The following is a 144,179-nucleotide window of genomic DNA, read 5'->3' on the forward strand; positions in this document are numbered from 1 at the left end:
AAATTGTATTCCAAAATGTGTCCTAGTCCTCCCTAGTCTCCCCTAGTCACTGTCCTTAACAGGATATTCAATAGCATAATAAAGAACACCCACGATAAAGAAAAAATAGTGCAATCATTTATAGTTTCATAAAAAGTCCGTATTTCATTGGTCAGAATTTTTCGGTGCACAAACACACAGGGTATAGTAAAACCACCTTCCCCCCACATACTTTCCTATTGATACCTATTGATACCTATTAAATTCTCTTTCCTTTTGGACGATTTCATCTCGTCACCGACAATGGCACGGCGGTGGGGAACAAAGAGAAGAGGGGATGATGAAAGGGGTAAACCACCCTAAAGGGTGGGAGTAGATCCATATATTGCCCGCGGGGGGATAAGGAGCAGTACGTACCCTTCCCCTTTTAGGCCACGTACTACTTGCGGCAAGAAGAGTTCATTGAAGCGCGAGATGATACCGCAGCCAATGCTGGAGTCGGATCCCATGGGTCCTCTCTTCGTGGGATACACGACCAGATGCTTCCCATCTCCGAAGAGAACATCTTTTCCTTCCACTCACAACTCTTTTTTTTTTTTCCTCGTTCAACGACTTGGGCCACCAAAAGATATTACGCACACTTGGACGAGTCGATCTCCAACTTCAGAAACACTCCATTCTCCTTCCGATTTTTTTTACCCGTCGTTATTTTAGGGAAGCATAACAAATTTCACGGTCTTTTGATTTTCGGAAGGGATAACTCCGCGCGGAATTTTCTGGAGAGCAGCTGCAACATCTTCGCTCGGAGATGTGTGAGCAGATATAAAGAGCCATATTTTGATAGTAATGATCAATGATTCCTGGTTACAGGCTTTTATTCCGTGGTGGAGAAAGATGAAATTCTTGTTATATTTCAGAATCGCCAGCTTTAATGACCAGCTATGTATGCAATCGTTTATAACATCGCAAGTAAGTATGGGATATTACTTAAAAATTACATGTTGGGACTATTTATTTCCAAAGGCGAGGAGTAGAAATTAAAATATGATTGTTAACATTAGATGAGGCACTTACCTATTATGCCGATAGACAGAATAGGTACCCTATTAAAAATATATAGCAATATCAACATCAATGGGAACGGATAAATGACTCTTCCATTGAGATGTTTTCAAAATTGTTTCAGTTGTTATCCTACAACAGCAGACATTAATATTTGTGGAGCGTGAGGGCTGTTTTAGAGGCTTTGCATTTTTAAGTTGCAATTGCACTAGAATCCTTGCTGCATCGTCCATAATTCATAATAATCATGTATTAACGATATAATCCCTGCTTGAGTGCTTTGCTTAAAGCACTTTAATTGTAGCATTTCGCCCGTCGTATGGGACGTTAAGCCGTGGTCCCTTGGCCACTTTCGTAACTAGTAAGCCGATGCCCATGCACGGTTTTTCTCCACTCATTCTTGCGTAACCTTCCATCACCGCGCGAATGACATCAGCTGTCGGTTGCCAACTCCAAATACCAAACCCACCATAACCCGAGAATTTTTTAGGAAATATTCAAAAACTATATTTGGACAAACTCTAAAATATTCCTCCTCCACTCGAAATGCAACTTAGATACGGACCCTAGAACCTCCATTTCAGGATTTGATTCCTGCCCGGCAAAAATAGGCTGCGAATGCCTCTCAGGCTTCCCATCGGGGTAGGCACTCCATTTCTGGCGACGTCCCGATAAATACTTTTTTGTCATCCTCAACCAGCCCTGAAGGCGGCCGTTCCATAGGGTTAGGCACTCCTTTTCCGTCAACGTTTCGACGAAACATTCTTTCATCATCCTGAGGGTGGGATTTCTACCGCGATAGGGTCTCCATTTCATCGAAACATCGACAGAAATGGAGTTCCGAACCCGGTTTCAAGCATGAGAGACATTCACACCTTCATGTCAAAGACTGAAGCTCAGCCCACTATGCTACTATATTTATTAATTTATTTCCCTTACCCCATAAAGAGCACATCTACGGCCTTTACAATGGGGAATTAAAAATTAACAATGAAGGACATTCCCACACGCCCATGCCCTAGATAAGGTAACTTACCCAGGTGGGACTTGAACCCGCAACCTTCGGTTTGGCAGGCGAGGACTTTGCCCCGCAGCCACCAAGGCCGGCTATATACGCTTCCATCATGAACGAATGTGATGGAATAATCGGCATCAGTCGAAATCCTTCCCAGGGGGACCCAAAATTTAAACCAGTAAAACCTTTTGCCATGACCCACGGTCACCCGAACAATGCGCCGAAAGAGTCACAGATAGCGACAGGAAAGCGAAAAAAAAAATCACTGGGAATGAGTCCCCGTCTCAGGCTTTGTCTCCGGTCCCTCCCACATCCCGTATTTCACCTCCGAATTCATGGCTGAGCGATAAAGTAATTACGTATTCAATAATTCAGGAAAAATACACCCGACACCACGGCGAATATTCTCTCTCTGTTTCGCTTCCTCTCTCTCTCTCGATCACTTGCTCCACATTGGGTATCACGCCGCCGGCGAATTATTCGAGTGAAAAGGGGTGCACAGAGTGGGGTGAGGGGGTGAGTAAGAAGGGTTGCGAGTCAGGAAATGGGTGTGCTTCAAAAAGGAGGGCGAAATAGGAATGAATGCGAGGGGGAAAAGACACGGCCAAAAATACAAAGGATGGGATTAGGAGTGCGAATGATGAAACAATTTAGCAATGATTTATTCATTTTCCCAAGAAATTCGATTTTTCTAGTGTATCTGCTTAACATGAGGAAGAGGTACCCCGAATTATTCATTTTTCATGACATAGGGAATATTTCCACAAAATACGAGTTTGAAATCATTATTTCTTCTTATTTACTTCGCAGAAATAAAAAATATGGACTTTTAGGAACTACCTTTGTCCTTAATAGGTATCATTACCCGGCCTAATACTCATTGTAATTGAAAATTAATGCTTTCTTGGTCTTACAATTTATTATTCATACGGCATACGCAATCGCCATCACAAACTGGTAAAGAATAATAAGAATGTAATCAGGAGCAAATATATATTTTCCGTTTTCACTGGGCAGCATTAACGAAGAATTATACATGATTAAATCCAAGCATTCGGCAGCAGAGACAAAATCCACAACAGCAGAGTGTGTATCGTGCAAAGGATTGGCAATGGATCTGGCCAGAAATACGAAGGAAGTGTTGCTATAATACAGATGAATGAGAGAGCATATCACAAACCAAACACTCAATGACACGTTACGAGACAAGGAACATGGTGATGCCTCGGATACTCATGGAAATAGTCGACTCTACAAATTATGTGAAATATCAATTTATAATTGACACTGCACAGATGGAGTTAACCAATACCCATCGTAGAACATATTTTTTTCATGATTAAAGACTTGTCTTCGAGTTTGTGGAATATCTAGCCTTTGATGTGAAATTATTGCTTTGATTGTAATTATATGTACGCATCATATCAAAACAATTCTGGAATAGCAAACAAATATTGGAACACAAAACAATGGGCGTACCCAGCGGTAGGGGGAACAACTCCTCCCCCCTATAAGCGGAAATAAATTTAGTTCAAAACAAAAGTAATGAACAAATTTTCTTTTGAAGCAAATTTGTTCATAACTTTTTGCAAATTTGTTTTCAACAAACAATTATAAAAACTAATCAATTGCCGTCATAATTTCCTTAAAATTTTGGTTTCATTAGCCTTTTCGGTGCACAAAAGTTACAACTTGAAGGACCACGGCTAGTTCTGTTCCCCTAGTTTTTATTCTGGGTACGCCCATGCACGAAACATATGTACTACCTACACTCATTTCAAAATTAAAATCCCATATCCATGAATGAATCCATTTTTTCTAGAGGTGCAGAGTGATCGCAGATGCACAATTTGTGGGAGATAAATTATATTCAAAGCCCACGTGAATCCTTCAAGGAGGCGTATCAATATTTGAAGAAAACAATTATCACGCGATAATACAATGAATGAAATCAAAATATTTTGATATTGTACCATATCGCGGTTTTTTCAAAACAATACAGGGAAAAATCAAATTATATATTAGCTTCGTGCATGCATTCGCCGTACATTTCATTTAGGATTCTGTTTGCCAAGTAGGTTGACAAGTTATTAAAGCAAAAAATAATCATATGACGCCCGCGACGTGAAGTAAAAAGAACACTAATTATGGACACTGTTTGGGCAACTTTAGGGAAAAGTATCTATTTACATCCGTCCCTCATTATTGCTGCTTTTCAGTTGATATGGATATTGAAAATTTCTCGAAAACAATGCTAAAATAATGGAGAGTATTTTAGCCCATAATGTTCCATGCTAAATTACATAACGCATTGCTTGAAATTCAGCAGTAAATGCTCATCACGGAAGATAACTACTCGCTGCATCTGATGAAATAATAGTGAACTAAAATAAGCGATTTTTATTAAATGCGTATTCATTTATACTTTGCAACTAGAATAATCTTTAGTAAAATGAAACACTTTCCCTGATTATTTCCTTTCCAGACGACCTAATCATCTAACCGTTCGCACGTAAGGATGACATTCAAGCAAATGTATTTCCATAAAACCGAAGTACAAAAAGAATTATTTTAACTCTGCATCATTTCATTACTTACATAGAATTAACGCAAACATTCCATTTAGTGAAACAGTGATAGTATCCCTGTCCATTTTACATCTATCGCACTCGTGTCTTAATCGTTCGTTGGATATCATGTGCAAGTAGGAAACAAACGATGCCGCTGGAGCGCAAGCCGGCTCTAAAAGGGAAAAGGATGAGGAAATGAGAGAAAGGGGAAAAATAGTATTCGGGAACAGGAAAGGGGCGGGGGAGCGGGCGGAAGAGGTAAAAAAACTGCGGAGGGGGGGGGGGGAGGGGAGAAGCGCGGGAACTCGCGGAGGTAGAAATAACAGACTCGCTCACCCCTTCCCCCACCCACCCATATCTCTCTCTCTTTCTCTCTCGGCACTGTGGAATTGTTTTGTGTTTCCCATTGGGCCTTCGGTGGAATTTGTTTGACGCTGCATAAAAATAAACAGAAATACCCGCTCTCGACTCCTGCATAAATTCCGCCGACCAGCCTCAATCATCACGGCGAAAAATTGGAAGTCTATATGTATTAAAGAGGAGACGCTTGATTATCCTTGGGTTCCATGAGGCTTACCTCCTGCGACTCTCCTACCTTTCGCGGTGTGTTTATCCCGTGATCGCCTGAATAATTAAATACTCCGGAGGAAATGCGATGCCAACTCATGCGAGTATTTTCATAATGAAAGGGAAAATTGAGACTTCTGGGAAATAAAGAGGGCGGGGGGGAGGGGGGGGGGCGAAATATTGTGGCGAAATGTCAGTGCGCGAAACGAGAGTAAATTTCTGAATAAACATTTTCGCTCTCGCGAAGGGAAAATAAGCGGAGGCTCCTTTTTATGCAAGAATGAACTCGAAAAACGAATCGAACGCAAAATTTTCATTTAGATTTATAGTCGTAGCTTTTATTAATATCAAGTCAATCCACATATAATTGAATTTTAATGACAAAAAAAAGTTTTCATTTTCCGGAGACAAAATAATCGAATGATACCTACTGCAAATTTATACGCTCAACTCTTCGTTTTCGACGAAAGTAATAAAATAATTCCAGAGGATATCATTTATGTATGCTAAATAATTCCACCTGAAAATCTAAACGCGTATAAATTCTAAATAAACAACGCAGAAGGGAATTTTATCATTCCGTGCGTGGAGAAATTCGGCAAAGCCACGCCTGATGGCGGCTCGGATTAAAACTTGTGATTTCAGGCGCAATTGGTCGCATGCATAAATATGCTACCAAGAACAGTTTACCGACATTGCCTATGCATCCATACTGCTAGATGTATCGGCACACATGCCTTTGCTAAAAGACGCCGAAAGCATAAATTGAAAAAATAAATGACTTCCCAAATGAATGGAATAACTAATAGCTAAAAGTTGATTAAATAAAACCGGTACCTATCAGAAGCGGTAGCATAAAATTGATAGCGGCACAAAACGAATTCGGTGCCAAGTGGAATTATTTCCATTTTATTCAGTCTGTGATAGAGAAATGGATGACAGTCGAGCGATACAAAGCCTAAAATAACACTCGAAGGAAAAGATCACCACTAATAATTGTCAGTCGTTATTTTGAATTCCTATGGTTTCCTAATAACTTCTGAGGGCGGCGAGGACCTCGCTCTAGGAAGTAGACGATCGCCTTCGTATATGAAGACCGAGGGAAGAAGAGAAGCTTTGAAGGTCGCACGATGAACATTGAGAAAAAGGTCGCTGGTGGGAAGGAAGTAAATGTTCTTACCCGTAGCCGGGTCATAAAGCTTTGGCCCCCGTCAAAGCCTGCGGGCTTCACTCACTGAAGTAGCAGACGAGGGGAAAATGCAGACCGGGCGAAAGAGAAGCCGTGGAAGTTGATGACAAAAACTCTTCCCTCCGGTAATCATCTTCAAAAGACAATCGGCAATTAATTTAGGAATAAAACAGGTGCGATAACCAATAGAGAATTATAAAAATTTTACGCTATGAATAAACTTTGGCGAAAGTGCTTTAAAGTTCATCCTGCTAACACCGTAGCCATTTTCCCAAAGCGCCAAATTGCTTATAATTTTCTACGAAAATTTATCACTTAGCTATATTTACTAACATATTTACCTTTTAACGGAATCCTGACCACTAAAAATCGTGCCAAAATTGCCTTGTTTTAGCGTTTAATTCCTACAAATCACATTACTGTACGACAGTCAAAAATTCAAAATGCAAGAAAACGAAGTATTCAAATCAAATTCTGTCTTTCCTTGCTTTACTTGATATGTAATTTATGATCTGTTTACACGAGAACGTTTCTTCGTTCGTTCCTTCATAAAAATTTCGTCTTCCGAGGAATGATTTTCCGGCATGGGAAAAAATTTCATCGCCATTTCTACGAATGAAATTATGTAAATACTTCGTCCATTAAAATCTCCACTTCAATATATTCTTCACCTTCACCTTTCATAAAGTTCCCAATAGTTGTTAGCCATCTCCCCATCGAAATATCTACAAAAAACTGGAATGATTTGGCCAGGGTAACATTTATAGTTTGAGTATTTCGTAAAACCCACTGCTGATGAGGGAGACTTCTAAAATTCCCTCTAAAATATCTCATCATAATTGGAGGTTAGGCCTGGAATAAACTGTTACATTCACCTATATGTTTAAAACTATCCATTCAAACCTGCTGAAAAAATATTACACTCAAAGGTACTCACAGTTAGGCCTATTGGATCAGTGAACTTAGTTAGAAGTCTTAGGATAAATATCTTCAAAGAATGTTATATGCATACGAACATAACCTCTTCGATTGTAGATACATATAACATAATCTTACCCTTATCCTTAGGGGACGGAAAGATTAAGGAACGTATATTTTTTACCTACGCACGAGAGTAGAAGCAAACCTGTCAATTTTAATCTGGGAAAAAAACTGAATTAAAATAGTAATAAACAGGGATTAAGATTCGAGTGACGAAGGGTATCCGATAAGCCAGACTATTTTTTATTATTTCATCAACTCCATACCCGAAATTTAACGCCGATTAGGCCGAGTGGTAGCGTGCCGCGCTTCTGTTATGAAAGACCAGGGTTTGAGACTCGGAGAGAATAAATTTTTTGACGACAAAGTGAGAGAAATTAGCTACTTTTCCCTCGTTAGACCACATTTGGAATACGCTTCCAGTGTTTGGGACCCTCATGAAAATGGCTTAATAACAGAGTTAGAACGCGTGCAAAGAAGAGCTGCCAGGTATGTGAGAGGTCGTTACGATAGTCTTGTTAGTGTAACTGACCTCTTAGATAAACTCGGATGGGAATCTCTGTCGGACGGTAGATTAAAAAATAGACTAAACCTTTTAGATAAATTCAAGAGCAGTGTCTTTTCCAACGAAGTTAACCATATCTTACGGACGCCAACATACTATGGAAGATCAGATCATATAAATAACATAAGAGAGATAGATTGTAGAACAGACAGGTACTGAATGTCATTTTTTCCACGATCAATACGAGATTATAACGGCAGCGATGGAACTCATAGATAGATTGTATGACTTGTAGTGTAGCCAACTATCCTATGTAAAACTTATTGCATGTTTCTTAATTCAATTATTATTTCTAACAGCATATAGCAGTATAATTTGTTAGTATACGTGACGTTTTTTGGACGGTGTGGTGTGCATGTGGGAGTCCAATGCATGCTGCATGCTGGTGATTGATCACCTCCTGCCAAACACCCTAGAGGTGGCTCGCAGGGTATTATGTAAATGTAGATGATACAGGATGAATGAAACCTACTGAACAGAAACCCTTTGAATTGATGTATTTTCTTCTACAACAAGGATTCATGAAGTTAGGTGAATTATCTGGGATCAAATGAGAGGGAAATTTTATGTCGGTACTTCTGTCCATAAAGAAAAAAATCTATCACAGGTTCAATGAAGCAGAGGGGAGCGCACACAGAGGGCAAATCATCAACAGCCCATCCACAGCTTCAATACTCTGGGCGATAGGCATATGAATAGTATATTTATCTTTCTGTTTCATCTGCTCATTTATTATTATAGTATTCTACCGATTAAGGTAGGTTTCCATGGAGTGTTCAAGAAGTCTTCCTTTCCTTCCAGCACTGCCTCCTTTAATTCACTGTAAGGCCTAATCCCTTTCAACCTATCTAAGAATACTATTCTTTTCCTTCCTCATCTGCTCATTCATTTCGCCAAAAAATAAAATGAACTATTAAGCTATAAATAAATGGTAGAAGTGCGATGGTCAGAAGACAAGATTCTACTTTTTCATTCTCGTAGACTCCAAAGGCGTTAACATTGTCGTTTCCAACATTATCAATACCGTAAGCCAACGAATTTATTTCGAGGAAGTATAAAAACTGTTTTCTAATTCAGAATTATTCAGATATGTAGATAGTAATGGTTGTAATTCATGAATGAGATGTTACGACCACCTTCAGTTTCAGCCGTGTCATTTCGGCAGACTCAAAGCCGACTTTTAACAGCTAAATTTGAATGAAATACAATCCCCTATCGAATGAAAGATTAACTCCGGCAATTACATTACGTGTCCCGAGCCACGGGGGAAAAACTTAAAAACTTCCGTCCGCACGAACACTGCAGTCCGCGCGGCATGGGCGAGCAGAAGACAGCAGCCGGCAGAGTCCCTTGATCATTCCCGCGGACCCCGTACCATCACGCTCGCTGGGTGAATGGGTGAGGTTTAGCGGAGAGGAAATATCTTGGCAGTATGAAGGAAGAAAGAAAAGAGAAGAGGATGTGCAACCGTGATTCGAAATGGATGGAAACGAGGTAGGGAGAGGAAGGAGAGGAATGGTACATGGCCGGATCTCGGAGCCTGGAATTTTATTGGCGGAGGCAGTAGCCAGGGGGCGTTTTCTGTTGAGGGGGGGAAGGGCACAGGTACAGGGGACAGGGAGGGAAGGGTGGCAGCAGAAGGGTACACATACATTTATATATATGTACAGGGTAAGAGGTAGGGGAGAGAGCTGTGTCGAGAGAGAAGAGGAAGAATACATAAATGTAGGGGACATGAGAAGGAAAGAGTGACGGGTTTGGTATGGAGGGGAAGGGTAGCAGCGTGTACTGAGAAGGGGGAGGGGCCTATAATCCCTCCAGTCAGCTTTAGCCTGGGGCGGATTGCGCGAGGGGTTTGTGGGTGGGGGGGTTGGAGGCGGCGAACGGGGGAAGGAAGCCCCCGAGGCATGTCGGGAAGGGGGAGGGGAGGCTTTTGTGAGTGGGCGTCCCAGTGGGGTGAGAGGCGGCTGCCGGACTGGGATTGGTCGGCGGTGGTGGTGGTGGTGGCGGTCGCAGCGGGGCGCGCTCCCCGACGAATGGTTCCCCGAGAGTGTGGAAGGGAAAGAGGAGCGGGGTTTGTTGCGGAGACGAGGTCGGGGATCGCAGTGGCGGTGGTGTGGGGAAGTGAGGAGTCGTGTTGCTGTGGGTGAGAATTCCACGTATCTATGTAGTACTACTATGTGGTGCGCCCTACTCCCCCTAAAAATTCCCTCCTCGCGATCTCTACTTCTCTGAATTTATTCCTTCTGTTTCCATGCTATCTTCCATAGAAACTAACCTTTCTAGGAGGTTCATTAAATAAAACTAATAAAACAAAAAAATCCCACAAATTTAATTCGATAAATAATGTGAGTGAATAAAGTAGTTGTATTTCATCGGGTAATCTATTCCATGGCTGCCATGGAGGAGATTACCCGGCTGAGCACCCGATTAGCCTTCAATGGCAATTAACTGTTTCATTTCCATCAAAGAGCCCATCCATCACGTCGAAGTGTCTCCCTTGAATTATAAGCTCAATCGTTTTGCAAAAACAATTATTCGGGTAATTTAGTCCAAAAATTCTTGTGAGCACTCATTTCCGTTGTCCGTGGCTCTAAAATTGTTGCCATGCAGGCATTTATATTTGTTCAAAGTCCTAAAATTGTTTTATGCCAGAACTGGCAATATGCCGAATGGATGTGATAAATATAATTTAAGGAGTATACCATTTGTAGTAACAAACAGACTAAGGTTAACATTATATATACGCTACTTTCTTTAAATGGGGCCAAAGTTATTTCATTTACTTCCCGCTAAAATTAAAAAAAATTAAATCATCAAATACAATGGTAAGACTTGCCAGAGACTGACTTTTGTCACGAGAAATAATTGAACATTTACTTTGATGCTATTTCTTTAAGTACTCATGTATTATTTACTGCATTATTATTTTCTTTTATTGGCATACATTTTTGTTATTTGATGGTGGCTCAATTCTGGTCCTATGTCCTTGGAGACCACAAAACTTCTTCTATTTGGTATCATTGGTGGGTCTTTTTTATTCTATAAATTGATGAAACAAATATATATTTTAATTATATCCTAGTCGCTTTGTGGCTGCGAAATTTCGAAGTATGTCACAAGTTCAGGGAACTATTAATAGAGTTCATAGGTCATTTGCTACTTCTGTCCAAAAGCAGAGGTTATGACGTAGCACCCTACCCTCGCGAGTTAAACGGAAAATGAAACGATATTTCTGCGGTGGTACAAACCTTTTAAGTGTGAGATAAAAAAAATCTTGACCGAAAACACTCTAGTAAAATAATGTGATTTGCTGATGATAAGATTTACAAGAAATCATGTGCTAAATTTCTGATGAACCTAAAACGCGATTTTCGGTCATAATAAAAGAACCCGCGGGAATAAGGGTCGCGGCCATGGTCGGGATGACAGTGGTGTGGGGTATTAAGGAGTTGTTTTGCTGAGGGTGACATCATTTAATTGATGCAGCTCTTCCATCAGTTGATCTTTTCATCTCTAAGCTCGTCTTTTCTTTTATATTTAACATAAAACGATCTATACACCAACTAACAAATCCTTACCGCATATAACACTAAAATATCCTGACACCTTCCGCCACACGCCTTCGTCTATTGAGGCGGCTTGCGGGGTAGTACGTAGATAACTTAACTTTGCCGTCCCCCCAGTTTACCTGCCCTCCCACAATAGTCTTATTCAGCCATCATACCACCCTGATATTCCGACTATGTACTTATTTTTTCTCCCAATCCTCTTAGCACTTCCCTAGCTTTTACTCGGTACTCATACGCGGCAAATGCGGACCTTCTCTTTCATATGGGTTTACCTCTTTGTTTCTTCTTTCCTCCGGGAGTTTTGACGCGTCATGATGAGCTGGTAAACCAATTTCTCTACCAATTCAGACAGTGTAGAGATAAATGAAGACTCGATCAAATATTTTTAAGTATCCATATCGTACTTGACCTCACTCACTCGGTCCGTCTAAGTTCGTAATGTACAGGAGAGGTAAAAGCTAAGTATTATCTCATCGTCAAATGTTCTTTGCAAGATGGAATTAGGGTATGGGCAGCCTTGTGCATAATAATCACGAATGGCGTATTTGACTGTGGCGCTGGTGATGGTTTCTCAGAATTTTTCGTCATAACAATTAATTTGAAAGAACAATGATATATATTTAAATACAATGAGTTAGGGCAAATTTTCATTATAACACGCCCCATTTTACTTAATAAATTGGCATGGAAAAAAGAACCTGGATGACGTAAGGAAATGCAAAGTGGCCAGGTAGGCCAAATATCAGTAGTTGGAATCCCCTTGCGCATTACTACCTATGGCAAATAATGACATCGACAAAATCATCATTAAACACAGAAGGTGTAATATATATGCATGCTAATCATCATGCATTATAGAAATACATAACTATATTACTATATGTCGAATAGTTGACACAAAGAGACAATAGTGCGAATGTATGTGGTTAAGTTATATCTATATCATCAAGAATGAAACGAAGGCAAAACTCGATTATGTGAATTCACAAGTACAGTATCAACAAATTTTACAAGGGAGAAAAATATTCGAATTCCTCATAGTTGATAGCTACAGTCAAAAGGTAACAAACAGTCAAGAGGAATTTCTTCCTATGGTAGGCACAGGTAGGTAAGTATATTATCACGGCAATATGTCACTTGTCCTAGTAGGGAAGAGTCGGAGCAACAAATCGATCATACCGGTCGTTCATTAATAACTACCGGACCCCTATAATTTCTCAAATGCTCTCCTCGGTCCTTAATCACCAGGGTTCTTCCCCCTTTCCCTTCCTGCAGCCCCCTGCCACACGCCAGAATACACGCCCATCCCTTCGCTCACTCCTTAGTTGGCGTGCCTTTCTCTCCCGTCTACTCGATTTTTCATCGGTCCCTCCCCACCAATTAATGAATCCCTCCGTTTTGAGATTCATCACACGAGAACCGTACCAACAACATTCCTCGCTCACTTGGTTGCTATGGCGAGGACACGGATGCGAATCTCAAAGACTGCCTCATAGCAGGGGCGTATTGAAGGGTAAGGGGGTTTTGAGAGGACCTACCTTTCCCCCTTTCCCCGGAATGGGAATTATAAGGAACAAAGGACTGATTGCTATGATGAGTCATGTGCTAGGACATGGACTCGGCATGCATCGATGTAGCGTCATACTTGTATATATTATTACGATTAGTATATACGTATAAATTCCTAAACCATAAGACGGGACAACTTAGTTGGCCACATAATGAGACGTGATGGCCGGGAGAAAACAATCGTGGAAGGACAGGTGAAAGGGAAGAAGGGCAAGGCCTCGAATGAGTTGCATAGGACAGGTTATAAAGGATGTAAAAGAGAAGAAATAACTCGCTATGATAAGCCTAGCGGATAGGAGAGAGGAATGGAGAGCTGCGTCAAACCAATGTTAGGATTGTAGACTAATGACGATGATGATGATATAAAAAAATATTATCAGGAAACCTTGTTTAAAATGAGTTACGTAAACTTAAATCGATCTAGGTACTCCCAACTATCATTAATTCATCACATTAAGCTATTTCTAGGCAGGTTTTACGTTATATATAGGCAAAAATTAAGGGCCGAAATCGCAAAATCCAATATGAAGAACATTCCTGAAGTGTCCTAATAGGCGCGATCGCCTCTTGTCACTGAAATCACGTTCCTGTCTATGGCCAAACCGGCGTTTACAGCCGCTGATGGTATTCCCCTCAGGGGCGAATATAATGGAGAGGGAGGACCACTTCCCCACAGATCTATGTACACCACTGCCTCAGTAAGTTTTGCAGGTCATCTCATAGGTGATTGGCAGGAAGAGTAATTCAGTAGATACTCTTTCACTTTTTCTAATGCTGGTCAATAACTACGGAATAATGACAACGCACGTTTTCACCCGAAAACATCATTTCATACTCGTGTTAAAGAGGATGGATGGTAAAAAAAAACACAATCAAAAAAATAAAATTATTTTACTTTCAGCTACATTTTCATCAAAAGAATGACAAAAATTAATGAAATTTCATGGCGATTCGAGTCAGTGACGCGCCGCTACGTTATCAAATCTCGCTTTAGAGCGACACTGGAGATATTCCTCATACTTAGCAACCTAGGTCATTGGACAAAAGTAGGAGGTGGCGTCAGCAACTTTAGGGGTTCTATTTTGTGTTAATATTAAGGGGATTAAAAATGAAAGTTTGGAGATGATGACAGTATATCACGCAGTAAAGCTTGAAGACCTCAAACTTTAACACCTCCATTTTTTACTATTTTAACATGGTCTACATATACTAGGCCAATAGGTATTTAGCGTGACCTGTAGATAAATAAAATAATATTTGCCGGCCTCGGTGGCGGCGGGGTAAAGTTATCGCCTACCAAACAAGAGGTCGCGGGTTCGAGTCCCGCCTATGTAAGTTCCCCCTAGAGGGTATGGTTGTCCGTTCCGTGCAATTGTTGAATTTGTTGAATACCCCGATATAAAATGGCCTATGAGAGCTATATTCGGTGGTTTGGGAATGAAATAAAATAAAAAATATAATCAAGGCCAGCTTCTTCAAAATGCGATTTTTAATAAAATCATAACGTCGCATTCTTCAGAATGCGACAAGTTAAAATCCCGTGGTGCAACAATTAATCGCGTGAGTTTCGCTCAGTTCCACATCCTAACGTGTTGAGCTAACGCACAGAGGGTTAGCATATAGGGGTTGACACGTTTTGGGAGATGAATAAAATTTGGTCCTCATTACACACCAAAAAACATTCCAGAAGCCTCACTCGATAGTCAAGTATGATATTATGCGTAGGCGACCGACAGCTAAGGTCATTTTCGCTCTGTGGGAAGGGTAGGGTAGAGAAAAGGTAAGAGAAAAACCCGGCGCCGGCATTACTGGGCATTACTCTGATCGAAAGGCGTCTAGGGGACCACAGGTTAACGTCCTATCTGACGGACGGAGTACTGCACTCGAAGTGCACTCCTACCAACACTCAAGGAGGGTTAAGGTGACATATTTTGTTCTTTCCCAGCGTTTGATACTGGTGAAATCATCTCGGGTTTTGCACTGGGTAGCTTCCTTGTAGGCCAACGTCTCGATTGCTGCATCAGGGTATCGTCCTCAGGGCATCGCCTACAAGCAACTCACCCGGTGGAAATCCAGATAAGATTTCACCAGGGATAGGGTGACCTCTTCAAACTCTCAGCCATCGCCAGGAATCGAACCCGGGTCCACGGGGCGTGAGGCCAACACTATACAGAAACCACATCAACCGGATCCCCCGGCACAGATCGAGTCTTCTCTTCGAGGGAGCCACCGTCTGAGGGACACGCAGAGAATTTTACTGGGCGCGACGGAGGGTGGTTTCTGCATGGAGGGGGGGGGGGAAATATATGTATAAAAAGGGTGGCCGATTCGGCGGAGGAGATGGAGAGGCCTCGCAGTGTTATTTTTTTCATACTCTCCGGGACATTGAGGGGATGAGAATAGGGAGAGGGAGGGGTAGATATTTTCCCTCCTTTCATTTTTCGAATCGCTGGTGGTGGGTAGGATGAGGGCGGCGGTGGGAGGATAGCCTTTTCGAGAGAGAAGGGGGTTGAAGTGCAGTCATCATGGGGAGGGGATGAGGAGAAGGGTGTAGGTCGCCTGCTACACAGAGAGGGAAATCGAGGAAGGACGGGAACGCGGCGGCGTTGGTGGTTTTTGTAATGGAACGTAGCCTCGGGGGGCAAAAGCTGGGGAACAAACATATTTCCCCTCCTTGCCCACGCCGCTTTCCCAATCTTCTCTACCCAACCAACCCTACCTCACTTCATTCCTATTCCGACGACTCGGCTACACTATCTATCGGGAGACCCTACCACTCCCCCCTAACCCTTATCCCCCCTCCTCATATACAATTCGCTTCTCCTTCTCCCATACAGTGTAGAGTGGTGTACCCTCGCTTTCCACCCCGTGCTGCCCTTGCTGCCAGACCAAGACCAACCCCGCATGCCTCTCCGCTCATCCGTCGTGCAAAACCTCGGCTCGGTACTCTTCCACCACCACAACCCTGAACTTATACACGCCCCCTCCTTTCTCACAATGGGATTCTTGAAAAGAAGTGAGGTCCTCCAAATATCTTTCTATTTCACTTCTCTCCGTTTTTTTTTTGGGTCCAATGTGCCTCATCGTCTTGCCTAACCCTGAGTATATCTTGGGTGTGCTGGGTAGGTTATTGGGTCCTCATTCGAATGACGAATCGGTGCCAGAAGATTTTCAGACGAATTTATCCAATTAACATAGGATCAGCCACAAGTTTTAATCTTTACCGTCAATTTCATGCAACCGGAAAAAGGTAATTCAACAAACCCGTTATGTGACGCTTGGATTGGGATTTCAAACAAATAAATATTGGTGAAGCACTTTTCACTGACACTCTTTGCTCATTTTGGACAACAAAATCCCAGCATCCAAGAGAATATACATAATTTGATGTATAATAATGCACTAAGGTATAGGTATATAAAATGTACCCTATTCACGCAAAGAGAGTCCATATATAGTATGTACTCAAACATAACACTGGTAACCGCCCGTATTCAAACATTTCATCCGTACCCTTGATCACTATTATTTTTTCCAAGGTCATTGGGGGAAATTTTTTTTAACATAGTGTTTTCCATTACCTTTTTCTCAATCTATATTCAAGTTCCAAACTGAAATTTCGTTGTAAGTATCACGTGTTTTCTCATGCATAAACAAACCTTATACAAATGTATCTAACGTGACGTGTTTCCGTTAACATAGGTTTTGAGAGTAGGTCGAAAAATTTCTTCCAATTACCGAAAGAGCAGCGTAAATCCTTCATGTAACGGGTGGTATAGGATAAAAGCTGGACGATTACTAATACAGTCAGGAGATGATTGAGATTTTAAATCTCCTCTGGTGACAATTCATAGTTCCAAACGAATCAACAAATGCCATCCTTAAAGAAAACATTCCTGGCAGGTTTAATTTCTTTAGGAGCAAAACAAAATTTAATAAGCATATCGAAGCAGACCATGTAGTGGAATTTGTTCCCATTACCCTTTAGTCGGCTTGATATAACTTCATGTGGTTCACAATTGCCTGCCTCTGAGAGCCTATATATCAATGACTAGGTCCATAAAATACAAGACCTATGATGCATGGAAGGGAGCATAAGAAGAATTTTGGACTCATTGATCTCGTAGGAAAGGAATCTATGAACAAATATTATTTTTATTATATCTTACAATTTTTAATCTTCATAACAAGATTTTACTCTATGGTGACCAGTTTGTAAACAGGTGACGTCAGCAAAATTGGTTAAAATGCATGTTTTTGGCACATTTAGTAGGTAATTTTCTTTTACTTTCCGTGAAACTTCGTATTTTTTCTAATATTTTACTCATTATAGATGTTTATTCCCTAGAATGGTAATATGGTCATATGGTCATCCTTACTTACAGGCTCACTTATTTCATGGTTCATAAGAAATGCGAAGTTTCATGCAAATATGCTAAGAAAATGCTTCAACCACCATAATTGTATCGATGAATACAGTATTTCATAGCCGACGGTCAGCATCGAACTGTCTCCGACTGATGGAAACTTTACTTCCTCTACTTTTCAAGGGATTACTTATTCTTTCCTCACCTATACATCTGTATGTTACACTGCTTCAAATGACGTCAGTTATCGGTTGTCCTCATAAATAACTTCAGTCGGATGGCTGAGTTAATTAGTGAGATGTTCGACTTTCCTCCGCACGCAGTATGGTATACCAGGAAATTGATTCTTCTAAAAGATGTCTCTCGCAGTATAAGAGAGGTTGTCATTGAACACCAATAGATCGTTTACCTTGTGATTTCTTATGATTTATGGCTTCTTTTTACTTTCGAACTCTATATAATTTTCTAACCTTGAGGGAAACATAAGGTTAGCAATCGCAGCAATTACGCCAGCTAAAGTCCATGAAATCAATACAGAAAATCTTTGTTGAAGCCATTCTGCAATTACCACTTAAAAGACTTAATAATAACTGCTAATTTATCGTGCAATGGAAAATACCGCTTATCTTATCCCCCCCTAGGTCTTCCATATTGTTGCTACAACTACCACAATTTAATAATTGCGTATTTGTCATTATAATTATAGGCTAAGATTCTGGATAGCATACAAGTATATGTCAACGTAGGTGATATCTCAATTTAAAGAGGTGAATGCGTATTGAGTCTTCATCAACAGTTAGCTCATCGTAAAGTGTTAAGAATGATTATATATTCGTTGTGAGATTTGGACGACTGTTTAGAAACGTGATATTTCCGACCTAACTCGACTACGAAACTGGACAATTATATTAAAATTTCACAATTCTCAATGCAATATATGCAGTACATGTGCATCAAAAACTAATTTTTATTTGATATATATAAATAAGTAAAAAAAGGAATTAAATAATTTACTATTAAAAATTGAGGGTAAATATTAGGAGGTGATTAAGAGCATTCAAGATTTCCCCTAAACTACTTGTCAACTTTAAGTGCATACATTTTGAATTGTCATGCTGAATATTCATCAGATAATTCACGAACACATAGTTTAATTGAAATAAAATTCATTCGTGCTCGACTGTCTTACATCTCATTCAGATAACTGGAACATAGAGCTCAAGATGAACATTTTGTTGACATTTCGCACTCAGCGCACATTACTAATGCAATTACTTGGTTTCATAGGCAGGATATCAGCATAGTATTGAGTGCATAGACTACTTGTAGTGGCGCGATTAAAAAAGCAATACTTCATGCTATAAGCATGATCAGATGGTTCCCTGGCGTATTGCAAGGCTCAAGATGACTCGGGTTTTCCACAGTGTAAAAACTTCCATCATCGCTGATATCTCAGAAAACCCACTCGATCTACATCACCATCTACTCTCGCTCCCGAGTAAATGGCCTGTATTAATACTATGGTATTTCATACTTGCAAATCGATGATTTCAGCGCTGACATCAACGTGGATAATTCGACAAGGATGGAAAGTTAGTCGTCCTCCGAAACTTCGGTGACAATGGAAAAAGTTGTTGTTTTTTTTGAACACTCAAATGGCTTTCAACATCATTTTCCTACACTCCTGCTCGTTTAAAGGACACCTTTCCCTCGCTCTTATATTACGCTATAGGAAAATATTCGCAGCTGTATTGGGCAATTCCCTGGGAATAGAAGGCGAATATAGTATGTCTTACTCACTAGCATTTCATCCAATGTATTCACATATTATCATCAATGTGCTGGAAAGAATAATTTTTATAAGCCGATAATGCTTCACCTGAGACAATATCCTGTGCATATCCTGTGTCCATGAAAGATAAAGTATGGGACTATAAAAAAACAATTACGTTGATTGTAACGGAAGAATCATGGGCTTAAATACATGCTAGGTGTGATTCTGCAGGCGCTTTCATTTTCTTTCGTTTTTCCTTTTTTTGCAAACGGCTGGTGTCCTAACACCCCTCTAACGCGTATTGGGGCATTTTGTGAGGTAGGATGTATTAGGTATAAAAGCTTTCTAGCTGGCACAATATTGAAGGACCTGATAAGGCAGTAAAGGAAAAACTGTATTTTGTCAATAAATATGATGAATTTGCCCTTGTCTATAATATAGCTCACTCAATATCAAGTGACAGTGTTTTACAAATTTTCTCAAGGCAATGTTAAACTTATTGAACATTGGTCGACTACGCCAAAATAACTCGGCCCCGAGGCATACGGGGACGTAAATCAAGGGGTTATGAGGTATGATAAAGGGGAAAGAGGTATGAGGGGGCGATATAAGGAGAAACACTTGCTGAGTCCCATATAGAATTTAAAGCTCTTTATTCTTTTGTCATAATCAAGGTAATTGCTGTTGGATAAGTCCCATATTTTATCTTTTGTACACAGGATATTGCTTCCGTAAAAAAATAGCATGCTGCATTTTGGTGATTGATTAGCCCCTGCCAAACACCCAAGAGGTGGCTCGCAGGGTATTATGTAGATGCAGATGTAAATTAAACAGACATCACTTAAGGTGTTACGGAGGCCAGTATAGTTGAAGATTCCATTCAGCACTTCCGCAAGCCCTTCCTGCGTCCACGTCACCAACTCACAAACCCTCAGACACTTTACCCTGTCTTCCTTTAATAATGTCTCCCTCCTCAGCTCAAACCTCGACTCTTTTAGTTCTCCACGGTACCCTCTTCCCCTCTTGCGCCCCACCCATCCTTCCATTCTCCGCTCCAGCGGATTGCGCCGCGTGTGGTGGTGAGTCTGCCGCCCGGGGGCGTGGTGCGTGAGGCACAATCATCGACTGCAACGGCGGATGGCTGGCGATGCAAGAGTGGGGTGGGGTATGGTGCCGAGGGGTGTCGGTCGCTGGAGCAGAGAACAGGAAGGATTTTCAGGGGCGTTTTGTGTCGTGGAAGAAGCACAGTTAAGGGGTTCCAGCTAACGAAAAAGAGAGGGAAACGAATATATAGAAGCAAGGTTAGAGATTGGAGGTACGGCTACGTTGTACCGGCACAAACTTGTAGATCTGAAATTATATTAACGAAATTTTATGCCTGAAATTACAATACAGCACTAGGAACTCGATAGAAAATCACTTTTATCGCGTTACTACCAAGGCAATGAATAATGAGGAACTTTTATTGTGCGCAAGTGGACTGGCAGACTCAGTTCTTAGGTTTTTAAAAACATTTTTCTCAGTTGTTAGAGAAAAATCATGCGGATATGCCAGCAACTAATTTTGAAATGCTTAACTCAGCCATACCGGATACTTTGACTTCAAATATCAACATGAAAAGCTCAAATTGGATACTAAAAAAAACTTAACACATTCGTTTATGTGATTTTTTGGCTAAAAATATGCTTAAAATCATCAAGCTAGCTTTTTTTCATATTTAAAACTAAGTTGCATGTTAACATTAGATATCATAACATTTTCGGGTTCAGGGCTCAGGGACAAAAGTAGTTTTAAAAGAATCGATTCCAGGCTGCTAGAAAATCATGGGAGGGTTAGTAGCCTATTACTAATAAGTCGCACATATGATCAAGGTCAGAAGATTTTCTGTAGGTATAAGAATCATAAAGCGTAAGACAATCTTGGGATTTAATCATTATTCCAGCAATGATATTACACTTAGAAGTAGGAGGACAATTTCGAAGGGAATGAAGGCTATTGATACTGAAAGATCAAGGGAGGAGAGTTGGCACAGCGAAGGGACGACTTCAACAGCTGATATATACAACGATGCCCCAGACCCCCACAAAAGTGGTTGCTAGGTCGCCGGATCCCTTTACTTCCAACACTGCGTTAAGATCACCCAAAGAACGGAACTCGCACGTTGGCGAGCGCTTGGCTCGGAGGCCTTTGTATCTTACATTCAAAGTATGTACCTAATGAAAAGTAATTTGTCGAAAATAATATGACAGTCTCTTCCATAAGGGGATTTTTATCAAAGAGCAAAGAAGATAAAATTAATCCTACCCTACATCACAATAAATTAACGTTTTCATATCAGATACTACGGTGCAGCATTTCTTTATCGCTACTAATTAATTTGGATCGTAAACACCGATAGAGCGAGTCGACATGACAAGTCACGTTTTAGAGTTATGTAACGCTTTTCTGTATCGGTTTCATTACTACTGGGAAATGAATGGTGAAAGGAAAATATAAGGTACATTCCATTCATGTTAGGAAGATAACAAAGTTTAAGGTAATTTATGTAATACAATAATCATAAAATTCAATTGATATTTCATAAATGAAAGTAAGATTGCGTATCGAGTTATGTACAGTAATACGAGTAATGAAATTAAAATATAAGTGATGACAAACTGAATGGTTGGAATGAAATATCTTCATATATAGACAAAAAACCGGAGAGATAAAATGAAAGACATGATGAATGCGTTATCAAGTTTTAAAGAGAATACTTGACTTCACTTAATATGCACTATGCTTACAATAACTGATTTAAGTCTTGTCATCTCTTCTAAGAAAGAACTACTTATCACATTTCTGCATCTCACCTAACAAGCATACGAGAAATTCCCACTGACAGGGAAAATTGGAGAATGAACAACGACTCAACGCATAACAGTTGTAAAGTTTTCAAGTCAAATGATTCATGATAATTGAACAAAAATTGAAAGGGTAACCCGCACAGCAGTATGACCTTTCAGTCCCAGGAAGTTTCTGGGTGGTTCAGAATTTTTTATCAATTCGTAAGCACCTTTGAGTGAATAGAATCGTCATACAATCATTTTAAAGCAGCAAATCGCATAGCTTATTATACGAGAAGAAAAGTGAAGGCCGATAATGGGCTTACTGTAATAAGAGTGGATAAGAGTGGAGTCGTAGAAATAGCGTGAGCCTCTTGCGTTTATATATCTTTTACCGCTATTCACGCATTTCAAACCAAGTGACTGTACCCAAAATCACGTTGACTCTCGTCCGCAAATCATCGTTTAAAATACCATTCTGCTCAAATGTGATCGCTAGCACACATCATCCGACTGTTAAGTTCAGGGTGACCGAGTGGCAGGTACTTATTACCCGTGAAGCGAAACGGATATATTTAGCGTATCTCGAGCCTGACGTCAGCCGTGGGTCACGCGTGAGTGATGTGTTCGAAAATCACTTCTTTGAACAGATTTCTCGAGAGGTTCCGAAAGCCGTGGCATATCACGACGTCGTGTTGCGTGCGCCTTAGGGGAGCGCCATGGAGTGGAAGCGAACTCTTCAGTAAGTGACCAGGTGGACCGGCGAACAGCTGGAGCCAATGCTGCTGCTGCTACACCTATATTTTTAAATTTGGGGATGGTCTAGTAAGATTCGAGTGTACGCGAGAAAAATCTGTATTTTGGACGTCTTTCACGGTGAATTCACGGAACAAAATGAATTTCGGCGGAAAATTATAGAGCAGGTACACCGTATTATGTATACCGGCACGTATATATTCGTATTTTCGGAAATGATTTCAGCAAATCTCATTATTGCCTACACACACACACAATTTAAGGACCGCTGATTTATAGGTTAAGTAATTTGTCCAATCTTAAAAATTTGTATTTTTGGGTATACTCTCGCAAATCACTGCTTCCACTGCACAATGCTTAGGGTGTACAGTTCCCAGGTTAACAAATAAAATTCGTTTTAAGGCTTTCATTTATAGAAATACTTAACAGAAAAAAAAACAGAACTTAGTAACCATCACTACTCTCCCCAGTCCAAATGATTTTTTCAAATATTAGAGTCCATTCAAAAGTGTCGAGGATTATATCGCATGTCGAATGAATGATCAGAAATAATTAAATATGAAATTAGGTGGGAACATGCATGGTAATTCTGCTTATCCTTAGGATAATTTTGATACCTTATAATTTGAAGCGATGCACTTATTTCCATAAGGTTATTTAACTTAAATTTGACGATTTATGAATACTTAAAAAAGATCAATTCATAGGAAACCAGGCGAAGATTTTCCCAAAACTTAATGGAGCGATCTCAGAGATATATTGAGTGGCATGACAAGTGAACGAGTGGCTGCCGCTAGAAGTGCTTTCTCTTAAGGGAAATATCTCCCTTAACGTCTACCAAAAATGAAAAAATCTTGATAGATTGATTTCATTTAGATATGAAATATTTTCCGTAACTCAATTGATAGCCATAACGAGCAAAAGAGGCAATCGTCACCATGATTTTGAAATAGACGTAGATGAAATTTCCAGCATACGGGACATTACGATTAATGAAATAAAATGACAATTTTGCATAATGAGGAGCTATTTTATCCATAAATACGTATACGCCTAAAGTGGTTATATTAGCTTGAAATTAAAAGTTTTCTCTGGGCTATTTTACTCGTTTAAAAGTATTTATTTTTTAAAGCTTAGATTTCCTCCACTTTCAGCCAACATTTCTAGTCTTTATATTTTCTATAGTCTAATTACATTACCTTTTTATGCCACTTAGACGGAAATTTCTCGCGATTTTTAACTTAGCTGCAAACTTGGTTGTACTGCAATAAATAATTTTATTTAATCAATTATTTATTAAATTAATTAATTAAAAAGTTTATTAAAGGAAAATCATTCTCGATGTTTCCTAAGAAAAGTTTTAGCATTGTTTCACTTTACAAGGAAAGTCCCATAGTGAAATTGCCCAGATCAGGGGACACAATACTCACGTCTGGTGAAATGTAATCCAAACGCAAGCTTGAAAGAACTCTAGGGAGATTATCACAGTCCATAATTAATCCACCTCTCACCACAAAGCGAGACCGGTGTTTTCATTTACGCCGGCTTGTTTTCGCCCTACCACCGGTAGAGATCCTGAGAACTCGGAAAGAAAAACTGTATGCTTGAATGCTCAGACTCAATTTTTGTGCTAACCTGCATGAAAAGCGTGAAATGTTGGGGCAAAGAAGAAAGGGAGAGTAAGTGGACACAGCGGGCATAATTCTGAGAGAGGCTGTAATTAATTTGGAAAGAGGTCAAATTTTTCGGAGGGGCATTTACTGGAAGCTAGTTGGTAAAAGAGAGCCTCCCCCTTCGAGGATTAAAAGGAGAAAATTAGCCCGTCGGTGATTTGCTGCCCTGAAGGAATTAGGCCGGCAGCGCTGGCGGAGAGCAGCGGAAGCATTTTTGAGGACGGAGGCCTCTAGCGGCGGGGGTAGGAGTTGGTTGGGAAAGAGCTGAAGGCGCTAAAGAACACACACACACTTGCGCACGGGCAGAGGGAGATAGCTTAGTGTGTGTGTGCTTGCCCATTGTTAAAATTACAAGGTGTTCCAGTCAAGCGTTGGCGGGGCTTATTAGCACTTTGATGGTGTCCATTAGCGCCCGCGCTCTTTCTGAACGGGACCGTGAGCAAAAAGTTGAGCGAGTGCTCGTGGATGGAAAGATAGGCGGAAGGGGCAAGAGCTAGGGTTTGGAGGGATAAAGGCAACGAGGTGTATTGAGAGCAGATTGGAGAGGAGTTAGATCACGGAGAAGAAGCGTGAGGGATTTGTCAGTCAAAGAAAGGGAATTTCAGGAAAAAACAGGAGCTGCTAAATGAAAGTGAAGCGAGATGAATGAATGGATTAAAGAACTGGGCTGAATTAAGCTGGAAGCAGGACTGCTCTCGTCATAATCTCTCACCTGGGCAGTGCAGAGGGTAATTAATTGAAGTTCTGACCACCGGTATTATACCCAAAATAAACTGTGAGACAATGTTATTTCAATTTCGTCTCACTTCTCACGAGAAATAACTTCAACCAGCCACCACCATAGACGGAGCTGTTGGAACGAATTCAGAAATATACGGTCTCGTCTAAAATACGAGAAAGTGTATGATGAGGAAAAGATCGTATGACATAAATCGACCTGCTGATGTTAATTACTGCGCCATTCGTCCGAGGGTCCGTACTTTCTCCATGCCACCAGTGTGTTGTTCATATTGGACTCTTCACTGTGCATAAAATTACACAAATCACAGTTATGGTACTCCCTGCCATTAGTGCAATATTTCATGAAATTAAATAAGACTATATCAAAGCTCTACACAGTAACAGACTAAACTTAAATACTTATATAATAATCAATAGCCGTTTCATAGCATGAAAAACAAAACAAAAAGAAAAAAACATTTGATAGTCCATTTTTACCTCTACTGCAACTCGCTATGAGAAGAATTCAGCAGAATAGCAGGTGAAGCGTAGAATTCAATGATACCCATGGAATTTGTAAGGGCACATTTCCTTCTTTGGAAGGAGATAAAACTCATACTATGTAATAATAAGCTCTTTATATTTCACTAAACTCTAACACTGTTCTTTAGTGATGAATGCACTGGAGACTAGACAGTATGACACCTAAAAAATTCTTCGACCTTTGATGTATAAGCTTTCATGTATCCAATCCTACTACTCCTTACGCCCTGGCCCTTCAGGCGCTGCGATTAAAGTTAATAGCTTCGGGAGGGGAAATTATATGTTGGCCGGCGGGTATAAGGGGAAGGAGGAGACCTCTTCAAGTCCTTAAGGGTTACTAAGAAGAGTGGACGAGGGAGGTGTAGCAAGGGAGCGAGGAGAGGGTTTGAGAATTAAGGAGGCAGAGGAGAGGGAAAATATAATTGGTGGGTGTCCTTAGAATAGAGTTATTATGGAGTAATACCTTGGGTCATAACATTGATGAATTCTCTAACAATGAGGTAGTGGACTACTGCATTATTTTAGTCTAAAGAAACGGAGGAATATGAAGATACGAAAGAAAATACATTGATTTTCCACACAACTAGCAGAAAATATATAACGACTGAAATACATTAAGTCATCACTGCATCGACAAACACTCCGAAGTGGAAGAAGATCATATTAATTAATCAGGTATCAGCGTTTACATATTTTGTCATCATATCTCGCAAATTATCTCATAGAGACTCACCAGGCGATATACTTCATCGAGTACTAGCGTCGATATCCTTTGAGATTTTACGGGGAATTAAATATAGTTGGAGCATGTTAAAATAAAAAAAGTCCTTTATTGCTAGCTGCTAAATAATGAACAGTCAGCTCAGGGGCGGATTCAGGATTTTTTTCTGGGGGGCACAAGGGTCTGACAGGTCTTCTCATATTTGAGATTAAAAACAAAATACAACAATTACAGTAGAGAATGATCTATTTCTTTTTATACGAAAGTTATTAATATTAAATTAAATGATTGAGGTTCCGTAATACACAAATTAAAACAAACTTAATGATAACCGTATTAAAATTCTTGTTTATTTTTTAAGCCTCTGGGGGGCCTTATGCACGTGCCCCCATCTTCCTCCCTAAATATGGAAGTTAGTAGATCTCTGATAGAGGGAGCATTGAATGAATCAAAAAAGCAAAAAAATAGGTATGTTTTACTTTCCAGGAAATCGCCGCGACATTATAGCTCGCGCGCAAGAGAAAACATAAAACCAGAGAAGCGGATGGCAAAGAGAAAAAGATAAAGTATGAACAAAAGGTTGCTAAAAGGATAGATGACTACTGGGAGAGTAGATGGAGGAAAAAAAGAATCACCAATTATATTTATGAGCTACTTTGGATTTTCAATAGGATCAAAATTGATTCGTGGGCGGCGGAAGAACATTCTTCAAGCGGCGATCGCAGCGAGGAAGGCAAGAAAATGCCTTAAAAAGGAACGTGACTGGCGGCCTAAATGCTGTGTTGGGGATGGTCTGTTAGGAGTAAGGTAAGGAGGGGGCAGAGTTAAATTAAGAGCGAGGGCAGAGGGCAAGAAAGACTCTGGATTAAGAGGAGGGAGCCAGCCGGGAGAGGAGAGTAGATGGAATAAGGGCGATGAGAGGTGGTGTTTAACAAATTATTGCTTCCACTATAAGAGGAGTTAGGTAGATAGGGGAATGAGGAAGGGTGGTTGGGTTGGATATCCGATGGAAGAGGGTGAGGTCGGGTTGTTAAGAAAGGCAGGAGAGGTATGAGGGAGATTTTTAGACGCCGAGAACGAGCCAGAGAGGGGCTACTGTTGGGAAAAAAGGAGAAGGCTGGGAAGAGGTGGAAAATCATTAAATGAAAGGCTTTTTTCAATGTGCTCATCGGGAAGGGAGGAGGTGGGGAAGAGAGTAGAGGGAAAAAAAAGAATCACTAGAGTACACCCCTGCTTCTTCTTCTTCTTCCCGCTGCCCATCTGGTATCCTCTTCTCGGAGATGGGTGTGAGGTGTAGAAATGGGGGGTGGGGGATCTTTGCAGATGGGGTAGGACAGTGGGTGGGGTGGCGTCTCATAGCTCCCTGAGTTACGCCGACGAGGCTATCAATGAGAAACAAGGGCGGTGATTTTGAGAGTCTGGGTGGCTCCCGAGAAGTTTGTTTTTTTTTCTCCCAAGAGGAGGGAGTGGATGGGAAGATTAGTGTGGTGACTGTGTGGTGGACGGGGTAAAAGGAGCTAATAGTATGATCAAGAGGAGTAATTTACGTCATGTTGCCTCACTCCACTTTCCTTCTCCTTCCCTCAATTTTCTCTCTCTCTCACCTTTCTCCAGCTTCGGGATTTTTTCCTCGCCAACGCTAAAAAACGCCTCCACTGCCAACATTTTACATTTCAGATTTCTAAAAAAACATGGTAACCCTTCTTCTATTATTTACTAAAAACAAGTCGTAGCTATAAATCTCTGGAGTGTGTGAGGGTCATCATAAGATGAAAACGATGATCTTCTGGTATTGAGTTATTTTGAGCGATAGAGCAATTATCGGCCACTTCATATGGTAGCCAGTTCGGCATTCAACATTAATAACGAATACTAGTTTCCTTTGAGAAATATTGAAACTTTATGCAACAATTTTGTGGGCCTAAACGATAAAGTAGGAAGAAAGGAAAATTTCACATTTTGAATTTAGCACTATTCCATATTATCCGTTGCAATATGTAGGTGATTATGCAGGTTGTTTTAGTGTTCACGGATTCATGGAAAATATTTTCAAGAGAGCCAATAGATAGGCCATGTTTAAAATCTTTGCTGCAATTTCACACTTATGAATAATCAGGCCACTCGTTCCATGAATGAATTATTACTTCGCTTTTTGAAGTTTTGTGGGTCATGGTAGGGAACTATGAGGACACTATAGATTTACTGACAAATTAGCGTATATCGTTCACAATTTTTTAACGTGAGCGCTTCCTTTCTATCATTACTTTTATGCTTGCGTATTATCGCTTGTGGAAGAAGACTCGAGTGATTCGTTCACTTCAATGAAATGGAAACTATTGCTTATGAATGAACACTCAAGTGATTCATTCATTTCAATGGAATGAAAGCAATAATAAAACTAAGCGTAATAATGAGAAGAGTAATGGGTCACCAGCACCGGTAGGCCACCATTAACGATTTCTGTTTAGCAAAATTAGTGGAAAATTGTTGTTCAAAGGTTGTAAGAAAGGGCATTTTTTACGATTTTATTTATCTTCGACACCCGAAAAATAGCACGATAATATCATTAAATCGGGTATTTCGACAATCTAGCAATGGATGGTGACATACATCCGTTCCCTGGATAGGGGTGACCAACCCAGGCGGTGAGCGAACCTGAGATTGGTAAGGTCGGTGAGAACTTAACCCCGCCTCCACGGAGGTCATCGTCATGATAACGGGTCAACAATCCTAAGATTGGTTTGACGCAGCTCTCCACTCAACTCTCCTATTAGCTAATCTTTTCACACCAACGCATTTATTCTTTTTGACGTCCTTTATCTGTTCCATATATTTCATCCGAGGTCTTTCTTTTCCGTTCTAATCATCAACTTCTCCCACGACAATTGCCTTCATCAGGCCATCATGTCTCAAGAAATGGCCTATAAGGTTGTACTCTCTTCTTCTCGAGGTTTTAATGAGACTGCTCTTCTCTCCCACTCTTCATCCATTTGGTCCACATCATTGTTAAAGAGCACCTTATTTCGAAAGCCTCTACCATTGATTTCTCCGCCGCTGTAATGGTCCATATTTCACTTCCGAAGAGAAGCATAGAAGATGGGAGAAGCACTCCAAATATATATTTTGGTAAACTGTTTCCTTACTTCTATGCTAAAATTTCCCGCTTTAAATAGATCTTTCTTTTGGTGGAATTCTCTCTTCGCCTGGGCTGTTCTACTAACAATTTCTTTCTTGCTTCTCCCATCGCTAGTTATCCTGCTGCCCAAAGAGCAGAATTCCACAGAGTGCGGCGGGGTACAGCCCTCGCCGGCCAAACAGGAGGTTGCGGGTTCGAGTCCGGGCTGGGTATGTTACCCCAATCCAGGGCATGGTTGTTAGTGCCCGTTTAACATGTTAATAAACCCGACGTAAAAGGCCGTAAAGAGCTGTTTTCGGTGGCATGGAAATAAATAAAAATAAATAAATAATAAAATAGAAAATTCAACAAAAAATATTAACTTAAGGATTTACAGTACAGTGATTCAATTCCTGTATGTATGCACTTAGTTCATTTCATGCCCGTACATGATGCTCGCACCAAGCGGTTTAAATCTCGCGAACAGTACATTTCATATAAATAAATGCTCTGTGATGCTAATATTAGAATGTACTGTTTAACATTCCTTGGAAGGTGAAAACTCAACTCCAGTGATGTGAACACTCGTATTTCATAATTATCGAAATGTGCTACTAAATTAAGAGAAACTCTTAAAATAAACTCCCGGTAAATTGAGAGGGAGAGAGGCACATAAATATTCTTTAATTCCTAATTCAAGAGGCTTGAGGTATAAACCGAAAAATACCGACGCAACCATTCGAAGAGCACGCCACTCCACAAACTAATAGCCATACCCGGAACTCTTGATGTATATTCACCCCGCAACATTTATCGAAAAGCTTTCCGAAGCGGCAATACATCACTCTCCCCAGCCAAATTCGCTGTGGCCTCCTCGCCTGGAATAATTGCAAAGAGATGGCATCGGAGATGTAGCAAACGAGTAACAGAGAGAGAGAGAGAGAGCACATATAGAATCGGACCGTTTTAGTTCCGAAAGAGGGGAAAAGATAATGGTTACAGCGCGAAGGGTCGATTAAGGATAAGGACAGAGGCCGCAGAAGGGGGTCAAAGTACATTCGGCAACGGGCTATAAGGGTTTTATAAAAGGGCAGGGGGTATCGAGGGATGAAGGGAGGAGATCAATGGATGAGCGAGAGAGGGAGGGGGAGGAGGAGGGGTTTGCGGGTTTATTAAACGGGCGGTGGGATGGGGAGGGGAGCGGGTGGGTACTCCCAACCACACCCACCCGCCCTACTCTCTTTTGCAACCTTAGCGGCAAGCCTCTTGATGTCTCATCTCTGGTGTGTAAATACGCGAAATAAAACGATTACATTGTAGTTTGCCTTGGAGAATGAAGTCGGGGGTTTTTGGGTGGAGATGGAGCGTGAAGTGGGAGGGGGAAGGCAGGATGGAAATGGTGGAGATTGGAACGAGACGAGATGAACAGACGGGAAGGTCGAGGGATGAGTGGGAGGGGTGTTGGAAGATTATGGAGGAGGGGAAGGGGGGGGGGGGGAAACTCTTATAAACCTTTTGAGGACACTTCATAGGAGGGAGGAACCCGAAAGTGGAGACCGTAGGCACGAATTGAATAATATTATCCTTTCTTTGAAGTGCCTGCTGCGTTTGAAATAAAAAACGATTGTGATTTTACGGTAAAAAAATTTGCTGCGGGAAAAAATAAGCGAGGGGGACTAAATTATTACGCCGGTCATGCAATGATAGCAACTCGTTTCAGCTGGAAACGAACTAGCACTAGGTTAACTGTTGGGAATATTACTGTCACGAATTGAATAAAATTCCACAGTCAAGAGAGTGTATGAAACGCTATTAAAACAAAACTAAGTTATTTAAATAGGAAATATTTTAAAAGTAATTAAGTTTAATGTAATGAAAATAAATCACATTATTGTGTCAGAAATACTTTTATTTGATTTATCATTAAAATCTGATAAATCTTGGGAGGTCTAGTATAAAGCAAGAGTGAAGAGATATGCTTAATGTATATTTGATTTCCAAGTTATCTGTAAGATAAGTCACCATTCAAATGAGAATCAGCGTGAAAACAATTCTTTTACGGTTTTTAGTAACGAGACATTCGAGTACTATTCATGGACCACCATTGATAGATATTCAGAGATATCCAACTAAAATATCTAAAATGCTTCCTCCTTTTAACGGTGGAGATGGTTAAATGCAACACGGGTGCAACTTGCCACTTTGCGAATGATGTGCCTTTAGAAAGGTTTCCTTAAATTACGTACAGTTAATTCAATTGATATAATTATTTTACCGCTCACATACAGGAAAAATAGGTTCAATAATTACCAGAACATAAGATTTAATATTTCTAATGGCCTAAAATACTAGTTTTTCTCAATATTCCAAAATAATTGACAGAAATTACATTTTGATTCATAAAATAATTTTGGTTAACACCCGCGATGAGAAATTTGAATTTCCCATGAAAAATGCCGCAAAAAAGTTTCCAATTTGATGCACTTTAATGGACGCCAAATTGATTTTAGCCAAAAATACATCTCGATCAGCTGCGCGAACATAGTTCTCGACTTCAAAACACTGAGATCTCCTTTTGCAGAGCCTATCGACGTAATCCCGCGGCGAGATCAAACGCATCGGCGTGACTCACAATCATGACCTGCACCCTTTCAAGCCTCGCACCTCGAGCCGAGCGAAAGAGAAAGAGAGAACTTCTCTCAGCAATCCAGCGGATTTCAGAACCACTCCACTCCGCCCGCCCCCGTCTCTGGACGTTCCCATTATCATGCGCCGAACCCAACAAATGGCAGCCTATCCCATCCCACAAGGGCGCATCCAACTGCTCAATCATAACCTCTTTCACGCTTGCATTCCCGCACCAAAATGCCCAACGGGACAGAGTTCATCCCCTTGTTTCGCTCAACCTCCCCCCGAATGCTACACAACACCGAGTGCGTTTGTAAAACAATTTTTTGCCGCTCCTCCTCACGGTGAAGCAGGTTAAATATAATTTGAATACAAAGTTCCACTTTTGGAGGATTCAAATGAAAATGGCTTCATCGATAATGATTGGCAAACAAAAACTTTTGTAATTTTGGACACCTGAGTCAAACTTAGGACCTAGGTTTCGACCGGTAACCCTCACCTTCACAGTGTCGGACACCAGTAAAGTACCGATATACAGAATTCTCCACAGGACGTGTGTAATTTTTAACCTCTTATTTATTTACCTTAATATCAAGAAATATTCATGAAAATTGGCGTAGGTACTTATTGGGGAAAGGTCCTTCGTTTTGTTGAGTTTAAGCAAAATTTTACTATTTTTACCTTTTGACCTTACAATATGGGTCCAAACCAAAATTTTGAATTTCCTTCAGGGGTTTCAATATTTTAAAAAATCGAGATAGAAAAAAGTCTGAATTTCATTGACCGCGATGTCAATTCTTAGGTTTTCGGACGCGAGAAAACCGAAAATAACACTTTTATTTTACACAACGATTAAAATATCTAGGTACTTTTGTCCATTCATATTCTTCATGCTCACACTGCAACCGTTTCAAAATCTGTTCCAGAGTTGCAATTAAATTGAATAAAGTGCAGCTGTTCACCTCGACCAGACATACCGATTCAATGAAACCAATCGGTGGATGGAAGAGAAAAGTAAAGCACTACGAAAAAACTATCTACGGCATTCACTGGCAAGTGTAGGAAAAGTAAATCAACAATTTTCCGCCCCCTTCTCACGAGTTTGTGACGTCATATAGATCTAGTTCATTTGATCGTTCACGGAGAACCGGCATTGAGGGGAAGAAATCTAAGATCTCGTGACGTCATCAACTCATTGTTGAAAAGGTCATGGCTGCAGATTTTTCGCCACAAATACCTTGTGAAGAAGGCGACGTGGCGCATAGGAAAAAGAAATAATCCGAGTCTTTTTACTTTTAAAACCCTATAACAATCAGCAATAAAATAAAATTTATGAACGAGCTCATTTTGGGAGGAGTTTATTATTCCCCATGATATATAAGATAATACATGCGTTGTCTTCTATCCATGTCCCTCTTTCACGCTCGCTTTACCACCACAAAATGTCCACCGGGAGGGCCGACCCCTTTTTCCACACACACCCCAACACAGAACTCCCCAAGCCCGCCCGGAAAACATCTTTTTACCGCCTCCCAACTAGTCCCCAGCGATTGCACTGCACCCACCACGCTGGTGCGCTCACACAAAACTAGTCATCGCCAGTCCGCAAACTGCAGATGCTCCGTTCCGCACGAACCCCTCTTCCGCATACGGTGACATGATCTTTTACCCCTACCCCCAACCCGGTACCCTACCTATATGTGTCCCCGTGAGTCTCCCCCCTTCCCCTTGCCTAATCGTCCAACACTGAAACCCCCACCCCCACCCCTCGTGTCAATCCCTCTTACCCCATTCACGCTCGGCTTTTTTTTCGGGAAGGGGGAAAGGGTAGGTTGCAGATGGAGCGGATGCGATTGTATTGTCGGCGGGGAGGCTGGTGTTTGGCGCGGAGGGTGGTATAGGAGGAGGAGGGGGAGAACTAGCCAGCGCAGCGTGGTCCGATTCTTCCTTTCTCTCTCGCTCACTCAGGAACATGTATATATAGGTCTTTTTAACGTTTTCAACGTACTTTTTATCTTTGTGGTCCGGAGCTGAAATGCTAGTTTTGGTGTCGGATGTGTAACCGAGAATTAAGGACTGAGGACACGATAAGTGAAGCCTCTTGAGGTCGTATGAATTTTTTGTATCGATAAAAGAAACGCAAGATGCAGAATACAAAGGGAAAAGTCCATTAATTGAGAGAACAGTATCCGTCGCGTGATGAAAATTTGTGGGTACAAAGGAGAAGCAGAATTCACATATTGACGGGCGTGAAAAACGAGTAGTATTATTGTCTAAAGACGCATTAACAGAAACGACAAAAGAATTCTGGGTAGGTATGGTGGTGTGTTTCCCAAGGGCCCTGGTACACACAGCGGGAGGGGAAAATGTTTGTGTAAGAGACTCTATCACTTATTTGGTGTTTTATGAAGTCCTCTTCAGCCAACCACAATCGGTCCTTGGGATAGGTCTAGCCATAGTTCATAAGATATCGTATCGTCTACTTATTTTACTTTAATTTCACAAAAAGTGAAATACGTAGCCAGCACGATATCTTTTCGTATATTTTCATTACGCTCTTCTCCGATATCACTCCGGAAAAAGTTAACCTCAAGCACCAACTCTGAATTTTCCTCCACCCATTGTTATCTGCCTTCCCTCAATTGTATAAATAGCCGCATCTGAGGCTATATCAACACATTGATTGATATACCCACGAAGGATACTTTGATATAGCCCTACTAGGAACCAATCTTGGAGTCTTGAGCATTTATAAGTCAGTAATTCATTTCCCCCGTAAATAATTGATTTAAGGTCAAATCGTATTTAATTTTACACACTTGCTACATTCTCCGAATGAATGACCAATATTATTATTAGCACTGTGCGCGAGACACTTTATGTACAAGGAAAACTCATTTTGGGGAGCCCCTGACAACTTAGTCTTATGTTCTAAATACTTGGAAACAGCAACACTAATCAGCCATTGACAATTTTCAACTAGATAAAAATACATGAGATAATGAGTAGAAACACAAGAGGAAGGCCGAAAGACCAAGAATCTATTTCAAATATTTACATGGCACATGACTTTAGAGTTTAAAAAAGTATGAGGCGTTCATAACTCGTCACAATGTATTTTCAAAGTGCTGAGACTGTAAATTTAATTTTTCCATTGCACAATACGCCATCAAAAGAAGCTAAAATACGACTCGAGATGTTTTCCGTAGACTTTTTTCCTGATCAATTCCTGAGACAAACATTGAACGGATCACTGCGCAATGGTACAGATTTTATAGCTGCCTGACAAGTGACATTTTGGGAGCTTGGAATACCTGTCACCCATCATTAACGACGAAACTCTAACCACACTCCAATTATTGCTTTTTAACCACATCCATTTAAATTGGCAAAGAACGTCCGCTTAGGCATTAACATCACCACCCACGTCTCAGAGTAAAGGCAATTACTATGCCATGCCATTAACCGAAGAACGTGGATCTTATTATCATTCAGGCTCCTCTTTACTGAAAATATAAATTCACCCACACTCTCCTTAGGTTTTTCCAATGGTGACTTAATGAGATGACGGATGGATCTTAACAAAGGAGCCTTTCATCCTGGTGAAAAGAGCTTTGGGGGAAGATCATGAAAGATGTTCTGGTATACTTGAGGTAAATTGGAAGTAATTAAATGAGGGACGACCAGTGGAACGAGAAAGAACAAGGAAGAAACGATTCTGCAGGTATCGAAGAGACCTGAATGGAAAAGAGGACAATTCATTGGTAAAATCGCACGCTTATGCGAGTCCGTGAACAAACTTCACTCACGTTTCGATTATTCGATTAAATCCGCATCCTGACGCGGAGAATAGACATATTTGTAGACAGATGGTTGCGAAAGAAATTTAAAAGATCAGCGGATAATTTAAAATATTGCTGATCTTTCACTTTAGATTTTAACCCCTCCTCAATAATTGATATTCATGTGCCATTAAACTGAATACATTTTAACACTCGCAATGATTTTATAAAGGCTGACATATCTCTCCCATTTTGGAGAGAATTATTACATAAAATTATATAACATTTATATGTTCTTATAAAATCCTTTTGTATGAAAGTCCTTAAATAAAATTTCCCTCCCTTTAAATGAACAAAGAGTCAAACTAAGGAGCAGCACTGACGAGCGAAACCGGTCGCACATCATATAATTGTAATGAATACCAAATATCTTCACGCTATGTTGTTATTATTACAGTATTCTACTTTTTAAGGTAGGTTTCCATGAAGTGCTTAAGAAGAATTTCGGGAGCCTCCCCTTCCATCATGCACTTCCCTCTTCAATTCACAATAAGAAATACTCCCTTTCATTCTATCTAAATATCCTATCCTTTTCCTCCCTTTCCCTCGTTTACCTATCATTCTACCCTCTAAAACCGTTTTCAACATCCCCTCCCCGCTAAGTACCCACTCCATCCATACCTTCTGTCCCCTCCGTATCTCATCTAAAAGCTACCTCTCCTCACCCACCACGTCCAGCACTTCATCGTTCCTCCTCCTCTACGCCCACTTCACCTTCTGCATTCTTCGCCACACCCACATCTTGAATGCCTCCAGTCTTTTCTCGTCCTCCTTCCTAAGTGTCCACGTTTGTGCACCGTAAAGCGCTACACTCCAGATCAGACTCTTCACTAACCGTTTTTTTTTTAAGTCTTACATAGCGATCCTCTCAGAAGCTCCTTCCTGTTCATGAACGCCTCCTTTGCTAGTGCAATTCGCTTCCTGATGTCCTTGATACTGTATCCGTTTTCCTCTAATGTGCTGCCCAAATAGTGGAATTGCTCTACCTGCTCAAGCTTCTCCCAACCTACTTTTACCTTGTGTCTCACATTCCTCGCTCGCGATGCTTTACAAAACCGCATTACCTTGGTCTTCTTATGATTAATCCTCATCCCGCACTCTTCGCATCATCTGTCTCACGCAACCACTAGAACCTACAGTCCCCTTCAAAGTATGTTATGAATTCAAAAATCTACTCTGAAGAAATTTGTTTTTCGTAAACAGCAGCCTTAAGAAACTCGAAACATCACCTTTGCAATGGTCATCATTTCCATTATTTTATACTTCTATTCACGCGGATAAAAGCGTATCGGCATTGGCTATGTGAAAACAAATGATTCCACAGTAAATAGAATATTTACAATTAACATTTTCACTTTGTTATTCGGCAAACCTCACACCATGCTTTGAGCACACCTTACACGCTAAGGATGGAATTGTGCGCTGGTAAGGTATGTGACAATTATAAAAGTGTAAAAATGGTACTAGTGATTTATATATTTTCCGATGATTCTATTTTCATCTCAATCCACATCGCGATTGCCTCCGGCACGATTTCACCCTCCGGCTTTGCTATCGTTTCCGAGCCTAGCGACAAAACGCATCACAATATATCAATAATTTACTGACAATTTCACGCAAGCTACTCGTCAACAAACAACCCATTATTCTACAAGCGATCATTCGTCGAGAAATACGACCCAGTCAAGTCAAGCAACCCTATTGCTGCAATTTGCCTCCTCTCATCTTTGACATGTTCATATTCTTACACTCTTTTTCATGCTATACCCTACCCATGTTTTCTATCCGCGCTTGAAGGACTTCATACCGTTGTTTAGTTGTTGTGATACACCTTCCTATGTCCTCTATGCGCTTTCGTGGACTTGATGCAACATTATTTTTTCGATCACTACCAACCTCTCGTCTTTAGATAGAACCATTCATTTATTACAAACATTCGTGACGCAGCACAATAACGGATAGAGCGGTATAAGACGCTAATGGCAGATTTATTCCATTTTCAACCAGAAGGGGAGAGGAGAATAACAGACGAAACCACTGTCACATAAAGTAAACAACAACGGATTTACATCTTCATCAAACTAATAATAGGGACAACCACATGAATCTTTCATAAGAAACTCATTTATTTGCCGAGAGGAGATCGTTAAGCAATAATCGTAGATATACTCCGCTCCAGCGGGTACTTCGGACGTATTCCATAGGATGAAATATTACAAACCAATATTCTCAATTATAACGCGAGTGTTAGATATGTTTTTGCAAAGTTTTCGCTGCTGCTGCAATCCGCATAAGAATTACTAGGTAGGTAGTATAAGCTAAATATCTTTGTCTTAGCATTCAAATATTAAACCATTAATAATATGCTATCGCTTGCAAATTTCAATGGTTTCGAGAGTGTGGATGAGTACTCAAGTTCTACGAATTTTCTCCTCGTAATATATGATTACGCGTTATACTTCAAATTTTAAACATGCGCGTGACAGCCGAAGTCTGATGTTTGCGGGATGCATGACTCCACGTTATATTTGGAAATTTTGAGTACGTATAATATACGCAAATGCTTGAACCACTGACTAAGTTTTATTTGGAATCATCTTAAGAACCGTATTAATCACAATTCCGAACTGATTTATTCCAGAAGAATATACAAACCCAGACGCTAGATGAGAAAAATTGCCACAGTAGCGGCGGAACGCGGGTAAATGCACGCTATAAAATGCGGACTGTTGATGGTGATGATATCGGAGTTTCGCTGGACGCTGTGGGGGTGAGACGGGGGGGGGGATGGGGTAGACCGGCGCCAAAACGGGAAGGGTGAGGGTCTGTGAACGAGAGGAGGCAAAGTCACTCAAAATTCTGTAAACAAATTTCCCTCGCCGAGTCGCCGAGCGATGCTCCCATCTCCAGAGGGCGCGCGCGCTCACAAGAAAACACAAAGTCTGAGTAGTAGTGTCGGGAATTGGAGCGGGTGTGGGGGAGTGTGGCACCAGGAGAGCGCGGCGCGGCGCCTGGATTCTCCAACAGTGCGGCGCCAACGCAGTCGACGCGGAGGAAAAAAACATCGAGTCGGGGGCGGGAGACGTCGCGAGGAATTCAAGCGGCGATTCTAAGTTTAAAACGGCGAGCTGATGGAATGTGGAGGATGGGATGGAGACAGCGGATGCGGCGGAGACAAAGGAGTGCAGCGAGATGGAATGTTCTCTCCGTATTTTTGGGTTATTCACTGTGCATTGTGCGCAAAAATATTGACGATAACTTCGACTGCATATTAATTGGAGCGCAGAATACACGGGTAAAAAGGTATTCTGAAAATTATCGAAGTCCTTCATTGCTGTATTTTCACTACAATTTATTCATATAAGTGTTATATGCACTTACTCTCCTGAGGGTAACTCTACCATAATATTAAGATATATTTAGCGAATTTAGTATACTTTTTCAACACTTTTAAAATTATTTCTTTCCATTCCTCGATGCCATCGTCAGCTAGCGACGAGTTGACCCGACAGACATTGGCCGCGTACTCTTCATCAACGAAAAGTTCTTCCTTTTCACTTTCTAAGCATCATCTAACTTCAAGATCATTAATCTTGGATTGGAATTGGAGAACAATCTCTAAGTTAAACTTCAATTCTCTTTAAGGAATAAAGTTTTAGATATAATTCGATATTTTAAGATCTAAGATGTAACAAGATACTTTCCGGAGCTGAAGGAGGACGCCGAAGAGCACATGGACATGTAAGGTGAGAAGCGAGGGTATACATGCACTATCATCACCATCATCATCACTGGTCGATAATCCTAAGATAGGTTTGACGCAGCTTTCCACTCAATTCTTCTGTCAGCTAATCTTTTCACGCCTACGTATTTCTTCTCTTTCACATTTTCTTTACCTGTTTCATATATTTTGGTTGAGGTCCTCCTTTTCCGCATCTGCCATCCACTACCTACACAAAAGTAAACGAAAAGATTGGTCAATGTTCTTTACCATAAGCCTAAGAAGTAAACAGCAAGGTGGCCACATCATTAGACAAAGCCACGGCACTGAAAAAAATGGATTCCTGCTCTTTCAAGGGGCTTATTTACAAAAAAGTTATTTGTGGTAAAACATATGACGTGAATTAAATACTTAAAATATCATTAATTTTGGCCACGGTTTTTTTTTATAAGAACGTTGAATTTTTCCTGACTGAAATTCAGTTTGATTTCACGTGATCGAAAACTATTTGTGCTCGGAAATGGCAAGTAAATGTCAAAAACTCCCCAATAATAATCCCATTAAAGGATAGTTATTTATATGGCCTCAAATAATATGAGTCTATTTCTACAGAATGGACACAGTCGGTTCTCGAACAATTTGAGAGAAAGGAAAAAAACGAAAAACTAGGAAAATATGATGAATTATGATAGGTGCAAGAAATTCTTATTCGCGCAACGTGAAAACAGGAAATGAGGAAGTATGAGGAAGACGAGAGGCTGGGGCAGAGAAACTGTGACATTGAGATAAATGCGGAGCTAATGGAGATAATTCAGGATATCAAATTATGTTCCCTGCATGGAAATTAAAGAATAAAAGCAAGACTTTCAAATTTAGGCACTGTTTGCATGAATTTTTTAAGTATCTGAACTTCATACAGTCCCCGTGAAAGTAAATGGCGTTGCGTAGTCGACAAATTGGGGACTGGAAAAAAACAATTTTCGAAAACCCGGCTGTCGATGGTGGAAGAAATTCTCTGGTAGACTCTTATTTTCATTTTTCATACACAATTTTGAAGCATTTCATTTTGTTTCAATGAATTTAAATACCGTCAGATACTCGCCGCAGTGGTGACTGAGGAGGGGGAACGCCGACGTGTTTCTTCTTCCTTCACTTCCTTCACAAGACGAATTGTCAAATTCTAAGAATCCCATTTCCGTGGGGAAAATCTAAGACAATTCTGCCAGCCAAGAGTTTACTTACCCTCCTTTCCTTTCTCTTCCTTTTTCTCCGTTCTTTCACCCCTCCCATCTACTCTACCTCCCATATTCTCGGCATCTAGAGGACGTAGGCTTTCACGATAACTGTATTTCTACATTACTTCTTCCACCTACTGTAGAGTGAGTAAATTTGCTTTTTCCCATTTTTATCCTACTTTTTACGAATTGAATGTATATTAGGCCGGCCCTTATTTTTCAGAATTGCGAAAAGTTATGTTTTCCTGGTCTCAAAATGATCCAAATGGTGTTCATATTCACGTGTTAAAATTTGGTTACTTTAAAATAACGGCAACCCGTGCCCCAAGGGCCCTAAGTACTAAGGACCCTCAATTGAATTTTTGGGGTCAAAAAAGCACTATTTCTATGTAAAACGTAAAAGTAAAGCCCTTTAGGGCCGATTTTCTGTTTGTTTTAACCTATCTCTAAGCGTTTAGGAGATATCGTCCGTCGTAATACAATCTCCCCCCTAGGGCGCCACCCCGCACCGCGGCACCGCTGAGGTATGTCCCGCACCACTTACTAGAGACTTCCCCTCAACCCCCTCCCCTCCCTCGGCAAAGACTTTGCTCCTGATGTCAAGATCTAGCCTCTGAAGAAATGTGCTTACCTTAGAAAGAATTTAATTGCCATAACAATACTTCCAATCCAAGAGATCAATTTATTTTCACTCTGTCCATGAATTTTGGTACATTAACCAAAATAAAATAGATTTTCATTGTATTTCTAATTTTTCACTGACATCCTACATTTGGCAATGAAAGTGCCTTTCCGCACGTAAGGATTGTATTGCGATGAAAAGTCACTCTTAGTAATAAATTTTGAAAGCTCTCTTCCTTCAACGTGACTGCCCAAAAATCTTGAATTAGTTTCACTCCACTCGCAGCACAACCATTTCCCACTTGATGACCCCGAATAATTTGCAAATCGTTTTTGTATGTTCATCCCATTCTCGTATGTTCACATCAAAGAATGCAATACATATTTAAAATACATTAAATAGCTTTCTCGAATTAGTGGTGACAAAATTTGGTATAGATACCTTAGTCATGTCTTTACGTTTATAGAATGCCTTCTTCGGTGGATCATATTTTCCTACACAAGACCACATACGGCGTATCACGTTTTTTTTTCCACTAGAAATGGATCCGTCAAACAATGACAGGCCTACCAACTCCTCACTCATGTACCACAAGTGGTTTGAAAACCTCTTTTGTGCTGCTTTCGCTATGTCTAGGTTATCACTTTTGTAATTAACAAGTCTTTGTAGGAACTACGGGTCACTGATGGGAGCTAATGCAACAAAAGGAGCGGAGAACCACATCTTTTCCTTTCTTCTTGAATATATTGAAATCTATTCAACCAATAACTGCATTTCGTTCTCCTCTTTATTTGCGTAAGAACTTTATTTCTTCAGCCCAAGCACATTTATCCAAGATATTAACTGTACTTTCCTCCTCGCGCGTCAAAAATTCAATGGTACCGCTCCTCGCAATGTCAAGCAAATCATCAAGTTTTGTTACGAAAGATTCTCTTCTCTTCATATCCACCGTAGTTCGCGCTCTCTTTATGCCGTTGCACGTTCATCCATTCTTTGCGTCATTTTTCGAACTTTTCAATCGCCTAATTTTCCGTAACAACAGGAATTCTAGTTTTATAAAACGGATGAAACGCATTTCTCACGGTTTTTCTCGCACTAAAGTCTTACAAATTTCGAACCCATTAGGTGATAGAGAAAACACATAGTACTTCTCTCACTGTCAGTAAATTTGAGCCGAGTATTTCTTCACTTTCTTTTTCAACCAGTTCAATTCCTGGATTTAGTCTTGATTACATGCCTTTCCTTGTTGGTCTATTCTTAAAATGAACGTCACGTTCATGATAAAGTATATATTTCACCACTTTTCTCCTTACATCCTAAAAAACTTAGCTCTTCCTATCCTTTGCACACTATACACAAGAACTATCTCTATCTATCCACAGTGATCTACATCCGTGAACTGACTGCCTCGTTTCTTCTTCCTTGAATATTTCTATCTACTGTTGGAGCCCTGGAAGCCCTGCTCAATCCCTTCATTACTTTATTATTCATAGACACATTTCTATCACATGCTTATAATATTTTGTACATAAAAAGCACTTTGGAACAAAGCCTGCTGGAATGGTTGGCGGCCGTTTGGCGGCAAAAAATCAAGGTTTAAGGGGTCGGTACCCAGTACATAGGACGGCGTTGATGGGTTAAAATTGACATAATAGGCTTTCACAACATTAATCATGACACAAGAGGAACAACCTATTCAATACTGTACCACTAGCATGTAAATCTTGTCATCAGGAGCAAAGTCTTTGCCGAGGGAGGGGAGGGGGTTGAGGGGAAGTCTCTAGTAAGTGTTGCGGGACATACCTCAGCGGTGCCGCGGTGCGGGGTGGCGCCCTAGGGGGGAGATTGTATTACGACGGACGATATCTCCTAAACGCTTAGAGATAGGTTAAAACAAACAGAAAATCGGCCCTAAAGGGCTTTACTTTTACGTTTTACATAGAAATAGTGCTTTTTTGACCCCAAAAAACTCAATTGAGGGTCCTTAGTACTTAGGGCCCTTGGGGCACGGGTTGCCGTTATTTTAAAGTAACCAAATTTTAACACGTGAATATGAACACCATTTGGATCATTTTGAGACCAGGAAAACATAACTTTTCGCAATTCTGAAAAATAAGGGCCGGCCTAATGTATATTCTTCCCATGCTTGCATTTTAGGTTCCAAGGGATTAGAACTGCAAAAATTAATAGTTTTCCATTCTATTATATTATACAAGCAGAAAGAAATTGCCGTGTCTAAGTGCCGAAGAACTGTGAAATGTACGCCTGAAAAGGAATAACAAATGGAAATGAAATTTCATACATGTTAAATATTGGAGTGGAAAGCCATTACATCTCGAACAATAGTGAAAGAGAGAAGAGTAAGGAAATGTTAGGGAAGCGAATGGGGAAAGATGAGGACTAGCTGAGACCCGAAGCAAACTAAGCAATAGATGAAGAGAGAAAACGGAAGGAAAGAACAGAACCGGGGAAGAAAAAACTGCGACATTCAGATTAATAGGGTTTTAATGGAGATATGAAACGGGGCGAAGGCGGGGGGGTGAGATGAGGGAGGGGTCGGGAGGGGGGGAGGGGAGTAGGAGGGAGAGCGTTGAATCATGCGTCGGCGCAAAGCACATGTGTACACAAGGACACGGCGATTGCGATCTCCGCACCCAGAGCACCACCAACCTCTCTCCATAACACACTCGAAAACCAGCCAACCCTTCTCCTAGGCTGCCGCCGCCGCCTCTCACGGCAACGGGCGCGCGTTCATATAAATAAGGCGCGCATTAAGAGGCCTATTTCGGTCGTGCACAATAAATAAAAGGACAAAAAGAAGAAGGGGAAGGTCTTCTCTTCTTCTTTTTTTATGCTACCCTCTTTTCATTCGCCTCTCTCTCTCTCTTTTGCAAAGTTAAAAAAACTCACCCCCCAAAAACCCCCTGCCCTTACTACTAATACTCCCGGTCTCATTTCCCCCTCCCCCTCTCTTATAAAGGCGGTGTCACCCTTCTCCCTACCCCAGACAATCGCCTCATTACCACCCCCATATCTCTCTTCGCATTCACTCCATCCACTCCAAACAGTCCCCCCTTCAGACTGAAGGATTGAGATGGGGGGAGGACAAAAAGTAAGCCGGGGATCCTACGAGAGAGGCTGGAGAGAGAGCAAGGGCCTCCTCTTCCCTACACACACTGCTATATCCCCTGCGTCGCCACTCTTCGCGTTTTCGCTCGGGGCTTCCACTTATCCCCGTACCAGTGGTCCTCTCCAAAGTCCAAATATTTTAGTTAACGCTCCCAATCAAAGTGACTTTAATGAGGGGCATCGGAGACGGGTATTTTTCCTCTTGAGAACATGTATAAGCCTCCATAGAACAGTCCCTCCACGGATGTAGGCAGTATTGAAATCATATCTCCACTGAGATCTAATTTCTATACTTACTGCAAATTATATAGCTCTAATTTCTATACTGTACATTTATATTTTATGATTACTAAAAATATTTCAGGATCAATGTTGCGCATATAAGTAGTAAATTATTGAATGTGATAGTAAACACATCAACATTTAATGGCGTTTTTGATTTAATTTAGTTACTATCGCTCTCGAGAAACTAAAGTTTTTGCCAGAAAAACATAATTAGCTGAACTTCGGCCCCGCGATTTCTTTCTGCTGACTGATCTGATTCTGATGCACGTATAAGTCATTCAAACGAAAGGTTGATCCATTCGACATCCTGAGGAGATTTTTCCCGAGGATATCATGAGAGGCAAACAAAGAACTGTTCGCCAATGGAGGATTTTTTTAAGAGAGACACTTGGGGTTAGAACCGGATATCCTCGGATCAGTAGTCTAACACTCTAATCACTGGACTAAAACGCTTACCATTTATTTGATATTAAAAGCAGGAGGAAGAAATTGTGAGGATTTTGAAAGATAAAGAGACAGATAATAATCGATCCAAAGATTATATGTACCACACAATTCAATTCTTTACCTATAGCCACGGTGACGATGCATGAATTGAAGATCTAAACAGCAATAATGGAGGCCCAAATCTGGAGTAAACCCTGAGAATAACTAAGATATGCCATAAATTGTTTCCCTTTGGCGTCCCTCAGATAATTCTCAATCCTCTACGACACCAGCCACTGTCGAGTCTCACTAAGTTTTGCAACATTCATAAGTATCAGAAGTGAATTTTGCGTCCCAAAACAGCCGATTGACGTTAAATGCAACGCTAAATAGATCATCAGTTCAAAGCTTTAAAAGTATCCACGTTTAACCGCTCACCACGCAGCAAAAATATTAATTATGGATTCAGGGCGCGAATTTCACACTGACCGTGAGCGGCCAAACAAAAGTATTTATAAAAAGCTAAATTCACAGGTCGTTAACCATCAAATATGTTACGTAGTCATTTTATCCACTGAATGAAGTGAGCATGACATACGAACAAGTAAGCACGTTTACAAATTACGAACAATATTTAAAATATCTCGTTTTAGTCACATTTTGATTGAAATTAACTCGAGCATGCAGACATGAATAATTAATTATAAAACTCAATATTATTCATGCACAATGATTTCATTCGTATATATTTATTAAAGCGACGGAACTGCTTTGCAAATTGAGTAGCAGAAAAGGATCCCTCCCTTTGATAAGCCAACATCTGAGAATTTTATGCTTGAACTTCTTATCTCCATTCTTCATTGGCATCAGCGTTTATAACGTGGAAGAAACGTACTGATTATATTAAACTAAGTTGAAGAGAATTCCTTACCCTCGAAAAAAATGAGAAGCCAAGGTAAATGGTTTAGATATCTTGCATTATTATTGGTTAATCCATGGATGACAAACCGGCCAGATAAATACATCCCAGAAGGTCGGAGTGGCTCCTACTTGCATCAAAACGTAATGATGTGATAAAGAGAACTAATGAAAGTAATTAATTTATCAGGACTTGATCAATCTCAATTATTTTGTGACGAAAAGTGAAACTGTCACGCAGAGTGTGCACTATACATATTAACTCTGAAAAATGTTAGCTAGCAGACTACCTACAGCAAATCCATGATACAAATATAAATGGTTATTTCCACACTATTTAATTAAACACTTAAAGACTGACTATGGTTTCGACACTTTGCGTCATTTTCAATTCACCTTGAAAATGACACAAATTGTTGAAACCATGGTCGGTCGTTACGTGTCAAATTAAATAGTGCGGAAATAACCATTCGTGTTTTTACCATGAATATAGCAATATTCTACAAAATCAAGCCAGAAACGGTTTCATACCTACAGAAAGCAATACCTGACTCACCAAAAGGGCAAGATATTCTAAAAATAAACACCAATAGGCGTCATTAAGGCAAAGATTCGATCCTAAACCTTAAATAACTTTAGTAATATAGGCAAGGTAAAAAACACAAGCAATAATATTTACGAGAGTCCTCGACAGCGATGATAAAACATCAACGCACCTTCAATGCTTGAACGAACTAATTTCCGGAAGGCATCGATGCATGCAGAGTAGTAAACTTACGAGGGACGGCAATGAAAGTCACATGTCGCGAGATCAAGTTAGCGTGTAATTGCAAAAGGAGAACGTCGAAAGGCACGGGACACGAACACTACTCGCATTCCGGCTCACTCTTTGGAACGCATCGCCCGCAAGTGGCACCACTTGACGCGGGTCCGAGGGGGAAAAAAAGATTGCTTTTAATCCCGGTGCGGCCCGCGGGCAGTGCGCCCCACACACAAACTCTCTCTCTCGCTCCCTGAGCGTCACCATGGGTCAGGGCAGGGGGTGATTAAATCGTAGACATTAAAATACGAGACTCGCAAAGCCTCGCGGTCTCCGAGCGCACGGGGTAGTTTCAGACCTTTATCCCTTTCGGTCCAATCGGGAAAACGGCATAATAAAGCCATCCACCCGTTCCCTCCCCCCCACGGATGATCCCTTCCACAGACCTAATCCTAAAATCAACTCTCTTCCTCTTCAAATTTCCCATTTCTGTCCACATCCTTTCCTTCCCTTGAATTCTTTAACTTTATCTATTCTCTCTCGCTTGCCCACGCGGGCATAGCACATGCTTCCTGCGTCTGGCTTGAAATAATTTCAACTGGTGAAAAAAATGTCCCACCATTTCTTTGATTTTATCGCACTAAAATTCAAAACTAAACAAAAAAAGGGACACAAATTAAAAAATCTCGCAAAATAAAATAGTGGCACAAATTGAACGGCCACGCAAGTTGAGCTTAAATTGAAGGTGACTGTAAAACGTTGACATTAAATTATCAACGGCTTTGTATTCATCGTTCGCAGGAGCATGAATATTAAGTTTTGATAGAAATGATTTTAATGCTTAAAATACTTAGGCATTAATGAATACTTAGGCATTAACATACTTATTTAACGGCCGAAATTTCAATCTGTGACACAAGTTTTACGGTCACACAAGCTGTCCCTAAATCTAATGAGGATGAAAAAAAATCACAAGGACAACATCATCAACGTCTTTGCATTAATTTTTCATTGAAGCAGCATAGGAATGAAATAGCATTAGGAAATAGATTTTCACCAGTTAGATAGTTGCCTTAACAAGTACCCCTCCATTAAAATGAAAAGGATTACTTGTATCCAATTCAAAAAGGCAGTAAAAAACTTCAATATTATTGAACTGTTTTCTTCTATCCTTCTTGGTCAAAAGCTAGTATCTAAATGTTTTCCTTCTTTAGATATCACGGTGTGGAAGGAGGCGAGGCTTAAACGTCACAAGCCTGATCAAGTTTGCGCAATATTATTGATTCTTCAACCCGGTGATATAATTAAAATTTGCACCTTTCATATCGTTTATTTATTATATCTCAACCGTGTTTAACACGTAAGAGCCATAATTTTCAGAGACATTAGACGCCAAGAATTGGCGACATTTATTGCTTTATCGTTGCAACGTAGCGTATCCATGAAAAGAGTGATTCCTTTTTCCACCTTCATAAAGGCTGAGAAGTTAGAATTTTTTCAGGAATTCGGGGAGGTTATAATGTGATTCATTGCCACCATTAAAAATCTATGCTACAATCATTTACTGGGGAAATATTGACCATCAACGCAAGAATTATTCTCAACATGTTTGAAGAATGGGATTGAAATATTCTCTCTAAATTCTCAGACGACGATCTATTACGGATGTCCAATGACTTAAGACAATTTAAGAAGGATGCATTTCGTACTTGCGCCATTTTTAATTTGAAGCTAATATTTAAGTAACTCAGAAATTATGAGTGTTTTTTCTATGAATAATAGCCTGTATCCTAAGTAGTGTAAACTAAATAAATATTGAGACACCGAGAACGAAAATCATGCATTCATTTGTTAGAAGGCAAAGAGTCATAATATTCAATGGGTTTATGGGTATCATTTTATCATCTGTCGACCAAATCATTCGAATTCGTTGCTTTCGAGGATATCACGAAAATATCATCTAGGCAATACTGGAGGCTGCCATAGTACAGGGTCGTCGTAAGTCTTCATCTTCGATATTCTATTACTCACTAATATGCGATTCTTTTCGGGCGTTGAACCAGTAAAACTTCCTCACTTTTACGCATTTAATCCTCATGTGCTTCGTTCATCACTGATTTGAGATCCAAATGAAAATAATGACGTAGGGAGAAGAAAAGTTCAGTAATTAGTTTAAGCAACAAGTTTTTTTTAACTTCTCATTGTAAATAACAAGAGGCAGTGATGCACTTAATTCTCTATATCGAGCTAATTGAACAATTAGACCCTCGACTGCGTCTGCGAATGGATCGCGTGAGCCAATAAAATAATTTTCCAGTTATATTATTCCATGGCTTTCAGCGAGACAAATTCGAGCGGTCAGTCTATATTCGCAAAAAAAGGAACTTCATTCCCCCCTCCCACCCAAAAAAATAATCTTCTCGTCGCCCATTGTGGAACCAAACCAAAACTTTCAGACACATCCGGGAATCATAAATCTGCGAGGAGACGGTCATATTTCACCGAGCGGAGAAAAAAAAAGAACGAGGAGAAAAAAATAATAAGTCCTCCTCGCAGTTTATAGACCTGCCCTTTGAAAAAAAATTAACCGAATTCGTGAGTCCGAGTATCAATTAATAACGGGAGAGCATCCAATCAGCCGTTCCCATTTCTAGAGTGCGGACCGAATCTGATGATGGAAGGAGCGGTCGGCGGGGGTAAGAGCGCTAGCGGGAATGCAGGCGGAATTGAAACAGGGCCGAGACGTGGGTCTCCTCCTGGACGTGCAAGGAGGGCCAACTGGGTGACAGCGATGATGAGGAGAGGTGGACGTAAAGAGACTCAGGAAGTAACCGGCGTCGGATTTCTAGGTAATACCCAACAACGGCTTCCTCTATCGCTTACGTCCTGAGTATAAATTTACTATTCCATAGTGCAGGGCAGAAAAAAGAATATCACGATAATGAGGCCTTACGAGCTAGGTACGGAGTACCCCATTTTCGATAAATTCAAAATAAATATAAATTCATATTCCTATGGATATAAAATGTTCAGGTGATAAGGAAGTCAAAGAAAATCCCTAGAAAGAAAGCTTTTTAAAATTTGTGGAAGTAAAGGATCGTAAAATTGACATTTAAGAGATAGGCATACTTGGTCTCTTCAACAATAGCAAACTTAACATTTCGGAACTCATTGAAACTATGTAATAGTCTTGATGTCTAATACAGGTCATATTGATTGAAATGTTTTTACTAAATACCTCATTACCTATTCAATACATACTGTTAAGCACCATTTGCCCTGTATATTACAATTTTTTTATTCGGTTTACATCAGTCTGTGACTCTAAAACCTAAAATTTCCCCCGTCACAAGTACAAATGCTTGTTCAGCAACGCCTCACCAACAGCATGGAGTCAAACTCGGTTCCATGGGATGGGGATATCTTATTCCTATCACAGCATCAATCTAATCCGCTCGCCATGGATCCACAGGGACTTTGAGTAGGAGTAGCGATGGGGAAGGGAGTGTCTCCCGAACGAAAGAAAAGGGAAAAAAAAACAACACCCAAAAAATCTCTTCGCGTGGGCCATATGCGAGCTGCGGCGGAACCGGAAACATGACAGGTGACGTAGGTCCAATTCCCAATCCTCCACAACAACAAACCCATCCTCGCCTCTTTTTTTATCATGTTTTTTTTCTCTTCTCCACCCTGCCTCATTTTCGTCGGGCGAGAGGTTCCCGTATATCCATTAATTTGTTCCAATGGGTGTGTGTGTGTGTGGAAGGGGATATATATAAATGCGTGTTGAGGGGAGACGGGTGTTGGCCCGAGAGGTGGTCGGGATGAAAACGGCTTGGATAACCGAGGAGATTGGAAAGGGCCCCGCGCAATAACGAAGCGGGGCCCTGGCGACGTGGGTGGATTGAACCGCCCGTATAGGCGTAATGGAGCAGGGAAATGGAGGGAAATCGGTGGCTTTGGGGATGAGCGGTGGTGGAAGGGGAGGAGGAAGAGAGTTGGAGAAATGGCTTTCCGAAGGAGCGGATATGAGTGGGATGTCAGGCTGGGGAAGAAAAACGAGGGAGGAGACCGCATTACGGAGCCCGATGCTCATATTTTTCTCGCTCAACGCGACCGCTCCCTCCCCACCCCTTACACCCGATTTTATTATTTCGTGAGGGGGCTCTAGAGCGTGAGTGGAAGGGGCCCGTATGTTTTTTTTCTAGTTGGATACTCAAGGATCAGGACGGTCCTATCTTCGCTCTGAGTGACGCGAATTCGGGCCCATGGCCTCCAGGGCTGGGTATATTGCAGTTTTGTAATCGGAAGCGCAGGGAAATCAATAAATAATTCTGAATTTACTACCGAAATATACTCAATCAGTACTGAAACGATTGAATTCACTTATCTCTAAAGGTGAAAATTCTACATGTACGTATATCAAACTTATGACTAACTACCACACTAAGAGCCTCTTAAAAAAATGTGACGGCCCCAAAATTGGCCAGAGTTTGACGCTTTTCCTTAAGAAGAAGTAGCACAAGTTTTGAGAAATTCTGGGAATTTATGGAAAATACCTCTGAATTATAAAAATCTTTAGGGAAATCCACCTTAAATGGTTTTATTTGAGTATTCTACCGATTGAAGTGGGTTTTTATGAAGTATTTACGAAGTATTCTGGCGGTATCCCTCCTTTCATGGCCTTTATACTCTTCATTTCACAAAATGGCCCACTCTCTTTCATTCTACCCAAAAATAAAATCCTATACTCTTTCTTCCCCTTCCTCTCTTATTCAACTTTCTTCCATCTAAGACTGCTTTCAACAGTCACTCCCCATTCAGTTCTCCCTCCATCCAAACCTTCTGGTTCTTTCGTATCTCATCCCGAAATTGCCTCTCCTCACCAACCATGTCCAGCACTTCATTGTTCCTCCTCCCTTCCATCAACATCAACCTCTCCACTCATCTCCATATTCAATGGTAGAATACCATTAATAACGATCGCTAGCTAAGCATAAAACGACCACTTGCTTTACTTAACATCCCATCTCATATAACATAAGACATTTCCACTCATAGCGTGATCTATACAATTCATTCCGCTGTTTTTCATACCATTACCTAAATTACAATAAAATCTATTTGATCTTCACGCAAACAGAATAGTGTATCATTTCTAAAGAATGAACTAATAGCCGGGCCCCTTGTCAAAATTATTTATCTAACGCTCAATTCAATAATCATAAGGGATAGGAACTACTGTTTCTTGTGTTCCAAGTACATATCAAGCATTCATCGAATAAATTCAGCTACATTCAAATTCACTAGAATTAATTCCTATCATAAATTACCTCAGATAACTGAAAGATCCGACTAATTATTTATCCTCCTCCATTGTTTATTAAATCATTAGGCAATATGTGCAAGGTCCCTCCAATTATTCATTCCATTATAAAAAATACAATGTCACACTTGCTAAAGGCAAATGCTAAAGGCAAAAAACGACATGTAATTGGGCCAAAGTCCCTAGCATGATTTAAATTATTTAAAATAAACATCAATGGCACATTTAAAATGTTCAAGTTGTCTAGCCCAGGACTTTGTTACTCCTGTTCCACGAGGTAGGTATTTAAGTTCAATACCACCGCTTTGCATATCATGCATAACTTTATAGTTAAGTATTAAAAAAAAAACTATCGTTAGGGTAAGCAAAATGAATTTGAACACAAGAGTTCAATTATTCGGTCGCATTACTAACTTCTAGTCCAATCAATAAAGGCACATATCGGTCCATCGTCATTGGATAATATGAGGAAGGTAACTGTAAATGCTCCTTAAGAAACTCAAGATGCTTTCTTAATTTATCTTCAGGAGTTCGTATTTTTTATTAAACTTTCTAATTTGAGAAAAATACGGAATATGCAATTACATCACGCAAGTGTTGCATTTGTAAAAGTCACCCAGTAATCGCGTCGTACGAATGAGTCCGATGATATTTTACCTAACATACACACGAATTCCGAGAAACCTAATTTCGAGCGGACATTATTTTGCAAAAGCACAATTGAGACACCCAATCCAAGGACACTGGTGCATTATTATTTTGCCATCTTTCTCAATGACCAGATGGACCAAAGCCATGCGAGAGAGAGTAAGAGTTGGAAGCCAAAGGAATCTCATTACGCGAGGAAATTGAAACGTCCTCACCAATCTCCCGGAATGAAATGTGCCACCATAAACGAAACCAGGTCGAAAGACATCTTCATAATGATTTCAAGGGAAACGCCAACATTCTAATTTCCTAGAAGTGCTGGCTGGAATTCTGGTCATGTAGCCATATGAATGCAAACATTATTTGCTTGATCCCTTCGAAGCTGTGTGAAGCGGAACCCTGTGAAGTACCTCCTTCTTTCCAAGAATTTTCCAATTGACATGATTTGAAATAGAATTAATAGGTTAACATAATTAACTCAATGAATATGGCAGAGCTTATCGCGGTAATGAGCGAAAATAATTTGATTATCTGGCATATATTTAAGACTCTTCGATATACTTTCACATATCACTCATAAATCGAAGTTAGATGATGTTTTGAGAAAAAAAATCTATCAGCAACAATGTGGTTTTCAATAACATCAGGAAAGGGCGCTGCACGCGAGAGGTTACTTAGTTTTTGCATCCAAAATTTTGCGTCAATTTAGGAAATATGTGCATAAAATTTTCGTAAAAAATATCCTGTGGACGTAGTTACCAAATAATGCAACTACGTTATTAGCTTTAAATAGAGTTGAATATTTTGAGACGAAGGAGAATTTCGCTTGAATAATTCTCAAAGATGTAACGAGCTAAACTGATTCAATTCGCACTAATTGCTCATAAATTCAAATTCACTAAAATATTTTTTCAGCTTTTCACAGCTTAATCGGCCGCTCCATACACCATTCTACTTCAATCTATCAGAATATACCTATAGTTACAAGAATTACCAACCAGCAAAGCCCCTGTCACGGACTTTCCTATAAAACACAAAAAAAACTTCTAAATATATCTCCAAACCCAACGAAGCCTCCCTCGCGGACAAGATTTCCTATTTTGTTACACCTATCACGCCACCGAACGTGACGTTAATTAAGAATATCCCACGATTTTTCCATCCCCCCGGGGGCGAAAACATGAACATTTCTCGGATGCAGGTTCCTTTAAATATCACCCGTAACGCACTCGACTCGGGAAGATTTCAGCCGGGGAATAATAATAACTTTCTCCACGCTGCTAAAAACCCAATCCCATACGGACCACGGGGTGAATCGTTCGTTAATTCATGAAAGGGAGGAAGGATATTTTTTTTTATGAACCGACTGTTGTGATTGGGATGGGAAGATGGAGAAAGGATTGCACGGGGAGGTCGGCACGTGATGACTAACGGTGGAATGGGGAATGGAGGAAGAGTGTGGCAGAAAGGAAGACACTCCGAAAAGGTAGTTTGTTAATTTCTTTTCATTCCCTTCACCCAAAACGATTCCACGAGCACAAACACAAATTCTAGCTCCACCCTCCCTCATCCCCTTTTACACATTGAAACTTAAAACCCTCTTCTCCCCTTTCCACCTTCGCCACCACCATCATCCCTTCCCGGCGGATGCTTTGTCTTTCGTTTTTTAAGGTCATGCGCAGCCATGAATTTCATTTTCGTCGGAATGACCCGTCGCGTTATAACGAGCGAGCAGCTCTTTGGGCGTAGGCCAGCGCGAGAGAGTTTATAAGAGACTGGACGGAGTGTGGAGATGAAGGAGGCGTATGGCAGGGGGATGAGGTGAGAGGAGGCGATTTTTTTTTCTTTCGAGAGACAGAGCGGCGGCATCTAAAAAGACTCGCGACGGCGGGTGCGAGGGAATATTGGGAATCCATGGCTCTTCGTGAGCATATAGATGCAAGGAAAAGGTGTGGGTTCGCTAAGAAGGGATACGTTAATAATGGGAGCTATTGATGGATGCTATTCAACACCGGTCCTTTGATTCTCAACCGTGGAGTCCAGCTATTATCTATAGGTACTTATATGTACTTAGGAATAGTTTTCATGTTGTGCTGCTTGGTATCTACTCTATATTCATGCCAAATACCCAAGTTAATCTTCAAGGGGATTATTTAGCTTTATCCTTTCGAAAACAACGAACGAGGGAGAAATAAAATTACTCATATGCTGGAAAACTTGAACTCCCCCGAAATATAAAAACACAATTACTTTGATTCATAACTGAAAAACAAAAAACTGAAAAATCATGAATTAAAAAGTTTGAAATGAATGGAAAGTTTTTTGATAATGAAAAGTGTTAAAATTAGTTTTAAACCCAGTAATTAGTACCTACCCTGTTTTTCAGAAGTTTTCAACACTAGTTTTGGACACCCCCCCAATAAAATTCGTGGCTATCCCACTGATTTCATACCGATCCGGGTTTCATCAATACAGTAGTGCAACTTGGCATCAGCACTTAATGCATACTAAGCTCAGCAGAGTAATCACTACCTTCTTGCTTACGTGCTGAAGAACGTAAGGATGTCAAGAGACCAATAAGAGAAATGTTCGCACCTGGCGAACTGCCTTGGGGGCGTATCGTATTCTTTACGTGGAGCTATCAAATAGATGATATCTTCGCGAAATGAACGACCGTGGGGAGGTGTTTTCTCCACGCGTGTTAAACGCACAAGCATCTCGGCCTTAAACGATTATAATTCCGAGGAATTTAGAAAAATCAGTCCGATTTTATTTTTTACAAAGACACAAGGCGAGCGATTATAATAAACAGGAATTACAACTTGAGATTGGGATAGAAAGATTAGGCAGCAATTTCAATAATTAATTAGATTTACCTTTTTCAGTTTCCTCCAGCGTAATAAATATGCCTTCATCTTCCAAAATTTCGTAAATAAGATGAACTTTACAAGAATTACAAGAGTATTAAAATTTTGACTTGTGATCTCACAATACTGAAGGAGAGAGAAATTGGGAGCACTCGCCATTACCAAGAGTTAAATGAACACAGCACAGTATATTAGCGAAGCTTATCACAAACCATTTAATATACTTTTTATTTACTCTACTTAACTCACTATTTAATAGGGAATTGCTAGCCGAGTACAGGCGTTATAATAAGCAGGAAAACCAAGATATTACTTCCAATGGAAATATTGCTTAGGTAGTTTGTAGCCTCTAATGGGGGTCATTTTTATCCTTCTCATTCAGAAATGAACAATCAATTGGTTATAAAACCATGCCAAGTCAAAAAATAATGGCAAACTATGCCTTAAAATTTCGGTAGTTTAGACTTTCAGCTAGAAATTTTAACATACGCGAAGAAAAGTCTGTATTAAAAAATGTTCCACCCGAAAAACTCAGGTGACCATAAGTTGTGGACCGGCAGTAAAGTATTTTTCTCATAACTCACATGCTTCGGCAGACCTTCTTTTGTTTTTGTCAAACCCATTAATTCTCCACGATAGCACGGCCACTAAGGTAAGAATCACTCCTCAGGAAGATAACAAGTTTTCCTTTTGGAGAACCGCCACTGTGACAGTTTCATTTAGAGATTGAAAGCGCTGGTGGCTGATACATTTACCAAAAGAATGCGAAACTTAATTTGAGTCCATTCGGTGGACGAAGAAATCTAATTAAAATACGTTCTTTCTCTTTCATGATTTCTTTCCAATACCTTTTGGATGCATAAGTCTCCGAGTGTTATAACAGCGTTGGGCTGTTCCACATCCCTCGCTGACAGACTAAATTCCACCGCAGGAAATTAATCTCTTAAATCCCTATGAAGATAGTTTGTGACAAACCGCTTCCTACGCATATTCTTCCGATGAAATATATGATAAAAGCACGAAAAATTAAAATTACAAACTTACGAAAATGCAGTTTCAAAGAAATTATGTATCACCCGAGCCTAAACCAATTTTAACTTTTGGCATGCATTAAAAAAATACCTACAGTCGTAATTATAACGACGAAATCGAAATTCATCGCTTACGATGTCAGGAAAAGAATTTCATTTCGAATAATAGGGAATGATTATAATAATAATGAATTCCAGGGTAATTATCAAATATTTTGTAATTAATTTATGGATACCGTGTTTAAAACGTGACTGTTAAATATATAAGCCTTTTAATTGGTAAACCTCCATTGATAAATTTTTCAATGATAGGTTCACAACTTGTCTATAAATACACGACCAATACGACGGGCATTATCGATGACAAAAAGAAGCAAATTAAAATTATTTTAGAGTATGCTGACTACGCGTGCCTAGTTTTAAAATTAAATTCACCTACTCAGAACTTTGTCCTAAATTTATTACAACAATTCCTCTGTTCGTGGCGTGCGCGTGATACAGAATTCCTCGCTCACGTCGCTGTGATGGGATGAGTCTCTCTAACACGTACCACTTCCCATCATGACACTTTGGAACTCCGCCCATTATTAAAAACGGCTCTTTCACATTGTGAAGGCGAGTCAAGATATCTCATGGTAGACGCATAAAAATCCTCATTCTAATTTAAATGTACATGTCAAAACGGAAATTCCTTGTTGAAAAACACCTGGCTGAGGGATGAACGCTGCTCATAAGAGAGGGTAAACTGCATGGCGTCATGAGGGAAGTTTTTGAAGCAATTGGGCATTTACACTACAGGCTAAAGTGCATTCGTATATCATAATTTCACGAAAGAAAGTTTCGATAGTATTTTGATATGTGAAAATAAAATAGACATTGGTTAAATATCTGGGCTAGGGAAGCTATTTATTTTTGTACTCCTTCCAGTTGAATTGATTCACGTTTAGAAAGCTTTCTACTGGCAAATCATGTACAACATTAAAGTTAGAGAAATATAAAAATTCAATCATTCAGTGATTTTAGAGAAGGAGATCTAGAAACATTCTAGGCATAAGAGTTAATATTTTTCCCAGAAAATTCCTTCAATTCAATTGAATTAGAGATCCAAAATAGAAAAGTATAATTTAATCTTCAATATAAATATAGAATGCCACGAACTGCCAGGAAATATTGGTTGCATTAACAATGCTCTAGTTAACACTATTCATAATAAAAATGCAATTAGGTTTTGAATACCACAAAATAAACTCCTCGAATTTTTTAGTGCAGTGTAAAATTATAAAGGCATACAAAATCGTTCAGTTTTTCAGTTGTATAAAGATAGTTACTATAATGATACATGGGATCTTAATTTTACCGGGAGTGGCAGTTATTTAAGAGGCAACAGAGAAAATAATTACCTTCTTGGCAATACTTAACAATAGAAAAATTCAATAATGCAACAGACGATGTGCTTAAAAGTATGCATGCAAATACAATGGATCGACTTGAAAGGAAATGTGCCAAACTTATAGACAGGGAAAGAAGGTTTAAGTTTAGTAAATAGAATTTTTTCCCTTTACAAAAAGCGTGGTTATAGAGAGGATCGCGATAATTAATCCCTAAGCGCCATGGCCTGAGCGACTTGAAATGACAAATTTTCTATTTAAAATTCTTAAATTCATGGCTTAATCATGTGTTCGTAGAAGGATCGAAGTGCAGGTGACTAGGACACTCGCCTGGGGCACAAAGGTTTTGGGTTGCATGAGTTTAAGTACGGAAGTGGCGCTCCATCTGGAGAACTGGAGACCCTTTGTGCTCGGGGCAGCGATGTAACACCGGCCCGGAAGAGAGGACACAGTTGCCGAACAAGCCTGAAGGGTTACAAGATACTCCTCACATCTACGTTATATATCCACTTTTCTTCCTCGTATATGACGCGTCCCACTTAGGGAATTGTGAGGGGTAAGCTGATAAACAGTGACCACTTCACGCAGCACTTGATTAGGCGGAATCATTTCATTATAAATTAAATATTTCACCTTCTCTTGTTTCAGGTGCTGAGTCGACGATAGTGCCATTTCCCAATAGATTTAAATTTTGACAAACATTTTCAAATGTCCCTATTTTAATCCGACCCCTTATAATAAATTCGTTCCGCTGAGTGGTGAGTAAGAGGGCGGCTACGTAAAAATAATTTTTCAACAAATAAAAACCTTTAATGCGAAGTTAATACAGTCCTTTGGCATTGCCATGAGTCTCCCCATCTTTGAATTCATTATATTAATTGAATTAAAGTATATCATTACATAAACTCCATATAGAATATGATCATTAAGAAAACTTGGTACGAAGTACAGCATTTTAAGTATAAAAATCGGTGTACCAGGTAAATTTTAAGTATTTTTTATTTCAGGGATATTAATTTTTGGAACCATTGAGAATTTTTTTGAAAATAATTGTAGTCCCAATAACGGTTTCCAGGCCACGATTATGACCTCCCGTAGTAAACGATATTCGTTTGATGCTTGGTGATACTTTTCTAGGACAGAATAAATTTAAATGACAATAAATTGAAATAGGAAGATGTAAAATAATTCCATTGAGAACACAAGGAGCTTTTCTAGTGACATTTGTGATTATTGGTTCACTTGAGCAGATTATGATCACTCATATCAGATACAAGGTAAGTTCTGATCATGAAGCTAGCTTCTTCATTACGTAAATCCAGCGTTCCCCACATATCAGAAAATAAATTCACTCGAAGCTATCCGAGTACAGAATATTAACACATCATCCGAGAAAAAACAAACTTATAATCTACCTTGAATTTTATTTTACAGAGCCAAGTTTTGACATAATATATCACAAAAAGTGTTTTGAAGACGGCTAAGCCTCCAACGTAAAGTTAAGATTTTGTTCGTAAAGAGTTTTAGGGTTAAGTTATCCTGGGTGAAAACACTATTTCTACAAATTATTGCTGATTACTTAAAATTTTACTCACAATCAGTAAATCTTTGATGTTATTTGGCGTCATTTTCTTTCATTCTAAGAATATTGACTAACTAAGGGAATTTTTTTTGGAGAATCCTCAATTCTCATAAAACTTACGGAAATTTTTTACGGACTACCAAACAAAATGTTCTTGAAAGGTTTCCATGGATCTAGCGCAAATATAGCGGAATACATGCGCAATATATTCTGGTCACAGGTATCAAATATCACGTGCCGATAATTATTCGAGATTGGATATTAAAATATTAAAAATGAACGAAATTCCATCATCAATTAGCCTATCGGGCAATTGAAAGCACTTTAGAAAGCAATGGTGGGGAAACCCTCTTTTAGAATCCCTTCATCTCAATGCATCTTGAGTCCATCTGCCAGGTAAGCATATGATCAAATGGCCAGCTGGTCCTGCCCAATGGCCATTGCGTGCCAACACCCCTGGAGCTAAAGTACCTAGGCAGTTGTCCCTTAAAAAAAGTGAAGTCATGCGACCACAATTACCCCATAGCTTCAGGTTCCAAAGGGGTGCCTAAGGGGCGACAACAACGATAATTATTGGACTGAAGTTTACACGCAAATGGTAGGCGTATGATGTTCTTCTTCTTTGAGTATCGTACATAATTATTTAATATTCATTTCCTCAGGCACCTCGCTCATTCTTCCTTAATCTTCAAATTAGACTTTTATAAGCTGTAGAAGGTACGCGATAGCCAAGATCATGAGGTTCTTGGGCTGAGGGGATATTATTATAAATGCGGCGGTGACCGTCAATAGCGAATCCAAATGCATTAAGATGCAAACCAGTGTAATGAAATTCTTGAAATATAATTATAGCTAAGAAGAGATGCAGTAGAGTTCACTGAAGAGTTTGACTTGATTACTCGATCCCTGGAACCTTGTTCTAAAAATGCTATTAACGAAAATTCATTAAATATTCCTTAATTTTGATCTCTTAGCCAAAAATCCCTATTCCAGAAAAGAAAGTAGAAATACGAAGCATGAACTACTTCATCGATGTACTATTATAAAAATTTAAATGTTATACATACAGTGGGTGCAAAACGTATTCGGACAGCTCTTGTTTCCAGCTAAAATTTTCATTTTCTTTGTGTTGCGCTTATGTCTTCGGCTTGAAATGATTTTCAGTGTGCACTATAGGCGCTCTTTATTTATGCATGAACTGCAGCAACAGAGACAAATAATAAACTTTCGAAACCAGACAAAAACCTTCAAATGTGTCGCACAAAAAGTGTTCGGATTCGGACACCTGCATTTTTCATATTAAATAGAGTCATAAGGCACACTTTACGCAATAATTAGTATTTTTGGCACTCCTTTTGGTTTTTAGGACTGCCTGAAGGCGATTTGACATTTAATGGACCAATTTTGATGTGGGGGTATTTTTTCCCATTCTTCTAACAACGCAATCTTGAGGTCATTCATGCTTTATATTTGCCTTACTTTTACATACTAACAATAAGAACACGAAAGATGTGTAGTGTAAATTCTTAGATGCAAAAACGGGAAGAATGTGATGACACAGTCTAAAGTCGAGGAAAGTCAAAATGACTACCTAGTCCATGCCTACGAGGTCACTAGAAACTTGCCTAGGCAATGACTCCGGGATTTCTAGTGCCAGCAAAAACAAAAAAGAGATTTTGGTTCAACTATGGAGAAACACCATAAGAAATGAGAAATTTGATTGGCGTCTTAACCTCTTTCCCTAAAACCAGGCTAACTTAAGAGTCAACCAATAGAAGAGGTTGTGGAAAATTACCAGCGTACAATAGAATCACTGGTGACAAAAATTTATCCTTAATGAGAGTTTTTTTCCACTTTTGCCGGCCAAAAATCTTCATCGAAGAAAAACGAGAGAATAATAGACCAATCGCAATAAAAGCTTCTTGAGATTGAGTACAACAGCTTAATTAAATATCGGGAAATTCATAGCTATTCAAATTAATGAAAACAAAATATTTGGCGCTTAAGCAGCAAAAAATAAACATTAAAATTTCGGTGCTGATGAAATAATTCTTAAGCATTTAATTTAAGGGATACTTCAAAATGGCAAAAAGGATTACTAAATATTTAACATAATATCTATAAAAATGAGCTCTCTAAGGAATTAGCTTGGCTTCAGCTAAAAATAAATGCCGAAATATATTACCGTGCGTGCGTACGAAGTAATTTTCACACCAATGGAGTATAAAAAAATAATAAAGTTTCATCTACGGATAGATGTTCAATTAACATTTTCATTTCCCTTAAGCTTGTCATTTTATATTTCTTGAATTTTAAAAGTTTAATTCCTCCTTAAGCCTAAGAAGGAACAGAACTTCCGCACAAACTCGTTAAAACCCCGACCCCAATCGACGAGAACCTTCGCTGGAATCCCTCAAGGACAAGGTGTCAACAACGGTCCATTAAAGGGATTGCAGCATCAAAACTACCTCAAAATATTCCACGCGGCCGCAATATCGACGGCGGACGGGTAGAAGGGGGCATAAAGTAGGCCTTTATTGCGAGCAGTCAAAAGGATTAAGACATTTAACAACAAAAAGCCGATTAAAACTCCAATCTCCCCAACCGAAAGAGGGAAAGCATCGGGAGCATATTTTCCGCTCCCTTTACACACTCACTCTCTCTCTCTCTCTCTCTCTCTCCATCATTTCGTGCGCGCCATTCAAAGGAAAAACCAATACCTCGTTGGATTAAGCGAATAAAGAGCTGCTGCTGCTCTCCCACTCACACACACCAACACATCGCGCAGTGGTGGTGGTGTTTTCAGGTAGGATACGGCACATGAATGAGCAATCGGCTGTGCCCTTCCCCTCCCATCCTTCCCCGTTCCAGCAGTCACCTCCCCTCCTCTCCCCCTGCGTAGGTGGAGCGAATAAAGCGTGGTGGGAGGTGGTGGGGGCGAATCCGGCGCCATCAAATTAAGCCCCCCCCCCCACCTTTCCCGCTCATTTTGCCCCATCTCCTTATCGATCCCCGTTGCCGAGAGATACAAAGGTTAACGGAGTGAGGTGTCCTCCGGCCTTTTACAATCCAGTACACCACACAACATGCGTACTCGGTTAATCTGCCCCTCCGCCTTCCTTATCAAATTATTAATTACGTATTTTTAGTGATCAATTCGATCGTTTGGTCATATTGAGGAAAAATATCCATCTTCAACGTTTTGCGTACAGTATTATGTCTATTTGCATTTAAAACAGTAATTTTTGTGATCTCAATGCAATGAATCTCCCCCTACTCCTTAATCATCAAGTTATTAATAATATTTTTCCAGAAATCACGTCTTCCATATGGTCACTTTGACAAAGAATATCCATGATCAAATATGCTCATTATAATATATTGAATTTAAAATAATACTTTTTGTAATCACAATGCTCCGGTTAATATGCATTAATTAAATATATTTGATTTACCCCTCGAATTTTTCATTAAATGTCATTAGCTTCTCGATAATCGATAACATTATAATGATCTTTTATATCAAAGACGTTTCTCCAACTGTTACTAACATCTTGGCCTTTAGTAATGTTTTGTGATAAATAAAATTTAATAAAAAATTATTTTAATTTGTGATAATCTAGAAAAATAAAAAAAATAAAGGGATGATAGAAAGAAAATTTTGTGACAGTTAAAAATAATAAAAAATTTCTCAGGCTTGGTTGCAATTGTAATAATGGCATATCTCCAAGAGATAAACCGCAAATACGAATCGCAAATTAAACTGCGGTTTATGGTAGTCGGCGAAGCTAAATCTAGGTAACGGTTTAAGACTGACCAAATGCACATAACGAAAGAAGAACGACATATATATGAAATGGTTGAGAGGAATAATGTATGTATTGCTTGAGTTCGTAGGCTGGACGTAAAGGAAATTATCAGCTCTGAATGTTCTCCCTCTTTCTTTAATCTTTAACCTTCATAAATACATAATTCTTCAATTCCATTAAAATAAGTTTCTTTATCCTGGAGGGTAAAACTTAAGGCTACAAAATAAAAATTCCTGACAATATTCTAGCGTTAATCAGACTCGATGACGGAGTGATTACCTACCTGCCTACCGCGCTTATGAAATGAAGAAAGGTGCTATTGCTACTATTAATGCATTTACTATTTCTGATTAAATGCAAGCATTGTCTGTTATCCTAAGCGATATACACTACAATTCTTATCTCCGAGCTGACGTTATTACAATATTTTAATGAAAAAACACGTATTCTCCGATCTTTCCAACTTTTTGGGGGAAACTTCTAGCTTTCAGCTTCCCTGATGCATCGGTTCCCGAAAAAATCTATTTTCAATCAGTAAGACCTACCCCATCCCTGAGATGGCCCATCATCATATGCTTCGAACAGTTACATGTTTCATTAATCACCCCATCCACCGCATGATGCACGAGGCACTGATGCACGAGGCTTACGTTTTCTGGAATATCACGCACTTCCGCTTAAAAGGACGTGTGTAATTTGGCCCGCGGCATCATCAGCTGCGATGAAAATGGGAGATTTGGCAGAGTGAGTGGGTGGTCACCAACCTCGTTGGCAGCGGGGAGCGCTGTTTAGAATACTTCACAAGACGCACCCCCCTCTCCCCAGCTCAAGATTGATTCACCACATAAAGGAGACGAGGGTGACTTCCACGGAGGCTTTACAGTGCGATCTCACAGCATTGTCAGTAATCCGACACATATGTAGCCGTGGTATACCCGGATTATCAAAAAGGCCGGATTATTGGAAACGTACCTAAAGGAAACAAGCACAATCTAGAAAAACTTCTTTAAGTATGCTTTTGAAATTCACTGCATGTTGTGACGCCAACTCTCCCTACTGATTAAGGAGTGAGTCAAGGTAGATAACCAAATTAAAAATAAAGATTAAGGTCGATAAAGGTCACGGAACCAAATACTCATGCAAAGTATGATCTGACGAACTCCTACATACTTAGTAATTTAAAAAATCCTTAAAATGCATTAAAAAACCTTTTATTTAAAACTGACGTAATTATTAAATTGAAGGGAGGTCACCACCCCTGTACGCTGGATTACTGGACGTAACGGATTACCGCCAGGCCGGACTACTGAGATTGTAATGTATATGATATGGTATTTTGGAGGCAATCGAAATCTGAGATTATATGTGCCATTAAGGGAAGGGTAGGGATTAAGGATGAGGACAGGGAGACTAGTGATATCCAAATACTTTAAATTCCCTGACAATTCCCTTACTTTTCCCGGAAAATTTACCTATGTCACCGACAGATCACTAAAAGATCATCTATAATTTGATTAATTTATTTCCCTCAATAAAAGTTTCCGAAAATGGCAAGAGCGGAAAGCAAATCATTGAAATTTACCCTGAAATCCTCATGGAAAATGTAATAAAAATTCATAAGCTTATCTAATCATCATCTATATAATCATATCAGCTCTGTGCCTACGTTCCGCAATGCCTCTCTGGTAAGGAGGAACGCAGCGGTTTCCTGTTGATGGTACGTTTAAATGTCCAGAAGTACAGCTCTGATGGTCGAAGTAATTGGAATAAGATCCGAATGTTCCACGAATTGGTGAGGAATATATCACCATTAACATTTATATTTCAATGAACTGAGACTTTATTTCGAAAAATAAACGAAAAACGAGCTGGGAGAGAGGAGTAGAGATCGATTTTATTACCCACAGATCGCTGCTCTGGTGCAGAGCATGTGGATAGGTGGGAAGACATTTTTTATGCATACTGCTGCCTCCTCACGCAATACACCTGCCCTTTGTTTCCAGTATTTCCCTTTATGAACCTCATGGAAAACTTTTGCCCACTACCAAAGAAATCGTGCAGCTCTTTTCAATTCCATTGCATTTTTCAGGTACATGAGTTTATTTAATGGCCAGGTCCTTCGTTTTCCAGTTGTAGTACATAGGATTTATGGTGGCAAAAGATGTACAAAAGATTTAAAGCTAAAAATTAATAAGCTACAGAAGTTATATGATGCAATTTTACTCTTTCCATTGTACTAATGAATAACAAAATCAGAATAATTTGTTTAGTAATCAGAACTTAGTAAAGTAACGTCACCGCACGATAGAAAAATTTATTAAATAGTATCTGCTATCCAAAAGGCATCACTTATGAACAACATCGGTTCACCCTATTTTCACTAAAACTATGATAAAAATTGTTAATTTCTGACTTCCGCATTGACTTGAGTCAACAAAACGATTCACTTCCAACTTTCCTTCGAAATCCCCATCTAAACTTGTCGTTCGATTTGGTACTGGTTAAGAACGCCCGATTGAGATAAAATTCCGAATTTGGATTCATAGGACTAAAATTTTAAAAATGAGACATATAGTTTCGCATTTGATAATACCATTCTTAGATACCAGGCTACAGCTTTAACATGCGGGTTACGGAATACTACAAGCCTGAGTTCGCGGGTGATGCCTGAATCAAGAGCTGGCAGTGGAAAACGCGTAGGCGTGAGGAAAAAACAAGAGAGAAATTGAGTGTACACGAATATTTCAAAAGATGATCTTCAAGTAGGCCTCAAAATCCGTTGTCAATCTCTGCACATTGAAATGGGCTTACAAAAGTCGCCACTCGCGTCGCGTCACTGACGGACAAATTGATCCAAGTTTTACGGGGAAAAATTGTATAATTAGTGGAATTAACCAAAAATTAAGCATGAGATGATGTGATCAATCAAATACATAAAAGCTCAATGCTATTTCTCGCAATCACAAACATTGTATTGGAAAATACTAGGGAAAAAAGTGGATACCGTTGCTCTCATCACCGCGCCGTGGACATTTTTGAAAGCCGATTAAAATGCGACCGAAGTGGAAACATAAAATCAGCCTTCTGTGGGAAGGAAGTGGGTCTCCTCTATGCAGTCCCTTTGAGTGTGTAGTGCGCTGTGCTAGTATGAGCAAGAAGGGTGGGTGAGCGCAGTGAAATTAGGCAAAATACTGAAAGATATAGTTAATTCATTTTTAGAGACATCACCATTGGCAACAGGTAGTAAACCAAGGTCATATACTGTAGTAGATGAAAATACCATTCTTATATCCCTGTCCACTGCCTCAACGTGCGGAACTATATCACGAAATACTACTTTATATTACTAGCTTCAGTTTGCGGGTGCTGCCTGTATCACGAGCAGGCTCTGGAAAATACATGGGGATGAGGGCAAACGAGAAAGAAAAAATATGAAAAAACTCAGTGTAAAAAAACTGTAAAATACCGTTTATTCATTTTTGAAGATCATCACAGTTAGTAACAAGTTGTAAACAAAGGTAAAATGCTGTATCAGATGATAATACAATTCACGGACGGATCCAGGATAGGTCTTCTCATATTTAAGATAAAAAAAACATAATACAGTAATCAATTTAAAAAATATTCTCTTTATTTTAATATGAAAGTTATTAATGTTAAATAAATTATTGAGTCTCCGTAATGCACAAAACAAAACAAACGTAATGATAACAGTATAAAGAAATTCGTCTACTTTCTAAGCGTCTTGGGAGGGCTATGAGCCCCTTTCCCCCTACTCTCCCTGACTCCGCCTATGCTACCATTCCTACATCCCTAGCCACTGCCTTAACATGCGGATTTAGGAATGCTACCAGCATGAGTGCGACATTGATGCCTGAATCAAGAGCTGGCAGTGGAAAACGCATAGGCGTGAGGGCAAACACGAGAGGAATGGCGTGCAGTGCGCTGTGCTAGTAGGCTCAAAGAGGGGTGGCTGAGCACAGTGAAATGGGGGGAGGTTAGAGACGGGGGAGGGGGAATGGCGGGTTTGGAAATGAGGTGGATGGGAGGGCATTAATTTTCCGCCACTTTTGTCCGATTAAGGCCGCGAATTGGTGTGGAGGAGGGAGAGAAATAGGGGAAGGGGGAGGGGTGGAAGTGTATCGGTACGGGAGAGTGGGGTGGGGTTGCATGGAAAGTGATTTCGGCGACCAGTGAGGCGAGAGAGCCAAAAGGAAGAATATAGACGAAAGGGGGGGTTGGACTGATCTACGTAGATGACTTAGGTTGAGCCGAGCAAGATGGGATGGAGAAGATGGGAAAAGGTTAGCGTCAGAAGGGGCTAGGTGGAATCATGCGAGAAAGGGTAAAGGTTAATTAAGAATTAGGACGATAGGTATTTTTAAAAATACGGGTACAGCCAACAGGAAAACGTACCTCAACAGCAGGATGCTTCCGAGAAATAAAGCGTGTTGGAGTTTTAAACTACTTCCAGGATACCGATGAATGAGTGATGAATAGCAAGGAATCAGTCTGACACATAAAGAAAAATTATATCTTTATCAGATACGCAACGACCTCCCTCTCAACCGCTTTAATGATTTTGGTCTTCGTCTTCCAATTTTTCTTCCTACCACCAAAAAAAGTATAATATATGATAGTGGTAATACATTATATGATTGACGCTATTTTTCAATGGTAAAATTGTGGATGTACAATATGTGAATTAAGAACAAAATAAATTACAATCAATAATAATGAATTCGAGAAAATATCATATTTTACTTCTGTTGATAGTTCTCGGTATATCTGGTGCCATAGAAGTGTAATATGTAATCGTTCGGACAGTTATTTGGCTTTATATTACATATTTTATTGGCTCTTTACATGCTACATAACTTTCCTAACCAGACTGAGACCAGTGTACTTCTCATTTTCTCCTATCCAATCCCTAATTATTTTTATCTATTTATCTATCTCCTATTTGCAAACAAATTTACAATTTATAATCTATTTGCCTCCACCGTTAAAATTATGGAGCACTATTTTTTCTGCATTTCTCGACAGCCTTCAGATGAAGAAATGGAAGATCGACAACGCTGTGACGGAGAGAGAGAGAGAGCGCGCGCGGATTACGAGGTTTGCTGGTTCCGGAAACGACCCAGTAATATTCAAGTAGAAAAAGAGTTATGGGGCAGGGAGTGAAGATCGTGAGCAGGAAGTCTCAATCCCCTTGTGGAGAACTATCCCTGCCCAACCGCTGCGGCCATAAACCGTGGTATATGACGAAGATCTGTTGTAATTTTTGTCACTTTTAATATAATTTTTGGTTTTTGGACATTTTTGGTCATTGGACTCCTGAATCCCTGATGACGATGGTCGAGTTGTCCATCGAAACGTTGGAAGGAGAAATGGAGGGCCTGACCCGGTGCGAAACCCGTGAAAACTTCACTGCTTTTGTCACTTTTGTTGATTTACCTAATTATAAAATAATAATAATAATAACAATAACAACAAACACACTGTAAACTACCGCATATACGCCATAGTAATTGTAAAAGTTTTCAACAAAACCTTTTCATCAGGATTACTTATATAATAAAAATTTTTTGGTACAGAAACATGTTCTCTTCTCTAAAAAAATGCTACTTCAGTTTTAAATTACCCTTGCCAGTAGAAAAAAATTACCAATATTAAACAAATTGATAGCAAGATGAGGAAGAGGGCATACTGCGAACCTGTGGAAACATTTAAGCAGTGTTTTTTTCACATACCTATCCTGAATTAAAACATTTATCTTGGAAGCCAAAAACATATAGGAAAACATAGAAAACACATCAAACTGGAGAGTTGACGAAAAATAAGCCGGATGTTAATTTTATTAATATACCCTCTCAATAGCTACGAATGATTGGTGAGTACCTAGGATTCCTATTTAAGCTGCACATTTATAGGTCATTAGGTAAAATTTTTAGCAGGACGTGGCCATCACCAGATATGTCTGCTAATGAACAAGCTCTTACATTAAAGTTGTCATACGGAAAGATTTTAACAATTAAGAAATTGGTAAGCATCTATAAACTTCGGCATATTAATAATTACACATCCTACCAGCTTAAAATACCGGACTGGAGAAACTTTTTGCTTTGTTCAAATTTTAAAAATAAGGGATATTTAACATGACATGACACATTCACAAGTTTATAAAGCACCTAATGCACGCACACACTACAGTAAATGAGACACCAAAATAATGCAATTAACTACGCCTCAAAAACAATAATAACAGCTTTTTATCTCGTCTTTAATGAAATACCTACCCAAAATTGAGTATTTTTACCCTAATTATAATTACAGGACGTACTGAAACACGTGATGAAAGGGAAAAGCACGAAAAGATAAATCAGAAGCTTTTACAAAATTCAACTCTATATTGCTGCACGTTACAACGAATAAGGAATGAAAGTTAAATTTTCAGAGTTCAAAGGGGTGAAACGCTGAAATCGTTAATAAATAGACATTGAAAATTTAATTTATTCTGAATATAATTAATTTAATTACCAGGGTTTATATCAACCAGTTCCAATATTTTGTTGCTTATATTGTAGCAAAAGAAAATGTAGTGTTCATTTGAATATTCTATCCCCCAAATAACAATGGTGGCTTTCTGAATGTCCCCTTTTTATATGTACTTATTATCTTGCATTAAATGATGTAACCGAATGCATAAGAATAATTTGCTGCTGGATAAATTATGTTTTTGCTTAGTGCCTTTCAGGAACATTCATTATGATGCAGCAAATCCGCTATAAAAATATAGGACAAGCGTGGCCAACAATTGCAATGCACTTGCATCTACGCCAACACCTGAGTCAAAATGTATCGTAACAATTAAAAACTAGGGGCATTATAAGTAATTCTTCACCTTAACTGCTGTAGTTTGCTGAATAAATGTTCACGGAGGTTATGGAATAGCAGATAGAGCATTTAGCTTGAATCCAACAACCTTTAAAATCACAGTATATTTTTAAATATAGGACTTCCACGCGGAATTCTTGATGAAATTCCTTACCCCACATAAACTCCTTTAAAACAAAAAAGTAACCACCTTAATTATATGAAGAATGAATGAGTCGAGCGAATTCCTAAAACAGGTCAGTTATAGACTTTCAATACGGTAAGAAGCATTCCAAAAGCTGGTATACTGAAAATAACGAGACACTTACCACACTAGTGACACCGCACACAAATTATGCCACAGCAATGAATATTTTCACCACTGCCCTACCAACTCCTTTCATCCGATGTTGAAAGCAAGGGAACTGCATAGAGGAGGTCTAATTCCATACCATAGAACACTCATTTCAGTTGCCACTGCGGTTACATTTTAATCGGTTTTCAAAAATTTCCGCGGCGTGGTACAATGCGATCCACTTTTTTCCAAAATTTTGCCATATAATTTTTGTTAATTGCGAGGAAGGCTATGAAAAGCTATTAATTTGATAAATCACATCACCATGCATATAAATTCCGGTTTATTCCTTGAATTCTACCATATTCCTGATGGTGTATTAGTGTGGGCAATTTCATTGTTTATTTCTCCGAGCCACCATATGCATTGTTGCTTGTTGATTTATAATATCAGAGTTAGTGTGTGAATCTTTAAAACGGAAAACATGTTCTTTTGAGCTTGAAATAACTTCCATACGGCCTGAAAATCAACCCATGGCAACGATTTCTCCGTGAAACTCGGACAATTTGATTGTCAGCGCCGCGAGTGCCGACTTTTGAAAACCCATTTAAATGCGCGTTAAATAAAGAGTGACTCATTCGTGGTTGAAAGCATCGAGGATGATAGGAAGATACAGAACAGCCAGCAGGAAGGAAAATTCGAAATGAGAGAGTGCTGGAGAATGCAGATAACACTCGGGGGAGTTTTCGATTGGGTACACGGGTGTGTTTTGGATGCGGCAAATCCCCTGTACCCGATCCCAACAGCGCACAGCACTAAAAGGTCATACGGTTGGCGATCCATCGCGGCGCGTGAACACACTGGCATCGGTTCTCCGATAGATGACGTGGGATTCATAACCGTTTACACACGTTTAATTCCCGAGCGAAGCACCTGTGCAGGGCGAGAGCAAATATCAATCAGTCGGTACGTCAACCTGCAGGATCACTCAGACAATGATTGCCGGAAGATAGCAAGCAATTATTTATCATCCCCATGATTAAGCAACGCTCGCACCCACGTGCGCTTGGAAGTGACCATATTTTGTTAGCCATCCAATCAAAGAGGTAAATTAGGATAAAATTTGGCATAATCGCCGGCTGACAAACTTGGTAGAAAAAAGGGTGGCCAAAGGAACCTCACAATCATATTTATCAACAAGCAATAAAAGTTGAATCCTGTTAAATGAAACTATTGAGAAAACTCACCAATTAATAGAATGTGCCGAAATTTCAATAATTAATGTTATCAAATCGATGTATGTGCACTAAATTTTCTTTGAAAAATTGCTAAATGCTACAGTTCCATATATATAAAATAAAATCATTTCCAGCAAGAAAAGGTTGTATATAAATTCGAAAATAAGGCTTCATTTTCAGTTTTTATCTGAAGAATTATCATGAGAGTGGTACATTAAGTTTATGCGGAAGGGGAATTATTATAATAATAAATCTGGTGGATGTACTTTCCAACATAAAATATGCGTGAGTTATGCAGAATTTCATTGATCTAAAAAATATATAATACCGTTACCCTAAACTTTATATAAAGGTTATGAAGAGATTTTAAAATTTTATAAATGCAGCGGGAAAGGATATGACCAGACCAAACTTGGTATCTTAACCTAAATTTACCAGGATTTTGATCCCATCGGATCAGATTTCAGATCTCCATTCTAACATTGTTCGAAAATTAAACATTGGTTGTTAGCCACACTTTATGAACTTTCACCCTGAAATAAATTTAAGAGAACAGAAATTCACTCAGTTTTATAGGCAAAAGGTAAGTCAAGGCAAAAGAAAAAACTCTTACCTTGAGAAAAGTTCCCTAAAGTAAAGTAATTATAACACAACCTCGTTCATGAGATATTCGAAAAATCTTTCTAAATCACAAGCATATAACGGACGAAACCTGTATTAATTAGGTAGTAATTTTAAGTGTCCCCATCCCTCAATCTTAAGATTTAACGGCTTCATCATTTTTTACTACCGGGCGAAATAACTTCCTCTTGGCTGCACAAACTTCTCTCCCCCCCCCCCCCCTCCTCAACCATTTATCCCATCCAGTTCCAACGATAGGGCGATACAGACGTCACGCGCTGAACCTCTCAATTTAACCATGATGGAAATACGACCTCAGAAAAAAAAATGAAGAGGCAAGGGCGACTGTCGTTATCCTTCCTGCAAGCCACCCTCTCGTAAAACAGACCTCGTAGCTCAGTCCATACGATGCCTCCCACCCCTCCCTCCCCCGCCTCCACCCCCGACCGCATCCAACCTCCCCTCCATACGCTCATCCCACATCCCCCCTCCTCGTCATCATCTCTCCTAGAGCTTTTTCCTCCGTTTTTTGCCGTTTCACCACTTTCTCAGTACTCTCCGTTCATCTTTCTCCTCAGCTTCTTTTCCCGTGCGTTTGCAACACGCCAAAGGAAACTTATAAAGGGCCAGTCCATTCAAATTCATGCAGAAGTCACAAAAGGGGGTATTCCTTAAAAATCTATGTTTCGGAATACTCTACTTCATTCACACGGCGCCTTAAGCGCAAACATACATATAAATTCAGAGGTAAGGAAAGAAAGGGATGGGAACATATAATGGAAAAAGGACGAGGACAACGGTGCCGTTGTAGATGGAAAAAAGCCAGAAATCAAAGGGTAAAAATGCGGCCTGACTGGGACTCGAACCCAGAACCTCCTGGTTGCCGGCCAGGTGCTCCTGGTTCCTGTGTTCCTGTTTCCTCCAGCGAATGTTCCTTTCTCTTTCCAGCTACCGTGTGAATGTGTATCTTTCCTTTCAATTTGCCCTCGTCCATTCCCTTTGTTGGTGAGTGGTGAGCTGCCCCAGTGCCATCTATTGGTTACTCTTGTGGGCCAAAGCAAAGGGAGTTTTCTGTGTATAAACCCCCGCCAAAATTATGGTAAATCTAAGCGTCCCGCATTTTTACCCTCTCATTTCTGGCTTTTTTCCATCTACCACAGCACCGGTGTCCTCGTCCTTTTTCCATTATATGTTCCTTTCCCTTTCTTTCCTTACCTCTGAATTTATATGTATGTTTTGGAAGAAATACACATGGCCTTTATGGAAGATTTACATGCTGGCCATCATCATAAGTCAACAATCCTAATATTGGTTTGACGCAGCTCTATAATCCTCTATCCTATCCGCTAGCCTTTTCATAGCTACATATTTCTTCTCTCTCACAACTCGGTGGACGCACTCGGAGACCGTCAGACAAATTGGCCCCTTTTCTTATCTTTCGAATATAATTATTAATGAAGTTAATGCCATCAAAAAGAAAATACCAAAGATGGCTATTCCGGCGTACATGGGGTAAACACCCAATTTTCAAATATTTACACTTTGGACAATGATGAGACTACAATATTCTAAAAGTCTTTATTTTAGAGCGAATTCTTATTGTGTTTACTGATTGGTTTCCAAAAAGGTTACAGTGGAAGGGGAGTGATTAGAATGGCCTCCAATATTTTCAATTGTTTGAATGTTGCAATGATCAGATTTGGTGGTAAAAATCTACCAGTGAAAATTTTTTGCCTTCTACGTTCTTTTCGATTTTACACTGGATCAAAAACGGTCTACTTTTAATTACATGCTGCGTACATCTAGGCTTTATTTATTTTTTTATGCTAGGACCACCACCGATTGAAAAAATCCGCTACGGAAAATTCTCCCTCATTAAAATTCTCTCCTGCTGTTTCCCTGAAATAGCCAAAGTAGAGCAGGGGAAACTAACAATAGATAATTCAGTAATTCATGACCTTCGTTTTTTTAATACTATGTTCGGACCAGCGTCGGTAGCAAAAACCCAGGTAGGTAACAAGAAAGACCTATTTAGGCCTAAAAAGTAAAGTTAATTTAGACTCGCTGCCCTTTTTAATGTGTAATAAAAATTTAACGAGTAGGAAATTTAGTCCATCAAAATAGGCACAAATTTTGGATTTCTTTCGAGAGAATTAAAATTTTAAATTATGTAAATGTTTTTTTTTCTGTTTTTAGTCCATGCCTTTCAAAGATAAAAATCTGGATTTTCATTGCCGACAATCGGTAGAAAAAGATACTACATATCTCAACAATATAATAATTATAAAGCATTAAGTATACCTTCCCAGCTAAATTCGACTTTCATTATTCATACCATCTAAGGTAATTTATCCGTCATCAATAGTTATCAACTTCCACAGGTGTAAGGCCCTCAACAATCGCGACACAGGAGCTGCGATCATCGAGAATACAGAGCCATTCTCCGCATAGAATATAAAAAACGAATTATGGAAATTCAACGGATAAATATGTAGCCAATACAAAATGTCTCCGGCTCAAAGTATTTGGAAAAGGTTGGTTAGATGTTGAAAATCAAGTGCATCAAGAAGAAAAGAATGAGTCGGATACTGAAATCGACAGCAGGGTAGATAGAGAAAGCAATAAATGTGATAAAAAAGACAAATGATAAATTGCTGGGTACAACAAGTGGAGACCAGAAGCTTCAGAAAATGATGAAGAGAACAATGAAAAGGAAACTAATGGAAGAGAAAGTGCTCCGCAAAAACCTTCTGCAGCTGGTGTATTATTTAATTGGAAGCGATAGTAGATGAAGCCAATTCACAGACTGAGACGGAAGAACAGGGCCTTTTAATATTTTAGCAACAAAGTTGAGTAGATCAGTAACATAATTGACCTAAGTATTTTACTAATCCACTCAAACAAAAAGTTTTATATGGGCAAATTCACCTCGTTAATGGTGTATGAATCATTATCATTCCAAACCGACAAACAGCCAAATAAAAACAACGTAAAATAGAAAACAGAACCAGTATAGAAAAGGGTTTCAAAAGGTTCTTGGATTTCTAAGAAGATTTAGCAATATTGCAGGCTCAGACTACACCTTTTGGTGGAGTATAACTTAGTGCCTTTGCAATAATGTGGTCATGTAGAGTAGGCTCTACTGAAAATAACATCTTAGTGAAATCGCTGACATGAGTGAAATATAACGCTAGATTTAGTTATCTAGGTTGTGGTTAAAATAAATGCTCATTTTCAGAACAATCAATTCATAAAAAAAACAACTCTATCAGAAGGATTTGGTTGTAAATAATAAATTCGACGTTTGCTAAAAACTTGATTCCTTAAACCCAACGAGTACATTCCTTTCAAAAGAGCGACATCCTACTGCTGGATTTATCTTCCAGTTCTTATAGAATCAGTCATATTTTACAAATATCTCATTTCACTATGTTATGCACATTGTAATTAAGATTGAATAGTTGAAATAGCCTGGTTTTATTAGCATTTTTTTAATCCGATCAGTAAGTAATACTTAGTCACTGACGTACAATAGCTAAAATACCACCACCACTACCAGAATTGTTTAAGCTAAACTTATATTATATAATAAAGATTATAAAATAATGCGGAAATATAAAGCGAATTTAATAATAGCATTCCACAATTCCACTCAAATTTTTCAATATTTATACAACATTCTACTCTAAATCGACAGTTTTCTTCACTATCTATCAAGAAAATTTTTAATTATACGGTGTGGGTGGTTATCCACTCTTACTCTAGAGTATTCCACCCCACTTTATAATTCATCCGTCTCTTCCGTCATCTTCCTCGCACGTATACATCCACCACCCGGGACGCAAATCATCCTCCCTCGCTCGCATTCATCCCGTCACGCCTATCCCATCCCCCTCTCCTCCAGGGTCGCGTTTTTCGCCGGCATCTCCACGAGCCATCCCCCAACCCCCTCCTTCAACAGAATCATCATCCACTTATCCGACCCCTCCTATTACGCCCCCTTCTTTTGTTAACCAAACCCCTCTCCCCCTACGTCACAGCTACACTTCGACCCTCGACCAAACCCTCCCACTCCTTATCCACGGCATTATTTCCTCTTACCACCACCACCCCCTCTCATCTACACCCAAAGCACCCTCCCCCCCCCCCTCCTCACCGCTCATTGTCATATCCCATAAACCACCGGTCGTCATTAAAGTGCAGTTGGATGATTATCACTTTTACGACGGATGGGACGAGAGAACTATGCTGCCGAAGGGATGGGGAGAGATATGGGATACGTTGGGGGAGGTTTGTGGGTTTTTTTTGGTAGAGGTTCGAAGAGGGGAAGGGAGCGTAGACTTAGGGGAAGGAGGATTCAGAATTTGAAGGGGAGCATGATCCGCCGAGGAAAAAAGTTTTGGTTAGGGTCGGGGAATTCTAAATGGTGTAGAATCCTGGAAGTGGAGGGAGGAAACGGGAAGGCAGTGAGACTCACATTGGTAAAGCGCAGATGCTCCGGTTGAAGAATAAGATAAAGGTTATCTACTTGAAAATTCAATTAAATCAGATTGGGTAGATTTTAAAGCAAACGAAGAAGAGGTATGATAGTTTTGATAGAAATATTTAGGCCTATAATAATGGTATACCACTTTTTCAATTACACATGCGTAAAAATTTTAAGCAAAATTATAATTCAAGGGTAGACTTATGTTTTCAAAAGTTGAGTTTTTCACCACTCGGCGGGAAACTCATAAGCAGTTTGCTTTTTTTAGTCAAAACCAAATACATTTTTCCCTCATAGTTCATTGATTATAGTATAATCTTCAGAGTAAAACCTTTTTACATTTTTTCCCGCAGACTTCCCGCATGACATTGTATAACACAAATAATGATGAGGTTACAAACGATGGAGCAATTTTATTCATAGCGCTCGTAAAAACAGCAATTTAACCGGCCAAATAATGGCTTATTATTATGTACAACCAAATATGACCCTAAAGATCGTACTATTGCTAAAAACACTAGCAGGAAGAGATAGTTTTATAATTTGAAGGGTATGATTCAGGGTATGAAATTCGATTTTTGAGGCTACCAGTTAAAAACAAACTATTTAGAAGAAGACCGAGTACCAAAAGTATATCAATACTGAATTAAAAATGTAATAAAACTAAGCCAAGGATTTTCTACCCATCTTCCACTTCATACTTTCCCTGTCATCTTAAAATCCATGGTCACTAACTCACCTTAGGCCATGTCCTATCATCATCTCTTGATTTAAAACACTCTGGAAAGGTTTCAGGGGTAATCGTGTGGATTTTTTTCATGGTGGAAATAAAACTTTAAAAATTTAAAAGGACCCGGTTTTACGCACGTAATAACATCGGCTATCATCCTAAGATTACAATATGCGTTGAAACCTACGTCGTGCTCAAATTATGTCGGGAAAAGGTATAAATAGAGGGCGGAAGTATACCTATGTAAAGCTATCAGTGCCATGAATAAATGACAAAGTACGAATTGAAGGATGATAGCTTTTTTTGAAGGTCTATCCCAAAAGATTCCACCAAGAAGATTTCTCTGCTATTCATGGCTACTTATTCCGGTCAGCGGAACGGGGCAGTATGGACTGGTCAATATATATCGGCAATTGATCACGGCTGAAAGCACTCTTTTTATGGGAACAGGGTCAACTGAGGGGTCAAACGGAATGATGTGCAGAAAAATGGGATAGGCTCATAGGGAATATACATACTCTCCCTGTCCTTCAAAGTTGGGGATGGCAGAAGGTCCCCAACAATATATGCGTCCTCGCATCGGTCAAGCCACTCGGAAAACCCAATTTTTGCCCCGAGATGCGAGGAGGGATAAGAAAGATGAAAGGCAAAGGGGAGAAACTGACATATTGCATGAATGCATACATTTCCTATCTTCAGATTGAACCGAAACGAGGTTTATGATGGGAAAGAGACTCATGCGATCCATTTACATATACAGACAATGCCACCCACCTTAAAAAAAACACCCGTGTAGCATAGACCGTAAACAGAGGATCATATGTAGCAGGCAGATTTTTTTTTTTTAATTTTACAATAACATGTCGCTTAATCAGCGAAACAAGAACAAGGCCCACGGGGTTACGATTTTAATTGGCTGCGACTTTATTTTCATTTGGAATCTCATCGCTCCTTTTTCAGAGAGACATAAAAGATTTGAAATAATACGCTAAATTAAAATCATCAGATACATTTCAATACGACCAGAGGCAAATACCCGAGGGATAGAGATGTGATTGCCGACGCAGAAACGATGCTAGAGAGGCGCCAGAATTGGTCAAGGCATTTGTGAGCCTACCAACCTGGTATAGGTACTCCAGAATAACGCACTATGATAACATAGCTGATCCTCAGCGATTAAAAAAAAACTATATTTTAAGGTGATAAGCAATCATCATTACATCCATTATCACTTCCCTGCTGAATAATACTCTCACATAAATAGTACCTCCAAAGATAGAATTTATTGTGCCTACTTAAACTTGAAAGAAAACCTGGTATTAGAGAAACGATTCTTGCTTGTACTTGTTCAAAAAATCTATTAGTTTTTATTCCTTCGAACATGACTAGTCATCGATCGAGAAAAGTAAGTATTCTACGTAATCGTTATTCTTTTTTACCAGAGTAATAAGAGCCCATTATAACCCATGGAGTAACTCATGAGTTTTATAATGCCCATCATCAATTCATTTTTACCAATAAAATTAGGTGTCTAGGTTTCTTTGTATCAACCACTGATCACTAAAATAAAAAGTCTTGGATCTGCAGTGAAGGAAACTAGATCATGATATTACGATAACATAATAATTTCGTATTTTTCCACAAAATCCAACACTTTATTTACCATTGGCTTCGTTATGAAGGTATGGAGAATTAGCAATTAGTCTCAACTAACACAGTGAAATATTTCATGAATAAAAAGATCACTGAAATTTTAGGAATAATAGAAATTTTTACTATCCCAACCACTATCTGTGAATACCTACCCATAAAATATATCATAAAATTTTTAAAATGTAAAACATTACGCTATCTTGGACGAATATATGTGAAATATCGATAATAATTGATGAATTCGGTCAATTGAGCTCCACGAAGCTTCATGAGTAAGGTAGTCGGAAAAGAGATGCCAGTATTAATCCGTAGAACTGTAAAAAAGCTAACATTTTCTCATGAAACATTAATAAGAAAGACAGAGAGACAGAACAAGGTGTCGAAAAAACATTTAAATCCAATCAAAACATGTCACTTCAAAGGTAGTGAGAAACAACTAAAATTTTTTGCCCCTACTACAGTTGCCTATATGTTGGTGCCGACTAACTTATTTATGACAATTATCACACAAATCTAAACTAATACGCATATTTTGCCAGCATCGTATTATCCATCAAAAAATTAATATTTTATCCACGCTGCAATAAGTTCAATACCTACAACGTCACCTTAATGACGAGAAAATCAACATTTGGACTGGAAGTAGCCTCCCGCCTTTCACGGTGCTGAGTCGGAAATAAGCCCGCAAATCTGGAAGGGTCAATAAATGAATCATATGGATGGTCACGAGAAGACGACTGCCCGCGGATTTCATCCTTCATCTTTTTTTTTAGTTCGGACACGACCCGACCTCCCGGACACGAGTCGCGCATTCGCGGGTCACGAAACGAGATCATCGCACTCGCGCTCGACGATGCGCAGATAATAGAAGGATCAGCCTTTGGAGGGCAGCGATTGGTGGGTGAAGAGATCACGTGATCGCGACACAGCAGCGGGAAGAAACAGGGCGTGGAGAGTTGAAGGAGGAAAAAAATAAAGAGGATGGAAAGGAAAGATCTTAGCGAACGGGTACACAAAAGAATAATTCGTGATGGAGCATGTATATCAGTTTTGCCAATTTCCGATCATTATACCTGATTATGGCCAGGCAACGATGATTCCTGCTCAAGAATATCATGGGGAAATCAAAAATCAGATCCACGTTTCATTGCTTATGATTTTTTCTCCATAAATTCTGATCAAACTTGAAACTTTTGCGATAAATATCTTCCTCATAGTCCTCAACTAACACCTCCCTAGTAATGAAAATGTAATAGTTGGTTTTCTGACTTAAGATGCTTCAAGTACAAAAAGTAATCGAAAATCATAGGCTTAAAATATGAGACAGTCGTACATAATATTATTTCTACTGGCAGGACTAGAGAGAAAAAATCAACTGAATGTCGATATAAAAGAAAGGAACTCGCAGCATTAAATTTTGAATAAAATACTAAAATAATAAACACACACAAGAAATACGTCCTCAGGTTTGACAGGTAAGGTGAATATCTTAGATCTCGTACTAAGTGCCAACTGGAACTATACTTCTAAAAGAATTTCAAGACGTATCTACGCCGTAATGAACCAAAATTGACGTATCCAATGAGTCTCGTGCTTAGGAGATGAAAATAAAGAAGTACCCGAAAGAGAGAAGGAATTTTGACGATTACAAGGGAAAATTGGAGTTTAAAATTATGTCATAAAATAAATATTATTAATACTCGAATTGATTTTTTTAGCTCTCTTTTTCAGTATTCCTCTACCTTATGGCCATTTTGACATACCCTAGCCACATAAATGCTCTAAAAAAAGATGCTTTCTCGCCTCTCAAGACGGATTTTTTCACTTAGAAGCGTCACGCATGGTGCCGAACAAAGGTGGACAGATTATGCGAAGCGAACACCGCCGAGAGCTTCTTCTTATTCTTTCCTCGATGGGCGTACCAACAGCGAGAGAGGTGGTTATGGACGACGGCGGAAAACGACTGAGAAAGGGCGGGTGAAAAACAAGCGAAGGGAAACGCGCGTCAAGATATTTCCGCGCACGCGCTCATGACTCCCCTCGTTCGGGGCGTGATGCTTTTCTTTTCGCTCCCAATCCGTAACGACCCCTTCCAACTCGCCTCCCCCACCACAGCCCTGCGCCCAACCCCTGAGTAAGCAACGGCTTTAGATGATAAAACTGATAAAGTCACCGCGAAAGCTTACGGCATTGCACCGAAGACAATTTTGGGACATGGTGAGCTATTTTATTAATACGTTATAATTAAAGTATTCGACCAATTAAGGTCGAATACTTTAATTATAACGAGTCCATAGAGTATTTGAAAAGAACTCTGATATCCTCCCTCTCCATCAACCGCTTCCCTCTTCAATTCATAATAAGGCCCACAACACATCATTCTATCAAAAAACCCTATTCTTTTCCTTCCTCTCCCTCGTTTATCTAACATTCTACCCTCTAACACTGTTTTCAACATCCCCTCTCCGCTAAGTACTCGCTCCCACCATACCTTGTCTCCTCCGTATCTCATCTAAAAGCTGTCTTGCTCACCCACCATGTCCAGCACTTCATCGTTCCTTCTCCTCTCCGTCCACTTCACCTTCTCCATTCTTGGCCGCGCCCACGTCTCGAATGCCTCCAATCTTTCCTCGTCCTCCTTCATTAGTGTCCATGTTTCTGCACCTTCAAGCGCTACACTCCAGATCAGACTCTACACTAACCTTTTCTTTAAACCCTTGCATAACGATCCTATCAGAAGCTCCTTCTTGTTTATGGACGCTTCCTTTGCTAGTGCAATTTGCTTCCTGATGTCCTTCTTACTATATCCGTTTTATCACTTAAAAATGTTGGTCTGATGAAGACAATCGTCGACGGACAAATAGATGGCAAGAATGGAAAGGGAAGACTTCGGATGAAATACATGGAACAGGTAAAGAAAAAATACAAAAGACAAGAAATACGTTAGTTTGAAAAGATAAGCTGATAAAAAAGTTGAGGAGAGAGCTGCGTCGAACCAATCTTAGGATTGTTGACCAGTGATGATCGCTTACAAATGGATGGCGTTTTAATGATCAAGTTTTGGCGATCGTAGAAGCGGATATGAACAATTTACATCCATTATGTATAAATATTCATTTCGATTGCCGGGTACAGGATGCCCGTGGCATCTACCTACTATTGGGCCCTGAGGGGACTAAATAGCAGAGAATCCAGTACGCCCTGGGGAATCTTGATTTATGTTGCCATTTAAAGTGGATTTTAACTGGTTTCCAGAGAGCTCCGAATCGTGGCGACGAGTACATAGCTATCCATTTATTATCTATATTTGCAATAGCGTACCTGCACTCGCAGTGGATTGTATTGAAAATTTATGAATTTGATAGATTATATCATCTATAATGTCGAGTAATCGATCGATCATCTCGATTATAAATGTTATTTATGCTGGCATTTGATACATTTTACATAATCAAATTTTATATAAAATGACACTAACTAACGCTTTGTTTTAGCTGGCCGCGCGAGTTTTTTTCTGTTAAGCTGGAAATTTTCCTGGAGGGTGCTTAAGTATTTATAGCACTCTCCCTGGCTACGTACCAGCTCTAAGAATACGCTATGTTGGCCATTCTACATGACATGTTCCCACTTTCCCCTCCGTTATATTCCTATATGTCTCTCACCTATTCCACCTCCCCTATTCCACGCATCAGGAGAATATTAGCTCTTGCGAGGACTACAAAAATCCTCTCGGCCGCTTCTTCCGAACCCTATCTTCCCCAATAGCACTTCCACCCAGCAACTTTCGCCCATCCCATGCTGTCCCCTCGAGTTCACTATCGCTCCCCTCCCGCCCCAAAACTCTAAAAAATATGCATCGATCTCCCCCGAGACACCCCCCCTGTGTCCAACCTCATCCGAAGAAAATGCAGTTACGTAAATTAGGCGTGAAATGGAGTTTCAGGCGACGGGTGGTAGATTTAGTCGGAGGAAGTAAATATGGGTAAAGAGGAAGCGGGAAGCTGAGGAGAGAATACGGGAAGCGGTAAATGATTACATGCTTTCCGGTTAATGCAATCGATAAATCGTTTTTGGGAATCCAACCGGCTTAGAAATGGCTGCACGTTACGAGTTGGGGCCTATTGTGACGAGGTTTGAATCCAGACCGTGACTCAACCTTTGTAAGCAGGAATTTACGAAAATAAATGATGTATCGAAAGGAGAACTCTAAATGCAGTAAATACCCTAATGACAGGTAGAGAAATTTTCAAAAGTAAATGACGTTTTGATGGAAGATTTCAAAATGATAGATAAAATTTAAAACTATTAAGGCCGTTATAGACGGTGAATGATCATGCTGAATGATGATGCGAATGAATTCATTCGCCGTCTATAACGGAAAAATTTGCGAATGAACCGTCGCGTCATGCGCACGATCATTCAGTGAAAATTAGATCATGTTCTATTTTGCTCGCATGATCCTGTGAATTATAACGTGATCATTTAGCATGATCATTCGCATGATCATTCACCGTGTATAACAGCCTTAAGGCACAGGCAAACTTGGAGCTGCTGAGAAATATTAGCGTCAAATTGTTTCAGCTCTATACAAATGATGCCTACAATTAAATCAATTGATAACTCATTTTTATTGGCAATAGCTAAGTCATTAACCCGAAACCATACTAAAGATTTATTTAATTAAATAGATAGCTGTGTGGAAAAAGAGATATTCTGGGAATGATTCACTAATACCACACAGTTGGAAAATAAATTGGGAAAATAGTGATAGTAATCACAAATTTGAAAAGTTCATGATTTTATCAGAGATTCGATAGCATTTGGACCGAATAAATGGAGAAGGTAGTCACTATAACTATTTCCTCCCTTTAAGAGCTAAGACTTTCCACATTGCGCAGTTGATAACTCAAATCGTCGAGTGGTGATAGCATTTTTACCACCAATTTACCTATCAGAGCACAAGGGCAAATTTATTGTGTATATATATCAAACATATTATTAATATAAGGTAATAATTTACATATTTTTTACTCAACTCCTTTACTGAAAAGTTTACTTTCCTTGGAATATGGCAGTCTTTGCATTTTTCTCGGATAACGATGCAGAACATTTATAACTGAAAATTTCCGCGGCATGAATATGCTTTCTAGGTGGCTTGTCATGAATTTAGTGAAGCCACTGCTGATCAGGTAATCAGCTGGAAGTGAATCCTAGAGCCTGAAGTCATCAGAACCTTATCAACAACGCTACAACGCCTTTTATTCATTTCTATTTTGTCTAAGTAACTTTGCAGGCTACAGAGAAAGAAAAAAATTTCTGTCTAGCCACAAATTGCACGGTGAATGGATAATATTGGGCTATCAATGGGAAGAAAAAAAATCAAAATAGAACACATAGGAGTCTCTTCACTTCAACGCAAAAGTATTTAGATACATAAAAGCTACCCCGGCCTTTGAGTTTTCTCTACAGCAATTTTACGCTCCATTGCCGACTTTATCTATCTCTTATATCATCAGCTGTTCTCAATTCAATTCATCCTCAATTTATTCTGATGTTTCAAACAATAAACTGGCACTTATTGAGAAGAAACGTTACGATGTTAGGGGAAAACGTTGATGATGGAATGGGGGAAATTCGGTAATCAAAAAGATGACAGCCATAAAAAATTGCTCGGCTTTTATGGTCGTCCTCGTAGAGTAAGCAGATGAGTTGGAGATCAAAGGAGCTCCCTTTAGCTCAGGATAGTTGGTTTTGAAGCATGAAATCTCCGAGTTGATTGTTGAAAAACAAAGTGTGCTCAACGTAGCGTATGATGCGAGTCTCAAAAGTTAAGCCCCGAAATTAGCTACCGTGTTAGCTGAATAAAATCGAATAACCTTCCCGTAATAATGATGAGTAAAATTCCTTCCTGGTGAGCCCGCTTATAAGGCATCCTCTTTGTTCTTAAAAAATGTCCGTTTAATGATAGGCTTGGTAGATATTCCTCTGTTATAAAACTGCGTCTTATCAATACCTGCGTATAATAAACAAGAGTCTAAAAAGCGACTAGATAATTCAAAGCATATATTGCGAAGGAGAGGGAGAATTATGAAAAGGTACTATGCCTACGTATTCTATCTTTTGGGGAAATTCAATAGAAATAGATAGGCTTTCTGGAAGGAATGATGGCGAACAAGGTAATGCTGAAGGCTTCCAAGCATAAGGAAGATTCAGCGCTCAAAAAGAGAGGAAAAACGTATGAAAAAGATTACTGGAAGTACTGTGAAGTGGTTGAGTATGCATTCGACGAATTACATCGTGTTAAGAATTGGGTCTTCATGTCGTGGAAGTAAGAGGCAACTCCATCCGTATCCAACCTTCTCTGCATACAATATCTCAAATTTGAAAGTATTTAAGTTTCCAAATATTATTTTCGTGACCAAAATTGCATATTTATAAATTAAAAGAAGTGGTATATACCAAACCATGTTATCAGGCCAAACCGCAACCAGTATGAAATTAAGTTCTAGAATGTTTCCCGAGGACAAACCATTACTATGAAATCATATGGAGAAATTATAAATCAGCACTAGAACTTTATTTTTCACCTCCACTGTCACACATTTTGTGAAGGACTAATGACAAAATCCCCCCCCCCCTGTTAACATGTCAGTTTTGATGGATCATCTAAAGAGACGTTTCGTCCAGTGAAGTCGTGGTAGATACCCTCAACTGTACACATTTGATTAAGTAATACCAACAGCCAAAAGTAACAATAGTTTTCGCAACCTTCTTGAATTGACTATCTCCTTCTGAATATTTTCAAGCGAGATAAATTTTTAATGCATAAAAAAGAGGAATAAGGTAAACGCTAGCGTACTTATGACCTGGATAGTAATTAATTTTAACTGATTTGGATGGAGATTAATTCTTTAGGAAGAATCCACATTTATCGTGACCATCCCGCAAAATCCAGTTTTCATGATGAACTTCACCATGCCCCCTAGATGGTGTAGGGTTCCTAATCTTAATTTCCAGATTTCATATGGTGGTTATTTAAGTTAAGATTTCATCGTAAAATTTTATAATATCGACCACACTGCATATAAAAATTGATAACATGGTATCCGGGATCCTAACTCATCCAAAAAACGCTCTTCAAAAGAATTCTTTGAGGCACAATTGTTTGGGAGAGGGAATTATGCACGAAGGTCTATAAAGAGGAAAGAATATCCAAAGAACTAGTATGAAGGAGAGGGTTCATAATGGATATGTAATATGCCTTTATCTTCCTTCTGTTTAGGGATCTTAAACCTTCTTTTTCATTGCTTCAAAATTCTAATGCTGCTGTATCCGCGTCAGAAATAAAAATAAAGCATCATATATATGAATTCGAAGGTGCCTCTTGAAATTCATAATTAACTTTAAATATTAGAATACTTTTACTTAAAGCCACTTCCCTGAGGTGAGTTACGACCGGAGGCACTCTAATCAGAAAGAGAAGTCGCCAAATGAAGTAATTACAAAGCGAAATGTTCATCATCCCAAAACCTCCACTCTTCCCAAAACTGTACTTGCGGAAGTGAGCTTGCGAATGAACGTGAGGACACCTCTTTGATGTCCACTTAAGGTGATTACCCGTGTACGCGAAAAAGATTAGTCTGAGCGCGGAATCTCGAGATATTAAATTGATTCAGCGAAAGGGACACTGTATGTCACCATCGTTACCGAGTCTTTCACTGGAAACCCGCTCCTCTAGGAAGGAGCGAGATGGATTGAAACAAAAATAAAAGGAGTTGGACAAAAATAACATCAAAAGAACGCAGAGGGAATGAGTGAGCGGCTTACTCGGCTAGTGCGAAGCGAGGAGATAAATTGTTCATGTTGGATCCAAAGAGCGCCTAAAAAAGCTGAAAGCTAAATGAAATGCAAACATGAAGCAGAGGAATTAAGCTAGAAGAAAGGTTAATCATAATACTTCTCGTTAAATAAGCGAATGGAGACAAAAGGTCAAAAGGCCTTCAAGGAGACGAAGATTAATTGGCATCACATCCACTGTTTCCGATTTGAGACACGAGATGGCTAAGTAAATATAAATATTTTACTCAAAGAAGCTCAATGAAGGAAGTTCCCTCTCAAAGAGAATATTAGCCGAGCTGTAATCAAGCTTGCAAATGCTACACTAATGTGCTACACCGGTGTCCAAGTTTGCCTTACATCAAATCAAGTATAATATTATTAATAATTATGAATTAAAAGCAATGAAATATTTTTACCCCATCGCTGCCCGCAAGAATACTTTCTTGAATTATTTTAAAATTAGAGGAAACATTGGGTAATTGTAATCAACATTTTTAGTTAACAAATTTCAGCCGGAAAACTATCATGAATTATTACCTTACGTTGATGGAATTACTGCTGGTGATACTTCCATACGATTCGCCAAAAAATATGTTTGTCTCACTAACAAATCGGGCAAAAAAGATAAAAAATATTGGCTCCCTTTTAACGAAATCGTATTCTGTGGCTAGTTGATGATGTTTAATGTGACCAATAAATAGCAGTTTCTCCTAAATGAGGAGAAGGCTATTACGAATTGAAGTAAAAAAACAATTCACTACCTTTGGACCAACTTTGCAAATAGCTAATAAATTCTTCTCTTTCTTCTTCTTGAATAAAAGAATATAATAGAATTTCCTTTCTATCACTGAAATCCATTATATCACGATTGACGCAATCCATCCGTGAGATGTAAGGGATAAACCCCTCAGGCCCTCCAATACCTGCTGCTATCTGCTTCCGTCCCTGCATTCTTAATTCAGAGAAGAATTTTCCTAATTACTTCCCAATAACACTTTGCATTGACGGCTAATGTCATACCAAATGCCATACTTAAACTGAGACAGCTTACGGGGTAATACATGGATTAAGATGAAAACTGCCCAATTTCCCTGCCCTGGTAAGTGTTCGAAGAAAGCGGCCAACGGCTTGGGCCATCAAAGCCAAAGGGGAGGATAGCGAATGAAGTTTAGTGAGAGGCCCTACGCACAGTGGGCGGAAAGCAAAAACAACCATGCCAAAACCCTGAATTTTTTACTATTTTTTGCAAAGCACAAATGGAACAGTCTGATTAGGAAATATGGCTATTTAAATATTTGGTTTATTCAGAAAATCATCAAAAGCCGTTGAAAATGAGAAAAAATTTGCGATGTCGGCATTAGCCTACCCTAAAAGAAATGCGCCAAGGAGACCAAAGCTTACCATCCCAACCCACGGAGCGGTAGCGCTGTGTCTGACGTGTCCTAAACAATCCACTAGATTCAGGATGGGGTATTCTCTGAAATTCTATGCCACAATCTGATGTGAACCCGGGCCCACGAGTCCAAGGATCTACTCACCACACCAACCCGAGCCCCCTATACCTTCGTCTTTGTATCCTTATTTCAAGGGAGAATTTTCCGTCGGAGAACGAGAAGGCCGTATGATTGAGAGGAAGAGGGAAAATAATCAAATGTGGGTGCGGAGGAGTGGTGAGCGTCCCATATTCCCAGCATCCCAGCGCCGCGCCGTGGGTTCTGCGCCCGCCGCCCCCGCCCTTACCGCATCCGTCGCCGCATCCATTGTTCCGGAGAGCCCCGCGGCGATTTCGACCTGTCTCTGCCAGGGAATATTAGAGAGGTGGAATATAAGGGGAACAGGAAAAGGGGGAAGAACAGATTAAGGAGGAGGATATATTCTATTCCAGTGAGCGAGCGTTTTCGGCAGTTGATAAATTTACTAGTAATATTGTGCTACATTGTACAGCCCTAGCGACAGCTAAGTAAAACTTTTTTAGATTCTACCTACATTTTTAGCGACCGTTTAAAAAACTCTGTAGAATAAGATATTCTAAAAATTTGTCGTCGCGGGTGGGAGGGTAACACAGGGTTAGGCCTACCTTTGCGGTTTTCACTAAAATTTTCAAATCTATCACATGCATTCAATTGATTTGAGTTCCCCAAGATATTCGACACAGTAGATTATTGAGAATGTCGTTGTTCCTTCCTGCTTGAGAATACAGTGTGCTATCACAGATGATCTGAAATGTATAAAATGTCTCGAAATATCATGCTAATGCGGAGATGCTATGCCATTCTGCATGCTATGTGCTAACAAACCCCTCGACTCCTTTCTCTCGCATCTTCCACGCATTCTACTTCCCCTCATCTGCGCATTCGGAGAACGTAAACTTTCGCAAGGATTGCATAGCGATACATCGGAAAGGATACATCGAGATAATTTTTGTCCAGTGGTGACTTCCAGGCGCGAGGAAATTATTTTTTCCAAACATGGAATACATAGCCGGTATTACAAAATTGGTAACTATACCTATAGCGGAAAAATGGAGCATATTCCGAATTTATGAGGAAATTATTTAAGATTAAATTACCTCTGTTTATAAAATTGGTGTATTAGCTACGAGGAAGTCATGCTAAATGAGATAAAGGAAAGGACTCCGCGCCGTAATTCGAGAAAAAGACAAACAGACAGAGCTGCCGAGTCTAGGCTTTCTAGAGGAAAGGTTAATTTTGGTCATTCGAATTTCCTGAGGGCAAAATAATCCATTCCTTCAATGTCGATTTGAGCCGAACACTTGAAGGATAGAAACACATGCAGCGCCAATTGACTTAAGTCAAATTATATTGGTGAATAAAAATCGTGTATGGAACAGAAAATTAAATCTTCATAAAAGCTACTTTACTGAAAATAAAATTAAAGATTACTTTACTTGGATAAAGCCCCTACAATGTTACAAGTACTGCCACCTTGAATATAAGATGAAAACAAAGTACTCTTTAGAATAGGTACCTGAATCGGTAAAAGATGCGACGAAAGAGAAAGGAAAATCGAAAATTCATCTCTAGATTATTAGCCACAGGGTATCATGCGTTGAAGGACTCATGAAATAAAACCTGGATAGGAATGAGGAATAAAATACAAACCGAAATTCGAAAAAACCAAAAGTACATGAAGCGGTCGAAAAAGCAAAAAAAAATACTATATTTAACGGTAGTTTCCCCAGGTTAGATCCAGCATTATCATTGTTAAGTGCAACACTGCCACATCGAATATCTAGCAGTCACAAGGATTTACTACGTGTTTATTAACTGGTAAACTGGTACGTAGAGCGGCGACAACAGGAGGAGGGAGTAGTTAAACATAAAGAGAGACCAAGATCATTTATCGGGGGAAATGCCCGACGGAAACGCCGATCTTCGTAGAAATAACCGTTGAAATACAGCTTAAAATAAATAATAAAATACATGAGATAAAAACTAACTTATAACGTCCGCCAAAGAACTATGATCCTTTTAAAAAACTATCTGTACTCATGTTCTGGTGCTCAAATTCTATTTTCGAGAATGTTATAAATAACTTTAGATAGGTTCAGAAAAAGTTAGTTATAAGCATGCTGGCCCGAAGAAAGTGATAATAGATTATGTAAGTGCGAAAAAAGCCGTTGCAAATTATTAACCAAAATTAGCATTTGGTAAGCAAGCAAATTGCTCCACTGCATCAAAACCAATTCAGTCAAAAGAAAATTGGAGACGAAAGCAAAAAAGGAAATGGAAATTAAATTCTTAAGCCCCAATAAAAATTACTTCAATCATAACTCAACGTAAATGCTAAATTATCTAGTTGATGTAGTGAATGCTTAGAGTAAGGTGTCACTAACAACGATGCAATGAATACGAGATGAACGCTACGGATCTACTGACTACCCAGAGAACGCGAAGAGAGTGAGAGAGAGAATCCGTGGAGGGCATCCGGAGATCATTTGTCAGAGGACCTCCTAAATAATCAACGACGGAAACGCCAGAGCTTCATAAACTCGCGGAACCAATGGCAGTCAAGGTAGCGACGATTTATGTTCCCGGCAGAGAGTCGCTGGCTATTGGACGAGCCTCGGGTTGAAGAGCGGAGGTACTACATGAGAGGTGGGAGGCCGCTTCAAATATGCTAGGGAAGGATGGGGACAGAGATATCGCGCCGGGAGGTGATGGTAAGGGTAAACACTTCGCCTCTGAGGCACGACACCCTCCCCTCGCACTACTCTGTCTCCTCCCTTCCTTCACAACACTCCTCCTCCATCCTCTCCCCTCTTTCACTTCATATCCAGCCTTATACACATTTTTGGTCGAGTTTTTTTTCCCTTCCTAACCTTAAGCCACTGCTGACACCTCCTCTTCCTTCTCTCTCCTTTTTCGTTCTCAATTTAAACGCTTGCCCACTCATTTCGGAGGATGAAAAAAACTCCACACTTCAACGTGCGTCCCTCTCCCTTGTTTTTCAGGCCGACTCGCATGCACACTGCGGCGATGAACGGGGGAGGCATTACCGTAGCACACTTACACCAGCAGCTTAGTTACAGCCTTCGACGTCGAAGAAAGATGGCGGCACGTTTATCTTCAACGTTTGACGGTGGAAAATGTAAAACTTATTTGATATGCTCCTTTGAGAGCTTGATTTTCTTGAGATATATCTTAGGTAGCCACTATTCCACCCAAACAAAGGAAGCCCCCTCCCCAAAGCTTGGAGCATTTGCCACAATTTAAACCTTTAAGGCCGTTTTACATGGGGCACGGAATTGCCTAGGTTAGAGCTGCATTAATTTCTAAAATGGCGTGGAATTGCGCGAATGCATGAACGAAATTAGAACAGGGGCTATTTTGCCGTCTCGCATCCACGCATTCTCGCATGTGTTCCAGCAATTCACCGCTTTACACGACGCAATTTTGATTGCGCCTTCGCACGTACGTCATATTGCGCAATTCCGTGTACCGTGTAAAACGGCCTTTACAACGACTTTGACTTGAACCAGTGGTGAAGAGAGAAGACAGCGCTGGATATCCAAGTGCGAGGAAAGGTTTCGAGGTCATAATAATTTTTGTGGTACTGACAAATGGGAACTCAATAAACACGAAACTAACTGGATTCTAATCGAAGTACAGCTACTTCGGTTGGATTTCAAATATCAAAAAAGATTAAGAACACAAGATCGAGGGCTGTCATCGGCGAATACTTGTCAATATCACCAAGTGTATTTCATTGTAGCGTTTACGTAGATTTTGAATTTGCTAAAAGGGATTAAGGATTAGAGATATTTAATCATTACCTTAAATGTTTTTTCTGGATAGCCGATCATTACTGGTCACAACCTTTATAGAAAGGTAAGTTGATGTATCTATCAGCGGATCTCTATTTTTCTTCAATGTTTTTGCTAGCTCCTCAGGAGAAGACGTTTTTATCCACTAGGAACGATACGTGGATTAAACTCACCTGAAAATAAAAAGAATATATAGTGATTAGAAAACTGCAATGTGGAAAAGGCGTTAAATAGGAAATATATAGGATAGGACCTGTATATAATGGTAACTAGAAATCCCAAGTAAATGGTCATAAAATTATTGATGAAGTATTCTTATACAAACATAACAGCTGTTAAATACCTATGCATTGAAACCACTCGCGTGCTTTCAACCGACACACAATAGCAATAGGATTCGTACATTCAGTTATTGATACCGATCCGAACATGGTAATCTCTTAGCATTAAAACCGCTATTAAACTTACCGGAGAAAAATATTTCACTCTAACTTGCGTAAGTACCTCACAAGATATGAATTAATTAAATGCTGTTGGGTAATATCAACTGAATCCAGCTGTCGTCATTCAGAGTAAAGGCCCAATAGCCAACCAGCTGTTAAGGTAAGGAATATTGAGACAAGGCTTGATGACCACGAAAATTCCTATTCAAATGGTGCAATCTAAAATTTGTTCCACGGAGAACGCTACGATGCCGAAATGAAATTGATGAACTTCGGTCATCAAAGCTGACCAATATTACCATCGATAAGTTTTTTCACTCAAACTCACTGAAAAGCCCACTGCGGGCCTAGGGGTGGTGGCGGTGGGTGCGGGTGACAACAAGCGGGAGGTCTTGGGTTCGAATACCGCCTGGATGAGTCATCCACCATTCTGTGCTTGGATGCGTGTTTACGTCCAAACTAGTTAAATGAAAGAAAGGACTTTAGGGTCCTAACCAATGGGTTAGCTAGGAGGAAGGTCCGGGGGATCTGGACCCTCCCTATCCCCCTCCCCTAGAAACATAAGAACGCAATTACTTTTTTCATAAAAGAAAACAAAACAATGAAAAAACATTAATTTACAAAAGATTTCTTTGACAGATGAAGTGTTTTTATAATAAAAAGTGTTATAATTAGTTTAAAAGCCCCTAATTTGTACCCTTTTTTTCAAAATTTTCCCCCCTGGTTTTGGGTCCCCCCCTGAACGAAATTCTGGCTACCCCACTGGTCCTAATTTTGTTATTAAAAAAAATACTATAAATATTTTGTAATAGCGTACGGTAGATAAAGGCCAAAAGTATAAGAGAAGAACCATAGAAACATCTTCTTGAGGTGGAAATTTTACATCCTTTACCTGACTTCTGGTATGATTAATATGAAGAGTTCTCAGGTACCAAAGATCAAGGGCTTACGTCGACGGTAAATTTTCTATTGGAGCTAGCAGTCATAGTAAGATAGCAGCACGAATAGCGATGTATCTCTCGCGATATTTGTATCTATTCGCTTGAATTGGAAAGGAAAATTCATTAAAATATATCACGATTCGCAAAAGTATAGCGTCTCTCGTATTCCATCGTACTTGTCGTCGAACGTGCCTGCCTTCTATCTTCGGGCCACCGTTGAATACTGTATCCCTTTCCGACACGAGCTATCAATTGCGCATTCTAATGGAGTTGCTTTTATTGAGTTCTCAGGAGCTTGCCAACAAAAGAAGCAGGGATATTAACAAACTAAGTTTATGAGTCGGACGCAGGAAATTCTCTACTCGCAAATGTTCGCCGCGTTAAGTGAAACGTGTGCACGTCCTAGCACAACTCGCTTTATTAGAACTACCCGCCAGGTTAATTATTTTGTTCCCTCACCTCCGTGGTTATTTTCACGAAGGGAAGTAATGGTGACATTAAAATATTATTACGTTCGGACCGTCACGCGAAAGTAAGCGAAGGCCGTAAAAGCTCACTGTAAAGTTTTTCATTAATATTACCCTGTAGGCTAAACCGTGCACATTAATAAAATTGCCGGGAGTCGACTCGTTTTCCCTGTCATTATGCCATACATAATCCTCCCATTGTTGTAATAAACTCTATGAGTTCGGGAATCAATATGAGTCATTCTACCTCAATTCAACAAGCTTTTGTTCCTATGGCTTTCAAATTTTTTATGACTATATTCAGCACTAACTAAATAACCCGTGGTTAAAGTTAATAAACACCTAATCAGTAGTCAACATCCCAACGACACCCATGCAACACGTTCGGCGTTAGCATTTCACATCCGTAAAATATCCGTAGCAATCCAATAAACGTTGTATAGATATCTGTCAAACACCTAAGGACCCGTCAAACAACGCTGCAGCGATGTCAAGCAGTGGACATGGAGGGCCATATTACAACATCTCTTAGATACCGTCACAAAATCTAATAAGTAGATAATGGGTAAACTTACGATGGTGTTTGGTAATCCCCAGACATACAAACAAAACATTTGTGCTCTTCAATTTTATACAGGACATATGATACCTATGGATACTTTTTCGAATAGCATTTTTTTTATATTAATACTTGGATATATATACCACGTTATTTTTACAACTCGTCGTGGATGTTTTGGGTATTTTTTAATTATTAAAAGTCAACTGTAAAAGGAATTGGCATTAAATCGATTTATTTTACATAAATGGGTCCTAAGTACAATTTTAAATTTAAAATGAGACGACAAACCATGGCTCAACGAAAACTCTTTGAAAAGAAAAACTAAATTTTACTATTTGAGGAACGCTATTTTTGGTAATATTTTGAAATAACGAAATTGCGCATTATTCGCACAAAACATTATTTTCGCTAAATAATCTCGTAGAATTTAGCCATAAAAAGTTGATTATACATGCACACCAAAAATGCAGACCAAAATCCAAGTCCCTTAGGGCCAAATGTTCGCTGAATTAAAGCGGAATGACATAAATTTAAACGGTAAGGAAATGTGCTTTGCTTGGCGTCACAGCAGTAGCAGAATGCCGTCTTTCCGCAATTTAGCACGGAGGTTGTTTTGGTGAGTTGAGGTTGGAACTAATCCCAAGGAAAAACTCAGCAAAATGCATTTCGAATATTGTTTTATTTTCCCGAGCCTTCTACCAGGTCGATTTTTTCTCAGTAGGTTTGCATTGAGCATTTTCGAATCATTCCGGCCGTCTCATTTTCCAGCATAGACCTCCCCTACAATTCACAATATTGGGCCATATTTTGAATTGAAGTATTTCCTCTCGCTTCATTAATTAACCCTTTTCTCTACTTCCCCCTCTCCCGCCTAGCAATGATTTTTCTTTGTTATCATCACTGGTAACAATTGTACGATTGGTTTGACGAAGCTCACCACTCAATCTTTTCACAACTACATATTTCTTCTCTTTCACATCCTTCCTTACCTGTTCCATAAATTTCATTCGAGGTCTCCATTTTCCATTGTTACCATCTACTTGTCCCTCGACGATTGTCTTCATTAGGCCATAACGTCTCAAGAGATGCCCTGTAAAGTTGTTCCGTTTTCGTGAGGTTTCTCTTCTCTCCTTCTATTCTGAGAACTTCCTTATTACTTACTCGATCGACCCATTTGGTAATCATCATTTTTCCGAAGCACCACATTTCGAAGCTATCCTTGATTTCTCCGCGGCTGTCACAGTCCATGCCTCACTTCCGTAAGGAAGCATACTCCAAATGTAAGTTCTGATAATCTGTTTCCTTACTTCTAATTTTAAATATCCAGCTGTAAGTAAATATTTTTTTGTGGAATGCTCTCTTCGCCTGGGCTATTCTGTTGATAATTTCTTTCTTGCTTCTCTCATCGCTAGAAGTAGTGAAAGAAGCATCCTTCTGGCACGATTTTTATCACGAATTAGCATTTCCCTTGCAGCACGATATTTAATCTTCCCTCCCCTCTCAGAACTCGCTCCACTTAATACCTCTATCTCATATGTATCTCATCTAAAAATTTTCTTTCCTCGCCCAACATGTCCAACATTTGTTATTCCTGTCACCAAGTCGAAAAAATAGATTTTTCCCAGGTTTTTTTATGCTTTACCTGCAAAGGCTGGACCTCCTAACAAGCATTGCAAAACAAAAAGGATCGCCTTTACGGAGATACTTTCTCTCCAATTGCGAACGAATTACTGTTCCTTTCTTTTTCGGTCGCCTCGCTCAATTCACAGACTAGCGCCCTCTAATCCCCTTCCCCTCGCTCAAATTCATATCATCTCTGCTCGCGAGGAATCTCCGTGGACGAGTGCACACCGGGTGTAAAACTCACTCTTCGCTCCGTTCTTTCGCAAGTGGGCGCGGCGGTAATTAGCAAATCTCGCAGAGTATGCATAAGCCTACCCCCACTCTCTGCCTCTCCAGCTCCGGCATCCATCCACTATAATACACCGTGTACCCACTCCCAGCCTCCATCCCTCTCATAAACATCGCCACTCCTGTACACAACGTCATGATCTTCCTCCTCACACCACCCTCTCCCCTACCAGTCGACCTCTTAGCCCTCCACCTCATCCTACTGCCGCGTCTCAGGGCCCTCACTATTACCACTACCCAGTTGCCCGTCCTCCCAACCCAACTGTATCCCCCCCTACCCGCCTTGTGTTCATACACTCCCCGTTCGTTGTCGGCGTCACAACGCGCACTTCAAAACCTCTCGCCCTGTTTTTTCACGAGTCCCGTCCCGCGATGAGGACAAAAGGGTGGCACGTGAATTTTGTATGATAACCTCCTCTCTTCCTCTTCTCCTCCCTTTGCGCCTCTTCTCTCTCTCTCTCACTCACTATCTCTTCTCCTTCCACCATTACGCTCTCCAGCTCTCCCTCCTCTTCCTTCATCCCTCGCTTTCTCACTTCGGGTCATGAGCCACGGCACGAGTTCCTGCGATATTTTCCTGCACTTTTATATAACATTTATCCCGGATGATCCCATAAATAAGTCAGTATTTATTGCAACTTAAGCTAATTAGATTCAGATTTTAATATAAGGTTCCAACCTAAATGGAATAGTTCATCATCATCATCATCATTAGTCAAGGATACCATGATTGGTTTGACACAGCTTTCCATTTCATTGCAACGCATTTTTTCTCTTTTACATCTTTTATAATGTCTTTTATAACTAACTCGGGGCCGTCCCTTGCCCTTCTTTCCATCAATGAAACAGATATGTTATGCATTCATTAAGGTTTGAAATCCACCCTCGAACGAGTAATTGCTTACATCCTATGTGTATACTTTGAATTATCTAATCATTGGTTATGAAATGATCACATCAATTTCCATCACAATCATTATGATACTATTTAGTTATCTCCATTGCTTTCCCAACTACTTTTAAACTGTCAGTGAGGCCTTTAAGCCGTGGTGCAAGTCCTAATTATATGTTTTAGATCTTTAAAATGCTCTCCACAACGATAAAAATATAAAGATATAGATACAAGGTTAATTATCACCCCCACCCTTAGTGAAGGATTTTCTATTGCTCTAAATAGGGAAGAAAATCCATTAAAATGCACATAAATCATTTCTATCCCTTGTTTCCATTCCCTGATCTCTTTTTAGTACATCGTAAGACCATCCCACCAATCGTAATGTAACTGATAATTTTTAAACCCCGTTTGGACTCAAACTTATTCCTGAAGTAAAATTATCTGCCTCATATTGTTGATTACTCAGTTATACATGCATTAATTATCATTGAATTATTATACGAATTTCCATGGTACTCATCATTATACGCCAAACACTCCATCACTCCACTCTTTACGGCCTATAACAAGTGCGCTGTTAGATTCCGCCTTTTTGAGAGATAGACAATTGTAGTCAAATATTAAATCGTTTGAAAATCAGAGCTTCCGGAGAATGATGAAGATCAATTGTAACGACAAAGTTACTAGGCTACCTATGATTAAGTCCAAATGAAGATAAAAGGATAGAAAAATCTTCTGAAACACCTAAAAAGAAGATGGGCAACCTAGTAGGTGACATTAAAGCAGATTATAGGCATTGAATATTAAATTTTAAACCTAATTCTTTGAAATTTTTGTCGATATTGCACGTTTATCACGAAAGTGTTGCGAGACGTGGGAATTACTAACTTACTTCTCGAACAAACAGGTCAGATCTACGCCTTGAATGGAATTGTTCAAAAAGAAAATGGTTATTTGTAATAAAGGAAATTAACAGCCAACGTCAAAATCAAGTCACTTTAAAGTAAAAAAGTTTTACATTCTTCTAATTTCATCCCTTAATTTTATAATAAACAACGTTCTGATCCATCCTCCGACTTTCAAGAATAGTTACCCTCAACAATTTCGGAAAGCCAAATAAACGAACAAAAACCAAGAAAATAATGCAGATGGAGAATGTAAATTATCAATATCTTATTATTTAATAATTTTCGTTGATATGTTTCGTAAAACAGATGTAATTAACACCAATAAACCTGCCAGCCAACAACATTTGTACTAAGAGAAATATTGAAAAATGAATCAAATCTCAATTTTGAGGAAATTTGACAATACTTTGATCCTTTATTGGAGCTTTAACAACATTTGGTTGAACAATTATACTTCTCATCGATTATTTTCTCGAGAATTTTTTTATTTTGAAAACAAATCAGTATGAGCTCGTACCAGACTTCCCTGAGATCAGAATATAATTTAATATTTATTAAAAATTTTGTCGCTTTACGCAACAGCTGATATACAACGAGCTATTTAACCATAGGGAATTAAAATTTAGCACATTTAATTAACAACTACACTTCCATTCACTCGGAGAACTGCCGCAATACGTAATAAATTACGGCCGTTACCTTATGAATGCAGTAGCGTCAAGTTGAAACAATTTCTATTAAATGATTGGTAACATAATTCTAAAAAGGCCATAATATCAATCGCATTGTGTTAAGTTTCATTAATCTGTTTTATTTTACGATGGAAAGCATAAAATATATCAAAACATTTAGTACGCAAAAAATTAATTTCATCTCTGAACTTGCTAATAATTGCTAATAGAAATGCTAATAATTTAAATAAGCTTCAAATTAATATTCGAACATACATGGTCATCTCAAATCACCACAATATTTAAGTAAGCGATGATATTCCATGAAAAATATGTTCCCGTTTAAGCATAAAATGTATAAGAGAAATAATATTCCTATACCAAGTAATATGCATGTTATTACCAATGTCAGCAATAACGTTTATTTCGAGATGATAATATAGAAATCTAAATCCAAATTTCCTGCTTTTATACAAGCTCTCCTAAACAAGCAAGGCATTAAGTAAAACTCGCGATCTGCATACTAAATACTCGTTTAGTTGAATTATGGATGCATAAACGTTATTGCCATTAAGCAACAAATTGTATAGTGGTTATTATTATTTTTATTAAACTAAGTACTAATGGCGTAGGCTATTCAATTCAATCCTGATCCTGATACCATTTCCCTTCCAATTCTTTCAGCTATGAGTATGGCTTACGATAAACGTACTTATCTAACGTATAATTCAATTATGGATATATAAAATGAAAATATGCAATTAACTAGTACTTCCGCTGTAACATCACTTATTTTTAATAAATTGAGTACTCATGAACGACCCAACTTAATTGAATTGAGGATGCATGATTTTTTTATATAACATAATAATCGGTCAAGATTTCATTAGTTTTTTATTAAATTGAGCAATCGTTTTGTGGGTAATTTTAAGTAAATCCCTGAACCTTTTTCTTCCGATTGTATTGGCTATGAATCTGACTTACGATAAACATACCTAGCTTAAATTTAATTACGAATAAATAAAATGAATCTTCTCTTTCGATACAATAAGATACGAGTGTGACTAATGATAATCGAATTTAGCGAACGTTAAATTAAAATATGGAAAAAATAAAATTACGTACACCATTAAATAATTAGTATCTAAGTGGTAGCATCATTTAAAAAAAATAAATCGAGTACTTATGGAGGAGCAAACTTAGTTCAAGTCCATCCTAGGGTCCCTATAGCCCATCCCCCCCCCTATTCCCTTCTCTTCGCTCTCTCTACCTTTCCTTTCCCTCTCTCTTTCTCGTTCGAGTGCGCAAAAAGCTGAGAGCAAATAACACAGAGAAAAAAAAACAGCCATTCCAGTGTCGCCTTCTTACCGTCCTTTTGAGCTCCTCCTCTGCTCCAGAGAAGAGGGACGGAAGGGAGAACGAGGTGCAGCTCGGGACAATTCCCTGTTTGGGGAGGAGCGAGTGATGGAAAAAAAGCGAAGGAAAAAACGTAGGGGAGGGGAAAGGATGAAGAGAAAAAAACAAATGAAGCGTGGAGAAGAGTGGAGGGGAGGAAGAGGAGGAAGGGTGGTTGGAGGAGGAAGTGCTCGACCTTTTGTTCACAGTAAATCGTGTCTTCCTTTGACAATGTGTGCGATGGCACTCCAAGAGACCTCTTGTGACGTTATCATCCTCCTCCTCGCGATAGGTCGGAAGGAAAAGGAAGGGGTTTTGGAGGAGGGGACGGACAGGATGGGAGAGGTGCAGGGGGCGGGGTCAAACGTAGTCGGAGACCATGGGTTACGAAGGGAATGAAAAAAGATTCGTCTATCAATTTTACCCTCTCCGATGCATGCGAGAGCCGACAAAAGTAACCCCATGGATCACTCATAAAATCATTCATTCAGAATTAATTAGCCATGCGTAATATCTATCCAGGAAAAAAATAGCTTTTTCACGCCCGATTATTGATGTGACACCTAGTCAAACGGGCTGCGCACAGAATGCATTTCACAGAACTATAACCCATTGCAAATAGAGCAATGAAATTTTGAAACTTTGTTCATCGTACAAAAAGTAATTTTTATCAGTTTTTGCGCTGTGACGACAGTTTTGCAAGATGTTTTTGTAGAAAAAAAGTATGATTTTCGAGTATCTACGCATAAAAATTGGAAAAATTCACACATATCCCATTTATTCGGCATACACAATGGGATAACATGTGACATAAGGCACTTTTTATGCATAATTGCACTTTGGTGTGATACCTCGCCTCAGTCAATTTGGTCGCACAGAGAAATCATTTCCTAGGGGCATATGCGACCGAAAACAGAGTGAAGAAATTTGTGAGCATTGTTCATCGTAAAAAAAAAACTTTTTATCCGTCGTAGATATGTGATGACAGCTGTACAAGGCGTTATTTGTAGAAAAAGGGCATCAAATTTCCGAGTATCTGCACTTAAAAATTAGAAAACTTCACACATATCCCATTTTAGTGAGACAAACTTCACACACATTATGAGCTAACATGTGACGTAATGCGCTTTTTATGCATAATTACAATTTAATTACTGATTCGCCTCATTAGTTATGATGTGTCCGTTGTTGAAGGATCATTTAATACCATATCATTTTTTCCATCCGAATAACGCTGGAAAATATATCCATGCTTTTAACGTATTCCATTTAAAATCACGATAATGTGACAAAGACAGATCAAAATCATAGAGAGAGTTCTATACTATATCAGCTTTTATTAATTCCAAAATATGGAGATAATGAGCATTTATCCTCAGAATTTTGGTTCAAGAGCATTAAATAGCTTTACTGTCGACTATAAATAACTAAAATGGCTTTACATTATGGCACATTTTTTCTTATAAGGGTTAAAATTGCCAATATTTCTACATTCGAATGATAGCAGAGACTAAGCAGCCCATCCCCGAGTAAGTTTTATTTATAAATGATTTTATTAAAACAAAATAATTAATGAAGAATAAAATTCCTGATATAGATACAGTTAATAATATAAAGTTAAGATTTAATGTAATTATTTTATACAATACAATTTTCTTCGATAACTTTTTTTTTTAGATGAAACGCAAGCACTTAATAGATAATTTAAAATAGTTACTATTTCATGAGAATCATTCATTGTCAATTTCATTCAATTGTCAATTCATTTCTTGCAAATTTAATAAACTATGAGAGACAAAACGGTTTCTAGCAACCAAAGTTTCCAAAGAACCATATTTTTACATCATTCAATTTTATTTGAATTTAGCGTTAGACCGTTCAACGACTAATGCGGCTGAATCAACCACCATATCGTGGAAATTTAATAACACTGAAGAAACGATACGCCAGCTTACAGTCAATAGTAATATATAATAAGGTACCAGTGCTCAGCTTCGACCGGAACGGCGTTCCAGCACCTCACAAAGTCAGATAAAATTGGGTTCTAATGGCAGTGATCATTTTTGAATACCGTATACATATTAACGTGCATAAAAATTTGAAAAAATTTCATAGTATTTTATATTTGGTTAAACATGATTCCCCATTGTAAATTTAATTACAAGTTTTGCACAAATTATTCAATTAAAAATTTTAGGGGGGAATTATGTTTTAAAATCATGTGTGTATTAAATGTGTGGGTATGCATTCAGGTACCTAATAGTTTATTAATTGAAAACTGTAAGGCGCTACTCTTTGTGGATAATTGAATCTTATTAAAACATGATGTTAAACCAAATAACGTCCGATGCGACGGAAAGAAGACTTTTAATTCCCGGGTTTGTGACATTACTGAGCAAAGGTGCCATTTCCTCGTCGGAGATAGTCCCAGCTACCTGCATCCACCTCGTGAATTTTAAAATGCTTCCAAGACGACGGCGCTCAGGAAGCGAGCAGAGTGAGTGAAGACCTTTTGCTCTCCGGAGGAATGGGGCAGAGCATGCGTCGCCTCGCAGGTGTATGTGAACACTCACGTTGACCTGAATTTGAAGTGTTTGGGCGACGAGGAATGGTAATGAGCTGGACTTTGCAAAATGCATGCGCGACGAGTGTCAGGAAGAGAGGCAACTCGGATGAGAGAGCGGGAGGGGTAGACTTTTAAGCGAAGAGCGAATCTTATTGTTTGGACTCGTCGAGGGGAAATTCCATTGTTTCACATCATCTCTCTACTTCCCTCTCATGTATTCCGCACACCTCTCTCACTCAATATCTCTCTCTCTCTCTCTCTCTGCAAGAAGGAGAAGGGAAGATACTATAAAGGGAGGGAGAGATGGTGGGGGAAGTATAGCGTTGTGAGGACACTCGGTTTGTGTTCCCAGGGACAAACGTAGAGATATCAAGGGGTGCGAAAAATACTCACGGGCGAGAGTGGAGACGGGCAAGATCCGTAATGTCATCGCGTATTCATAAAGAAAAAATAAAGTAGCGATGGTTGATACGCGACTCAACAAAAGATATGTTTACACTCACGTAGGTAAGCGTTTATTTTTATTCAGGGATGTTTTTCTAACGAATGCATTCCGTTGCGTCAGAGTTTCCAGTATGGTTCATCACGAGTTGTGAGCAAATGGGCGAGAAAAATATGTAACTGGGCTTCATTTACTTAAATTAGTCTCAGTAATACCGATTATGTTTCCAAGAAAATAAAAATAAGGATGAAACTCCCTTACATGAAAATTTAGGAATGACAGAAGAGGATAAAATGTGTGCAAGTACACAATAAACATTTAATTGAGTGCCTCAAGTGATTAAAATTTAAGGATATTTTCCGAATAAAAATACACATTCTTAACCTTCCAATCAGCAAGGGGTAGCAAAAGAAGGAAACATAAAGGAAGAGAAGTAGGGAAGCGTTATTAGGACAATTAGAGTGTTCTCAGAGACAAACGCAAAAATATCAAGAAGCGTGAGGAATGTTTATAAAAGCCCCGCGCGAGAGCCGCTATATCATCACGTACACGTAAATGAATTAAGTATAATGGTTGATACATTATTCAACAATTGATGCGGGTAAGCGTATTTTATGTAGGGTTCCAGTTGGAAAAAATTTCATTTTACTAGGCTTATAAGTATTTTCCGCGAAGAAAGTATGACATAATTATTTAGGAGATGATCAAGAACTATTAGATAATATTATTTTTAAGGACCAAAAAGCTCTTTTTTGGGGTCATAGGTTTGGGGTTGCCTTGGCTTTCGTTTTAATGCGCAGACATTATGCTCTTGATAATATTTCATCTGAGGTTGGGACCAATATTTTTCCCGAGCAATGCATCTACTGTTTACAAGGCAAAAGCATTCGAAAAACGAAAATACAGGCGCACTCTCGGCGTTTCGAGCAATGAAGGGTGTTACAGGAGATATAAAAAGAGAAAAAATTTAATCGCAATATTGATGGAGGCATCAAAAGTCGCCGTGCTAATGGAGGGACATTTCAACCGGGTTCCTATAAGGTTGCCGACCAACAGCTTTCGCCTATATCGAGGGAAAAGAGGCGGAGAAAGGTGGAAAGATGGTCGCGGAAGATTTATCGGGTAGACCTCTCCAAAGTATATGTGTGGCTTTAAAGAGTGGCTGTGAATAGTGAGAGTTGTTGTAAAAGGCTGCCGAGTGCAGTACTGATACATATTCCAGATACCATTTCCAGTGATACTTCTCCTTCTTTGCGCGTGCAAAATTTAGCGGTCAAAGAATTTTTAATAGAATGAAACGATATGCAAACAAATGAAATCATCGGAATCAGCCAATAAGGCGCATCGTAATAAGTCTTATTGGCTAATTCTCATAATATCATAATAATTATCATAATAATCGTAAGAATTAGGGATTAAGTTGTCTTGTATTAAGCCTATCAATCTCGGTCCAAGTTCGACGATATTGCTGAATTACTCCAACTACAATGATAATAAAAACTCAAATTGTAAATGGAATAGTGAACCTGTTGCTGTTGATATTTACCGACGTGATTTCGTTCGTCACAAAAGGAGGAATTTGTATGTCTTTCTATGATCGTAGATAGTAATTTTGGAGGTGAATTACAAATTCGGGGTAAATTTTGGTACATAATGTATCTATAGTAGTCATAGTATACCAATTTCTTTAGATTCCGACAGCTTTAGATTTCCGATGAACAATTACTATCGGAAATCCATATAAAATATCATGGCATACCCTTAATCGCTAATAAATGATTGAACAAAATAGTCTTGTGACAAAATAATAAGTCACCGGATACATAGACATTGTATTCGAATAACCGCCGCATTGTAGGTCATCAAACACATCTTTGATGAGATTAGATTCAGCGATCTAAGGAACGAGGGGATCGGGTTGGTGTGGTGGCTAGAGTGTTAACTTCCCACCCTGTGGGCCCGGGTTCAAATCCCGGCAGCGGCAGAGAATTTTCAGAGACTGCCCGATCCCTGCTTGAATGTTGTGTGGAAGATATTTCAAGTGCAACACTCCGTCCGTCGTATAGGACGTTAAGCCGTGATCCCCTTGCCGCCTTTCGGTAAAAGCAGGCTAGTGCCGACGCCGAATTTCTCTCCACCCTTCCTCACCTACCCTTACCTCGTGGCGCAAATGACCTCAGCTGTCGGTCGCCTCCTCCAAATACCATACCATCTAACGAACGAGATCATATCCAAATACTTCTTTGTGGCTCTGGTGATTCGGAAGAAGGGGAAATTAATCTTATCAAGGGGTTCTTACCAAGAGGGACCTATCCTCATCTCCACGCACAAAACCACCAATGACTGTCGGCCGTGGTTGATCGAAGAAGGATCGGCAAAAGGTCGTTGGAATAATGAATGGTTTAATGACGAAAGATGTGAGGGAGTCCTTGGGACGACCGAGGTCAAGATTGTAGCGGTCTCCTTCCCCATCTCCCCTCTCCTCATTCAACCCATCCCATACCCAACCCCTCCTCCACCCAAAACAGTCGCCCATTCTTTCTACGGACGCTTTTTTTCGATTATCTTCGGTCATATTTCAACCAGATCGAAGGATAATTGCGCGATGTGTTCGCTCCAACCCGGGACGTTACTTGGACACTGTTTTTTTTTATTCGTCCAGCACCGGGCGAGGAATAATATATATGAACCAATAGAGAGGGAGGGTAGCTATTGTTTATCGTTTTGTGCTTTTTTTATGCGGTCGTGATATACTGGACGGGACGTGATTTAGTGGGGTGCGATGGAAATAAATTGTCCAAAAATATTGTGCCTTTGAAGTTAGCCGATTGAAGGGTCAATAAGGACTCTAACGAACGGATTCACATAGAGCAACATAGAGCATTAAGCAACATTTTTAATGCTCATCCCAAAGCGAAAAGGGTATCGTTATTTCAACCGGCCATAAAGAGTTTTCAGCGGATTAAAAGCATCAACGAAAATCTCCATTGTTTTATTTAGTTTAAAATAGCAGGCCTCAAGGACCAATATGCAGTCATTGGTGTTAGAATCATTTAAAGGACGCAAGAGTTTAACTTCAAAGACACAATACTGTGCGTGTCGGGATTAAAATTACCGACAACAAAGCCATCTTTATCGGCAAATTGTCAGTTTCAATTATTTATATCACGAATTATTTTTTAACAAATTAGACAATGAGGCAGGTATTCGCATGAATTGCTTATATTCGATAAATTGACATAAATTAAGAATGAATTAATTTTTAAAGACAAAATTTCCTTTAATCAGAATAAGAGAAATCACCTACTATTACTATGCCAAGAAAATACCTACTATTAATGGAAAGTACACATTTAATTATGTGATGCAAAGCAGAGTAGCGTGCACTGAGTTAGATTTCCGTAAAACGAGTAAACTAATTGCACACTATGTAGCGTGAAACATGTACCAGCATATGATGAAATGGTTTAAGAGAACCCTTTGTTATATCATTTCAAATAAAAATGTGTAAAAGATGAAGATAACTTTTGACAGCAATAGTTTTGAAAACGAATAATATGGATGAAATGATGGAAAAAACGGTAACAATTGTAATTGAAAATCAATATTTATTGCTATATTTGACTTACTATGGAGTTAACTCCTTTTGCCATAAATACTCTTCACGTAGCGGAAAATGACGCCACTAATTCTGATTTAATACGCAAAGGATGATTTTTTCGAAGAAATAATTCTCATCATTATTTTGAGGTCCTTGTGTTACTCCAAACAAGCAGGAGATGAATGTATCAAATAACGCGCTCCTTTGGAACGTGACGTTGCGTGACGCGCATATGATTCGAGACAGCTCTTAAGGCAAAAAAAACCAAGGACATGAAGGATGGCAGCCTAAAATATTGACGCAATTCAACGGGCGATAAGCAAAACGACATGCGGAGAATCCCCGACAAAGCACCACCACGGAGGAGGCACGGAAATATTCGGAGTCGAAGGGCGGTAACCGTAGGGCACGAGTTATTTGCCGCATTACAGCGCTGGACCGAGGAGCTTCGGGAATGATTGAGGAGCCGTTGAGGAGACTCTGGGGAAGGATTTTTAAGACATGACGTAGGGTGGATGGGAGTAAGATGGCTCTAATGCAGGTAGACTGGAAGGTGGAAGCGAGTCACTGAGGTGGGAAGAAGGCATTGTGTCATCCATTGCCTTCGGGTGGGTAGTCCCCGGCCGCGTGTGCGATGGGTGCAGCGCCGCCCACTCTTTGTTTTGACAAGGCGCAGGAAAGGCTGCCGAGGGAGACAGGGAAAGAAGGGGAGGGGAGCTTTCTCTGGAGGCTGGGGATATGGAACGGATAAGGTGGGAGCACAAGGCCTCAAAAGCATCAGACGGAGACTGCGATTTTACGAGTTTATTTTCAACATAACCGGTAAACAGAGCAGCTAAGTGTGCGCACGTGTTTAAATTAAAAAATCACAAACGCATCGATTAAAAAAACTACTATTTGTTTAGACGCATACACGGAATTGTACATGAGTTTTCATCCTTGCGTTAAACCAGGAAGTTCTTCATGCGTGAGTTTAAATGTTTTCTTGGAAACGTAAATGATTTAACACGTGAAACCGTATCTATTTTGCGTATGACAGTATAAAAAAGGTATCAACTAATGGCAGCATTCTCCGCTGATACTTGCGTAGGTATATTTCCATTTCGAGGTTATAATAAAACAATAGATAGAGTTTTAAAAAATAATGTCACGTTTAAAAGTGAATGTCCACCTACATAAAATAAGGTCTTTCCTTTCTAAACCTTGTGAAGATAAAATACACACTTAAAGGGCTCGATTTTCAGATTTTCAATACCGTTTCCAACTGTTTAAACGGAAAATAGTTCTCCTTCATCACCACTGGCAACTTTTCAAGTATCAGATACAAAAGATCAAATTTTTCGGAGATTATTATAATAATGCACACGAGAAAAGGAAGCGTTACTGAGGATCAGTGACACAGGGAAGCTGCAGAGGAATGGAAGGGTTGAGTTGGTTGGGTGGATGATCATCAGTGGGAGGTCGGTGAGCGTGAAATATAACGACGGAAGCGAAGGGAACCGCTCGTCTCTCCCATTGGGGAAGAGGGCGAACGAAACGGTGGAGAGAGAGGCCATTTGCGGTGACCACGTGGTCACACAAGAACAATGGTTTATGGGGAAGGTCCCCGGAACGGACCGAAGGCGGGGAGGAAGACAAAGCTCATGAAATTAAACTGTTTCCCTGTCTGGTTCCGCGCAATCACTTAGCGCGAGCGACAATAACGTTTCATTGTGGCGCTTCACACTGGGATACATACGGGCTGCTTCTTTTCACCCTTCCCCACATACACGCCCTCACACACAATGGATGGAACGAAAACGGATTTTAGCAAATAGAGAGAGGGAGACAAGGGAAGGATGGGGGAAGGTCTCGTAAGGGAGGATACAAACAAGGATTCTGGGTGTCGAGTTAAAAATTTAAAAAAGAAATAGGAAGCGAGATACATACCATACCTACTGGGATGAGGATCTCAAACGAGGTATGTCCCCTTTGCATTTGTGCTGGACTGTGGGAGAGGAATAATCAGTCGTGCGGAGAGTTATCACAGCCGAACGGTAGAGTGCACTCGGAGATGGAAATGAAGATTCCATAGGGGTGTGCGAAGTAACGCAATTCTTGAATTCTCCCAAGCGTCGCCGAGGAAACTTCTGACAATTATTGTGTTACTGTCTTCAATTAGGTGGAGAAATTAACAATAAAAGCTCGATTCCTAGGAAGTGCGGAAAGAAATTCTTCGCCGTTTAATTCATACATTGGAATCAGCATCTAATTATTATTTCCGAGGACAAAAAATACTAAATGCCGATTGCAGTTAAAAATAAATTATGCATTTTCAAAAAACTTTTTTTTGCTCTTGTTTTTTTTCCTTTTTCGTTGTCAATCATCTACTCTCCACCCTGTTGATTATCTTCTCTTCAACCAATCAGCAGCTCAACCCAATTATTACATTTCATTAATTCTAATTAGGTGCTCAATCATAAGATAATACAGGGTAGTTGTAGCATGTAATCTCAGTCACTTAGTACCTTATATCCCCCGAGCGAATCTATGCATGTCTAATATCCACTTAATCAGTGAGAAATATCTATATTCATGCACAAAATCAATTCAATACTATCATAATTTATTTTATTCACACATGTATAATAAAGCATCATTTTATCTAATTTTTAAGCCTAGTTGAAGAACGAAAATTACTTTTGTCATTCATTTTTAAAAGAATGAAAGAGAAAATGGATACTTTTCCCAGGTGCAAAGGAACGTAGATTTACGGTCGGAGTCCATGGCTTTCCCAGAATTATGCTTAACTAATTATTCAACTATTACGTTTTGGGAATACCAAAAGGATGTATATAGCGCGTTTTTTATGAATTCTCTCAAAGGTGTACAGTCTACTTCCATAAAACATTGCATAGTTTAGTTTTGCTAGGTGGGGCAGTTGACCAACAATGAGGGCTCTCCTTAGAAGTGCAGCTAGTGATTCTGCATCGTTAAATTCACAGGAGGCAATTAGCCTCAAATAGAATCCAAAGACAAATTAGTTCGGACCTTCTGCTTTGTCTAGCACAAGTTTACCCATACCTTTTGTGTTTAAGACACCCTAAATATATGGCGAGTGTGTGAAAGGATCCCATAGTCACGAAAAATGAGAAGAGGTTCACAATAAAGGATACAAAACTATGACTGTTAGTTTTATTTCAACAATATCGGATAAAATACTTTCTAATAACTTGTCTTTGCACTTTAGATTTTTGACAAATTTAAAATTTATAGTAAAAGTGGAGAAAAGAGGGAAATAGTACTCGCCAAGACAAAAAAACTCCCAAGGACCGGGCCGACTAACGGGCTTAAATACATGGACCGACATGATGGAATTTTCACAATTCACGTGTTCTTGTAAGCGACACCGCAAATGAACACAGCTGCACAGACCGTGTCCTTTCCTTGAATTTGGAATTCATTAGCTGAATTCGATTATGATCTCAGAATGCACCAGTGGCGTGTGTTTTTAGCAATTTTGTCCCATTATCATCGAAAATGAAGGACGCCAAATTTATTGGTAACTCTGCTATAAGGGTTCCTGAATTCTATTAATAACTCAAATTAGACCATTAGCGAACGCATTTACAGTTTTTGACACGCATATTTTCAAATTACTGCCGGTAAGCATATGGTTTTTCCCGCATTTAATGCATGTATCTCGTTAATTTATAGCACTCAAGATGACAGCAACTACAAGCTCGGCTGCAGAACACCGGGTACATTGCAGCCATCACATGGCAAACAAATTGCCATGCGTACGTCACGAGTTGGTTCACTTCCCAATTTGGTTCGTAGCGTTCTGGACCATTTTTGCGGGCGCGCTGCGGTCGGGTTGGCTGGCGGTGGTAGCTGGACTCCTTTCAACGTTGAAGTCCAGCTCTTGACCTATCATATGATGCACCAAACCGATACACATGATCTCGCAAGACTTTTTAATGCGGCACTGTTAAAAACTCTAAAATAGTCGCGAAACGACGTTTTTCAGAGATTATTTTCATAAATGAGGCATTACCAAGTAAACATCACTAGTATTGCATATCCTAAGTTCCCACACCTTCATAGCCACTCGAGAGGCGTCTTCATAGATCGTAGGCTCCTTTCCTGCGTTCGCGGATCTAAAAATATTTTATCACTTCTCTAAAAGTTGGTAACATCGATTTTTTTAACGCCGACGAGGCGCCAAATAAGGGACAAGTCGTCTCACTACGCATCCTTTTTACCTTCTACCATCTTCCGATTTATATTATCAAAAATGAACGCCCTCCTAGCAGCACACGCGGGATGAATTTTGTTGCATTCGAGGCGTGGGAGGGGGATAAGCGAGCGGGGAGGGGGCGGGATCGGCTTGCTGCTCTTGTATCCGCGACGCTGCGTGGGCGTTGGAATATTTTCTTCGCGGGCGCGGACTCAAATTAGGCATTTTGTGGCTAAATGGTGGTAGATACGCCAAAATGCACGAAATTTTTGCCCTATAAGGCCAGTAACTCGGCAAAATCTATAATGACCATGAAATATTGTATTTTTCGAATTTTCACCCTCCCACCCTAAATTGCATTTGAGCGAGGGTCAGGGATTCACGTAGAGGTCTCAAAATGTTCAGGCCTTATTTTTGATCGGTCCCACAACTTTTTTTTCATTGGGCCAGATGGATTTGAAAAAAAATCGATTTTTGCGATCCGCCCTATTCTACACTAGTTCAAGGGTCATACTTCGGGAATCCTGTAGATCTTTACCCTTTCATACCATAATGATAAAATTTCAATATATTTAAATGAAAATTTCCGATTTTTATCAACTTTCTGCCATTTTCGACCACTAAGTGTTGGCTTTTTTTTCAAGGCATATTTATATGGAGGATTTTTCCGAACATCCCGGCCCGTCTCCTCTCCCAACTGGAGTTTCCTCTTAAATTCATAATTGGGCCACCCTCTTCCATTCTACCTAAATATCCTATTCTCTACCTTGTAACACTGTTTTCAACATTCCCTGCCCGATCCAAACTCGCTCCGTCCATACCTTCTATTTTTCCCTTGTCTCATCAAGAAGCTGTCTCTCCTCAACCACCATGCATTGCACTCCGTCGTTTATTCTTTCTCTTCGTCCACTTCACCTTCAAAAGATCATCCTTATTCAGTCATTATTTCATAAGTTTAAAAAGAAAAAAACTCGAAAGTTGTCGCCCAATTTTCATGAGTTGTTGACGTCATTCAAGTTCCTGTTCATTAACTCGTTTAGAAAGAACGTATGGCTCGAGGAAACGATGGAAGGAATGCCTCACACGAGTGTAAACAACAATGGGTGCTTCATTCATGCGACTCACGCGTCGACTAGTGTCTCTGTCTCTGGTGACTATCGGAAACTGGTTATAACTCTCAAATTCCTGCGCGTAATCGTTTGCTGACTTGTGTCACAACAGTCGACGACACACATAAAATGGAACACGAAAACCGCGACACAAGTCGACTTGTATCGACCTGTGTCGATGAATGGGAAGCACCCAATGAAACACGTGAGACGTGAGGAGCTAGGATCCACTATGAAGCAGTGACCCGTTCAGCACGAGTGCGTGGCATCGTCAACTTATCTTTGGAAGTTTTAAGGCCGTTGATTTTGCACGGAAAAGAACTCAAGAAGCAGACCAAGGATCGAGAAACGAAAACATTTTTAGCCATTTTATTTCTCAAACACCATCGCAAAATATAACCGAAATGATTGGAAAATGATCCTATTTTCGTTCGTGATCTATTATTATTATTATTGTCAGACCTTATTCGACTTAAAATGCGCTGCAAGGCAATAGGAAACCCTGGTAAATGCAATGCTACGAAGGCAACACAGAATCCTTCCATACGCGCAAAATATCACAAATGATCAAAGGGAAATTCTGCTTTCAGAGGACAAGTGTAGTCTATTGAGGCCGTGGACGTAGCAACGCGCGTGTCACGCTTTCATGGAGGAGACGTGCGTGTGTCCCCATTATTCAGCGACGGACTGAGAAGCGTAAAGCGCAAAGGTACCGGAGGAGCGACGAGAAGTAAAGAAACAAAGAGGTGTCCCTTGTGTTTAGAAGGGGAAAAGGGTTTAAGGAAAGCTGAGATAAAACGAAAACGAGGAAGCAAAGACGGGAGAGCGTGTAGAATAGCAGCGGCGAGCGAGGAATGAGAGCTTGAGCACAGTCACACGCGAAGGCGTGGCGCCATCTCTTTGATCTGTGCGCGGGGCATGTGTGAGTTAGGAGAGAGGTGCAAGTTCGAACCACGGCTGCCAACTGTGGAGGTAACTATTTTTCGACATATTCAGGCGAGGTGTGATGGAAGCTACAAATATAAATAGAATTGCAATCCTAAGATTGGTAAACTGCAGTCCTGCATTTATACCAATCCCAAGCTAGTCCCTTTACCTCCTTGAGTCTTTTCTTTTCCATATCCTTCTACATCTGTCCTTGATACTTGTCCCTTGGTATACCTCTGGTGACTTCTACATCAATTTTTCCTTCCATCATGTTTCCCGGGTAATTTTTGTGTTTCATTACGTGGATAATGGAAGTGATTCATTTTATAAAAGTCAAATTCACTTTTTCACCGATTATTTTTTCCCTCATCAATTCGGGAGGAAATTTTACGACATGACGTATTGAGAAAGCGATTTTAAAATATGTGTAAGAGGTTGAGAATAACGTGGAAAACATGCACTTACAAAGCAATTTTTTTGTTATTTTCCCAAACCTATAACAAACTTCCAGGCAAATGAAAATTCCCTTGCTTAGCCCGACTTTTTAAGTATTCTCTAAAACTGGCGTCTCCGCGATTAAAAGTACTTTCATTTCATACATTACCAATCTTTATTAGTTATAATTTACTTCAAGAATCGACAAACTTAGCGAATTTATGCGTATCGATCGTATCAATAATTTGCCATAGTCCCTGATTAAAATTTATTCAAGTGTTAAATGTATCTTTCTGCAAGTATATTAAGTTAATCGGTCGTTTGTAGCACAAATATTCATCTTTCCCAAAAAATAGGAATAAAAAACAGCGGTAAAAATCCCTTGACAAACTGGAACGACACTTTACACAATTTACATAACTAAACTGCGTATGCATTAGACAAGTAGCATTAAATATTTGTTAAATTGAGTATTTCATCGGTGAATGTAGGTTTGCATGGAGCATTTGAAAATTACATCGGCTGTCTCTGCTCTCATCATGAACTTCCTTTATCCAATCACTCTCTTTCATCCTGTATTTAATTAATTATGCTAAAATAAAAAGAAAATCTGCACAACGACACTATTTAAATAGATGGTGTCCGATACACTATTGATCATGAATGCTCTTAATACTTCTCCAAAAGTTTTGCACTGCAGGAATAAAAAAGCAAAATTAACTCTTCACAAGAAAGGAATCTTTGGGCCAAACCCGCTTTCCTTTCTTGATTGACACACCCCTCTCAACCCTGGCCATGGTGACGACACAACCCCTAGCTCTCATGCGTAGGCAGAGCAGACATAACACTCCGACCTACTGTAGGCGGCTCTTGTGAAGGCAAGCGAACCAGCGCAGCGGTGAGGGTAGAGAGGCCCAAAAAGAGGAGTGACAGGGAGAGAAGGCGGATGGGAAAAGAATAAGAGAGGAGCATCCAGCAGAGGAAAGTCACAGCACCACCGTCAAAACAATGCAACCCAAACGTATATTAACGTCCATTTAGACGCGATGTCATTAACATCATGAGCGGATGTCTAACTGTATAACATAGTCACACGGATTTTCATTTGTAATCGAGCTAAAATATAATTATTTACAACTAATCATTATGACTTAAGGCAATCTACCGCTTGACCCATTATAGTCCAACGTCGAGGCTGGATTGACAGACCTAGTGATAGTATCAGGTCCCAGTGGCGCAGCGAAGGGGGTGGGAATTTTGGGGATATAAAACCCCCACAGAACTCAGAGAAATTTTAAAATTTAATCCATTTTACTTATTTGGATAAATATCTCTTATAGTATAGTGTAAGAATTAATAAAATATCCCTCAGAAAGCCGTAAAACTAACCATTTTGAACCATTTGTCTTAAACATTAAACAAAACCCCCCCTAGCCTTAATTCCTAGCTGCCCTCCTGTCAGGTCCAGCAAAAGTTAAGCTCGACATGAAAAGGCACTTCGATTATAAAAGGGAAATTTTTCAAGAGGTATCACACACGGAAAAAGTTCGAAGAATAGACTCTTCGATTTAACGCGCATAATTTGAAAACCAAAATTGACCATTATCACTTTTAAAAATTAAATAAGAAAATTAAATGGTCAACAATAAATACTGTCAATTATTAACTTTTTCCTAAAAATTAAGTTGGACCAGACTACGTGAACTTAAAAAAATGGACCGCAAAGGGTAAAGGTTTGTTTGGCCGGAAATATCGACAATATTTCCTGAAATCCTCGACGCACGAGGTGGAGCAGGTAAAGACTGGATCCCTACCCTGGATGAATGAAATTCATCTAAGGTAGGGATCGAAATCCGGAAATATTTTAAAGGGCGCGAATGGAGCACCAGGAAAAAATGTGGGGGGAAGGAAATTGTAGTCAACATCATCACTGGTCAACGATCTTAATACTGGTTTGACGCAGCTTTCCACTCAGTTCTCCTATCATCTAATCTTTTCACGCCGACGCGACGTATTTCTTCTCTTTCATATCTACCACTAAATTCTCTTCTGTTAGATATAAAGTGAGATTGCTTAGCACACCAGACATATTGGTCTCCTATTGCTACTTTATACGATTCTACTGACGGTGTGAGATTTCAAAAAAAACTATCGAACCGAAGCAAAACCGTTCACACCTCCCACTTGCGTCATATCAAGCACGTTGTGGTAACCGAAAATATTTTCGGTTACCACAAGAGTTCAAATGCATCGCCAGGAAAAAATATAAGGGGGTGAAAGGAGGCTGAGGGATGAGGCAAAAGGGGTGTGAAGGAGAGCGGAGGTTGGTAAAAGGGTAGCCGCAATGCTTTTCTTTCCGACTGCAGAGAAAGTGAGTGAGTCGTCTCATGCGATAGGTTTGGTTGGGGAGCGGTCGACTGGCATCCCACAAAGGGAAGCGGCGGCGAGGAGACTAAGCCAGCAGCTCCCACTCAAAAACACCCGCACGTTAAAAGGGGGGAAATACTAGGGAGGAAAAAATGAGAATTCGGGAAGAAGTGAAAACAAATGACACACGTGTTCGGGAAACAAGAACACACACGCATACAGAGAGACATGAGGTCGGGGTGGAATATGGAGAGAGAGGATCCAAAAAGACCCTGTCTATCCGATCCAAAAGCCGCGGAACAACCTCTTTGGCGTTCTATATGCCCTACCCTCTCACCGCCGCCGCCGCCACCGCAGAGGCTAAAACCGAGCAGCCCACTCGAAGATCGGCACCCTTTCCCTTCAGTGGGTGGGTGTCCATGTCATCAACAACATGCACACGCTCACAATCACACACACACACAGCACCCATGCGAACCCATCCTCTTCCTTCTTTTAACCCCGGGAGATCATCCCGGGCCCACGAATATCCACCGCCTACACAACGTACGACTCCTGCCGCTCTCTCTCCCAATCTCCATATCCTTGATCCCTTCCTCTCCAACCCGGATTAACCGAATCCCTTTTGTGACGCACCCCTTTCGCTCTCGCGTGGAGCACAGGGCCGGCCTCCTGTACTCCCAACAACGAGAACATCCCTTGGTTAGAGAGACAACGAGCGGTGTAGCCTAATAGTAACCACACTCCCCTACCGCCCAGGGTACTAGTTCATTCCTAGTAAGGGTGTCTCATAGGTTTTTTTTAGGATTTTTTCGTGTTGGTAACAAATAAGGCTGAAAATAACCCTTCAGTGGTTCACGAGTTTACTTTTCGAGATGCACAAATCCACGGTTAAATGAACAGGGTAAACATTGTGATTCGCACTTACAGCTAACACACAATTGCGATTCGTTCATACCGACTGGTTTCAGCTTGATTTCTAGTAAGGGTGTAGCATAGGCGAGCGTTTAGGATATGTTCGCGTGGGTTCCAAGAACCGAGCTAGCTTATGATCACCACCACGATAAATTCACTCCTTACATTTATTGATTATGGAGCGTCAGAGTTTAATATCAACTATTTACATTTTACAGCTTTTGCCTCATCCTGATTTTAGACCTGAGACTTACATTTCATTCTAAATATTTGGAATGATAAGTATCAACGGATTCGCGGTCGATATCATAGAATGTAATCAGAGTCGAAAAACTGGCGCAAAAAATAAATTTTGAGAAAAAGTGCACCGGTTTTTCTATTTTAGGCGGCGGAATTGTGGTGTGGGAGCTTAGACACCCACGGCACCCACCGCAGACCGGCTTAAGGGTGAAACTAAGTCTTCAATGGTTCTCGAATCTGCTTTTTGAGATATCGAGTCCACGGTTAAAGGAATAGAATAAACTTTGTAAATTCCACAGTCTTCAGATTCTTACAATCCGGTGGGTTGTAACACTCCCACGTCATCATTAAGGAAATAGTCAATGTGGCGCAAATATAATACGCGATAAAGTCTTTCCCATGAGAATATCAAGCGGGCATTGGAATCGGTCGCGGTGTGGTAATAAAAAGTGTGTGAAATTTACAAAGCTTTTTTATTTATTTAGCCAACGGTGCAGGTATTTTTCGTCTTCGGGAGGAAATTTAAATTCTCAATAAAATTAAAAATAAAACATTATGAATTTGATATCAAATTAAATCACTCATTTACAGATAACTTCAGGCTTTACTTTTGTGAAACCTCTCCATATTAGAATTAAAGAAATAAAACTTTGTAAGGTTCACTATTATTTTAATATGGGTACTTATTAAATTGTCCATATTAAAGCAATAGTGAACCTTACAAAGTTTCATTTCTTTATTTCCAACACTCATTTGCTCACTATCTGCACTACGGTCCGAAGATTGATTCGTGAAATGGTTGGTTGAGCCCTCACCTTGCCCAACCTACAAGCACGTGGCGGTGAATTCTTCTCGGGTTTCCATCCGGGTGAGCTCCATCTCCATCGCTGCCGACGTTTCGATAGAATCCTTTTCTATCGTCATCAGGGCCGATGATGCCAGCAGGAAAGTGCCAGGTTTATATATCCTCGGTCGTTATGTAGGGTCGTTCTGATTGGCGGAGAAAGAGTGCGCTTTCCTACTGGCATCATCGGCCCTGATGACGATAGAAAAGGATTCTATCGAAACGTCGGCAGCGATGGAGATGGAGCTCACCCGGATGGAAACCCGAGAAGAATTCACCGCCATCACACGCCGGGAAAAAGTGAAATCTTACTACAAGCACGTGAATTCCACACATCCAGGTCAGGAGGACTAATTCCTTAGGAATATTCGCATCGGTATTCATATTCGCTTTCAAAATTCAAACGGTATTTTCTGCAATGTCCTCCCTGTCGTACAAAATAATCGACTTAAGTCGTGGGTCATTAATGTGGCACACACATCTTATGCCGGCCTCGGTTGCTGCGGGGAAAGTCCTCGCCTGCCAAATAAGAGGTCGCGGGTTCGAGTCCCACCCGGGTAATTTTCCCCTATCCAGAGAATGGTTGTCCGTTACGTGCAATTGATGAAAGTGTTGAATAACCCGATATAAAATGGCCAATGAGTGCTGTATTCGGTGGTTTGGAAATAAGATAAAATTGGGAGTATTTTTGGGGTTACTAAAGGATTCCCTCAGAAATTGAATTCGAATCCGATCAATCAATAGCCAAACGCTGTAAATAACAAAAACATTGCATACTGCGAACGCTGGAGTGCTATACCCTTTCTCCAAACTCCAAGGCTTGGGTGTCTCTAAGGAATTCAAAGTATTGTTGACTTCTCTAAAAGATTCATTTCAATGCTATAACACCGCTGTAAAATTCTCCTGTGGAACAGTGATGTTTCACCGGACCACAAATATCGTTGAATGCTTCCGTAAGCATTATCACATAGATATTCATTCTGACATAGCAAAATGGCTGAAATTTTAGTGAAAGGATGTTAGTTATTATTGTCCATAGTCCTTGTATAGATTTGAAAACTGAAACAAGGCTATCATAAAAAGTCAGTCAAGGTAATTTAACTTTTCTGGAACCTGAAATTTTTAGGGCACCCTACACAATGCACTTTGACTAATATGCGAGCAGGAGAGCTGATACTGTTTTCATCCGAAGGAGTACAGACTCAAATAACTTTCAAGATAAATTTTTTATATCAACCCCAATAGCGACGTGGAATTAAAGTGAGTTACATATTTGATGAAATGACGGGATCCGAAATTTTGAGTACCTCTATGATTTTTCCTGCCATCAGGTCTTTATTTCGTTCAATAGAGACTAGACTGGAGGGGAGGCTTCACATCTGTCCTTCACCTTTTCTTCACAACCGCTTCGTCCCTTACTATTGGTATATAATAACTATGTTAAATACTACGCAGATTTCGAAATGAATACGCCCAGAATCTACAGCGTTACCCAGGAAGGAATATGAAAGTGCGCCTAGTTACGAAGCATTTCATTTTCAAAATTTTCCCAGTTTTTATCAAAGATTTTTCAACTAAGATATGAATCAAGGATAACCAAGTTTTCAATGCCAGACTGGTTGCTGGTTTATTCCATTCTTTCTCCCATTAGCTATCACATAAACTCCCCTTATTAGGTCTTATGGTAACAAGAATGAAGAATTCTGAGAAAAAATGAACAATTATATTATTTACAAGTGCTAATAATGTAGATGAATAGTAATGAACTAAGGATCAGGGGGAGGAGGGAGCACAAGTTCTTTTTCCATTACACAGGTGGAAGTGAAGAAACAAGAACGCGATTAAACAGGAAGAGAGTTGTTGAAGGAAACGGCAGAACAAGGGTACGATTATTGGAAAAAAATTAACGCCTCTACTCATTCTTCGTGTTCTTGCTTTTGGCCACCGGCATTCTTAAGCAAAAACACCATCAATATTTTAAAATGAAGGATTATTTAAACTGCGGAAGGATAGAATGAATTGGTGTTAGCCAGCGATATGCAAAAGACACCAAAGGTACGGCTATTTAACGCCCCCATGTAAGATCGTAAAAATATATGTAAGGTATCATGCATAATATAAAGTGCTACCGGAAATAAGTGTACCTATAGTTATCTTGCAAAGATTTAGATACGGAATAATGCATTTTTCGATAAAAAATATAAAAATTCATGCAACATTCATGCAGCGCTGGCTATGATAAGAAACATATTTTTTATGCTTGTAGTAGGATAAAAACAAAGTTCAGTATCCTGATCCGCCATGTAATTTTTAATTCACAATTAGAATGAAATGGGAACGGTGTGTAAATTTATAAATAATACCGTATATTTATCCATTAATGAATATATCTACGGAAAATGATTGCCGCGCGAATATTAAATCAAAATCCAATCATTCAGGTAAATTTGAAGTTGCTAGGTAACTCGAAATTTTGAACTCACTTTTTGAACAAAACTAGAATTTCGAATGAAAGTTAAAGTGACAAAATCAATGCTCTCGAAGAAACACCTTATCAAAGGGATAATTAGGGAAATTCTTCAGCTACTCGCGTTAACTTTGACTTTTTCGCAATCGTTTTCATAACTTCAGGGCTTGCTGTCAATATTTTGTGTCGCACTCGACAAATAAGCGTCACGATTAAGAGAGGATTTGTTTCGTAAATTATGAATAACCAACACAAAATGACCACCACCGCAACACACAATCGATAAACGAAACAATAGGCAACCCCGGGAGAGATGAATCTCGAAAACGGAATGACGCAAAAAGGCTTTGCGTCTGAAATCCTCACATGACGAGAGGCATTAAATGTGAAACATTGGGAGTGTCACTCCCAAATCAAATCGCGAAAAGAAAAGAGCTCAGGGAGAGCGAAATAAAACGCGTACTCACACACAAGCGGGCGCAAGAGGGAAATAAATCATCGGTTCGAGGATTTCAACAAAGGAAAATCCTGCTTTTAACATGTGCCAAATTGAATGCCTTCGACGGCCCGCCCCAAAATACACCTGTGACTAACCCATAATCGAAGGTTCGTTTCAAAAACTCTCTCTCTCTTCCCCTCTCCCACAATAACACTGCGGCAACCGCTTTCCTCTCCTCCCTACCACACCACGTCCATCCCAGTCCGTGATATGCTAGAGGGGCGGTTCAAGAGGGATTGAAGCGTGTGTTAGGCCGAAAGAAAGATGAATGTAACATACATTTGTGTAAAAAGTCTCATGTACTGTTTTAGGTAAATTGCAAATAAAAAAATAAATAAAATACAACGGGGAGAAGAGGAGTAAGGCAGGCAGACGTGAGGGTGAATTATAAACTAGATAACTCAGTGATTCATCCCGAAAGTTTGTTTTAATAAGTTAGGGTAGAGCTCACCCTACATTAAGCCTCAGTCGGGGGAATGACACATATTTATTTTCGCGGGGCCAGTTCGTTTTCCTGGGCCACTTCTGACTTCGTGGAGTATGCTCGGAGCAATAAACATTGATCGTATTTTTTGTAATTATTATGATTATGTATGGCAAACATTGATGGTATTATTCATCTACAATAAAATCCATTATGAATTCTAACAGAATTCTGAGTTAGGGTACGCATACATTAAAACGGTCAAATGGCGTGATAGAGCCAAAAATGAGGAAGTGTTGAGCAATATTTCGGGCAGAGATGACACCTATACGAAGTTGCTAGAAGAAAATTTTCAGAGTATTTACTTGGAAGAATTTGCTAACAAGTTAGAATCATTGAAGGGAAGGTAAACCAAAATCGGGTTCATAATTTTTCACGCACCTTTTCAGAACCAACTTCAACTAACGTAAGGAATTTCTCTAAATACCTGATTATTGAGGTATCTGCTAGAGGCAATGGATTCGGTGAGTGTAGCTTACCAAAATATAGAGTTACCCGGAAATTTAAAATAGATCCATATTTTTTCGGAGAGTAGTCGTCGAACAACATATCAAATAATCAACGAAGGTGTCGTATTGCCCACTAATTTTATTTAAATAGCTTACAAAACGTGTTTCGATTGTTACACAATCGTCATCAGGTACTTTTGGGCAATAGACAAATTTACATAATAACTCGAATGGAAATTTGAGGGCAATTTGATTTCTTCGTTGATAGTTTATTTCAAATAGGCTTAATTTCAAACTTTACATTTACATGATGAGCTTCTTTGAGACAAATTTCCATGTAATTTGTAATTATTTTGCGCACAGATATTTTTTCTCCTTCCCTGATTAACCCACTCTCGAATTTTTACTCCATTCAATTAAAACCAATTAGCACAGAAAACATGAAATTTGCCTGCATTTCATGGGAGAGATTCTTAGGAGACAACATTTTTTCACATTAATGTAATCATGAAAGACTTCGCACGAAGTTTATATAATTTTTACGGCTTTATTTCTACTAATGTTATCTCCGGTCATGCGCAAATTTTTCGACATTGATGCTTGGACGGTACGAATTTTTCAAACGATACTTATTGTTAGATTACCAAACCCTAGTCCGATGGAAATGATATCAATTTAATTTTCAACAAGTCATCTGTTAGATGTAGATGTATGTAGATTTTAATTAATTAATAATTATTCCGTCCACAAATTGAATGTGTATGAACCCCCACTCCTATAGCGGGCATGTGTGCATCTAGAGGAAGGGGAAATAGGATGAGGAAACGGAGGAGTATGTGAGAGAGAGGGAATAGGGATGAGGGATTGACACACGGGAGATGGGGACGGGGGGGGGAAGCGGGGAATGGGAGGTGACAGTGTCGGGGTTTGACTGAAGGGGTAGAGGCACAGAGAGGAAGGCACATTTGCGAGAGCTCATGTCGGATGACAGGTGCGGCTCTGTCAAGCGGATTCCTGCCAGACTCAGACAAAAGCCCACCCCCTCCCCTCCCCCAACTCGTCAGCGCACCCCTACCCCTACATACAGCCTCCCAAGCCTTTTTACGTACACCCCTTCACCCACCCAACAATCCACCCATTCCATTCCCCACCTCCCAATCCGCATTTACGAAAAACTCCCCCCTCTATAATTCTTTTTTTCTCTTCACTCATACCTGTTTGCCCCACGACGAGTACTCGACTGCCAATCAGTCCAGGAAACCTAAATATATACGTACATATAAATTTCACGTTTTATTATTTCATTTTACGTGATTTCGAAACCACTCCGTTCTGCGCGAGTTTGTTCCTACCTACAGGAGAACAAGTGCGAAATTACCGACGGGTTTTGTGTTTTGGTGCCCCCGTGCAAGAGACAGCAGTGAAAGAAGATCCGATGGGCAGGGAAGGAAGAGAGGGAGGGGGAATGAAAAAAAAAAACGGAAAAAACGAGGGGAAACAGTTTTCGCCGTTTCCACTTCTCCATGCGGTAGAGATGGAATGTGTACGGAGGGTTAAAAATCATAGCCCTCAGAAATCAATCAGTCCCGAGATAAAAAGAGAGAAAATGACTGCGCCGTCAATCAGAACGGAGCATATTTTCTTCCACGTCCAATCAGAGTACAGAAAAAATGCTTACGACCAAACGAATAGCATACGAACGAGATGTATTGACAAGATGATGGCAATACCTATTTTTCCGATGAATTTATGCAGAAAAATTCATAATACCTAATCCGAATTCTTCGACTTACGGTTTATTAGAGCTTATTTCTTTCCTACATGCAATATGTATATCTTGCGTATAGGAAAAATTTACTCCTAAATGGAAAGGGGAGTTTAAATTAGTCTCATTTGAGGATCTCTTATAGTGAATAATTTCCATTAAACCATAGGAATTGATAAAGTTAGTCAGCCTTTCATCTTTCTCAATTAAAATTTAACAGCATTGTGGGAATTTAAAAAGAATACAGATCGATTGCCATTCCCATTACCCAAATTTACCGGAAATGGTATTATCAATGAGATGTGTAGCTAATTGTTTACCTGGTCCATGTTCTAATAGGATAATCTATTACTCATAAATTATTCCATATTGCTATGCTTACTTGACTGTCAAATGTGTCGTCTTATTCTCACTGAAGAAAATTAAAGCTAAATCCATCATAAGAAGAGGAAATAAAGTCAAAATAAAATTTAACAATTTTGAAAATAGTCAGTACAAAGATTGAATGTCTTCAACAATCAGATTAGTAAAAATTTTAATGGCTAGAAGTTCTATCAACACGTCTTCAAAGGCTCTCATGCGCATAATACGTAAAAATTGAGATAATAATTATGCCGGAAGGTCGGAGGAAGTAACCATAGAAAGAATAAAACAATATGCTAAAGGCTTCTCAAATACAAATTATTTATCATTTAAGTAACATTTTAACAAAAAATGACAATGAATATGACCATACTCACTTGAGTTTCAAATTCATCATCTAATTAATTCCCTACGAAGTCAATTTAAGCAAACAACTTTCAAATGAAAATGAACTCGAGAATCTCCCTGGAAAGAGAGAAATTTAAGTCAACATAAGTTTAAATAGCTATCATATACACCCAATACCAAGCTAAAACATGTTTTCAACCATCAGCACACAACCATCTCGGTCTATTTTTAAAAAAAAATTACCGCTTTCTTCCCTCTTAGCTTACGCAACTCATAACCGTGGCCTCCCTCTATTTCTTCTCCCGAGAGCTATGCAAATAACTGCGCAAATGCGCGGCGCAAATGAAACGGCAAGCGAATCCAAGGCGACCGCGGAATCCGCAAAAGAGAGGATTCAAACGCGAGAGCGTCGCTTGTTTCAAACTCCAAGCGGCATCCGAAACTTTCTTGCGAGGGACACCCATTATTCCTCTCCTTTTAAACCCTCCCATCTCGTCATTCCATCATCATCACCACCACCACCGCGTCGTCGAGTCATCGCAAGGGGCGCCACCTCACACGCGGAGGCAAAAGCATTAATTCTCTCCCTCGAGATAGAGAGAGAGAGAGAGAGAGAGAGAGACGAGTTTGATGTAAATGCACTCACTCACACGGGGTGCGTGCGGTGGCCATGTTTGAGCCGCCTTCCCATCCCCCCTCGCACTCTGTAGGGTGGTGTGGGGAGGAAATGTAGTTGTCATGTCATTATGCTGGAAGCGTCGCTGCGGAAAGGAGAGTGGTACGATGGGATGGGGGGGAAGGAGGGTGGTGGATTAAAAGGGGATGAAGGGAGGGTGTGAGTGAAAGGGGTTGTTCGAGAGGTGGGGGAGGGGAATAAGGGAGGGGAGAGGGAAGAGCACATGCGGGAGTGATTGGTGTGTAAGAAATCAAGGCAGGGAATAGGAATTACGATTTTAATTCATGAGATGCATCGATAACTGAGGTCATTTTGCTCCTCGAACTCATCATTACCTACAGGTAAACTTGATGGTTTGAATACAGTTTTTCTATCAATGTGTTAAATACCGGTAATAATACAAACTTACTGATTTGAAAATGTTTTTTTCTTTAAATGTGTTGAATGCCGATAACAATATGATATAAAACGTCAATTCGGCTGAAAAAAAAAGACGAAGGTAAAAATAATTCGGTAGTTAGGGTGCATTTTTTGTTGAAAGCGTCTAAACGCCGGAATTATTAAAACAAGAAATATCTATTATTAAAAGCGTAGAAAATTTCGTAAGTTACAGGAAGATTAAATTCTGGGTGATTAAAGTTATTGTTGAATTTCTCAATCGATGTTTTGCCATCCACTTTTGGCTGCGAAACAAACTTTATCAGAATTAAAATTGGGGATTTGCGTAAGATATGAATTTATGCGAACTGTTAAGGACCTTAAATTCAAGCTTAATTTGAACTTAAATGCCTATATTTAACAGATCTTACTCGCTACATTCCTTTGAATCCAACCTTAATCAATTCCAGGCATATCACGCAACTCATTGAAACATTATCCTTTCCGGAATTATTTAGAAGGCAGATTAGTCTAGATTGCGTTTCTTTCTTGCAGAAAATAATTGGAATGTAAGCATTACGCCTCGATCGCTGAGAGGCATAATATAAATAACTTATTTTATGACTTGCTTAGCCAACTTAGCAAACAATTCAAAGAAGCCAATCGCCTTTGGCGGATCGCGTACTCTGCAGTCCCACTCCTCCGACCTCACTGTTGACAAAGAAATACTAGAGCGATTATATTCTCAGGGGATTGAAAGAATCTTCACATCATGATCACTACCCTCCAAAGGGAGCTGTAAAAAATAGTGTAAAATGAAAGGATTAATTTTAGTAAAAAACCACAATATCTTTCAAGCAACTATCCATGATAAAAAGATTCTTCGTTAAAACATAGATTAAAACCGAACACTGAGTACGAAAAACTGTGTAAGATCTCGTCGTAAAGACTAATATGTTTCGGTTCTGGGGTGTTAACTCCCAAAAAACCATCATGCATAGCCAGAAGTATATCACAGCCTTCATATAAAAATTAAAAATTGTACAAATTATTGGAGAAAATCATTTCCAGTCATCTAATCTTAATGAAACTCTTCCCTCTCCATCGTTTTCCGGCCGCACTTGAGGCTAAGTGATTGAGAAATGGAAGTAAATCGAGTGTAATTTGGGGAGAGGGGCAAGGTGATGTTCAAGGAGGCGAATAAAGAGACGCAAATGGGGGGATCGGGAGGGGTTGGTGCGCGTCGGCGGGAAAGCGAAGGTGCAATGGGCCATGGGACTGGTTTGCCGAGGGAAGGAGGAGGGGAGGATTTGGAATCAAACGGGGCCGGGGCGGAGTGAAAGAGATAGGGCCCCAAGGAGGAGACCATCCGCGCACGGGCGAAATTATCAGGGGGAGAGAGGGGAGTAGTGTGGGACAGGAAAGAGCATCCAGGGGTAGTGCTGAGAGAGCAGGGGACACGACACAGAGAGAGATATAGAGAGCGTGTGGGCGTGTATATGTGTATGCGCCGGGATCAAGGAGGCTTATGGCGAAAAGGGAAGGGCTGGATTGTGTGTGTGGAGGACCTACCCGGGGATGCTGTATCCCAGTTCCCCCTTCTATCACATCCACAGGATTAATCTTTACATCCTCTCTCTCTCTGTCCCTCTCTCTCTCTCTCTCTCTCCCACTCCTGCTGCTACAAACTCTGCCAACTTGCCCCACCACCAGTGACGTTACCCACTCAACCGAATCTAACCTCTCACCCCACAACATTCTCATCCTTTCCTCTCTGGATCCTCCTCCGAGCTTCTCACCACCCCTTCCTTTTTTTTAGCAGGGGTTTTTACTCCACCACCCCCCTGATCATGTGTGTTGCCCCGACCTGACACTCCTTTTACCCCCCCCCCCCTACACTCCTGCTTTCCCCCACCCGAGACCAAAACATTCATTCAGAGTGCTAATTAAAATAAGGACCCGCGTGGAAGTGTGGGAACTCCACAAAAACGAGCACGCATACAAGCAAAAAAGAGAGAGTGGATTCGTGGGGGGGATAATATTTTTGCCGAGTTGAAAAGAGAGTGTATAAGAGGTGTTTTCGTCGATTATTTGAGTCGAGATGGAAAGGCATAAAATATCCGTACATATTTTGGTAAAAAAAATTAAAAAGTCGAGGAAGTCATGGTTTGCTGAGAAAAATAGGGCAGGTGGATGTGGAAGAGGATGATGTCCGAATGTCGAGAGTATAATTCGGATGGTGAGCCTTTAGTTTCCTTTATTCATATCATCATATGTTTTTTATTCTTGTGGACAGCCTTTGATTTTTATTTTAAAAAGGAGAATTATTGCTTCCAGATAACAATCTCTGCCTCTTTAATCTGACTATGGTTGCAGATGGTCTCTTCGTTTATAATTACTAAACACAGTTTTGTGATCGTCGAGAAGTCAAATACATGATTCCTTTATAAGAATTTAAAACAGAAAGCCGAATAATTCTGTGCGGAGATAGAAATCAAAGCGAGAAAAAACTAAGGTAAAGTTGTGCTTCATTTTGGTTGTTTTCTCGTCTATACTAAATATTTTAAAGTGTGCATTAAATAATTAGTTATTCTTATCATCACATCCATTTATATTAATGAATTTAGGATAAATATTAACGTAAATATTTAGTTAGTATATCAAGGTACTTTTTATAAAAATGATATGATTAACCGATATTATCCGTGAAAATAAAATGAAGAGGAAATTTTTAAAGGACAATAAAATGATAAAGTAGTAAGAAACGAAATAGTTATTTGTCTACTACGTAGGAAAAATGAATGAGAAAATAGGAAGAGAAAATTTTGTCAAGGGAAGAAAAGAGGGTAGAGTTCAGAGGGGAAAGAAAGGAGATAAGTTCCGAATGTGAATGAGAACAGCGGAGTACTAGAGAATGATTTAATAAAAAGAGAATCAAGATATTGAAAACACGCTTTTTCCAAAAACAGAATAAAATGCATTTGAAATTTAAAAAATAAACATTTTATCACTCCGAGAAGAAAAGTCAGGCGGCCGGATTAGGTTTATTAAAAAATAGTTAGGAAGAGCCTGTTGGATGGGAAAGTATTGGTACACAATATTTATATCTAAACGTAATCAGCAGCCACGCGTTATTTTTCGAGTGATGAAAAGCTTATTTTCAATTTATTTAATGCATCTCATTCTGTTTTTGGAAATAGCGTGTTTATTCAAACTTCTCTATTTTGTACTTATATTCTATTCTTTAGCTATTGACCATGCAAGCGAATAAACGAGCACTTTAAGGAAATTTCAGCCAAAAACTTTGTAACCTCTTCATCCTTTGTGAAAAATTGAAAGTATTTTTTCCGCATGGAAATTTAGTTAATTAATTAGGACACAATGGAACAAAGTTTAAAATATCTGAATATTGCATATTTTATATTCATCAGCAGCAAGCACGTTTGCAAAGTTGCGAGCCGATCCGACGATGGGAAGGGGGTCAAATATCAATTACAAGATTCCGTGGACGAAATAAACAAATATATGAAGCAAGCTAAGGAATAGCTTGCAACAAAAGTGATCGAGATGAAGAGAGGACGGTTAGGGGTGGTGGCGAATGAATGGAGAGAGGGGAAGGATGGATTTGAGTAGAATCTAGTAAAAAGGGTGCAGGGTAAGTGTAGCAGAATAGGACCAACTCAACACAATAGCCAAACTTGTATCCCTTCTTTCAGGGTTTCTCTTCTTTCGCCCACTCCCACAGGCCAAGATCGTGGAACTTAGCATTTGCCATCATCCTCCTCCTCGCAGCCAATCCCCTTTACAACAAAAATCCCTCCCCGAGGGCACGATGGTGCTGCCTCCCTCACTGTTCCGGGGCAGCGAGTAATAAAAAAAGTGGGAGCGAAATGAAGCGATAGAGAAAAGGGATGTCAGTCGGCCTAATATCCCTCCTCCCACGATCCCTCTCTCAATCCCAATTGCCAATAGAACTTCTCTTCAACTGTCCCCGTAGTCCTCCCTTCCCTTGACAACCTTTTACTTTCTCAGGGGATGAAAACAACCATTAAGGATCCCACGCCTTGTGCACCCATGAACCCATGTAAATACCTATCAATGGCATCGGCATGAAAATTGATTCTTTATTTTGATTTTTCATATAACTCCACGCACAACATGGCATCAGACTAAGAAGTATAGCCATGTATCACAAAAACCACATATGCTTTGAATACTTTTTGAATTCGCATATCTAACCCATTTTTACTTATAGGAATTTTTAAAATTTTCGATTAATAAAATACGAAACATTATTGGTGAAAACGAAGTTCATTATCAAATTAAGCGGAAAAATATAAAAAAAACACTTATTAAAAATGTAAATGCACAGCAATTGTATCCTAGCTGGACTGATGAGAACGAAAGTGGGCTTTTGAGGAGACTGAAAAAAGCTGAAATTTAAAAATAGCGATAGAGTCCTATTAGTTTTGAGAGGAGAAAAAACAATATTTATTAATATATTGCCCTTGAATTTTAAAATAAGAAGTTTTTTGTTAAAATTTGTTACATTTTGAAATTTAACCAAAAAACCAACAAAAAAACGGTTCTAATTTATCATTTCTTGAAACTGTGCCTCTCGAAATTTTACGAGTCTTCATATTCTGACTCAAAACCCACAAAATTCTGAAGAGAAGAAGATATCAACTCCCCCAAAATGCCACGCCACGCCACGCCGAGATGTCCTTTTTTGTTGGTCATTATTCCCAGCCAATTTGGCTGTCTACACTGTGTTTCTAGAATTTCCATTTCAGTTTTAGATATTCATTTATAAGTCACAGTGTATCAGTAAGGAATAAATTAAGGGTAAGGGATATGGTGGGGGAGGAGGGCTTCCCCAAAACTGTACAGGCAAAACTACATTTTGACAGAACTATAAAACCGGGTTGGTGCGGTGGTTAGTGTGTAAACTTCCCACTCCTTGCTCACCGAGATAAAGTCTGCCTATAGCGGATATTTTTCTGCGATTTTTCCAGATCCCTACTGAGAACTATGCGGACGTGTCATTTCAAGTGCAACCTCTGTCCGTCGGATGGGACTCTTAGGTGTGGTCCCTTTTGGCAGCTTTCTTTAGGATTAGACCAATGCCGACGCCGTATTTCTCTCTACCCTTCCTTTCCTTACCCTTACCTCGTAGCGCAAAAGACCGAAGCCCACTCGCTCGCCTCTTCCAAATACCGACCTACCATAACCTTTTGATTACATTATCGGTCAATTTCCCAAAATAAGAAAGCAAATTAGCTCTATATGCTCAACCACAGACAATTAACGTATCTATTTTCTATTCTTTTGTAAGTTTGGTCGCTTTTTACGGCAATTTTTTTTATCATTAACCTACCGGCGACTGAAAAGTGAATACTAATAACTATTTTATTCACAACTGCATAATGCAAAATTTGAAACATCTCAATCAAAGAACCTTAACTTATAAAAGTTTAGATCAAGACAGTTGCGCGACAAATGTCAGCGGATGAAAAAATGTATCTAAATGAGTTTACCCGATTATGTCCCATACCTTATTGGAGGAAATAATATGGAGGCTTTTATATCGAAGTACTAATATTCCATTCTATGAGAATTCCGTGCCATTAAAAAATTCCAAAAATCTCAATTATTACCGGCCTACCACTTTTCTAAGAGCGAATAACAATATGAAAATTTCTAAAGATGATGAAGCTCGTAATCAGCAACTTTGATTTTCGAAATACGACTGCAATAATGTCTTCTACTTCCTGATTGTATCTTGATTAGGAATATCTTAAAGCATCTCTCAAGTATAGTTTTAAAAATGAATAAAGTGATATTTAACGAACGAATACGAAAAATAAATTTAATTAATTATACCATATAAATACATTTAAACAATAACTCTGATATTGAAAATCAATCGCAACTCTGTCTAAACAACTCCTGCTCGTTTTGTTAGGTCAGGGCATGAGATTTCCTGGACATATCCATAAAAAAAGTCCTGCATAAATTGCTTTGCTCCATCATCTCAAGATCAATTCGAATATTAATACCCACCGGATTAATCTGAATTTCGAAACGAGCGAAAATGATTCCAGGAACACCGCCGCTCAAAGTTTGCCCGATGCTTTCTTGATTCGAAAGCAGCTATCTTCACGGTTTTGTCACCCGAACATTTCATCGCTCTCGGGCCTGAATACCAAAAACCCCTGCGTCACAGCCGCCGTCATGCATGGGAGCAGATCCCATTCCTCTGGAGGCACACCCAGACACGGGAGACTGCCTACCTATGCTTGTATCCATTTTTCTGCTACACTGGTTCAGCTGTCATCCTCCCTTCGGATTCTTTCGCACTTGTGCACGTAGATATGGGAACGGAGGATGAATTCTCGAGAGTGTAAATGCAAATGAACGCGCGGAGAGCGCACTCCCGTGCTGCCGCGGCAGGTAGGTAGATGGAGAAATTTCAGCTGTCGGTAGCATTACACATCAAGGAAGCCAGTGTTTGATCGACCATCTGGATTCTGAATGGCCTGGGGCGTTGCATGGCAATCGAAGCGCGAGGAAACGAGAGGGATCGAGAGACAAGCGACTGTCGCAATCCGCATGCACGAGGAGAAGATATCGCGAGCATATTTTGCCATCTGAATGGGTTCGGTGGAATCCGACATTTCTGCTGAAACTACTCTACAGCTCGGGGTAGGGAGGGTGAGGGTTTAAATACATATTTTAATGCATCCCCGCGCAACGATTGGGTGGGTTTATTGTTTTCGTTTGCGAGGGGTAGGACTCGTAGAGGTGGGATTCAACACGGTTAACACCTACCGTGACCTACCTATCAATGCTCCTTTACAGTACCATTCATCACTCTCATTCAAACGATTGATCTTTTATAAATATGCCAAACTTAATTTTTCCAAGTCTTTACACTATATCTCTAGTGCTAAAGAGTGGAGGAGTACTAGAGGTATCCTTGAGAATCGCACACAGTGTTATATTCTCATTTCATGGTTTTTCTTCACAAAGTAAAAGGCTCACGAAGGCTAGTTTTATCATACTCTCCAAAGACCGAACCTAAATTAACCACTTCTCTGACAAGAACTACTTCGACTTCTTACACTTTTTAGCTGATTTCTCAATGCTATATAACAGTGATGTATAGGAAAAAAGTTTTGTAGTCAATATTCTCACTTTTAATTTTTAATGCAAGCAAAAAAAGCCACTCTTCAAACTTCCTTCGCTAATTGATGATAGTTCGCACATTATCATGATTTCTTTCACAATTGCTGTTGCATGATCGAAAACTTACTCGAGAAACGTAATCTGTTTATTTGACGCTTGTATTGTGTACAATCTCTTGCAGAAGTACCTACATAATTTGCATGACTTTTCCCCAAACTAGATTATGCCGTTAACTATGTTAAAATACAAAAATGGAAAGAAAAACAAACAGATTGCATGAGCTATGGCCAAGCATTAAACTCTGTTTTCCTCACAAAATAGTTTCTTTCGTTCCTTACTCTGTTCTAAAGAACATGGGTCCTGTTTCTGTACCTCGTTTTCATCATTATCCGTTGCATATCATTATTCAAAACAATTTAACTCAGCTGAAAATTGATTGGAGTCAATCCTTTGCTGTAAGTTGCACCCATAAAAAATTGCATTTAAAAATCTGGCATTCCGTAATGAAAGATGATATGTTTCCTAAGCTCCATCTCAGCTTTCTACATGCTTTCCCTAAAAGTGAAATAGAATTTACTTGGAGAGTTAAGTTATGATAGCGCTTGTTTATGGCAGTAGTTTAGAATTTGATGTGTCGACCACAATTATGTCGTCATATTTCTTCGGTGAAGGTTTTGGGAAAACAACTCTCCAAGTATTCTATAAAAAAATATTGTGTTTTGATATGACAGCAAAAGGATAAAAAGAAATACTACTTTTATTCATTTTATTATTGAACGATAGAAAGCATGGTGAGCCATTGAGCTACCACTTTACATGATTGCTTCTGAATAGTTAAAAAGTGAGACGGACTTGTCAAACATGTTTAGGTACAGTTTATTCTATTTTTCTGCCTCATGTGATGGAATTATAATAGAAATTCATTCAAGATTTGGGGCATTTTCGTTTTCAATAACGTCCAACACAGGTAATCCATAAATATCATAAACTTATCGTGAACATCTGAATGTGATTTGACTGAGGGAGAAATTGCACGTTAACTCGGGATCAACTATCCTTGACCAGCTCATGGTCATCCTATCCTAAACTTTTACACTAGAAAGGAAGCGATTGTGTTGCATTGCCCTCGGGAAAGTTTGAAGTCCTTAGCATTTGTGCATGAATAAATGCTACTTGTCTCACGCAGGACTCCAGGAAGAGATACGGAGCACTCCAATCAACCCCAGCGCATGCATTGGTCACGACGCAGAATGTGAGCACACGCGGTCGCTCTGATGCCACAAATGAACCCTGAAGCTGTGTGATCTCGCACAACATTGAACGGCAGCCCTCTTTCGATTTCCTCCGTCGTTAGTGATCAGTGAGAATTCCTTGAGGTTAATCAAGCAACCCCACACCCTTTGATCTTTAGCATAACTTGAATTACATTCACCCTCTACTGTTCATATATAAGGATGTTTTATATCATATATGTGGTTTGGAATCCAAGGGGTACAAGTGATTTCTTTTTTCTATACACAGTTAGGTACAGAAATAAAGTATACAAAATAAACGAGATGAAGTAGATAATTGATATGGTGCATCTGATTTTCCACTCTACGTCAGCATAGAACTTAAACTCAATCGTATCCCTCGGCAACCAATGTTAGTGTATTTATTCTAACAATTAACTTTACCTAACTCTGTCAAGAAAAAAATCACTTGTATCCCTTGGATTCTCAACCCTTCATATAACAATGCACGAAAGGGATTTTTTTACACCAAGCAAAATTATGATCACCCAGAGATTTGTATCTGAAGGCCGACCGATCGTCAGCAAACAATTTTTTTTCACGGAGGAAGAGTTTCCAGCCGGGTCCAAGGGTCTTTCTGCACCGACGTTTCGAAGGCTAAGTCTGCCATCGTCTTCAGGGTGAAACTTCCAGCTGAAGATGGAATGAAAGGTAATGCTGAAGATTGTATAAACAGATGGACCTCATCCTGAAAGATTGCAAATCCACGAGGAATCGAGCTTATTACGTTTTGAGTAAAATACCATAATAATTAAAATATCACTAAATGATAGCATGAAAATTATGTCTTTAATCGCTAAAAACATAGGAAGCGGTAAATAAGTTGTTAAATAAACAAATTATGGATACTGCTGTTTTTCATTCCATTCTATAATTTTGTGCTTTTTCTGAATTTTTCGGTGTTTTGACATCAGCATGTTGTTCGGCAGAAGTAACCGCGTTAACTCTCAATTCCAACTGTTTGCAATATTCATTTCGGACTATACGCATTATAATCAGTGTTTCATTCAATTAGAATAAGTGGTCAAGATAACTGGTGCACAGGTATTTACTTGGAATTGAGTGTCCTTCAGAAACTTCAAATGATTGTATAGCAATGCGTTATGGTAATGGGACAGGAGTATTACGATGAGCCAGAGATATTTTTATTCCGTTAATTTTTGATCTTCAATGCTCTCGCATTACTTGCATCCATTTGTCCGTAAATTACTATGGGCGCCTCAGGAGTTCAAGGGAGAACTGAAGGGTAACTTTATTGGACATTGGTATTGCAAAAAAATGGGATTTCGAATGCAGTTTGACCCTTTTATTTATCCGTAAAAACACAATTAAAGTTCGATGACTTATTGAATGGATCAAATGTGGTGAAAAAAATTAAAGGATCTAAGGTTTTCCCGGCGAGTAGACTGGAGGAAGCGTTCTCGGGTTTCCAGCCGGGTCCAAGGGTTTTTCTGCATCGACGTTTCGAAGGCTAAGTCTGCCATCGTCTTCAGGGTGAAATTTCACCCTGACTGCATTTACTGCATATTTACTGCATTCTCAATTCATGAAATTGGCCTAAAAAAATAGAATGAAAAGTTTCCCGTACACCTTTTCGATCACAGTGGCCCTTATCAGATATCTTATTTTAACTGCCAAATCAGTGTTGTCTTTATGATTTGATCTTTGGCCGTGCACAAATACAAGGAAGCTAGCATAGGCTGAATTTCCAGGACTGATTATAAATTGCACAAAACTAATTGCCCTGAATCCCACGATCAGGGGCTTTCAGGGACTGGCGATTCTGGTTTTGTTTCCTACCATATTACCATGGTTAGCTTCGCAGATTGGAATTGGAAGTTGATGTGATCAACATTGCAAGATTCTATACTTTCCTGGTAGATTGTATTCTTGAAGTTTTCTCGGGCTTCACACCAGCGTCAATGGGTTTGTAAATGCCAACATTACTGTGGCTATGTCTGCAAACGTCTTCAGGGCACAAAAAGACGTTTTTAAAACATGTAAGTTCAGTAAATGGGAAGATATCCATTTTACTGTAATTAATAATTATAAAGGCAATACAAACACTTTGGAATAGTGCGAAAAACTCGAACAGCTTCCCTGTGGCGAATGCGGGTTCATATCACAGCCTAGTGGTGATTTATGAAATGCAGTGTAAGATGCAAAAGACATATGAAAATCAGAAAAGGCGTAGAAATTCACGGTAGAAGCTCTAAATGGGACTGTGAAGAGAAAATATTAAGTAGTAGTAGAGAATAGTATCCAGGAGATTGGAGATATAAAGAATTTATAGGAAGGATTGAATAATATTACAAATGGGATACTAAAGGGGGTCGAGTAGTCAGTTGGTTACTTTGACTGTAGAGGGATAAAGAAACCATGGATAACGGAGGAAATGGTAAAATAAATGGAAAAAGAAGGAAGTGAAAGAACCAGAAAACCTCTTAGGGCAAAAAAATGTATAGAGAAATTAAGAAGCAAAAAGGACGTGAAACGAGCAGCGCAAAGGAGGCTTGGGGGAAAAGTGAGGATATGGAAAGGCTTCCGAAGAAAGGATAGGTAGGCGCGTGGTACGCTAAATCAAAGTCCCTAACGGGCAGCAAAGAGGGCAAGCCAAGTCAAAAGTTAAGACTAAATATGGAAAGATGCTAACCAAGCTAGACGAGGTTCGGACTAGATTGGATTATTCTATGCACAATCTATTTGGGAGCAGGTATACACCGGAAAGTTTAAATTAAGGGAAGGAAAGTGCAATGTAGGAGGATAACATTGGGCCGAGGACGTTAGACGGGTATATAGAGAGAGCCCTTTGTGATAGGAAGGCTAGGAAATCGGAGCGGAGGGGAAGGGCGATATCGCGTTTTAGCTTTTGAAGAATCTAGGGTGGGATAGTAAGCGAAGATTTTTCGCACTTGCACGCGGTATACATGAGGAGGGATGTTGGCCGGAGGATTCTGTGAAAACGCTTCTAATTCTACTGCCAAAGAAGCTAGAAGTATGTGGAGATTATACAGCTATTAGCCGAATATCGCTCGCGGTGGAAATGGTACTGTCAGGGTATTTTGCAAAAACTCCACACAAACCCATCTCAATTGGTAGAATTCTTAAATAGTAATGATATACTATCGATCGCAATGAAAACACTACAATAATGTAACATGATTGTTAAATGGCTACTTTAGGTCCTACTGAGGGAAATAATGTAAACTACGACGACCGCAAAGATGAGAACAAATACATTATCTACGATGATGCCGGATTTTGTCTACGCGGAATGGGGTGGTTCCCTTTTATTTTTTTATTGCTTACATCGAAAGATTATTACTCCTGGAGAATGCATTTCACGCTTTTAGATTTTTAAATGACGATATCTATTTTTCGCGATTAAATGAAAAGTGAAAATTTTCAAGGGCGCGAAAACGCGACGGCTAGATATGAATGATGGGAAAATCCCGTGTAACGTCATTCTGGTTCCCGCTGTCGCAGTGTGAGGTGACCTTGGGGCGAAGCTTTGAGCGCTGATACGACGCAGGATGCTAGCAGGTAGCACAGTATCATGCTAGTTGGTGGCACTTCGCTTAAATAAGGATTATTAATACCTTATCAAACGAAGAAAACTTTCCAACCTTAGCCAGTTTTAATAGGTGATTATTAAGGCATGTTTCCCTGAGCTCTGTGCCTCATGCATGCATCGGTAACCTCTGACGATGTAAAACTCCTATCTTCTCGTATAGAAACTAGGTCCCTGTGACGTCACGTGGAGTGGAATCGCATGGGCGCCAATTTGGCCTTTTTCAAATGCAGTTAAAATTGACCATTGTCATTCGTCTAAACTGGGATTTATAAAACCAAATAATTTGTATGTTATGAATACACTAATGGAGGGTAACGAATCGAAATCAATACTTTTCGTTCTCTTTGATGAAGGAAACTACCCTATTACTCGATACTGGTAATATTGTACTTTATAGTGCACACGGAAGCATGCTTTGATTTATGCATGACCAATAACTGCATGATTAAGGGTTTAGGCGTGGGATAGGCGACCTTCCTCGCCTATCGTGACGGTTCTCCAGTTAACTTATGGAGCATGAAAGTTCATGACTGAATAAATATATATAAATTAAAAACTTGTCATTAATAAGGGGAAATAATTTAGATATTGAGTCAGGAAAATTGAAACCGGTTGAGGTTTTACCAAAAAAAGCAGTGTGGAATTGGTAAAGAAATCGATGTATACATTTATTTACCCATGAATCTCTCCTTGCCCGCCTCAATTAGATAGCCAAAAATACTATTTTCGTCCTTCAGCGAAGCACTAAAAACCGTCCATGTACCCTTAAGCATGACATTTTCTTATAAAATATACATTGTAGCACTCGATTATTAACCATCAAAGCCATGTACTTAAGAAGTAACGTGTTTCTCTGTCGTAAAAATGTAAAGCGGCGTGCAATGAGTCGCGGGTAAAGGTAACAAGCTTTAAAATGAGCTTAATTGACGGAGCTATTTAAATTTTTCTCGGTATTTTGAGCCAATTTGTCAAAGCAAAAGAACGATAAGGTACTGTAATAATTATCATTGCCATTATTTACACTTGTTTCTTAATCCAAGTTAAGAAGCTATTCTTCATGCTTTTCTCACTAAATGCTCGTCTGTCAACTAATATCATGAGCCAGATTTTCTTTCACAAGAGCTGCACCGTGGTCTAGGACTTCAGCAAATTTATATAGCGTTTTTATCCAGTTAAACTCCTTACGTGAATGCCTAGATAAAATGTATGACTTTTCACTTATCTCCACTATTCTGTTAGCTAGGTTTTATAAATGCGAAAATATTTAGAAACGCATTCGGATGGTATGAGCTAACAGCACGCATGAAACACTGCATACGTCACGAATCGCTTTTTTTCATTCCTTACCATGCTCCAAAGGACAAGAAACTCGTCACTTAAACTTTTTGTCACAAATTACCTGCTATTTAACTACGTTTTTCTTTGTCGCGAACACGTAAGCTGGAGTGATATGAGTTGTGGGCCGAGGTAACCATGGATTCGAGAGGTACAGCCGCGATCTCGTCGTCATCAACCCAATAATAAAGGTGACATTCAATTCCACTCCCTTTCTCTCGCACGCATCCCACTTTCCAAGGCTGCTGAGCCGCGCGCCTCCCGACGCGCGGCAGTGATTAACTCTTCAGGCTCCCCGGCGTTCAAGCATTCACCCCTTTCGGCGAGGGATTATCATGAGAGCAGCGGCGGTGGCGGAGGTGGTGTATGGGGAGGGAGGTTAGGCGGGGATGTGTCGGCGAGTGCATTAGTTAATTTGCACCGAAGAAGGAAAAGAGAGAGGGGGATGTGAGGAGAGCGGGCATTGGAGTGGGAAGATATACCGACTGAAAGTTGCAAGAGAAAGGGACGAGTCTTGCTGATTATCATTATTATTATTATAAGTAATCTACCGATTCAGATGAAGGGTTATGGGGTAGGTAAAACATCTATTTCACTCATCACCCGCTCCATTTCCTATGAAACACTTTTCCCAGTGCTAAGATGCCGGACTAATGCTGATAAGGTTAGTGGATCGATCCCATATTCTCACTTATTAGCCTAAGAGATATTATTTCAATGTCTGATCACTGCTGATCTGAGAATTATCGTTACAATTATCTGCAGTTTTTAGGCCTTGTTTGCGGCCGAGGAACGTCCTAACCTGCTAACCAGCAGGTCGAGGGTATATATCCCGACTGGGTGAACTTCTTCACCGCCTAGGGCATGGATTTATGACTTAGTCAAGATAGGAGTTAATGGCAAGAGAGGATTTGACAGTCCTAATTGCTCTTATGAAATAAAGATAAAATTATTATTAATTTACCAATATTTTGCATACATTTATTTGGATCGCTAACATGAAGATTATTCTCCAAGAAAATATTTCTGAGGTGTACACCGAAGTTTTGATAATAAAGCTTCCTTGATATTCAATATCTGATACACCATGCGTTAAAGAGGAAGAATTGTGCCCTTCAGAAATAACCGGGACTGATTGATGTGTGTCAAATATGATACAAAATGCAGTAAAAGTTTAAAGTCCGAGGCGAAAATCAAATTTTTTGGGTGAATTTTGAATGTCACCTTTATTATTTGGTTGATGACGACGAGATGCTTCCTTCCTTGACCTGTTTGCTAGGCTCAACCATGCCTCACTGCATTTTATTTCTGAATTTTATCACCAACGTTTCATCTCATATTGGTATTTTCCATCTCATTTGTATTCTGCAATCCTTTGATTTACACTGCATCCATATCGATAAGAGAGTCGGTTTTTTAGGTGGATATTGTGTAATTTTCGAGTGGAAAACGACCTGACAATACCATTTGCGAAAAAATTTTCTTTATTGGTGTTAATGTTAGATATTTGAGTCGAAGTAAAAAAAACTACCAATAATCCATTTCGCAATTTTCTTGAGTAATTACTCGTACATTTTAACAAGATTTATATTTTCCAATTAAATATTGTTTTGTCCACGGTGTACTTTTTAAGTCGCATAAAATGGAAAAATATCCTAAATGTTAATTTTCACTCATTAATCAATTATTATTTAAGTATTTTACCGATTAAGGCAGGTTTACATTGAGTATTTAAGAAGTATTCTGGCAGTCTCCTCTCCCTTCACGGGCTTCCGTCTTTAATTCATAATGAGTTCTTAATAATTAATCAATTAGGTATTACATATTAATAAACACGTTCCGATGAATATGCCAAATCATAATAACATTGTTTTCTTGAGACGAAAGTCGATTACGCCAAACCAGGTACGTTATTTAACTTTTCATAATTCTAATTATTACTAAACATCTCAAAGGCTATGGAGCCCTTTCAGCGATGAATGACTTGGTCATTGAAATATACACGAAGATAGAGAGCCTCCCGTAATGGCCCTGTTGACGAACGGAGAAGCATGAAGCATTCGTATAGGCAGTACGCCGGTAAATCACATGATAAACCCTTTTCTCAACTTTCAAACTGTAGGACTCAATTATTTTTTTTTCAAATCAAGGGCAATTACTATGAACACTAAACAATAAAAATTTGATAACTTCGCAATTCACTCAATATTCCTAGAATAAACCTTCAACTTCGCCTAAAATCATTTACATCAACTATTAAAATCAGTAAATCAATCAAGGGTATGCAATAATGATGATAATGATGACACCAAGGTTAGCTTACGGTGAGAACCCTTCAGCAATAGGCGAAAAAGCACTCTTAATGTTGAAAGGAAATGGAATGAAAACATTTTTTTACAATTGATCGCTACAAAATGTAATAATCCTGAAATATTAAAGAAAACGTGACTAGCGATTACAGGCTTCGTAATGAAAAATACTAACATTCTAAGGCGTACCAGGACCTAACACCCGTTACTTCAACAAATGGAACTTATAGAATATAACCGAGGAAATCTTTTTCTAGAAGAAAAAATAGCATCATAAACACAAGGAATCGTGAAGTAAATTTCACGAAGAAGGAAGACGATTGGCTGGCGGCTACTTAATGGTACTGTAGGCGACTATCAAACTAGTAGCGCGCCACTTAGGGCGGTAAGGATACTGACTGTGATACCAGCAGTGATTCGGAATTTCCAGTTCCCTATTTGGTATGTAATACGATTCTTGACAAATGCACGGATACATTCATAGGTGGATTTAGGGGGGGACACGAGAGCGCGTACCTCCCCCGACAGACGCTTAAAAATTAGACAAAATTGTTTATACTGTTGTTATTACCTTTTTTTGTCTTGTGTATTAGGGAGCCTTAATCATTTAATTTCATATTAATAACATTCATGTCAAAATAAAGAGAATATTTTGTACAGTAATTGTTGTGCCTTGTTTTTAATCTCAATTATGAGAAGATTGTTTGCTTGTCAGACTCTTGTGTCCTCCCCCCCCCCCCCCCCTTGGAAAAAATCCTGGATCTGCCCCTGGATATATTTATCGAATTTTACAGATTCAACCCGGAAAGAAAAAGGAAAGAATGAAAAAGTTACTATCATAAATTAATTCAAATATAAAATTGAGACGAACAATGCATTTTGACGGTGAATTCCATTTGAATGAACAGATTTTAAAATATTTAAATACACACGAATTACTTGAGGAAAAAACGCCAATTTTGTTCTTAATGAAACTTTAAATTTCCGTCCGACAGATATATCTGTGTTTCAATGGCAGTATGATCAAAATAGTTTTCACCGCAGCCCAAAACTCGAAAATCGGGGTTACGCATAAGAGAAGGGGGAAACATAGCTATTCGAGTCTTACCACAAATATGAATTTTCCATATACATTTTTTTATTTTCATTGAAGCTCCACAACATTCCAGACACAAAGAAAAGCCCTCACAGTTTCAGGCTCGAGGTGTTCCTGAAAAATGGCCATTCCGCTACGTATGAGTATTTCAATTCAACGATTTGAAAATCTTTATCAAAAAAAAAGGTAGTGAAGACTCCGATTTAGATTGAAGCGCTTTGAAGTGCAATAACTTGGATGCTGTCGATAGAGAACAGAAACTGGAGGCGTTTGATACGTAATGCGGAGAAGAAAAGGTGAAATGGACGAAGAGAAAGAGTAACAAAGAGCTGACAGACATGGGGGTGAGGAAACCCTTACATGAGATGCAAAGAACACAGGTTTGAATGGAGCGAATGCTAAGAGGGAAGGGCATACCAAAAATCATGTTCCATATATGTTAGAAATACACTAACATTGAAGACTGTCAGTTAAACGGGAAAGGGGAAGGAAGAGAGTAGGTTTTATAGATTAATGAAAAGGAATATGTCTTACTAGGAACTGAAGAGGGAAATCCAATGTGTTCGGCGCGACAGGCAGGATGATTCGCAAAATGCTTTATGCAAACCTGCCTTCACAGGTAAAAAAAAACTTAAATAATTGAGAAACCTTAATGAATTTAGGCAAGTAGTGCATAGGCTGAAGACTCCTAATGATCAGAAGAGATGGGTCATAAATAAATAAGTGTCTTACGAGCTACATTAAACTTTATCTGCCGAAACAATGCATTTTAATGATTTCCGACATTTTCAATTGCGTTCAAGTCATTTTCTCCCCGTCCAATTATATCGATAGTATTTGGAGGATGACACTAGAATTGGTGCAAGGTGAAGGCGGAGGATTTGAGCTCTTTCACTGTGGCAAACGTATGGGTCACCAATGGGTAGAAAAATAGAGACAGGACACACTTGTAAATGACCTGAAAGCCCCGAAACGCGAAGTGTCAGTAAATAAAGCTTAGCAGAACTCTACAAGATTTCTTATATTTATAACGGATTAGTTCTCCCACACATCTCACCTGAAACTACCACTTTCAGAAAAGGCGAAGTTTTGCAAGGGAACGAGAAAGATCCGAGCGAGGAGCGGGATGAGGACAAAGTTGGAGGAATCGGAGAAAGGCGAGCAAATTGTTGGAAGGAAGAGAGGAGAACTTGGGTGGGAGCAAAGGGGAAGGGACTGGGGTTGGCGGGCAAAGGGGAGAGGGGAAGTGGGGGGTTAGAGGGCGGGCCGGGGAGACCATGGGGAAGCCGCTAA

At 39.5% G+C, this 144,179-nt stretch overlaps 1 protein-coding gene across 1 annotated transcript; it reads right to left on the minus strand.

The window, feature by feature from the left end:
* Positions 1-9,755: 9,755 nt before the first annotated feature.
* On the minus strand, positions 9,756-117,136 carry LOC124155176 (pistil-specific extensin-like protein). The gene is made up of 2 exons (XM_046528892.1): positions 116,994-117,136; positions 9,756-10,068 (listed from the first exon to the last, which is right to left on the minus strand). The coding sequence occupies exons 1-2, from the start codon at positions 117,134-117,136 to the stop codon at positions 9,756-9,758; spliced, it is 456 nt and encodes a 151-aa protein (XP_046384848.1).
* Between the last annotated feature and the right edge of the window lie 27,043 nt (positions 117,137-144,179).

This window comes from Ischnura elegans, chromosome 3, assembly GCF_921293095.1.
Source record: "Ischnura elegans chromosome 3, ioIscEleg1.1, whole genome shotgun sequence".
Lineage (NCBI taxonomy): Eukaryota > Metazoa > Arthropoda > Insecta > Odonata > Coenagrionidae > Ischnura > Ischnura elegans.

Excerpts from the sequence above, each read along its gene's own strand:
- LOC124155176 (XM_046528892.1), bottom strand. The coding sequence starts at position 117,136 with ATGGGTGCTGTGTGTGTGTGTGATTGTGAGCGTGTGCATGTTGTTGAT. Across the intron at positions 10,069-116,993 it reads GCGGCGGCGGCGGTGAGAGG|CAACACGACTCCTCACTTCC; the intron begins GTAGGGCATATA and ends TCTCACCCACAG.